This window comes from Pyrus communis, chromosome 15, assembly GCF_041283825.1.
Source record: "Pyrus communis isolate YQ-2024b chromosome 15, ASM4128382v1, whole genome shotgun sequence".
NCBI lineage: Eukaryota > Viridiplantae > Streptophyta > Magnoliopsida > Rosales > Rosaceae > Pyrus > Pyrus communis.
Genome location: NC_142579.1, coordinates 7372895 through 7516668, shown reverse-complemented (window position 1 = coordinate 7516668; position 143774 = coordinate 7372895). Strand labels below are relative to the sequence as shown.

Sequence of the window (143774 nt, the reverse complement as noted above, 5' to 3'; positions counted from 1 at the left end):
ATACATGAATGCTAAATGCAGACTCGAGATCCCCTGCCCAGATAGATTACAATGCCACTTTGCATTGTTAATTAAGTACTGCACTTTTGTTTTTCAAGATTTGGCATGTGAAGATGCACGCATAACCGCACATTTGGGGAGCAAATAATATAATCTAATTATCAAAGTACAGGTATGTATATTTGTATGTCGCACATTACAAGGAAAGAGAAAGAACCAATAAAAATATCTATGAAAGGCGTTTGCTATTATTCGATCCCAATAATTTTGTTCCCCGTTTGGCCAATTTGAGGGCCATTGACCGACCCTTTATAATAATTATTGTACTCTATCTTCCCTTAACATTGTAAATTTGTAATTAACATTGTTCAGTCGTTGTAGATCTTTTAACCTTGTTCAGTAATATTTTTCTATTTTCCGATTAACCTATGTATTTTTGTGCATTTCATATTGCTAGCAGTAAAATTTAGTACTTTATTCCCTTTCGTAGCTAGGGTTAGTACGTACGTACACAAACTATATGTCTACCCCTTTGAATTTTACCAATTGACTTATCCAAGGGAATCTATATATATATATATAATTTTTTTTTTCTTTAAACAAGGACTAGTTGTGGGATTTACTGCACATCATATTTCAACTATCTGAATTATTTAACTTTTTAATCTTCATTCATAGATTATTTTTGTGAAAAAATCAATTCAATTCGAGACCACTTACCCATTTAATTGTCATTTTAAACTTTCAATGTTTCTTAGAACATAGTGTTCCTCAATTTTTTTAAACTCAATTAGATGCCTCAAATATCTTCAATTTCGCTAATATTTTGTAAGGATGATCTATAAAGTGCAACTTAAAAAAATAGATAAATCAAATAGTTAGTTCAATGTGAAGTGAACTCCACAACTAATTTTTTTTCTTTTTCATTTAAAAAAAAAATGTAGATCCTTTTTTTGGTTAAAGGGCCTGAAATTGTATAATAGTGGAAACAAAATTAATAAAGCTAGTCTAGCCAATGTTCTAAAAGACATCAGAACTAGTTGGGCGGCGGACTGAGATCTAACGTCTAAGCAGCTAGGCTTATTTAAGTAAATGTATATATTGTATAAATAAGTGTTTATTTATACTTAAAAAAGCATATAATTGTATTGGGATACATAAGTTGCAAAATAAAATGACATATAGATCATCAAGTATTAGAACATATTAAAAACATGGGGAACAACACATATAGTGAGTGTTCATCTAAGTATTCAACATGTCTCTTACATTTTATTGACAAAATAAAATGCAAAATGAAAGTTATTGATTTTCAGTTTAAGTGAGAGTCGCAATCTAGATGGGTGCCTAAGTGGATTTAGTGGGTTAGGTGGGTGCTTAGGTGGTTTAGGCGGAAACATAAAGCGGGTTTTGGCATACTTTCTTATATTTCAAATGCCTAGAGAATAAGTGGGTTATGACCAACCGCCTAGCGCCTAAGCGGGATTTTTATAACAGTGGGTCTAGCGCTTGTCCTTAATATTTTTGGTACGCTTTGTTTGGTTGACCAATTTGTCAGGAAGTGATTATATGCAAGTGTGAAGAATGTAGGAACTAGGAACAATTACAAATGTTTCCTTAAAATTGATAAATATCCCTTTGTAGGATAAATTTAGGGCTTCTATTATTTATCTATTTTTTTTAGAGATTGAGCACGTATCAAGATATAATTTGTTAATGTAAAAATGAGGAACGAGCTCATCTCCTCAGGGGAACACAAGTATTATTCATAATTTAAATAAATCATGCTCCACAACACATGAGGAACGAGCCCATCATGCTCTCTATTTTTAAGTCAAATTTAAGTTACATAATGGCTAGAAAGTTCTTATAGGAGCTCTCTATAAAATTTCAATTCCAATCATACTCTCTATTTTAGGGAGTCATAATGTTAACCAACTGAAGCCAACGTATATTGTGTGGCCTTCAATCATACATTTGCATAATCTTTTAAGATCAATACACCTTTGTATTTTGGCTAACTAGCTACATAGACACCCTAAATTTAAAGATTGCATCTGTGTTTGGATTTTTTTCCCCTCTTTTTGTTCGACTTTGTAAGTGCTGTAAAGTACCGCCATGATTCATATCCTAAGCAATTGCAAACTTGTATGTTTTCTTGCTTGGAACTGAGGTAAGCCATACATCCACATTATATATGTATACATATATATGCTTAGATATGAAGGATTAATTAAGTCCACAAAGCATTTTAATATATATAGGATCAAGGGACAAAGATTTTGACAAATATTTTTACACTCCTTTACAACCTTTAGATCTTGTAACATTCAACGGTTTTGATTAAGAGTTATGTAGAGGATTTTAAACATTAAATGAGGTATCAATTTATAATTAAGAAATTAATAAAAGTTAAAACTAAGAAAAGAATAAAAACTGAGGGAATAATCCTGCAGACATAAGGAAGAAGCGAAAATGGCCATCTTGGATGAAAATGCAGAAGCACTACCATCCGAATTGCTTCGTTCAACCCCAACACCTTGAATTCCTTTCACTCACGCTGTCAAACTTAGTATCATTCCTTCAATTGATCGATACAAAATTCCGATATAAAAGCAGATCAAGTATCAATCTGCTTCAAGTATTCATTCCTTGCTTTTCATTAAATTGACAAAACTAAACCCTAAATCAACAACTCTCACTATCTCCCTCAATTTTATTTTTATTTTTATACAATTAAATCTGAGTGTGCATTTGAAATAGAACCAAAGAGGTTTTTGGGGTTTTTACCGAAAGATGAGAAAAGACTTGAAGGTATCTTGCACAAATCAATAGAGGCCCTTGTGCGCAAGGTTTTCTTCCTCTTTTCAAATTTTAATTATTTTTCTAGTTTTTATTCTCTATCAGTTTTTTTTTTTCTAGTTTTTATTCCTTATCAATGTTAATTATAATCCACGTAAACATCCAAGTCATTGAATGATTCATTGAAGAACCTTAAATGTTATGTAATCTAACGGCTTAAAAGGAATGTAAAAATGTTTGTCAAAATCTTTGTCCATTGATCCTGGGTGTGTGTGTGTGTGTGCGTGCGCGCGTGTGTGTATATATATATATATCCCTGAATATAGGTTCCAATTTTCAACAGAAATAAAAAAAAGTAAGCTAGTTATAGATCGTTTTGCAAATGGGGGTTTGAGCTTGGCTTCACTTTGGAATATACCAGGCGCATTTGCAAATGGGGGTTTGAGCTTGGCTTCACTTTTGAATATACCAGGCTCATTTGTATCAAATATGTTTTCATTTAATTACTAATATAGATATGTTTGAAACTTTGAATACATGTTTTCTTTCGAGAAGTAGTTTGTGAATCTGCTGACATTTTGAGCTCCAGAGCTCAAGTTTAATTATAGTTTGGAAAAACAATCATCTTAAGTTGTGGCAAAAGCACTGTGTGTGAGATGTCAATTTTACCTCTAATACCGTTTCCCACAGATATGTTTGAGGAATGCTTGGATATGCTTATTTGGGTATGGGACAGGTATGGGGGAACTGAAACTTTCCGAGCATTTATGGATACGATTATGAGAATAGGGGTACTGTATCTATGAATTCGGGCCGTCCTATACGTTTACTAACTGTATATGTATATATATAGAAATATTTTTAGTCCTTTTCCACACAAAAATAAAAAGAAGAAAAGTCATGTTTTTATCTAATGATAGCTAGTTTTTAATTTTGGATGTAAACTATGGTTAGATTCTTAGTTTGATAGTATTTTATTTCTAATCATAGTTTTTTTTATGTTGCTTGACATGATGTGATTAAAACGTTTCTTTATTAAATATGAAAAAATAAGTTATTTTATTGATGAAATGGATACCCATTAGCACAGGCGTTTTATCCGAAGGGAACCCCATTTTTGGGTGAAAATTAGGATTAGTTATAGGGTCCACTCCACGTCGAATTTCAACGATTTGAGCCGTGTATTTCGGTATTTTGTAAGTCTTGATTTATAGATCATCCTTGGAAAAAATCAATTTAATCCGAAATCATTTGCCTATTTAATTATCATGATGAAATTTCATTGTTTCTTATATAGAACAAAGTGTTCGTCAGCATCATTGATTAGTGCAATCTAAAAATTCAACTTTCATTCTCTTGCCAATATCATTGATGACACACATAGCCGAATGTGAGTTAGTGCATGTTTATTGGGAGAAGAACATGGTGGTAGATGAAATTGCCAATTGGAGCTATAATATGAATATTGGGTATCATTATTTTTTAGAATCCTTCTGATTTGATTGGATCTCAATTATTTGATAATATGATGGGAGTCGCTAGGACTCGAATTATCTGTAATAACTCTTTGAGCTAGTTTTTGGGGTGATCCACCCCCTTATTTTACCAAAAAAAAGTGTTCGTCTATTTCTTTGAACTCAATTAGATGTCTCAAATATTTTTGATTTGGCTAATGTTTAAGAATGATCTCTATAAGGTCCAACTTGAAAAATAAACAATTTAGATGATTGAAATTCGATGTGGGGTAGGGTGCACAACTAATGTCCATTTAAAAAAAAAGTGGGGATCCCTTCCCTTATTTAATACTCGTCGGATATGAATATGGATATGGGTATGCATTTGTCCCTGAACCAAACCATTGCCCTTTTACCATGGAAATTGTATGCTTCCATATAATGAGTTTAGAACTTGAGAGACAAGTTAATTGAGATATTCAAATTGTGTTATTTTCTTGTCGGAGGTGCTTAATTTATTTTTTAAAATTACTTTTCATTAGAACTTGACAAATGCCCTTACATAAGTTTACTTTTTCTTACAACAACATTAAACCCTAGTACCTGCCAACCGAGAGTTGCCCTCTTGTTGCAGCTGAAAATGCCAAAACTACTGATTTTCATATACTCCACCTTCCATTAGACAAAAAAAGAAGGGAGTTGGAGAACAAAAACAGCTGTGCATGGTCCCATGGAAAACATCATTGTAATTCCCCATTCATTTAATTCAAGAATAATATGTCTTTCCGACGTGCTATTAGTTTAAGATATTACGGTAATGACATTTTTTGGAGAACCACTGTAGGGTTTGGATCCCTCAGCTCACATGGGTGATGTTAGATCAGAAATCATGTGGAGCCGATAGTTAGGGCCCACGAGACAAAAGATGTGGGGACACCTGTATTTACGGGGTGGTCCCACCTTGGCTTGGGTCTCTCCTCGAGTTCAGGTCAAATCAGTGAGCAGAAGGCAGAAGGGGCACCTTCCAAAAGTCTCCAACTAATTTCGAAATGAATCTCTTTTTCGATTTGTTAATTCACTTGTAATGTGTGAAGTGGGACCATTCCATATGCAAAGCTGACTCGGAAACAGATTCCTCCCTTCATATATAAGCACTAATAATGGACTCTTATGTCATGCAAAAGAATCTTCTTAAATATCAATATTATGTTGATCATATCTTAAATATCAATATTATGTTGATCATATTTTACCCTAACTCCACCCAATTCTCTTTTCAAATAAATAAAAGATAAACTTGATATGATTTAATTTTGTAAAGTATTATTAAATTTAGTTTACTTTGTTAAGTTAAGTCCCACTCATTGATTATCTACATCAATTTATTTTTTGGTGAAAAAATAGGGCTATAAATAGGCCGTTTATTATAGTTATAAGGGCTGCTCGTTTTTATACAGCTTAACCTAGATATTGCTCTTTCATTTTTATTTATGTTTTATTAAATCGTGATCAATATTATCCCTTATTTAGATTATTTTCTTTTAATTGATTTTATAATTAAATATAAGAATTAAATATTATTTCTGTGACATCCCACATCGCCTAGGGGAGTGATCCTTAAATGTATATTCCCATCCCTACCTAGCACGAGGCCTTTTGGGAGCTCACTGGCTTCAGGTTCCATGGGAACTCAGAAGTTAAGCGAGTAGCGCGCGAGAGCACTCCCAGAATGGGTGACCCATCGGGAAGTTCTCGTGTGAGTTCCCAAAAACAAAACCGTGAGGGCGTGGTCGGGGCCCAAAGCGGACAATATCGTGCTACGGTGATGGAGCGGGCCCGGGAAGTGGTGCCACCCGGGCCGGGATGTGACAATTTCTCTTTCTTCGTGCTTCCAGTTTATATCTCAAAATTTTCTTATTCCTCCATTACAGATTAAGTATTGACCAATCTATTTTATAAGTAAATTATTTTATGGATGGTATATATATACTGGTATAGATTTATAAATGTATGAATATGAAATTTCTTTGAACCATTTTATGGATGATAGGTAGATTATTTTCGTATATTCTACCGTCAACATAGATTAAATGCATTTTATCAACCTATGGTGTCGATATCATATATGATGAGATACAAATTTTCTTTTAACGATTTTCTAGAAATGGTTATATATTTACATTTAAGCATTCAACCTATGGTGTAGATATCATTTTAGCAAGTGGCCCTTTACTATAGTGATGGAAAGATGTTGTGCCCTTGCATGACGGCGTGAGTTTGAACCCCATCGGTGGCTAATCTAACATTTAACTTACTAACGTTATCATTTCACTAAAAAAAAAAAAAAAAAAAAAAAAAAAAAGCATTCAAATAAAATTTTGAATAAAGATGTATAAGTCAAGAAATTTAATTAAGGTAGAAAAATATGAAACTGGAATAAATCTAATAACAACTCAAATTTTGGGACCTACATAAAAATACCCAAACTCAACCATAATATCATATATTACCCTACATCTATACGTTAGTGGTGAGAAAGTCATTTTTGCATGAAAATTCAAACCATTAATTGGATTATTGCTGTTAGTAAGATCATATACAGCAATTAACAGATTTGAACAATTCATATCCAACGATTCAACTGTGGATAATAGAACAGACGTCGTGATTTAGTTTAGTTAAGTTATACCATAGAACTGTGTATAATAGAACTCGTTGCATCTCTCTGTGAATTGCATTCTGTAGTGAAAGCCAGTGTATCCGTTGAAAATATTCCCCAAGGATAATTACGATAGCCATTTAGTCTGATTTTAGCATGTTAACGAATTCATAGAGAGATGCAAGAGCTCTGTTATACACCGCCTGCTAGAGCGGCGTGGCCGAGGAGGGCAATTTTAGAATTGAAGTTGGGGTTGCGGGCTGCTGTTGTTTAGGTGTTTCGGCGAGCAAGAAGAAATGGGTTCTGCAGTTAAGGTTAGGGTTTAGGAAATAGAAGGAAGAGAGGAGGAAATTGAAGGGGAAACTGCAGCGAGAAATGGTGAACCTTGCATTGTTGTTTGCAGAAACCCCAAGAACTCGGCGGCGAGGCGATTGGAGTGCTTGTGGGACGGCGAAGTTGGGTTTGTTCGAAGTCTGGTTGGCCATGGAGAGGAGCTTGGAGGCGGGAGATTGGGGCGATTTTGATGGAGTCGTCGTCCGAAGGAAGGCTAGAGCTTTGCGGAGTGGTTGTATATAAATTCTGATTTTATTTTATTCTTTGTCTTTTAAATTAAATGCAGAATGATTTTTTATCCTCCACATAGCATTATTTTGTCGGCTCTATGTTAATAGATTTGAACATAGGGACTAAATTGACATGTAGGTCAATTTTAGGAATAAAATTAATCGATTTTCAAATTGAGTAACTAAAATGACGAGTTAAGTTCATTTAAAGGATTATTTGTGATAAAAACTTTTTCTTTGTTTATTGAGCGAATTAATTGAAAATTTGAGGGAGCAGAACAATGTGCTTTATCCTCTTTATCTAAGTTTGAATTCTATTTCTTGTAGTTTAGTTAAATTTAATGTAATTATCACTCCTTTACAAATAAAAGTTAAAAAACTGAAAAAGAACTAGAAAAGCGAGGGGGTACTTAACAAAAGTAACAATATAAAGAGAATCTATTGGAATCCAATACCATTCTACTCGTGATCAAGAAAGAAAATTACCATCCAACTCAGCCTTCAACCGGCCCATATATGCATCGATTCTCTCACTAATTGGCTTTGGCACCACTCACATATATTCACATATAACATAATATATACGCTACGAAAGTGAAAACCCAGTAAATAAAAAAGGAGATATATAATATAAGGAAGATTAAATTAACCCTGTAAATTTTCAGTTTTCTTCCGGTACCACCTAAATGAAAACAAGAGGGAGCAAACCATGAAGATGAAGCACACACTTGAAGTTAATTTTCTTGAGTAATCCACATATATTAATCGACTCCAGAGCTTCAAAATCTTTCCCTATTTTTCATGCAACGTACCTAATCAAACCCAACCCCTCCCCATACTTATATATTCATATGAACAAATATTCATATGAGCAAAGCTCGCAAAGATGGTTCTGTGTTCGAGTCGACAACCCTACAAGGCAGACACGGTTTCACCTTTGGCGGAGACTTGGTGTCCGGCGGTGGAAGAACACTTGTCTTTCCTCTCATCAAGGTTTATCTGTTGCTGCCGGCACTCTAGACTGCAGAAAGCTGTGTCACCTCTGGAAAATCAAATTATAGGCAAAAAGAATTAGTGAATTAATTGAAAATAGATTCGTGTCATGCATAAAAAAATATATGTATATAGTGACATATAATTAATAGGGTTTCCTAATTTTGGCATATTTACTGCATATCCCGGAAAATCAAGAAAAATAAACAGTCTGGGAAGTATTAGTACTAAAAATGGTAATAAAAAAAAATAAAAAAAATAGAAGTAAGAAATGTTCATGAAAAATAATTAATTTGACAGAAAAGTGAAAACAAATTCATGTCAACCATGCACGAACCTTGTCTGGCATACAGTTGACATAACCCTAAATTTGTCCAAAAAAATATTTTAGAGGATTTTCATAATTAATTAAAGCATTATCTAAAATATTTTCTTTCTAAGAGCAAAGAGGAAAAACTGTTAGGTACAAAAAAAGTTTCTCATAAAACCAGTCACATGACTATCATGCTAGAAATTGAACAAGAAATATTACTAGACCAATCACGGTAAATTTAAAGAAATAATACCGCAAACAAAATATGTAGAAATATCAGTTGAACAATAATTAGTAAAATTCTATTGAAGAAGAAGAATACCTGTACATGTAAATATCGCGGCCGGGAATAAGGCGGCGTTTGCAGAGACCACAAGCCTTCAAGAAGTGGGCAGTTTCTCCAAAATCAGCAGAATTTCTTTTCTGGTTTCTTGGCGATGCTGATGATGGTGAGGGCAACTTCATCATGAGCCGTTGATCCAACCCATCAAGCCCACCACCACGACCACCTCCACCACTACCACCACCGCCCCATAAGGCAAGAGGCTGATAAGGGTTGTTGGGATCGGACGGTTGAGAGTGAGGTGCCTCAGTACTGATGGTGTTCGGATCAAAGGTGATTTCTGACATGCTTGTGGTCCTCTTCATCGGAGGCCTTGGTCTCTTCCCCAACGACATTTTTCTCTTCTCTGCTGAGATTTCTAGCAACGCAAAAAGACTACAACTACAATTCTCTCTAAAATCTAGAGAGAGAGAGAGAGAGAGAAGCAAGACGGAGAGACAGAGAGGAGTCGGGGGAAGTGAAGGTGGGGAAGATAAAGAAGAGCCAGAAACTGAGGAGTGAATCTGGACCGTTGTTATTGCAATGCTTAAGAGAGATAGAGGGTTGTGGAGTCTAGTGACCTGTGGCCAGTGACTTGTGAGGGAGTTGTTGTTTGCATAAATGGAAAATCCACGCCAGCACTTTAATTATTTTATTTAGAAAATTAATGAAAATGGTTTAAAAATTTTGAGTTTTAATGATAAAGATAAAATAAAGGGTAAAATGAATAGTATCAGGATTGACTTTTTAGTGTAAAAATGTGATTTTTCGTTAAAGTGAACAATACCGTGACTTTTCATTAAAACTCTCTGTTTTATTTTATATTTTTTTGGTAAATTTGTATTTCATTTGTTTATTTTTAATGCAAATTGATCTTCGGAATTGCTTTTTTTTTTTTTTTTTTTTTTTTAATTTTTAGAACTTTTATTTTACCTTCTACTTGACGTCACTTACGAAGAGTTTTAGAGACTGTTTAAAATTGCAGCAATAGTACAATATATTTTGGCAATTTGGTGTTTGGATATTAACTAGTGCAACATATTTTGGCTAAAGAACTTTCTTTAACGAGAGATGCAAAATATCTTAGAATGTGTATTTTATTTTATTGTAAGCAGGCGGAAGTCCTTTAACTGAAAGTTAAGAGAAAGTAAGCCACTCACCTTGATCATAATATATAAATAAAAATATAAATGTAAGCTTCGCCCATTAAAAGTATTCACTTTTGAAAGGTAGGCTTCGCCTATTAAAAATAGAGAGAAATTTAATTACGTCTCTCTCGTTGTAGAACTCATTCTTACATCTCCCTACCTGAGATATAAATGATATGTCAATGTAATTTTCGATATTCTAATGTATTGGAGGATCATGATAATCTTCGAGAAGAATGGTAAATAGTAAAATAGATTGATGGTATATGCACATCATTAGGACTTGCATGTGTAACACACTATAGTATAATTTAGTTAAGATTTTTTCCTTCACAATTTAAATAATCATATACATGCTAAAATCAGTGTGTGACTTGACCTATTGATCGGGCCTTGCAGATATATGCATTTATCTATCTGTCGATGAGGGATTTTCTACCTAATTTAAAATTTTATAATTAAAGAGTCACTTAGTACTACGGTCTAGTGGTATTATTCTTCACTTGTAAGTGAGAGATCTTAAGTTCGATTCTCGCCAAAAGAAGATTCATAGCAAATTATTATGGCTAGCCCATCGTCAAGCTTATCTATTCCCCCATCCCTTAGTGTAGATAATGTCTTAGGTATTCAAAAAACTTATAATTAAAGAAAGCAAAAATTATGAAGTCATATTTAACATCAAGTTTAGTGTAAGGTTAATTATATTCAATGAATACAAAGACATATATGACTTTTAAATTTTAACTCATGCTGAGAGATCAAGAATCATATTTATTCCCGAATTCCAATTCACAACTAAGGTTTGAAAAGTAGGGGAGAAAATAAGAGACAGAATTTGGGGAGGGTGGGGTGGATGGAAGATATAGAAGATATTGGAGGGAGATGAAAGAGTAAGAAAGGGGTGAGGGATGAAGAGAGAAAATGGGGACGTTGTTTTGCATCTTCATTCGTTTTTCATTTTAAGTTTTTTAATTTTTTTTCCTTTTTTTAATTACAAAAAATATATAAGAGGATTAATTTTTAATAGGATTCTTAAAGTCTTTTAGCGTAAGGTTAAATTTAGTATTAAAATTTTCATTAAAATTGGGTGGAGAAATAAAATTACAAGATGGGCATATATTAGCACTCAATGAGAAAGGAAAATAAGGATGAAACCTAATTTATCCTTTTTATAACTTGATGATCTGTTGATTTTGCTCCAAGTGCAAACACATACAGTATACCTCTATTACAAAAATATAAAAAGTAAAAACTTACCACATCACCTCTATTATGATGTCATTTTCCGAGCTTGCACGCTCAGTTAAACTATTTACGCGGGTTGAGGGCGGTGGTGGCTGGCTTTGCTCCTGGCCTGCCGACTTGCTCTGTAAAAACAATATAAATATTCAAGTAGCTCCATATAAAATACAGTTAATGCTTCCCTTCTTTTAATACAGGTGCCTGCTCATATCGTGGTATTCAAGTAAATACACGCACCACTCTTGAAGGAGGCTCCAATAAAATGCAACTCTGGTTAAATTTAAGGAAATTTGGGGTAAGAAAAGCCAAAGTTGTGCCGATTCTTAACTAGAGATGGGTTAAAATGCATGGTCCCGATCACCACTTTGATTTCAACGAAGGGCGGAAGGCTGTTTAGATGATCAACTTCTTTATTTTCACCATCAACGTATATTTACGTATAGTACTACTGTACTGATTTATATGTTAACACCTTATTTTTATTCTTTAATAGAAGAAATTATCTTTGAAAGTGCCCAGAGTAGGTTGTCGTTCCAAACAATATGTTTTCTTCCTAAGAAATTATATTTGCACCATAGCATGTGATTCTCTTCTTTCTTTCTGTTCCGAAATTTTTCTTAACATATTTGATGTTTATCTGATCAATGGATAACTAACACAAAATAACATGTAATAAGTTATATTTGATGTTTATATGTGCAAATTAAGCAGCTAGTTGGAAATTATACCACTCTAGCTGTTGAATCGTTCGCGGTAAAGGAAGGATTACCGTTTGAGTATTAGGATACGGTGTTTCATAATATTTCATTGTTGAAACGTATCTCACATTGGACACCTCATCGAATAATATATATTCTCATGTATTGAATAGTTTTACTATCAATTGTATTGTTGTATTTTGTATAAAACCCCACACCTATTGAATTGTATAAGTGATTAAGTTGGGGAGAATACTGATGTTAACCACTAGAAAATCTACGAAGATTGATATGGTGTCAAAATGAACCGATCTCTAGTCCCGATTGAACCTGAATTGGAACAACGAATTGAAAACCACAAAATCCTATAAGTTGGCACACCCGAAACCTAAATAAAAAACTGGTAACCAATGTTGACTACACATGTGGCCCATTAAAGAGTGGTCCCATTTGAGGTAGCATGTTGAAGCATGTCCCACATCAAAAACTCATGATATTAAGTCCACCTTTATATTAAATGGTTCAACTCTGCTTACCACAAAAATATGTTTCACTCTCAATTGCAATCAATGTCTTGTATAAAATCTCACCTATTGGATTGTACAAGTGGTTATATTGGGGAATCAATGTAGATTAATAGAGATAACTGGACTATCTTTGGAACTATGATAATATTGTCCTTTTGACAAATGCACAAGTGACGGCGAACTATATTACTTCATGTGGGAAATTTTCTAATACAACAGATTATATTTAGAGCAGTTCCGATGGAAATTAAAAATTTGATACGTAAAAACTACATTTATATTCCATTTATATTTCTTGGAGATGTAAATATGGTTTTCCCTCCAATGAAGCAGATGCAAATTTAAATATGTAAACATGGATGTAAGTTTACATACATATATATATTTACATCTTCTCGTCAAGATTGTATTGTACATTCCTTCAAATTTGATTAAAGACAAGATGACGTTTTACTGCAGTGATGGAAAGTAATCATACTTACGCATCCTGGTGTGGGTTCGATCTCCACAAAGTCCCTTTTTCCCCCTAACAACTGACTATCTAACATACTAGCACTATCGCTCTACTAAAGAAAATCTCATTGAAGAACTTTCCGACCAACAAGAGATGCATACATGTTGCACATCCTCCATAAAGGACATAATGGAGCTGTCCAGGCTATTCTCAAGCTTCTTATGTGAATGGCGGCAATCCTAGTAGCTCATGAACTTGCATATTTCACTATCAAGGACAACAATTTTAATGCTTAGGTCGAGGATGAACCTCCTTGGCTAACTCCATTCTTAGTACCAGAATTAGAGGAGGGAAAATTTCTTTTGTTTGTGATTGTAATACAGTGAGTGTGGATGCTCCCTTTCCTTGCCGAATTATGCCGGGTCATCTTTTTTTTCAGAGGCCTTTTGTGGCAAAATTTTAGTGCGGCGGTTGTCACTCCACCCTTGTAACCATCCTCGAATGGTTGAATGAAATCCAAACTTATGATTAAAAAAAACATCGTGTATACGTCTTCACAAAGGGTTGCATTTTCTTTTCTTGAGGGCACGAATCATTGTATCATATCGATGCTGCATCTTTGAGATTTAGGACCAAAAGAGTGTACAATTTTGTATATGGTCTAGGATTAGGACCCAACTTGTTTGTTTAGCTAGTTGCTTCAACCCCTATGCGCATGTGACTATGCATGAACTATACATGATACAAAATGACACAAAATACCTCTTACGTACGTATTATTTTCGTCAGGCACTTGTCATAGTTAAGTCACTCGACAAAAAATCAAAGTTAACTTTGCATTCCTTTTGGGACTTATGATGATTTCTGCCAGTACTTGATTACAATTAATTAGAAGAGTAAAGATATCGAACGTATATAACATTGCATCTTTATATGGGAATTGATCAATATATTCTTTTGATGTGGAGAATATGTTGTTGACACAATATTATATATGCATTTGGTTCTGTTTGTTATTTGTTATAGATCAAGATCATCCTCAGAGCTAATTGTTCTGAGGTAGGAATAAATTATTAAGAGGAACATATGCGAAATTAAAAGATTTTATATGGTCACTTTTTATGGAATTACAATCTTTATGATTACTTTTTAATTAGATATTGTTCCATTCTAGCTCCGTCTATATTAATGTCCAAGGTTTTGCTTAACCTAGCCATATGCTCACTTCAAATTTTGACCCCAATACCCACTTCAATTTTAACCTTGTTCTTTGAAAGATTTATCTTGTGCTTGGTATTACATGGTTTCACTCAGCATGAACTCCGAATCATTCTCTTGAAACCCATCCTTTTCATCATAAACGATCCCCTTGCCCCTAAATGACCTGACCAAATAGGGAAAGCCCAATTCATTGGGCCTTGCGATACAATTAAATGGAAAGCCCCAAGGACGACATATTCTAGGAGTCTAAACTATGTGATTGGACAAATCCTCTTCTATTTGTTTCGGGTCGAGGACTCATTCCCCTTCTTCAAACTTCGATTCATATTGTTTATGGAGAAATCTCTAATCAACAATAGAACAAGATCTATTTTGTATCATATCTAAGGGATTCCTTGGTTTGGGCCGAAGAAGCAATGTCACTTGACCATTATCCAACTGATTGCAATCTTTTTCTGTCCATGAGGATCACACCTGAGCGCATTCTGCTTCTAATAAGCCATGAACTAGATCATAATCATTCTTAACAAGTCCATAAGAAGTGATCCCATTTTTTTCATCGAGTTGGGGTAGAAACCAAAGGTCTTGAGCGACCGATCTGGTAGAACAACTCAAAAGATAAAGAAGTATCGTTAATTTCTTCATGCTCATTCCAAGTTCGAAGTACCATTTGTACAAATAAGAATCCCATTCGTTACATGATTTCTTCTTCATATAGATAGATATAGTATCTATGGAGCAATTACTTAAAAGTACATTTTGTGCAAAAACCCTTCCTATCTGATAGAAAGGATCCCGTGATTATGAACTGATCTTACTTGGGAAAATCCCAAGTTTGTCTATGAAGATCAGATCTAATTATATTAGAGTCTATAATTGATTTCTTTTGTTTAATACTAATCGACAGGGTCTCATTGGTAAGTGCTACAAGATCTCGTACATTGGAACCTATGGTTATGGACCCGAATCCATTAGTATGAAACATTTTATTTTCCAAGTGAAATCCCCTAATATATGAAAGAGTGAAAAAGTGTTTTTATTGTTATGGAATAAGAAGCCTTCGTATCTTAATGCATGTATTTAATTTATTCGGAACTATTGGAGCGGGATCCATTCTTTGGGGAATATAAGTCAAAGCAATAACAAGAATATTTCTAGTGGAACATCTTTTACAATCCCTGGAGAGATAGTTCACTAATAGACTGAGGGATAAGTAATTTGACTCATTCACATCCGGATCATGAATGTTTGGAATCAATATTATGCAAGGAGACATTTCTTTTGCTAATTCGAAATGAAGGGTGATATAAAATTAGTCTATTTCCGACATCATATCAATAGTTAGTGCATTCATCATAGTTAGAAGTGCTAACTCTGTATCAAAGTCACGGTCGTCACTATCATCAATAAGCGCTAACTCTGTACCAAAGTTACGATCGTCACTATCATCAATATCGTCATTATCATCAACAAGAAAACTCTTAGGCTTGTTAGCCAAGAACTTGTTCAGAAATACTGTAATGAAAGGAACATAGGAGTTTCTCACTAGGTATTTAACCAAATAGGATCATCCAGTTCTTATAGAACCTATGACTAAAATACCCCTAGAAAGGGCTAAGCGAAGCGAATAAGGTTTTCCATGAAATGAGAAATGAAAATTATTAGCCCAACAGGAGGTTTGTGAATAAGTAATTGTCTGATAATGAGCAAGGATTATCCGTCTTTCTGCTAAACAGGATGTACTGAACTCATAATTCATTAGATACTTTTTATGAATGTCAACTAAGTATCGTAAGTAAATTACTCCTGATTGTTTAATCATTTGATAACTAGAATCATTCTTTGATAAATGATCATTACGAGTCAGACTTAATAGAATTTGATCAAGCTTTTTTTCTTCCGTTAAGGTGGAGAACTAAATCAAGAATTCTCTTTCTTTATCATTAATCAAATCACTGTTGGAGACCCAAGATTCTATTTTATCATCAATCCAATCACCGCTCACATTTTTTCTTTTTCCTATCAATTAATGGATCTTTTTACTTGTATGACCTAAATGTCTCGTATTTCTTGAAAAAACGATTCAATTAATGGGATTTGTTGTGATACTTATGAAATCGATGATATCGAAGAGATTGATATTCAAATATTTCTTCTTAGAACGTATTGATTTGACCTTATAAGTGGGACCACCACCCCATAGTATGTTGCCGCCAGAAGCCCGTATTTCTTCTAAAGAATCTCCTAATTGTTCCTGAGCAACTAGAAAGAGATTCTTTAACTAGAAAGAATTCAGTTCAGAAATAGGATACCTATCTAGAAGTTTTCGCAACTCAATCATGTATGATGGAATCATCAAAGATTTGACCCTTTCGAACTCTGTCTGTAACTCACTATAGGCTCGAGAAACAAAGAGAATATGTGTACAAACGGGATATCCAACAACAACAAGAAGGAAAATGATTGAATAGAGGAATGCCCGAACAATTGGTGATCTTAAATGTGTCAATATTAATGGTGACTCATTATTTCGATGAATCATTTCTTTGGATAGAAGAAGATTATGTGAACACTTTACTCGAAATATCATTTATCAAATTCCATTGTGGAAGACACAAGTTTTTCTGAAGAATTCGTCATGATATATCTAATCCATGCATAATATCATGAAAAATGGATACAAATATTTTGCTGCTAGTTAATATCGGCAATAGGTTTGATAAAGCATAGAAAAATATCAAATTTAGATATTTGTATCATGTCGAAGTAAGGAACAATGGCATATATGTTTAGAATATATTCCATTTTGAGAGAGTTGAAAAAGCACTATCTCTTTGAAAGGTTCTATACATCCGCCCCTTGTCAAGGCATTTCTTTAGACAAAGACGCCGCTTTTTTTTTCGGATGATAAATATTTCTCACTCAGTTAGAAGTGTTCCAAACATGTCTACGATCGAGTAAATAGCTCTATAAACAAATGGATCGGATCAAATTAGAAAATGTAAAGGTTTGTACAAGTTATCCCCTTCGTCACCATTTTGTGGAAAATCGTTAGATATGAATATGTTAGACACTGTAACTCAATTGGTGAAATAGTATTTTTCACCAAAAAAAACTTTTTTTTTTCCGCCGCACAAAGAAAATATTTTGTTGCAAATGAACAAGATATTGAGGAATTATCCATATGTAAAATCATAATTATTGATACGGGCATTTGCCACATAAAAAGGGAATCCTTTGTTATAATAGAAGCATAAATGATGTGGATTATTCAAGAATCGAAGTCGATTTGCTTTACAAAAAGAAGATATCAATGAACTTCTATGAAATGGTTTCACGGGAATCAACCAATTGTCTTGATCGTGGGATATCATTGAGAAATAGGAATCCATGTTATCAAAAGATTTCTTGGGATTACTTCTAGTATGGAATGAGTCAATCATCCACTTTCATATCTTATTGAACAAATATGGTTATATTGTTCCTCCATTGATCAAGAATATTAATTTTTGGGAAGCATCATGATCATCCAATAAGAAGGGTTTTAATTTTTTCAAATGAACGATTTGAAGACCTATTGATTCTAACAATTGATTGTAGAGTTGACCATTCAGACCTTTCAATTCATAGATGTGGATCTTGGACCTATGAATGGGGATATTCCCAAAACTCACAAAGAAAAAAGGAAGTGAGATAGACAAAAAGAGGAGAAACTTGGACAAAAAAAGAAGTAACTTGGACAAAAAGAAAGGAAGTGACTCAGACAAATCTTTTTTGTCGATAACCTCAGACCAATCAAAATTAATATCAATCGAATATTGATTAATATGTAATCGATCGAACACTACTTGAAAATGAAAACGGCTCTTCTGCTCAGAAATGAAATGTTCCAAATGTTCCTGTAAATTCTTGCTCTTATTGGACCATTTGTATGTATATGCTTTAGGATCCTGATTCATGGATCTCTCGGTTTGAGAAATAAAAATAAGAGGATCGAACTATTTCTTCTGACTCTTTTTCAAATTTGATAAATGTTGGTTAATCGTATATTTCATTTTAGTTCTATAATTCAGAGTATCATTTCCTATTTGATCCTTTTGAATTCCATATTCGAAGTTGCGATCGGATTTATTCATTAAAAAGAATCAATTCAATACATTTCTTATGTACCCATAGGTGCTATATTGGATTTAAATCAGATTTTGGATCAATCTATATTGATTGACTACCTCCATTATGTTGTTGGTAGCAAATACCACTATTTTTTATTTTGGATCTTCCAAATCATTCCTGCTGGAGGTCCAGACACATTTTTATTTTATTTTATCATTTGATAAAAAGATTCATTCTCTTCATAAAAAATAGGAGGTAGAACCAATAAAGATTTCTTTTTTGATTCATCCTTGGAGTTGAATACCTCACTCAAGAATTGTTTTTTTATCTGATCCAATAGAAAAGACAAATCCTTTATGATACACCAGATCCGGCTCGGTTATTAATTGAGTGAATAAATCTGTTATTTCTTGAAATCTCACTTCTGATTCAAAATCATGGTGTAACGTGTATCCCCCATGTTTCGGTCATGGAATTGATGAAATAAATCAAAAAATGGATTTTTGTTCAAAAGTGAAATCTTATTGGAATTTTCCATATCCAGGCGATGATTAGTTCGACTTATATGAGGGTTACATTCTCATAATTTACACGAAACTGTTGTAGGCATAATTTACTGAACAATTATGGAGGCCAGAAAGAAAGAGAGGGTGCAATATAAAGAGAGAATGAGAGAGATGTGTAAGTGTGGGTGTGTTATTCCACCCCATTATGCCTTTATTTATAGTAGTAGGGAAGGTTAATTCCTTACCCTTTAGGATTACAACATTTAATAGGTAATCCACTCCTAATAGGAATATAAGAGATATTCCAAGATATACTAGGATTTACACAATCACATTCGTAATCTAATAGGACTGCAACACTCCCCATTGAGTGTGTAAATACTCAAGTAAATGGTGCATTGGGTCTTTAGCGATGAACTAAGTAAAGTTGATGAAGTTGTCAGCACAATGAGCGAATGCAAGTCTCAGATCAACGGAAGAATGCATAAAAATGTAAAACTCACAAAACCTTTGCTATGGTAAAACCCAAGGTGGGAGAAAAACCCATAGACTAAGGAGAAAAGTGAGAAGTTGCATTAAGTCAAAACTACATGTCTTTTGGATGCAAGTAGAAGAGCTATCAAGGGTATGATCAGCCCAGGATAGGTGCCTCGTTAAAACCTAGTTAGGTAGCAAAAACCCAGTGGGAAAAATGCTCCTAATCGTAGGGAAAAAAGTACATTAAGATCAAGTGAGTATACTTCTGGATACTTTCCCTGAGTTTGACATAACTTCCAAATGAGAATTACAAGCATTGCATATGATAGTTAGGCATACCAATTCCTTGGACAAGCTTCTGGAACGTTGACTTCGGCAGTGACGTCGTGTAGAGGTCGACAAGGTTGTCTGGGATTGACTTGCATGACTTCAATCTCCTGATTCTTTGCTGATGTAGATGTAGATGCAATATGTCTTGGTGGTGACTTCGTTGATGTATCATGGCTTGGTCGGGTTGATACATGCGGCATAGTCTTCATGGATCGTCGTTGGGACTTAACGATGGATGAAAATAGCAAGTATTTTGAATATGTGCAACAAGAACTCCTAACCATGTCTCACTTGTGGCATAGTGAAGTGAGGTGAGTCTTGGAACAATTCGAAGATTTCGCAACTAAGGTCATATCGTGGACCTCCAAGGTATTACGATATCCCTAAGTAAAGACATAACCATTCAGGGATTTTGCCTTATGCGAGTTTGGTAAGTAACCTGCGTCAGCATAACAAACAAGGCAAACATCATTTCGAGGAACCGGGAGGGGGGGGGTTGGATCTGCTCAAGATGCATTAGGATTTTCCCACGTAGTACCTTTAGGGTATGTCTTTCATAGCAATTCAATGGTTGTGTGTAGGCACGGTGCTGCATCTTTACCAAGATTAACAGCGAAGGAGATGTCCTATCTAAATACAATAAGCTAAGTACAACGAAGCGCAAAGTTGAACTTAGATATGAAATTTTAGATTTCATAACCTTTTCAAGGGTCTCATTTTCATATAACATATGGACGATCAAAGGTATACTCAAAAGTGACACATTTAGGGTGTAGTTTGACTGGTAAGCCAAAATACCGTCAGAACAATGCTTCAACTTCAGTTCAAGGCATAAACAAGTTTTCCTAAGATCATTCATCTCAAATTCCATCTTCAGGTGCGAGGTAGTTTTCCTAAGCTTTTCCGGAGTCTTAGTGAGATTCGTGTCAACGACATAAGTTGTAACTCTAGCAATTTGGAATAAGACTTCATAGTTTAACACACAAGGGCATAATTCATATGCCTAACTGATCAAATAATCACTTAGACGGGTATACCATATCCGTCGGATTGTAAGTGAACGCCTCAAACAAGTTAAGAGGGTGTTCCGTGGTTTTGGAACTATTTGAACTAGTCTATGTAATTCTTCGGGAACTTACATGTAAATCTCCGTATCTATATCCCCATGGAGAAAACACTAACCACATTTCATAATGCTGCTGTTAATCACAGGACGTTTGAGAGAAACCTTGCGCCGTAAAGAGTGTATCATATCGCGCTTATTTCATTTATCTCATAACGCTTCCTTTTCCACTTGTAACATAATAGGGTTACCTTGGGCATTGTAGGAACGACAGGTCCAAACATACTTTGGTAAGGAATTTAATCTGGATTGTTATTTTTGGTTGTCCAATCAGTTCTACGTTGTCACTTAATCAACGACACACGGTTCGATATCGTCGCTTTTCATTTATGTTGGTAGATACCATATAAGTGAAAACATCATCGATGATAATCTCATTTAAATTCCATTCAGCTCATCCAAACTAGTATACTGGACTAAGAACTTTAAGTCTCGGGAGAAATCCGAATTAATCTTATGAGATGGAAATGATTTGAGACAACGATCGAGTTTAGATTCATTGTTGTGCCGTGTCTTCCTCTTCCAGGGAAGTGAATCTTACGAACTAAGTGATCTATCATGCTCCAGGCCAAGACAAATTGATTGGTTATCCGCGAGTGTACCGAACCGTCCAACATGGGTGTCCAAACCGTCCAATAGGGGCGGCACACCCGTCAGGGATGTTGACTCGACGTCCATTAAGTATGTCTATCCTTGGAAGCATGTTTACAGCTGGTATATGATCTTGTCACTTTAGCTAGATCAGAGGAATGCGTCTAGAGCAACATTCTGAAAGCTAGAATTAATCACACTTACTTATCATACATGTGCGGTTACGGGGATCGAGATGAGACATAGTGGGCAAATTCCACATAAATTCGCGCCGTTCTCCATGAATGTTGACATTCCTATCTCCTCCTAACGGCAGGAAGACTATCTCATTAACATGACAACCCACAAATGAGCAGTAAAGAGATCGCGTGCAAGGGCTCTAAGAGAGCTAGTGTGAAGGAAAATCATGATCGACAAAAGATAAACATCCTTCCTTGAGGACCCATGGTGGTACGTTGCGGCGGTGCAACTTAGCACATGGAATGCACACCTAAATGCGTAAATACGAAAATTGTCAGGTTTGTACCCAGTAACCAACTGTAATGTCATATAGCTTGGGTGGAAATGGGCCTCAAAGCGGACCAACATAACTGCGTACAAGGATTGCATAGCTCTAACCAGAAACCAAAAACCAAAAACTTGGTACGTTTACCAAAATTTAGGCAATCATTTAAATTGCGCTTTATGATCACTAGGTGAGGCTATTTGGGGTGAATCATGGGAATTCGATGTTCAATTATAAACCCAAAGCGACATGCAATACTTTATCAAAAACCGTCGATATAAACTCTCCGGCATTATCCAGTCTTCAGGACTTTATGGGATAAGCAGGGTGGTGAACCCTGAATCGGCCAAGAGGTTTAGCAGTAATGTGTGTGGACAAACATGTGACCAGTTTGTCGATTCATCAACCAAAACCATAAGAATTTATATGGTCTGCATTTTGGTTGGATTAATCCACATATATTCCCTTGAATCCACTGTGAAAAGAGAATCGTGCAGTATCTTTGCGAGGAATGATATAGAAAATCAATTTCCCTAATAAGCATGCTTGGCAAAGTGTGCTTGTAGGCACAATATCCTTACTTCAGATAAGGAGATGCATTGTAGCATTATTGTTCGACCTAAGTGTCCTCAAAGGTCGTGCCAAAGTAGGTAAACTGCTCAATCACCAGGCTTCAAGCCGGCCACATGTGGTGTATTCCCAATTGGGAGACAACGCATTGGCCCCAAATCAAATCTTCAGGCTCATTTTTGGAGGTGGTGCAAAGATATTTCACTTTATTTTCTTCAGTGGTTTCATTTATGATCATTGTCTTCTCGAATATCCTTAAAAACTCAACGTCAAGGAAAATTTAAGGTCCCTTAAATGGTGATTCAATACCATTCATACAACGAGGAGCGTGTCACTGCTCTTAATCAAGTTGGATAGACCTGAAGTCGTTGTTAGAGATGTGATTTAGGTGTAAAGTTAGTGTGTGTAGTGCGCATTCATCCAGACAACTAACTTCCCCACATTCCTACCTAATCACGTGTTTAATTGAATTGGGTCACATGTATTAAGAAACATGATTCAATTAACTCATATTCGAGGACAATATCAATAAGGTTATCCATAAGTAAATCATACACCAAACTTGAATCCAAGAACATAGAAAAATATTCACAAAGTAAATGGTTTACTAAAGGGATTCGGCCAACAAGGCCATCCATGTCAAAATTCTGCTTTTCCAACGATGTTTGGTGAAGCAAAATTAGTCTCACATATTGACTACGAGAATGGTATTCCTCAACAACATTGGTAGGGGCACGAACATGTGCATAACCAATGATCTATTCCACTTAGACGAAAATAGATTCTTCAGGGTTTAGGTTTAGGAATATTATCCCTTATTCTTGAAGTTTTAGGTCTTAGGTACCAAGGATCATGCTTTGGGCATGATGACATACCTTGGCAGACCTTGATTCTACCCTTTGTTGTAAAAACAAACTCGAAATTGGATCGTGAGAGAGACAGACCCAAACTTCGGTTCGGTAGGCTCCAGCCGAAGCTAGATTTATACCTTTCTCTCACGTTTGTGGTAGTGATCAGATTCGAGAATTTGGTAAACTTCTGCTTTCTACACTGCTGCTTCAGGGGCGAATTAGAAACATAGAAGGACAAGAAAAGTATTCTCCAGTCAAAATTCGATCGGATTTATAAACTTCAGAATTGTACTCATTCATGGACGTAATCATGGTGTGCTTCAGGCAATGTCTTTCATGATTAGATAGTCTGTAGGAGTGAGCCAAATACAAATGGAATCCTCGATCAGGAGGTATTTCCATTTGTAATGCTTTGAGCATAAGTCTTCGAATGAAGATCATGGCGAAGGCTTATTCAGCTCTTCCAGCCATTGTTAGCTTCAATGGTGTCTCAGCTACTTTAATAGTCAAGTGGAGATTCATGTCTTGTACCCCACATAAAGTGGTTTCTATTAGAAACATCCAAATAAGGGAAATCAAACTTATGACGGTTCGACAATCCACTAAATTTGGAGGGAACAAGATTGTGATTCATGCTATGGGAAGAAATCATCCATAAGCATCAAAGTTAAAACATTGGAGTTCTAAGACATGGTTTTCATGAAAAACATCGGGTTTTCATGGGTGTATTGTTTTATGAAATCTTCGTGTTTCAAAGGCAGTAAATTTGAAACTACATGTTCAATTTAGTTTATGAAAGTTTAGTTCACAAAGGAGAGGTTCTTGTAAGAACACAGAATGCAATATACAACTAAGTGTAGTGGATTTGAGTTTCTTCAGGAACTAAAGTGTGAGCGCTTCAGGACTACGAAAGTATGTCAACGGTTCAAAGTATAAAAATAAATTATTGAATCGTTAATGTCCAAAAGTGATCTTCAGGTCAATAATTTTGGATTCATTATCAGATTAATGGATTGTATGTCACTTTTAATTAATTCAATAGATCGGACCCTACAAGGTCGATTGTAAAAGCAAGAATAATTATAATATTCGTGTTAAAATTATTTAAAATGCCAAAAATTAGCATTAGATTCCAAAAGCCATAACCCAATAACATTGGGCTTGGGTGCCGTGAATAGGGCACCAAAAATATAAGCTGAAAAGAAGAAAAAAAACAAGCCAAAAATTGGCTTTGGGCCAAGAAAATGAGGCAGCCCAGCATTGGATTACTGGCTGTTGCTTTAGGTAAGCTCGTGTAGCCTCAAGCTGTGGGCTGGGCTCAGGCAGGTTGCAAAAGCAGCCCAATTGGGCATGCAAGCTACAGGCTTGCAACAAAGATGGGCCGGGATGTAGGACAAGGTCCAGCAGCCTATTGCTGCTGGCAGATTTGGGCCGAGAGCATGGGATAGGTCCAAAAGGGAAATGCTGCACGTTTCCTTTATGGAGTTGGACCCTAGTCAAACCAACCAGGCCGAAGGCCTAGTGTGTCCATATGCTCCGCAGCAAAGCCCAGATGACTGTTGCCAAGGTCCATATGTCAAAGTGACGTCATTTTGAGAAGTGTCTCCACACGGTTGGGCTTCGGGCCAGCATAGTGGTCCTCACGGCCATGGTGCCGCATGATGTCCAATTTCCCTTCTTTTTTTGTTCTTTTCGAAATTTCTAGGGTTTTAGAAACCCTAATATACTTCTAATTTATTAATATACTTTGACTCACAAATTCCACATAGCGATTTAATTGAGTAATGCATGAACCAAATATATATATTGACAAATATATGAACATATACAATATATATATATATATATATATATATATATATATATATATTGGAAGGAAAATATAAACATAGGGGGGGGTTTATGCATCATGGGAAATGTTTTCATGCTTCAAGGTCGTTTCAAATATCTTACTTTATTTTAAGTGTACCTAATAGGCTGAAAACAATAAAAGCCTTTGAATTTGTAGAAGATCCTCCTTGAAAAGCCAGAATTGCATCTCCAATGCGTTGTATCGCGTTCAACACATAAACATTAAATTGAATCAATAGCATGTCGATCAATTCAAAATAATAAATTAATCATAAAAAGAATAATTAAAACGTAATACTCTATTGATTGAAGATCAAACTCTCTTTAGCGTAGCGTCAAAAGCGTGCTGATAACGTGTTGTAGGCATAATTTACTGAACAATTATGGAGGCCAGAAAGAGAGAGAGGGTGTGGCATAGAGAGAGAAGGAGAGAGATGTGTGAATGTGGGTGTGTTATTCCACCCCATTGTGCCTTTATTTATAGTAATAGGGAATGTTAATTCCTTACCCTTTAGGATTACAACATTTAATAGGTAATCTACTCCTAATAGGAATATAAGAGATATTCCAAGATATACTAGGATTTACACAATCACATTCCTAATCTAATAGGACTGCAACAGAAACAAGTTTAGTATTTGTTCTAGTTTATGATATGATATTACGTGCAAGTTTCTCTATCTCATAACATTAGATTATTGAATTGAAATACCACGTTACGATTATTTGTCCGTTGCTACTGCTAGACCTCTTCTATAAAATTGCAAGTATTTGTGTGGGTTGAATGCATATTCTCAAATATTATGGCTTTACTATTTTTACCAAGTACATAGTACTCACATGTTTGGCTTGATGAACCCGATGTAGAATTGGTTTCACGTGTAAGGAGGCATGCTGACAATATTACACATCGAAACTTGAGAATATAAAGCAGAATATATAGTCAATAGTTCTACTACTAATTAATTTCATCAAGTCCCCAACATCATCAGCGTTGTTAGACCACTTTTATTATGAAATTTTGACAATTTACCGGCAAAGAATTCACCTAATTTTGAGTAAACTTGTTATATTTCTGTGAAAATACTTCTTGGGATTATAGACAACCAGAAAAATGGAAAAGTGTTAGATCCTTTATCTCTTAAAAGTTTGAAAACCAACTTGTGAAAAATAGCTTATAGATTACCAAATCCTTGTGAAGGTTGGCTATATGAGGGAAATTGAAAGGCAGTGCAGCCAAAAGAGGTAACTATCACTTCATGGTGGGTGAAAGTTATCGAGCTCTCTCCGTCTAGATTTTCAATGGCTGTTAATATCAGAGCGCCGGATGCGTCCCAATTTGACCAATATTGATAATCATTGCTAGATATAGCTATCACTATGAACCTATATATACATGTAGGCCTCCTGAATGGGACCGATTATACCAGTGGTCCTTCCAAGACTTTGGAGCCTAGGCATGTGAACAGCTCACATAAAGTTGAGACGTCCATATGCTATTAGTTTTCTTCTCCATAATTGACCTAAAAACTTGATTAAGCAAAGAGATTTCTTAGCACCTACGTACAAATATCTTCAAGTGGACATTTACAATTTGTTTCTGTTACAATATCTTGTAAATAAGAGTAGAGCTCCCACCATCACAACCAAAATATCCTCCCTAAGATAACAATAGTAGGGGACCGACATCTCCAAAACTGTATCTCTATTATTCAAGTACTTACGCACAGATAACTATCGGTCGTACATATATGGAATGATCGCCAACATTCAAAGGAAAGATGACGGAGTATGAGTTTTCATTCTTACCTAAAGTTTATTTGTTCAGATTAATAAACTTTGAAACAGGATTAAATTCAAAGTTTATTTGTTCAGATTAACAAAAGATGTCATTCAATCCCACCAACATATTGGGCATGAGACTTTTTGATTGCTTGTTACTGTCACTTGCTAGGGCAATGCGTATACCACTTGAGTTTGTTGCTTAAATCCCATTAGTGGGGTTAAAGTTTTGTTCCAAACAACGTACACATCATTGGAAGCACTTAAAAGTACTTCATCATGCGTCATCTGTGATTATCAGCAGTGCTGCCTCTTATTTTTAACTTAGAGACCATTTACGATGCACCAGCACCTACTTACTTTCTCAGGTAAGATTTCATTCATTAATTTTAATTCTTTTATTAATTTGCACTCATGGATTATCGGTAAAAGTCAATGTACACTCATTTTTTTATTACTTTGAATCCAAGAAAATAAGAGAACTTAATGTGGTTAAATTTGGTAAATGCTCACTTGATCTATCCAAACCAACTCCAACTTGGATAGATTTTTGTGTAGCCGATCCATTAGGGTCGGCCCTGAGGGCAGCCGGGTAAGGCGATTACCTAGGGTCCCCGATTTTTTGAGATCCTAAAGTTTTTTATTATATATATTTGTCTTATAAATACTATGAAAGTAAGATAGATGGTATGGAAAGCATGACGTTGTAATGGTAAAGGCGTAGTGATTGTTCATTGTCCCTACTATGGCCCAGAAGACTCCCAACAAAGATATTCAAATGCAATTAGGAAACCAAATCTAATAAGAGTTTTATATTTTTATTTTTGGCCTTTCAAATGTAATATTCAAATAATGTTTGTTTATTTTCTTTTTAAACTAATTTTTATTGTTATTTGATGTAGAAATATATTTTTTCATGTATTTAGCAAATTTTTTTTCTACATATTAATGTATAAATTGTTAGGGGTCAGTGCACTCTAAGACCCTAATTAGAAGGCTCACCTAGAGCCACCAAATTTTCAGGGCCTGCCATGCGAACCATTACCATTTTCCTACAAAAATTATGCAGTAACCATTACATGTACAAACTGGATTCTACATGTGTCTGTAAGTGTTTAACATAATGTGTACTCATACAGTACTCTTACAAAAGAAGAACGTACTATGTTGTATTGTTAATTACATAGAATATTTGTTGTGGGTACTTTCTTTCTCCATGACTTTGGCTTGTACGGTTATAGGGCTAGCCCTGAAGGGTGCAAGGTGTGCGATCACATAGGACCCCAATTTTATAGGGTCCTGGAATGTTAATAAGCTTTGTAATGTACTACACATAAAAAATAAAAAATAAATAAAAAATATAAAAAAAAAGTAAAAAAAAAAAAAGAAAAAAAGAAGGCATCTGTAATTCACAAGAAGCCTTGTTAACTTTGATTTTATGGGGTCCTGGATGATTCTCCCATTTGATTATGCACGGGTTTGACTCCCTATGTCCTCATATTTATTAATTTTGATTTTTGTTTTTTTTTTTTTTTTTTTTCCTGCTATGCTAGGTTTCTTTCATATTGGGCATATGCGAGGTAATCATTTTGGGCCTTTTTGAGCTATACTATTGTTTTCTTCTTTTTAAATATTTGTAGTTTAATTTCTTTATAATAAATTAGAGATATCATGATAAATTAAGGATGATGCTATTCGGACATTTTTTTTTTTTTTTTTTTAACTTTTCACACACCCTTTGTTAATTTTTATCATTTGATCATCTTCAATTCATCAATCCAAAGACCTAAAATTACGAGAGTGTGTTGAAGGTGAAAAACAGTATGTGAAGAGCAGCACCCTAAATTAAAATTATTTTGGTCACCATTTAAAGGTCATTTAATTTTCTTTCTATTTTGAGACCATTTTGTCATCCATATATCAACAGAAATTATAGTGCAATTTGCTCATGCCCCTAAAGTAGGGGTGAGCAGGCCCCCCCCCCACCCAAAAAAAGATTACGTTAGATTAATTTGATTTAAGAGACGAATCTCGAAATTGTAATTAATCTAACAGTTCATCATAAGGATGCTACTATTATCATAACCAGTGATTTGTTTGATAGATAAATTTTTCTTGAGATATGTAGACATTGAAATTTCGGTGAAATAAATGTTCACCAACAACATTAAATTTCAACATGTTAGAGCTTACGTGTCATGCACCATGTGTCTCATAAATCGTACACAGGGCATGTGACTTAGAAAAATCAAACGAGTCATCAAGAGTAGCACTTGTCAACATTTGACAGAAAAGAATTATTGTAGACATGAAAATTTCATTGCATGCAAATAATGCATCACAAAGCTCCACGTGGCATATGACTCATCACAAATGGACAAGTCATCAATGACATGTGGCACAAATCAAGCGAAGGAAACTCAAAAGCATTCCTAAAATGCGACAAAGGGGAAGAAATCTCCTTAAAATCGGCAAGGGGCCCAAATTGCTCCCAAAACCAAAAAGAAAGCTAAAGCATCGTCACAAAACAAGCAAGAATTGAAGATTGCTCACAAAATAGGCAAGAAAGCCCTATAATTCGACCAAGCAAGGGAAAGTGACTGAAATTAAGACACAAAATATGCCTAAATTCTCCCATAGATGAATCAAGACACAAATCAAAGCCAAATTCATCCAAAGGCATAGCTTTGGAAGTCTATAAAGACAAGGTCCCCAGACACAAATAGGGGTTGACAATTTCTACGTTGAAGAGCCGAAATTCTCATAAAAGGAGAACCTCTACCAAATCTTTGAAGACTAATACGCTGCCAAAGCTCTCTTCAAAGAACGTACAACCAAAGCCAAAGCTTTCTTTCGACCAAAGCTGAAGCATTCCCTTGAAGAATCAACAAGCACTTGTGCCGATTCCTTCATGACTTTGTTAGAAGCTTAAAACTTGTAACGACATTCGATTCAAGATCAAGTCCCTAAGACCCTTGAATCAACAAAATCCCACATCAACATCACCTTTGCCACAGGTCATACACAAACCTAGAGGTGAAGACTATCCACACATTGTTTCAAGCTCAAAACTTGAAGCAATCATTCAACCATTCATCTGAGATCAAGTCATCGTGACCCTTAGATCAACAACCTACACATCTACATCAAATTTGAAGACTGAATCAGAGGAAAATTGTAAACAGAGATTGTAACCCTGCAAATTCATCAATACAAATCTACTTTGTACACATGTTCTCATTTAATTCGTTACAGAATTTTCGTGTTTACAAATTTGGCATGCCCAGTAGGACCTTTTTGTTTCTCATATTTGTCTTCAAATCCATAAGAAACACACATAGTATCAAGAAAGAATCAAGCTGTTCCCGCAACCAACTTGAAGAACAAGAACATCCTTGCCGAAAGTGGTGGCACTTTGGGCATCACCACCCGAAGCAAGGCAATAGCTCTCTCTACCATGCCTTCGACCCCTACATCAACTCTGCCGAAAGAGCAAGAGCATCCAAGGCACGAGCCCACGATCATCCTGGCCTCGTTAAGGGCACCAAGGGAAGAAAGTCTGAAAAGGTACTATGAGTCGTTGACTTCCAACACCGACTCAAGCAGCAGCTCATATCCCGTAACCATGCAAGTCATGACTACTGGTGCAACTTCAATCGAAGAGCAACTGGCACAAATAAGCGAAGCAATCTCAAGGCTAACAAGGACCGTGGAGGAAAAAAACTTGCAAATTGCTACACTCATTAACCGTCTGGAGGCGTAGCACAACGAGAAAGCTAACTCGAAGGTAGATCCATCAAAGGATGAAACTGACAAAAAAAATAAAAAACAAAAGCCTCTAATAAATAAAGCTGAGGAAAAGCTAGAGGTGGACCGAGCTACGACGCTCATGGAATCTTGCTCTATCCAACAGCTACAAGAGATGATCACGAGCATAATCAAGGCGCAGTACAAAGGGAGCTCACATAACTTCGTGCTGTACTTAAAGCCATACTCTAAGAAAATTGACGCCTTAAGGATGCCAAGGGGTTATCAACCGCCAAAGTTCATGCAGTTTGATGGAAAGAGCAATCCCAAACAACATATTGCCCATTTCATCGAAACTTGCAACAACGCTAGGACGGATGGAGATTACCTTGTCAAATAGTTCGTATGCTCACTAAAAGGTAACATCTTCGACTGGTATACCGACCTCGAGCCCGAGTCCATTAACAGCTGGGATCAGCTTGAAAGGAAATTCCTCAACCGCTTTTACAACACCCGCTGCACCGTAAACATGCTAAAGCTGACAAGTACGAAGCAATGGAAAGAAAAACCTATCATGGACTACATCAATAAATGGCATTCATTAAGTCTGGATTGCAAAGATCGACTTTTTGAAACCTCCGCCATTGAGATATGTGTTCAAGGCATGTATTGGGGGTTACATTACATCCAAGGCATAAAGCCGAGAACATTTGAAGAATTGGCAACTCGATCCCATGACATAGAGTTGAGTATTGCCAATCACGGGAAGAAAAAGTCGATCACCGACTTCAAAATGGATAAGGTAGAACAAAAAGAAGGAAATAAATAGAGGTGAGCCTTCTCGCACCCAAGATAGGTACAAAAACACCTTGAGGGAACTAGAGCTAAAGACGTACCCTTTTCCGGACTCTAACGTGGTTGCAATGCTAGATGACTTGCTGGAAAAGAAGATGATCGAGCAACCTAAATGTAAGCGCCCTGAAGAGATGAATCGCGTTAATGATCCTAGGTACTGTAAATACCATCATATCATAAGCCATCTCATCAGTAAGTGCTTCATCCTTAAGGAACTCATCATGAAGCTAGCATAACAAAGGTAAATCGAGCTTGACCTTAAAGACATGGCCACAACACATACTACTACGATTGTGTTTGGATCATTCGATCTCGTGCATCTCCAAGTAACGCCTAACCACTCTCGTCCATGCTTAAGCTACATGACACATTCCATACAACCATCACTAGGGGCAAGCGACCAAAATGCGCCTACCGATGGTGAAGAAGGATGGACATTGGTGACCTACCAAAGGACAACGAAGCCAAGACTACAAGCCACAAAGCCAAAAGTAGATCAAGGGAGAAAGCACTGTTGCTGCAATAATAGGAAGCCCAAAATAAGCGTAAGAGCTACTAAGCCAATGTATGATGGGGAACCTATGGAGCAAGAGCCACGCATTCTCATCTCCTTGCAAGAGTACTTCCCGAAAGATTTCTTCCAATAGTGCACTACCGTTGCTTGTCACATGGTTGAAATAGAGATGGAAGAGCCCTTAAAAGGCAAAGTTATCGTTGTCAAGGAAGAGAAGACCCTCACTCCCAAAGAAGGCCTGCCAACATACTTTAGCATCAAGGAAGCACTACGATTGCCCAAGGAGATGCGAAAAGCACTAGTAGCGGTCTTGGCGAGTCCCGATAACCATGAAGTGCAAGAAAGCAATGATGAAGACTTGAAGCTTCGACCACAAGAATATGTCGCATGATGTGCCACCCATGACGCAATCAACTTCACTGACGAAGACTTGATGCTGGGATCAAAGCCTCACAACCGTTCTCTCTACATCTCTAGGTACATAAAAGAGAACAAAATCAACCGCATGCTTATGGATGGTGGATTGGCCATAAACATCTTGCCAAAGTCAACAATGACCACAATCGGCATCAAGGTGGAAGAGTTATCCCGAAGCCGCCTCCTAATCCAAGGTTTTAACTAATGAAGACAAGGAACGATAGGCATGATCCGAGTAGAGATGATCATTGGTGAACTCAAATCAAGCATACTATTCCACATGATTGATATAAGAACTTTCTACAGCTTGCTCTTAGGAAGGCCTTAAATCCACGAGAATGGAGTAGTGTCGTCCACCCTTCATCAATGCTTAAAGTTCTATCGAGAATGAGTAAAGGTGATCCAAGGCGAAACCAAGCCATTCACTGAAGCCGAATCACAGTTCATGGATGCCAAGTTCTACAGGGATGAAGACATTGTAAACACAAAAATTCTGTAACAAATGAAACGAGAACATGTGTACAAAGTAGATTTATATTGATGAATTTGCAAGGTTACAATCTCGGTTTATAATTTTTCTCTGATTCAGTCTTCAAATTTGATGTAAGTGCGTAGGTTGTTGATCCAAGGGTCGCGATGACTTGATCTCGGACGAACAATTAAACAATTGTTTCAAGTGTTGAGCTTGAAACGATGCTTAGATGGTTTTCACCTCAAAGATGAGGCAAAGGTAGAGTTGATGTAAGATTTTGTTGATTCAAAGGTCTTGACGACTTGATCTTGAATCGAACGTCGTTACAAGTTTTGAGCTTGCAACAAAGTCTAGAAGGAATCGGCATAAGTGCTTGTTGATTCTTCAAGGGAATGCTTCGTCTTTGGTCAAAAGAAAGCTTCAACTTTGGTTGTACATTCTTTGAAGAGAGCTTTGGCAACGTATTAATCTTCAAAGATTTGGCAGAGGTTCTCCTTTTGTGAAAATTTCGGCCCTTCAATGTAGAAATTGTCGACCTTTTTGTGTGTCTGAGGACCTTGTAATTATAGACTTCTCAAATCTTTCCTTTGGGTGGATTTGGCTTTGATTTGTGTCTTGATTCATCCATGGGAGAATTTAGGCATGTTTTGTGTCTTGTTTTCAACCACTTTCCCTTGCTTGGCCGAATTATAGGGCTTTCTTGCCTATTTTGTGAGCAATCTTCAATTCTTGCTTGATTTGTGAAGATGCTTTAGCTTCCTTTCCAGTTTTGGGAGCAATTTAGACCCTTTGCTATTTTTAAGGAAGCTTCCCTCCTATTTGCCGAATTTTAGGAATGCTTTTGAGTTTCCTTTGCTTGATTTGTGCCACATGTCATTGATGGCTTGTCCATTTGGGATGGGTCATATGCCACGTGGAGCTTTATGATGCATCATTTGTATGCAATGAAATTTACATGTCCACAAATGCCCCCACTTCAAGGCACGTTGTAGGCATGTGCTTGTCACATGTAGAAGACGTGTTTTGAAGTCTTGCAATGTGAATGTTCTAACTCAAGGGTTGTCGAAATTTTATCTTGAACTTGTTTGCTTCTTCAAGGGCCATTGAGGCGTATTTCTTGAATGAAATGAGGAATTTCGTCAAGAGCCGTTGAGGCGTATTTCTTGAACGAAACATTTCTTCAAGAGCCGTAGAGGCTTGATCTTGAATGAAATGAAAATTTTCTTCGAGGGCCATACAGGCTTGATCTTGAAAGAAATGAATTTTTTTTTTCAAAGGTCGTAGAGGCTTGATCTTGAAAGAAATTTTGGAAATGGATAAATTGGCACATACTTATTGTGCGTATTGATTTTCCATAATTTTAACAAAATACATTTGGTGTAATTGTTTGAATTTTTTCCTTGTGGTTGTAGGAAAAAAAAATGTTTTTCCTTACATAGGAATCTCCTTCAATTTTGGTAATAAGGGTGGTTTCCTTCAAAGTTTTGGAAAAATTTAATGCTTGTCCTTGGGTAAGTATGATGTACATTTCTTTTTTTCCATGGCCAGGATGGTGTTTTTTTTCTTTCCCCTTTTGTTTTCCACAGCAAGGAGGGACTCTTTCCTTTCCCCTTTTGTTTACCATGGCAAGGAGGGCTTCTTTCCTTTGTTGTTTTGGAAATTTTGAAGACCTTTCCCTTTTTTTTTTTTTTTTGTTGCAGGAAAAACAGCATGTTTCCTTGGTTTGGGAAACACGTCATTTGACTTTCATGCCAATTTTGAGGTCGATTTATCTTCTGAAAAATTCTGTAAAAATATGGGAAACGTAGCTTTATCTCTTATCTTTTCAGTATATATCGCACACTACTAGGAAAAATCGGGAAAGCCTTCAACTTGTCATTTTCCCACAGTTGTGCAGTTCTGACGGGAAAACAACTTCTGCGAGATTAACTTTGAAAATTGGAACGTTTGGTTTTAGGGAAAATTATGAAATTCGGACACAATGATCATCAGCCTCTTAGCTTCCTTCTCCAATTGGCCTTGTATCAAAACTCGTATGGAAAGTTGAATTATCACCAAAAATGTCATGCTTGCGCAGATTGGCTTAAACTTGCCATTTTTTGCTTGGAATTTGCTTCCTTCTTTTGGTTAGAATGTACTTCCTTCTTTTGTTTTTCCTTTTGATATTTGGTATGTACTCTCCCTTATAGCATTAGGAAGCAATTGACCCCTATTTATAGGATAATTGGGTGTGTTTTTTTTTCACAATTCACATCCTTGTTGTGTGCTTGCTGCTGTGCTTGCTGTGGGTTTTGCTGCTTGGAGCTTATTGCAGTGCATCACTTTTTACCATGTGGTGTTGTTTAAAAGACTGCAATGGTGTTATGCTATGTAGTGCCTTTTGGTCACAGTTTTTCCTCGGTGGTGACGTTGTCGAGCAGTGCAAGAAACTGCTTGCGTAATTGCTGAGGGTTGTGTAGTGCGATTGCGTAGCATTTTGGTTTTCTTTGCTATTGTAGTGTTCTTTGAAGGACCGTCTTGTAGCTACCATCTTTGCCGTGCTTGCCCAAGCTTTGTGGCTGATTTCTTCTCATTGTTATGACTTTTCCATTGTCATTCTTCAACGCTCACAAGGTTTTTCTCACATGTCTTTTGCTTTAGTGAAGCAAATAAAAAAATTTCTTGCCACCCCAACGTTGAAGCTTTGTGTGCCATTGACTAGCCCTAAGGCACTTGTTCTTCATGCAAAAGACAACTCGATGCATATCAAGTCGTGGTCTTCTAAAGTGTCTTGGGAGGTGACAGATTTTGGTCTACCAACTATGAAGAAGAAGGCGTGTATGTCGAGGATTCTTATCTTGAATCCTTCGCACCATGTTCATGACAATTCACCGACTTCGTTTGAGCTTCTTGGTGATCGCATTCGTAGCGGAGTTATGACTTGGAATAACATCTTGTTAATTACTGGAGAAGCTGTCTTTGCTGAGTTTTACTGGAAGTGACGTGAAGATGTCTTGAGCCAATCCAAAGATGTACTTACCAATGTGGGCCCTTATCATGTTGTGCATGCATCTTTGTTCCGTTATGATCACTATCCTTCCATCCTTCGTGCATTCTTTGAGCATTGGTGTTCAGCAACCAATACACTTCACACGTCACAAGGGGAGATGTCAATTTCACTTTGGGATCTCTACAAGATTGGAGGCTTGCCGATCCAGGGTAAGTTTTATGACGAGGTTGTTCCTAGCGTGGAGGAATTTTCTCATCGCAATAGCCAAGGATTGCCTGCGAGTTGCCGTTGTTTGTTTTGGGCATATCACAAGCTTTCCTAGGAGGCTCAGGGTAAGTCAGGCGTGAAGATTTCTTTATGGATCCGATTTTGTTATTAGGATGCCATGAAGTATAAGAAGCCTTTGAAGAAAAGTGGCCGCAATAAGACTACTAAGCCAAAGGGAGACTCAGACCCCTCAGGTGTCATTGGTTCAGCTAGGCGTCGTTCCCCTGCCAAATTGAAAGTGTTTGAGGATCTTGGCGTAACGTCAGAGCACGTGGATTACCTAGCCGATTTCTTAGCTTGTTGGCTTTGTAAGTTTGTTTTCCCTAAACACGACATCAACATTATCCGTCCCGGAGTCTTCAAAGTGGCTACCAAGATGGCTGCAGGTGAATCTTTCAACCTTGTTATTCCAGTTTTAGCCAATATTTACACTGGCTTGAGTATTGATTCAAACTCAGCGAGCACTGAAGATCTTGCTACGGTACTTCCCTACCATTATGTGTACGGTTGGTTGGGTGAGTACTTTGGCACTCATTTTTCTTCGTCAACTTCAGACAAGTCGGAGCCTTCTTCCTCAACTTCGTCCAAGCTGGGGCCTTTTATGACAAAGTACTCTGGCGTGCTTATCGCAAAGAGCTTTGATGATTTGCAGGCTCAGGCATTGTTTAGAAGTTATGAAGGTTTGAGAATGGATCACCTGGGTTGGCTCGATACGGCGAAGCCTCGTAGACAATTTACACCTTCGTTTCTCAGACTTGTCTTATATTACAAGTATGCGCTTGGGGTATGTTTCTTTGCAGCAATGAGACTGATGTATTGTTCAGCCATACAACCCTCATCATTTCATCAGGCAATTTGGTTTTGTCCAACATGTGCCAGGCAAGCTGCAGGAAAACACATAATCGGAATCCTTGCAAGCCGTGTATATGTATTGGGAGTCTTGTACCAGTTCATGCACAAATGTTTTTATCACCCTGCTGACCAAGAATGAGTTTACGAGTAATCCAGTGACCCGTGCTTATGTAGATTGGTGGTCAAAGGTACATCGTGAAGACTTGGGGCCGACAAGTGACACTAATTCTTCTCATTCACGCAATAATGTGCCGAGAAAGGGTTATTTTGCGGTTCTTACGCAGCTGGCACCTTTTGATTGATGAACTTGCAGCTGTAGGTCCTCAACACCCGTGCTTGTCTTCTCAACATTTGGATGCTTCTAAAGGGACATGTGACGAAGTTGATTCGCACAGAGATTACCTTGTTTTGCGGCTTCGTCAACAGTTTTGAACAAGTAACCGCATGAAGGTGCTCTAGATGACAGTGATGTTAATTTCCGTCATAAGAAGAAAAAAGTGTTTAGGCATCCTCAGTTTGATGGTCGTGTGTCACTTGAGAAAGATGAATGTATTTCCTTTTTTTTTTTTTTGTGATTTCTTCTGCTTTCATTGTTTTAGCTTATGTTTTTAACACTTTTTTTTCTCTTTTTTGGGCTACGCCTTCTTATTCCATTGATTTGGCGAACATCGACGTTCATTCCTTTACAGAGATGCTATTTGAAGGCAATCTACCTACAGACGAGGAGATTGGGGATCCATCTGATGCAGAGCTTGTTCCAAATCCGCTAAGTTGCCCAAGTTTGTCTTGTGTAGGTGAAGGTATGCAAGAGCCCATCATCCGTCCAACACCTTTACCAACTAGCTCTGAGATTTCTTTGAGATGACTGAACCTTAGTGGCACTGAGCAATTTATCCATCGCATCAACCTTCGCACGGCCATGGATATCAAGAGCCATATTGAGAAGAGGATTTCAAAATGCCCATTAGAGGACCTTGCGTTGCTCAATGAGGACTTGTCGAAGCTTGTTTCTACAATTGACAACCTTAACGTTGGTTCCTTACTCGTGAGAGTCAAGATTGTCGAGCTTATGGCTACCTCGACTGAGTATTCTTTTTTGCATGTTGTTTCCTTGAAAAAGTTGAATCCAGAGGTTAGAGTTCAGCAACTTGTGGCAATAAACTTATCAATTGGCCAAGTTCAGTCTTCGCAGCAAGCCTCTTCTGAAGGTTATCAAACCAGATGGGCTTCTTTGGCTTCCGTCCAAGCACGTCTAGAAACATTGGCGCATGAGCGAGAATAGTTGGAAACTGAAGCGTCACGACTTCAAGGTGTACTCTTGAAGCAGGAAGCTACAGTTTCTCAGTATTAAGATGAGGTTTCCCACCTAGAGTAAGAGAAAAGCGAGGCCATGGAAATGCCCACCTTGTCTCCCACCGATGTAGAGACTTTGAAGACTTTGGATGACTTGCTTGAAAATCATCGCTATAGTTTTAGGGACATAACTCTTCAGTAGTGTCTTCCATTTTTGTGCTTGAAGTCTTCCTTTTATTTTTTTGCTTATTTTGTAATAAGGCTTTGTAGCCAAATTCTTCCTTTAAAGAAATAAAGTATTCACATTCTTGAATTTGCTCTTTATTCTTCAAAGTGTTTGTGTTTTTGTTGATGGTGTAACTGTACTTGAAGTTTTAAAGCTTCAAGTTATCTATGTACCCTCGATTAAGGAGGAATCAAGTCATGACGTAGTTTAAAGGAATGATGGATTGCTTTTGATGGTTTTGACGGTTTTGATGGTGATTTTACCGTACACAGTTTATGCTCTTGCGGGCCAAAAGCGTTGAGTGTCACCTTTTAAGTTTGTGCGAACAAAGAGCATTGTTGCCGTGTGCAGTTTAGGCTCGTGCAGGCAATGAGCCTTGTGCTGTTTGCAGTTTAGGCTTATGTAGGCGAGGAGCATTGGGTGTCGCCTTTTAGGCTCGTATGAACAAAGAGCATTGTGCCGTGTGCAGTTTAGGCTCATGCAGGCGATGAGCTTTGTGTCGTGTGCAATTTAGGCTCGTGCAAGTGAGGAACATTGTCTCGCTTGCAGTTTAGGCTCATGCAGGCGAGGAACATTATGCCGTATGCAATTTAGGCTCATGCAGGCAAAGAGCATTGTTGTCGTGTGTAGTTTAGGCTCATGCAGGCGAAAAGCTTTATACCGTGTGTAGTTTAGGCTCATGCAGACAATGAGCTTTGTTTGTTTGGTTTAGGGGTAGTAGCGCTTCAAGAATCTGCCATTGATGGGGCCGATCTTTAAGCCGTTTTCTGCCATGATTAAGTAAGCGCTGGTGGTGTAGACCTCTTATATTACGTAAGGTACATCCCACTTTGATGTGAACTTACTTTTTGTTTTGTGAGTTGTGATGATGGGCCTTCATAAAGCTAAGGTAAGATCTCCAGTTTGGAAAGACCTTGGGCAGACTTTCTTGTTTAATGCCTTGGATAACTATGCTTGGTAACATTCCAAGTATTGTTGAACTTCGAGCATTCTTTCGTCGAGTGCTTCCAACTCTTGAAGTCGTAGCTTTGCATTTTCCTCTTTAGTCCAGCCTTCTTGTATAGCTATCCTTAATGAGGGGATCTGACTTTTGAGCTATAAAACAGCTTCTACACCATATACAAGAGCATAAGTCGTAGCTTGGGTAAGAGTCCTAGGTGTCGTCCTATAGGCCCAAAGTGTTTCGCTTGTTCTTTCGTGCCAGTCTCTCTTTGTTTGACCGATTCTCTTTTTCAGGAAGTTGCACAACATTTTGTTGAATGCTTCCGCGAGACCGTTGGCTAGAACATGATACATAGAAGACTTGTGCTGCTTGAACTTGTATTTCTCGTAGAGCTCGTCCATGAATGATAGTGCCTTGTGACCAGTGGTTATGCCCACCATGATTTCGATGATTAGCAAAGAAAAGTCATCCTTCTGGCAAGCATCGTTGAGGTCGTGAAAATCTACGCAAACACGTATTTGTCCAAATTTCTTAAGGACAATGACAATGTTGGAGATCCATTTAGGGTATTGCACCTCTCAAATTAAGCTTGCTTCGATTAGCATGTTAATCTCAGCCTCAATTTATGAGATGATCTCGGATCGATAATGTCTTTAAGTTTGCTTTATCGGTCGCATTCTAGGCTTGATTGCAAAACGATGCACAACGATGGTAGGGTCAAGGCCAGGCATTTCTTTGTAAGTCCAAGCAAAGACATCTTTATACTCCATTAGCAATTGGTAGTACTCCTCGATCTCGTCTGCACTTAGTAGTGCACTTATGAAGTTAGGCTTCAGTTCCTTGTTTGTGCCTAAGTTGAGCTCCTTGAGATCATCAATTGTGGCTTGCCCCCCCATCCTCAAGCTATAGTGGCGCGAAGTGACGTCCTCCTCAGGGATTTCGTCTTCTTTGTCTTCTGGGATCGTGATGTGGAAGACGTCTTGGACCTCCTCTTTAATGCCGTCCTCTGGGGCTTGTTGGCATGAAGATAGGCCAATGTGGATGATGGTACGCCTCCTTACCTTCAATGGTCCTTTTGTGTTAACCTTCAAGGTTGCTTGGCGTTTCATCCTTAAGGGAATCGAGCTTCGAACGTCATCATGTTTTTCTTCCTATGGCGTTGTCTTCCTCTTTCTAAAAGGCTGCTTGGTTTCTTCAAGTCTTTCCAAGGCTGACCATCGTGCAGGAGGGCTAGTCGTGTTGCTTTGTTTCTTAGGTTTTGACAACCTTTCGAAAACAGTGCTTTGGGGTGTTGGCGTGTCAAGCCACTTGACAACCCATCAAAGATTTACGTTCGAGGGGCGGGTTTAAACTTCTCTTAATTTTGTTCAATGCTCATGCTGATGTGTTGAGCGCTAACGTTTTTCGCTTTGCTTGAAATCTTCACGGGTATATTTGGTGTGAAGCCAAGTTCAGCTTTGTTGTTGTCAACTCTATAACCAAGCTCCTTCAACTTCTTTTGAGTCTCGGTGAGGTTACATTCTTTGTAGTTGACGGTGTTTGCATTCTTGTTCCCAAGATTTAAAGAGGAGGCAAAATCATACCCAGCATTTGACATAATTTTGTAAGCGTTTGGATCGAAACCTTCTTCGGTCCTCTTGGTTGGAAGAGAGCTTGGTTCTGCCCCCTTTGGCAAGGGTTTTACGAAACCTTGTGGTGGTTTTGAAGCTTTAGTGTTGCCTAACTGTGTTAGAAGTAAAACTGCATTTGTCTTCAGCAACTTTACATCGTCCTTGTGCAGCTGTGTGTCGGCTTTGCTTGTTGTAGTTTAGAATAGGGATTGCCCATTCTTTCTTCTCGGCATTGGGATGTATCAGAAGACGGGTGTGTTTGGTCCTTTTGAGGGCGTCACACTCCCTTTGGTTGTAGCATATTAACACTAAGATTTGTCAATTGTAGCATATGAAAATAAAGGTCTTTTTCGTAGAAGATTGTTTTATCTAACTACTTAAAATGTCACAAAAACTGGGTTGTTGTCCCTACTAACCAGCCACCGAAATATAATTATTAGACTGACTTACATTTATCTAAACTCGACGAAATTTTATATGCAAACACTAGACACACAGAGCTACACTCACACAAATTTATGGGATTTTTGGAGTTGATTTTCTATTTAAATTAAATCAAACAAGAACAGGACAGAAACAGATTTTAAGTAGTTCACTAATTAAGAAAAACGAGTTAGGGGAATTGTTATCCACCACCAAATAATCATGCAAACATGTTATGTTTCATTCAAATTCCTTTTATTTCCGGATGAAGATGCTCAAGTTGGCTCAATGCTAGAACTCAACCTATTACTCTTTCTTATGTAGTATGTTAAGAGAATGACGTTTTCAACTTAACTTAGTCCCTAACATGCAATCTAGAATGGCGTGTTCATAGATTTAACAAGTAGAAATCATTAAGAACAAAAAGAGTTTGAGTCATCACAAGGCATCGTAAGTACTAGCTTTGTATTACTTATCCTAGAAATTGGTTCACATGTTAATTGCAATTAACAAGTAAGGGTGGGTTCAAAAAACCGCAATTAACAAGTAAGGGTGGGTTCAAAAAACCGAAAACCGAAAACCAGACCGAACCAAAGCTGAAAAAAACCGAATGATAGGATTAAAAGCACACCACAACGTAGCACACAAATGTCCTATTAATTTTCCTTATTAACAATAATAATTGTCAATTGTAGCATATGAAAATAAGGGTCTTTCCCGCAGAAGATTGTTTTATCTAACTACTTAAAATGTCACAAAAACTGGGCTGCTGTCCCTACTGACCAGCCATCAAAAAATAATTATTAGACCGACTTACACTTATCTAAAGTCTACAAAATTTTATATGCAGAAACTAGACAAACAGAGCTACACTCACACAAAATTTTGGGATTTTTGGAGTTGATTTGCTATTTAAATTAAATCGAACAGAAACAGAACATAAATAGATTTTTAAGTAGTTCACAAATTAAGAAAAACGAGTTAGGGAATTGTTATCCACCACCAAATAATCATGCAAACATGTTATGTTTCATTCAAATTCCTTTCATTTTCGGATGAAGATGCTCAAGTTGGCTTAATGTTAGAACTCAACCTATTACTCTTTCTTATGTAGTATGTTAAGAGAATGGCGTTTTCAACTTAACTTAGTCCCTAACATGCAATCTAGAATGGTGTGTTCATAGATTTAACAAATAGAAATCATTAAGAACGAAAAGAGTTTGAGTCATCACAAGGCATCGTAAGTACTAGCGGTGTCTTACTTATCCTAGAAATTGATTCACATGTTAATCGCAATTAACAAATACTACTCTATAACATATGTAGGTCCTCATTTGACAAGGGCAGGCACACACATATTCATAGCATTAGAATCCTAGATATGCTTACAAAATATGCATCCATAGAAAACACATAAAGAATTCATCAATGAGACAAGTAGTGAACCAATTTTCATCCATTCATAAAAGTAATTCAAACAAAATGTCATAACAAAATTGCAATCATATTTGGGGCTTCAAAACAGCCCCTAACTACTAAAAATTAGTTACACATAATTCTCAAATTAAACCAAAAGAAAGACATGAGTTTGAGAAGATAAAACCGAAAGAAGAGAATGCCAAGATTTCCTCCTTTCTTTTCTTCCTTCCCCAACGCAGCAGCCTTGCCTTTTTTCCTTGCTTTCCTTCCTTTTTTTCTATCTTTTTTTCCACCTTTTTTCCCCCTCTTTCCCGCTGCAACCTGCAGCGCTTTTCTTCTTTTCTGCTGCCACAGTTTTTTCTCTATAACTCACCCCACTAACAGCCATTTAGTGATGACAATAAATGAGAGGAAATGCTAAAACAATTGTAACCCTTTGGGCAGCCTTTATGCCCATTACTCTCACTTAATTTTCCATTTCCTCTGATATTTGAATAGGTGTTAGCTGGCTTATTCTTGGCTGCATCAGTTTTGGCTGTTAGTTTTATTGGATTTATTGCTTTCAATGCTTTCTTTTAAGTTACAAACTTCTCAGCCTCTTGGGAACCTTTCAGTGTTAAAACGGCCATAAATTCTTCTAGAAAAATGATATTAACAATCCGCGAAATGCTCCAGAAAATAGATATCCGTAACTTTCCAAGTATATAAGGCTCATTCTCTAATTCATTCTGAGCTGTCTGCAACTTGCTTCCAAAGTCTGTTGACCTGCACAGGCAGTTTTGACGAATTTGTTACTTAAAATTTCACTTGTGCTATTTTTCTTTTCTTTGCTTGACAAACCCTACAAAACACAAAAACAAAGTAAATAGCTCAAAAATATAAGGAACTAACTAAGAAAAGACAAGTGAATTTGATGTAAAATTTATATAAATATGAGCTTATCAAATACCCTCACACTTAGCTTTTGCTAGTCCTCGAGGAAAACAAAGAAAACATGAAAAAGTAGCAACATGAAAAACATTAGTTCCCCACCATGTGACCCTCATAGAATTTCATTCAAGAAAACAAATCATCAAGAACCTTAGCTAGCATCAAACAAGCTAATCCAAGCTCATCTTCCTTATTCAAATGTTAACAACTACCTTTTAATCATCCTTGAAGTGTACTGTGTGTAATAGCCATGCTAATGCAATTTCAAGTTGTGTTTTAAAACACCACATGCAAACTAGTGACCTTCTCACAGGACATACACTCAATCACACAAATGTTTAGTTTAACATGTTTCGCTCAAAGAATCAAATGTGAAAGATATACCATAAGCTTGCATAAAGATCTCATCTCCACAATCATAATTGCAAAACTAAAATCAAGAAGAATTTTATTGGATATAATGAGGCTTAGGGAGAGGGTTATAGAAATGAAAGGATAGGTAAACACAAGTTCCAAGCTACATTGCAAGCAATTCTCTTGTTGAGATTTATAAGAACTCAAGCTCTCCAGCCACTCTACTAATACCTCCAACCACACCCCTAAACTAAAACTTAAAAAACTATTTATTTGCTTTGTATACAATTTTTTCTTTTTTTCTTCTTTATTTTTTTTATTTTTTATTTTTTGAACCAATTTTCACACATAACTAAATACAAACATGAAATACCCCCACACTTATTCTTTTGCCAAACTCCTTCAAAGTACTTCACAAACATTTCTCATAAGACAATCTCACATTGCTCACTAGCTAGCTTGGAAAGGGTAAGGAAAAATGTTTAAGGTATAAGGGTAGACATATCTGGTGATAAGAAATAAAATGCTCAACATATACGGCTTAGATTGGCAATCTAATGATATCATTTTTCTTTAGGAAACATGCTTATTTTTGCCATGGTGATAAACCTAATGCCTCTATCCTTTTCAAGTTCATACAATCAATGACAAACATTTCGAAAGATCGTTACGCAAGTTATAGAGATGTAAGTCACATAAGTTCATCACACATGAAAGAATAGGAGTGTATGAAAAATGCACACACTTTCAATAGGCTCAAAAACTTGCATAGGTTGTATATGATCACTATGTTCACATACAAAGCTTTAAATCATGCTTGAGTTTCACATCAACAAGGCTATGTGCTTTTGGTTTTTCAAAGATGATTAAACATGTACAAAACTAACAAGAGAATAAGGAATTTCACACAATACATGCTTACTAAGTTCTTGATCACCGTGGTTCAAATTCAATCCAATTATATCATTGGGTCGGGAAACTAACAAAAATCTAATTCAAAACAATAAAGAAAATAAGACAATTTTTGGATTTTTCCATTTTCAGAATTTTCTTTCTTTTTTTGGGTTTTTTTTTTAGAGTTAACAAAACTAATTAAGAAAACAAAAAGCAACAAGGAAACAAATCAAACCAGTTCAAATTTTCAATTTTTTTTTAATCCTTACCCCCAAACTTAAACTGGACATTGCCCCCAATGTCAGAAAACACAATAATGCATAAAATAAAAAAATAAAATAAAATAGTAAGAAACAAAATAAAGCATTTGGACTGAAAACTTCCCCAATTTGCAGTAAAATCAAATGATGACCCCCAAACTTCAATTCTGCAGTAAACTCCAAGGGTGGACATAACCAAATATTCCTACAAAGAAAAGAAATAATTCAGTTTAGCACGCAAGAAAACTCAGAAAAAACAAACGAAAATTTGAAAATGACATAAAAAGACAATGAATAGAAATATTGGGTTGCCTCCCAATAAGCGCTTGCTTTTACGTCCACAGTCGGACGGTACCAAGAGTAATCAGTCAAGGGAAGCTGGTTCTTGGAGGGGTACAACCTCCACATCATGCTCCGCAAAAGACTCGTAATATGGTTTGAGTCTATGTCCATTCACTTTGAACACGTTTCTGGTCTTTGCACTTTGGATTTCCACTGCACCATGAGGAAAAATATTAGTTATAACAAACGGACCAACCCATCGAGAACGAAGCTTACCTGGAAATAATCGAAGGCGAGAATTAAATAGAAGAACTTTTTGTCCAATGGCAAAGCTCTTCCTTGATATCATCTTGTCATGAAATGCCTTTGATTTCTCCTTGTATATTCGACTAGACTCGTATGCATCATTCCGGATTTCATCTAACTCATTCAATTGAAGCTTCCTCTGCTATCCGGCAACACTCATGTCCATGTTGTAGGCTTTGATCGCCTAATAAGCTTTGTGTTCTAATTCTATTGGAAGACAACATGGTTTCCCATAAACTAATCGAAATGGGGACATTCCAATAGGAGTCTTATAAGCAGTCCTATAAGCCCACAATGCATCGTTCAAGCGCATGCTCCAATCCTTCCTACTAGGACTCACAGTTTTCTCCAAAATTTGCTTCACCTCACAGTTTGATACTTCTGCTTGACCACTAGTTTGCGGATGATAAGGTGTAGACACCTTATGTGTGACATTGTACTTCCTAAGCAACGCTTCAAATGTTCTATTGCAAAAGTGACTCCCTCTATCGCTAATGATTGCTCTAGGTGTCCCAAATCTTGCAAAGATGTTAGTCTTAATAAAATCTGAAACAACTTTTGAATCATTAGTTTTGGTGGCTTTCGCTTCCACCCATTTAGAAACATAATCCACAGCCAATAAAATGTAAAGAAAACCATTTAAAGATGGAAAAGGTCCCATGAAATCAATGCCCCACACATCAAAGATCTCAACAATCAAAATAGGGGTTTGTGGCATTTGATTTCTTGGCCCCAAGTTACCTGTTCTTTGACAACGATCACATGTTGCACAAAACTCGTACGCATCCTTAAACAAACTAGGCCAATAAAAACCACTCTCTAACACCTTAATGGTTGTCCTCTTTGCTCCAAAATGGCCGCCACATGCATAAGAATGACAAAAAGTTAGAATAGATTTAAACTCAGATTCGGGGACACACCTTCTAATCAATTGTTCAGGGCAATATTTCCACAAATAAGGATCATCCCACTAGTAGTATTTGGCAGTTTTGACAAGCTTATCTTTCTGAGCACGTGTAAAATCATTTGGAATCTTTTTGGTGACCTTCTAATTGATAATATCTACATACCAAGGGTCAGTAACCTTTAATGAAAACAATTGCTCATCCGGAAAATTCTCACGTAAAGGGATGAGATCTTTCTCTGTGTTTGAGTGCACAAGTATGCTAAGATGATCTGCTACAACATTCTCACTCCCTTTCTTATCCTTGATCTCCAAGTCAAACTCTTAAAGCAGAAGTATCCATCGAATGAGTCGCGGTTTTGCATCTTTTTTTGTGAGTAAATACTTCAAAGCTGTATGGTCAGAAAACATAATAACTTTAGTTCCAATCAGATAAGATCTAAATTTTTCTAAATCAAAAACAACAGTTAAAACCTCCTTCTCTGTTGTTGAATAATTCAACTGTGCATCATTGAGTGTTTGTGATGCATAATAGATGACATGTGGCACTTTGTTGACACGCTGTCCTAGAACTGCACCGACAGCATAGTCTAAAGCATCACACATTAACTCAAAAGGTAAACTCCAATCTGGTGGCATGATCACATGAGCCGTGGATAACAACTCCTTATGTTTGTTGAATGCTACCACACACTCTTCATTCATATCAAATGTTAAATCCTTTTGAAGCAAACGGCACAAGGGTCTAGAAATCATTGAGAAGTCCTTCATAAACCTACGATAAAAACCTGCATGTCCAAGAAAAGAATGAACCTCCCTGACAGTAGTAGGGAGAGGTAAAGAACTAACAAGTTCTACTTTAAATTTATCAACTTCAATTCTATTTTCAGATATGATATGCCCTAGAACTAATCCATGCGAAACCATGAAATGACATTTTTCCCAATTTAAGACCAGATTAATTTCTTGACAACGTTTTAAAACTAGGGACAGATTATGTAGACATGTATCAAAAGAATCACCATAAATTGAAAAATCATCCATGAACACTTCAATTATTTTCTCAATCATATCAGAAAAGATACTTACCATACACCTTTGAAATGTGGCGGGGGCGTTGCAAAGTCCAAACGGCATCCTCCGGTATGCAAATGTGTCAAATGGACATGTGAAAGTCATCTTTTCTTGATCCTCCGAAGCAACTGCAATTTGATTATATCCAGAATATCCATCAAGAAAGCAATAATGAGAATGACCAGCTAACCTTTCTAACATTTGATGAATGAATGGAACTGGAAAGTGATCCTTGCGTGTGGTGCTGTTTATCTTTCGATAGTCTGTACAAACTCTCCAACTATTTTGCACATGTGTAGGCACTAGCTCACTAGCTTCATTCTTAACAATTGTGACTTCGGATCGCTTCGGAACTACTTGAACAGAGCTCACCCACTTGCTACCCGAGATAGGATATATGATGCCAACATCAAGAAGCTTGATAACCTCTTTCTTGACGACCTCCATCATGAGTGGGTTCAAACGGCGTTGAGCTTCCCTTGTAGGTTTTGCACCTTCCTCTAGCAGAATCCTATGCATACATGTAGCTGGATTTATACCTTTGATATCTGCAATGCTCTAAGCTATGGCAGTTTTGTGATCCTTCAGTACCCGGATCAGTTTCTCCCCCTCTTCTGCTGTGAGTTGTGATGATATGATGACCGGTAATGTTTCATCCTCTCCCAAAAATGCATACTTCAAATGTTCAGGAATCGGTTTAAGCTCCAATTTGGGTGCCTGAATCACAGAAGGAAGAATTTTTTCATTAGAAGTAAGAAGAGAAATAAAATAGGAAGAAGACTTACCACAAATTGGTGAAAGAGACTCAAGGGCTGCCACTGTCTGGATTAATTCTTCTTCAATGTGCTCAGAATAATTAAATTTTCCATGTGTAATGTTATGCACTAACGCCTTCTCTAAATTGTCTTGTCCCACATCTTCATTAAAACAATCCTGCACAAAATAGTCAAACGCATCAATAGACAAACAAGATTCAAAATCACTAGGGTACCTCATAGCATCGTAAACATCAATCTTTGTACGCGCCGTTCTAAAGAATGGTCTTCCCAATATAAGAGGAAGTTCAGTAGGCATAGGGTCATGTTCCATCTCAAGAACAAAAAAGTCAGCGGGAAAAATAAGCCCATTCACTTGCACAAGTACATTCTCCAATAAGCCTTTGGGATATATATTTGAACGATCTGCCAACTGGATTACTACCTTTGTTTCCTTTAAGTCTCCAAGGTTTAGTGATTCATACACTGAAAATGGCATTAGATTGATGGATGCCCCCAAATCACACAATGCTCTCCCAAACTCTTTCCCTCCAATTACACATGGAATGGTAAAGCTACCGGCATCCTTCAACTTCGGTGGTAGCTTTCTCTGCAAAATAGCTGATACTTCCTCGCTTAATGCCACAGTTCCTTGATCATTGAATCTCCTCTTGTTCGTACAATGCTCTTTAAGGAACTTTGCATACTTGGGCACTTGTTTTATGGCATCTAAAAGAGGTAAGTTCACTTGGACTTTTCGGAAAGTATCTAAGATTTCCTTATCAGTTTGCTCTTTCTTAGACTTCATAAACCTACGAGGAAAATGAATAGGGACACATGAGTTAAATGAATTTTGAACTTCTTTACTTACCTTATCAGAATCTTTTTTGTTCAATTCTGTATCTTTAGAAGACTTTTCAGTTTCTGTTGAAGCCTCATCTAGCTCAAGATTTTTGGTTTGTTGCTCCCCTTGCTCATTTGTATCTTGTCTAGTCCTCTTTTGCATCCTTGGCTGCTCAAAAACTTCTTTTCCACTCCTTAAAGTCACAACATTCATCTGCTCTGCATTTGGATTCACCACGGTTTGGCTAGGCAACCTTCCTGGTTGATGTTGTTGCCCCATCAAACTTGCTAACTGACTCATTTGGCGCTCAAGGTTTTTAATTGTTTTGTCTGTTTTCTGTTGATGAGATTGAGTAGAGTTAGCTAAAGAAGCAATTAAATCCTCAAGAGACTTACTTGGAGCTTGTTGTTGTTGAGGCTGAAATGGTGTCTGCGGTCTTGCTTGAAAAAAGCCAAGTGGACGGTTATAGTTGTTGGGAACAGATTGTTGTCCATTGTCTTGATTGTTCCACTTTAAGTGTGGATGATCGCGCCACCCCGCGTTATAGTTGTTGGAGTATGGATCATACTTTTGTCTTTATTGCCCCTGAAACCCTCCTAACGCATTAGCTTGCTCAAGACCAACTTGATCCATCAACGAATGGCATATGTCCGTGGCATGTCCCATCATTGAACATACACCGCACAATTGTTTTGGAGCCACCATAACTTGTTGCACAAGATTAGTCAAGTTAGCTAATTGTAATTCAATACAAGAGTTAGCACTTACCTCGTTAACTTTCTTAAAAGGTAGCTCATCTCTCCCTCCAAATTGTCGTGCGTTGCCAGCAATGTTCTTTAATAATGCCTTAGCATTTGTTGGTGTCTTGTCCATGAATGCTCCTCCACTTGCTGCATCAAGCATTACACGATCAGTACCACACAATCCTTCATAAAAATATTGTATTAAAAGATGCTCTGAAATTTGATGATTAGGACAAGATGCAACCAAATATGTGAATCGCTCATAGTAATCTCCAAAGGGCTCTCCATGTTGTTGTCGGATTGCAAATATGTCTTTCCTTATGCTTGCAACTTTTGTCGCCGGAAAATATTGCTCCAAGAATGCTTGCTTCACCTGGTTCCATGTGTTTATTGATCCTGGAGGTAAATTGTAAAGCCACTCCTTTGCCTTAGCTTCTAATGTAAATGGAATGCCCTCAACTTGACTTGCTCCTCATCCATATTGGCTGGTCTCATTCCCGAGCATACCACATGAAACTCCATGAGATGCTTGTTGGCATCCTCTGTTGAAAAGCCATGGAACTTAGGCAAGTAGTGAATCATGCCGGACTTAAGCTCAAATCCTCCTTCTACATTTGGATATGTGATGTACAATGGTTGTTGATCTGTATTTGGCATTGCCAACTCCCTCAAAGTACGGTTATCAGCCATGCCTTCTTGTGGTTCTTCCTCTTCTTCTGAACTCAAATGTGGTAGAGAAGATGGTGGTAAAGACACCGATGCACGCTTATGCTTGATTGTTCCTCGAAGCTTTCGAAGTGTTCGTTCAACCTCAGGATCGTAGGAAGCTAGATCAATGCTCTTGGACCTTCGAGTATGCATATACTACGAATAGTACCTGAAATAAAAACACTAATTAGACAAGAAAAGAAAACAATAGAAATATAAGTAATTAGAAATAACAATCCCCGGCGACATGGCACCAAAAATTTGATAGGATTAAAAGCACACCACAAAGTAGCACACAAATGTCCTATTAATTTTCCTTATTAACAATAATATTTGTCAATTGTAGCATATGAAAATAAGGGTCATTCCCGCAGAAGATTGTTTTATCTAACCACTTAAAATGTCACAAAAACTGGGCTGCTGTCCCTACTAACCAGCCACCGAAAAATAATTATTAGACCGACTTACACTTATCTAAGGTCTACAAAATTTTATATGCAGATACTAGACACACAGGCTACACTCACACAAATTTTTGGGATTTTTGGAGTTCATTTGCTATTTAAATTAAATCGAACAAAAACATAACAGAAACAGATTTTTAAGTAGTTCACAAATTAAGAAAAACGAGTTAGGGGAATTGCTATCCACCACCAAATAATCATGCAAACATGTTATGTTTCATTCAAATTCCTTTCATTTTCGGATGAAGATGCTCAAGTTGGCTCAATGTTAGAACTCAACCTATTACTCTTTCTTATGTAGTATGTTAAAATAATGGCGTTTTCAACTTTACTTAGTCCCTAACATGCAATCTAGAATGGTGTGTTCATAGATTTAACAAGTAGAAATCATTAAGAACGAAAAGAGTTTGAGTCATCACAAGGCATCGTAAGTACTAGCGTTCTCTTACTTATCCTAGAAATTGATTCACATGTTAATCGCAATTAACAAGTACTACTCTAGAACATATGTAGGTCCTTATTTGACAAGAGTAGGCACACACATATTCATAGCATTAGAATCCTAGATATGCTTACTAAGTATGCATCCATAGAAAACATATAAAGAATTCATCAATGAGACAAGTAGTGAACCAATTTTCATCCATTCATAAAAGTAATTCAAACAAAATGTCATAACAAAATTGCAATCATATTTGGGGCTTCAAAACAGCCCCTAACTACTAAAAATTAGTTACACATAATTCTCAAATTAAACCAAAAGAAAGACATGAGTTTGAGAAGATAAAACCGAAAGAAGAGAATGCCAAGATTTCCTCCTTCCTTTTCTTCCTTCCCTAACGCAGCAGCCTTGCCTTTTTTCCTTGCTTTCCTTCCTTTTTTTCTATCTTTTTTTCCACCTTTTTCCCCCTCTTTCCTGCTGCAACCTGCAGCCCTTTTCTTCTTTTCTGCTGCCACAGTTTTTTCTCCATAACTCACCCCACTAACAGCCATTTAGTGATGACAATAAATGAGAGGAAATGCTAAAACAATTGTAACTCTTTGGGCAGCCTTTATGCCCATTACTCTCACTTAATTTTCCATTTCCTCTGATATTTGAATAGGTGTTAACTGGCTTGTTCTTGGCTGCATCAGTTTTGGCTGTTAGTTTTATTGGATTTATTGCTTTCAATGCTTTCTTGTCAGTTACAAACTTCTCAGCCTCTTGGGAATCTTTCAGTGTTAAAATGGCCATAACTTCTTCTAGAAAAATAATATTAACAATCCGCGAATGCTCCAGAAAATAGACATCCGTAGCTTTCCAAGCATATAAGGCTCATTCTCTAATTCATTCTGAGCTTTCCGTAACTTGCTTCCAAAGTCAACTGACCTGCACAGGCAGTTTTGACGAATTTGTTACTTAAAATTTCACTTGTGCTGTTTTTCTTTTTTTTGCTTGACAAATCCTACAAAACACAAAAACAAAGTAAATAGCTCAAAAATATAAGGAACTAACAAAGAAAAGACAAGTGAATTTGATATAAAATTTATATAAATATGAGCTTATCACCAAACCAAAAAAAAATTGAACCGAACCGAATTTGGCCAGTTCGGTTTCAATTTTTGAGGTCCAAAAACTGAACCGAAAAAAAAAATCATATATAAATACTCAAAAACATGTTGCAGTCAGGGTTTGAACCCCTGACCTAGAGGGAAAGAATAGTTGCTTCAAGCCAACTTGACTGTAGGCTTTGTTGCTATAATTGTACCAGTAATTCATTTATAGGTATTCTAATCTTTAATGTTTTATAAAATTTCTAAAGTTAACAAACCCTAGCCATCATTCCCATTTCAGTTTTCACTTTCTCAAATACTCTCTCTCTCCCCTCCGCTGCTTTCTTCCTCTATACTTCCTCAGTCTCTCTCTCTCTCTCTCTCTTTCCTTCAAGTTTTACCATTAGAGGGTAAGAAGATTCATGAAAGTACTTCTTGGTTGCTTCAGATATATCCACCTGTTTCCAAAACAGTTTTCCTGGAAAAGACCCGACGAAAAGAGGAATTGTAAGAGCTTGTGACGATCACGGCGATATCGCTACAGCAAAGGTTGTGGGTTTTATTTATTTTTCAGTTTATGAGTTTTTAATTTTATGGTTGCCCATTTGAAATTTATGTAATTTAAGGTGGAAAAGTTTGTATTTTTCTTTGAATATGTTTTGTAATTTTCTAGATCTATTGTGGACTTGACTTTGAATTTGAATGTGGGCACTAGGCATGCAATATTGGAGTCCGATTATGGCATTTAGACGAAACCATTTGCTTTGTTTGTGTTTCGATCTGCATCGATCAGTTAATTTGTTGAATTATTTCATGATTATGCAAATTTTAAAGTTTTAGAATTTTGAATCCTAGCGATGTACATTTCCTTGAAGAATATATGTTTCTGTAATTGCTTAAGTTTTGAAAATTTGAATTTGATATGCTTGATCATAAGTAGTTGAATTACTTGAATATATTCAGGATTTTGAGGCTCTCAATTCTTTGATATATGAGAACTGGGAGGTTGATAGGTAGGTTCCTTCCATTTACATCATTTTTTGGGGAAAAAAAAAAAAACCCCAAAAAAACTGAAATCGAAAAAAAAATGAACCGAATGGAAATTTCGGTTCGATTTTGGTTTTGGTAAAAAATCAAACCGTTTTGAACCAAATCCAGCCCTATTAACAAGTACTACTCTAGAACATATGTAGGTCCTCATTCGACAAGGGCAAGCACACACATATTCATAGCATTAGAATCCTAGATATGCTTAATAAGTATGCATCCGTAGAAAATACATAAAGAATTCATCACTGACATAAGTAATGAACCAATTTTCATCCATTCATAAAAGTAATTCAACGAAATGTTGTAACAAACTTGTAATCATATTCGGGGCTTCAAAACAGCCCCTAAGTACTAAAAATTTAGTTACACATAAGTCTCAGATTAAACCAAAAAAAAAAAAGACATGAGTTTGAGAAGATAGAACCGAAAGAAGAGAATGCCAAGATTTCCTCCTTCCTTTATTGCTTCCCTCTTCCTCGTCCAACTTCTTACTGCCTAGCTTTCTTCCCTCCCATTTTCGTTAGCTGCACTTTTCCATTTTTTTTTTCTCCCCTTTGCCACTGCAACCTGCAACCTTTTTGTTCTTACTTGCTGCCCCAGTTTCTTCTCCGTAACTCACCCCACTAACAGCCATTTAGTGATGACAATATGTGAGAGGAAATGTTAAACAATTGTAACTCTTTGGATAACCTTTATGCCAATTACTCCCACTTAATCCTCATCTTTAATTCCATTTCCTCTGATATTTGAATAAGTGTCAGCTGGCTTGTTCTTGGCTGCATCAATTTTGGCTGCTAGATTTATTGGGTTTATTGCTTTCATTGCAGTTACAAACTGCTAAGTCTCTTGTGAACCTTTTAGTGTTAAAATGGCCATAACTTCTTCTAAAAAAACGACATTAGCAATTCGTGAAATGTTCCAGAAAATAGACATCTGTAGCTTTCCAAGCATATAAGGCTCATTCTCTAATTCATTCTGAGCTGTTCGCAACTTGCTTCCAAAGTCAGCTGATCTACACAGGCAGTTTTGGCGAATTTGTTACTTAAAATCTCACTTGTGCTATTTTTCTTTTCTTTGCTTGACAGATCCTACAAAACACAAAAACAAAGTAAATAGCTCAAAAATATAAGGAACTAACTAAGAAAAGACAAGTGAATTTGATGTAAAATATATATAAATATGAGCTTATCAAAGGTACTATACTATTATAAGCATACTATTAAAATGCTAAACTTAGCTCTAATGCCAAATTCAAAGCAGATCGTTTAAATAGCCAAATGACCATTCTAACAATTAGACAAGAAACCTTGCACATGAAACTAGACATGTTTCAGGATGATGGTCACTCACAATGCAAGTAAAAAACCATAAAGGCTGAACTCAGAGGTACCCTGGTTAATGTCCAGTTATTTGTATAGCAAGCATTCAACTATAACAGAGTGCTCGAACAAAGTATGATCATTAGTTTAGCAAGTTAATAATATAACAATAATAGTGTTTCTTTGTTTTGGACATGAAGTCTAATCAAACTAACACACTAAAGAAAGAATGAAAACTTACTCTCTTTTATTGATATATAAAGGATGAAATACAAGTTTACAAAGGATGTTTGCACGAAGGGTAGAAAGCTGGAGGTTGCTCTGTATGCTTGTGTTTGTCTGTGGAGATTGAGGTGTTTTGTATGTTTGGAGGAAAGCCTCCATTTGCACACAAATGGCTTTGATAGTTTACAAAATACCCTCACAGAAAGTCTACAACATCTTACAAAACTTGTTTACAAAAAGCTGCAATTATTGTAGTGGTTGTGCAAGTGGGTGACACTTGACTTTTTTTCCTTCACATGGTGCTACATTTCTTGCTTTGTTATGGACCGTATGGATCATCAAGTATAGTATTAATGAAAAAATTACTACAAATATGGAGGATATAAATTGTAGTCAACCCAAATAATAATAAAATACACCACAGAGTACAGCCGGAACGGCGTAGGTTTACGTCGTCGCCACCACTTTATTTTTGTTTTTGGTCAAATCGCCAGCACTTGATTCAGTTGATTGCTTTCACAAGTTTCCCGTAGCTGTAGAGCTCCCATGTGAGCACCGGCATCGCCAGCTGCACTCAATCGCAAGCGCCCCCTCCAACGTTCTTTCCTGTGCACCCGTTCCCACAATATCCCCTTGCACCCTCCCACAAATCCCCCAACCTTACCCAACCGCAATGACCGAAAACCCACACCTCACCACGTGGCATCCATTAATTCGCTTACATAACGGTGCACCGCCCTAAGCGGGTAGGCGAAAGCCGCGTTTACGCGGTTTGGGCAATCAATTTTTCCGCTTATTACTCAAACTTTTTCCCCACCGGCATCATCACTCTCTCTCTCTCTCTCTCTCTTCTTATATCTCGCTCCTCTGCATTTCGTTTCTTCAATCTTCTTCTCTCTCAAATTTCTCTGCTAGAACGAAGTGAAAAGACTGAAAAGGGCTTCAATGGCGAAATTGGTTCTGCTAATTGCTCTGTGCGTGCTGCCGGCTCTGGCCGCCGCTACCCGTCCCATGAAGACCCCGTTCACGGTGGAGGGAAAGGTCTACTGCGACACTTGCCGCGCTGGGTACGAGACCAAAGCCATCACCTACATTGCCGGTAACAATTTTGATCTCCGATTTTGTTTTTAGCTCTAGTTTTGCTTTTAGAAATTTGGGTTTTTGGAATTTGGATCTCATTTGATAGATCTGGAAATGTTGTGTCTTTTGTTTGTAAATTTAGTTGCAAGATTTGGTTTTTTAAATCTCAGATCTGACTGGGTTTGAAGTTTGAATTAGGTGGACTGTATGGTCAAATGATGATGCTTTTGGGGTTTGTTGTGTTTATTATTTTCTTATCTGTGTGTGCTAGTGCATGCCAAAGAATATTTGACGTTAGATTGATAGATGGTGACATTGACTTTATATAATAATATACGATCAATGCACAAATAAAGAACCCATCTTGGATCTTTGATTGAAAATTAAGGACATCTTATCTGCAGGGTTTTATTTTGTTCACATCTAGGTCAACTTTGAATGGATGCATTCTAACATACGGTTTATGTCATTCGTTCGTGACATCGTTTTCGGAATAAATAGTTAGGAAGAGTTTTGTTTGCTCAATGGTTGTTGATTCTAGTTTATGATCATGTTTTGACAAGATTTCGGTGTGGGGATTTTGTTTCAAGAATTAGAATTGTTGTAGGTCTAGACATTTGGGGAGTAGAGTATCGTACGATTTGAGAAAGCTAAACATTGTCTGTAATGATTCGTTGATCATATGTACATCAACTCTTTGCTGCATTGATTTCTAAAACTAATGTCGCTCGTGACATCGGTTTGTTAGGAAAACTTTGGTGATTTGATAGTTATTGAATCGTATGTTCATGTTTGGCGTAGGTTTTGACGATTTGCCAACCGTTTTGGTTTACTAGTTCAGGGTTTGGTTGTGTTTATCCTGTTGATTCTTTAAACTGACAATTTGGAAGGAAATATTAGAAACTATATCGAACTTTCGATTGGATTGGAGATTTCCTCTTAACAAGTTTTATTTGGTGATGTTAATTATAGGTGCCAAGGTTAGACTGGAATGCAGAGACAAAAGCAGCATGGCACTCGTGTACACCAAAGAAGGGACAACCGACTCAGCAGGTTGCTATAAGATCCCGGTCGCAGAGGACCATTTGGACCAGTTCTGTGATGCAGTCCTTGTTAGCAGCCCTCAGAAGGACTGTGCAACAGTTTCCCCTGGGCGTGAGCGTGCACGGGTTATCCTCACCGGCTACAATGGCATTGCTTCATACACCCGTTTTGCCAATGCAATGGGGTTCATGAGGACCGAGGCCTTGTCTGGTTGCACCCAGATTTTGAAGGAACTGCAGGAGCTCGACGTGTAGGTGTCGGTTTGTGTTCCTAGTTTGTGTCTACTTTGCAAACCTTGCTTGGTTCACGCTGCTAATGTTTGCTGTTGTTTGACGCCTTGTTATCTCGACACCTAGTGATTTCTTGATTTATTTGCTGTACTCCTTAAATTATATTTCATGGTCTCTTCTGGACTGGATAATATGGATTCTGTTATATATATTAATAATTGATTAAATTGATTTTCTCAATGTAATTCAATGTCGTTTTAATACACATCGCATCGCATAGAAAATTTCTTGGAAAAATTAGAGGTTATACAAATTTATCATCGTGTGGCGTCTTGCACCATACGCATGGAACAATGAGCCAATCGAAATAATATCGCGTTTAAAAATAAGAAAAGATGAATTAATCTTATAAGCTAGGTAAAATCATGAAGCAAATCTTCGGACTACAAATTTCTGGTAAAGGAGAGTACAATTTGAAGCTCCCTGATGTCTCATATCAACTTATCAGCATCAAGGACCAACTTCGGATGCAGGCATTGATCCGAAATCTTCTCGATTGTGTACAGCGGTCGTATGAACAAGTGCTTGATCGTCTAACCAAGTTGTGCGAGCAAATGCGTGCTCAGGCATGAGGTCTGAGCGGTTCATCATTCAGAAGATGATCTATTAGTGGTTCGTCGAGGTTAAGGTTGACGTCGATGAGCGGTTCATCGTCCAGAAGATAATGTGTGAGCGACTTGGTATGCTGCATCTGTGATTGACTCAAAAAGCTTTCATGTGTGTGTCGACTGTCGAGTGAGAAGTGAAGGGCTCAAGGAGATATTAAGCAAGAGAGATGTGAATTTGAAGTTACATTTTGCACCCTTGTGATTTAGGGCATGTAAACGTTTGGTCCCTACCCTTTCTAAGCTAACACTTTATTCCATCAAGTTAACCACTATTATGTTAAACGGCACTCGATGACCATATGTTACGAACATCATATTGATGTCATGTAGGCCATTAATTATCATTATCTACGGATTTAGACTAGAGGTGTGTTTCAAAAGGATCAGAAACGATGTTTCCAATTTTCGTACCAAAATTTCAAAATCGGACGGATTGAATCAAAATTTTCAAATTCGAAATTTTTGTCATATTTAGAAATTTTGGAATCTAAGTAATCTCGGAAATTTCGGAACATAAATCGGAAATTCATATAATATTTAAGTTTTTGATTTTTTTTTATTTTTAACTTTTTCGTACATGCAATTTATTATTCATTCTTAATATTTGATATATGGTTATGTATCAATTCAATTAATTTTGTGGTATACTAGTATGCTCATCCTTTTTAATATATAAATGTATGTTTAATATAAATACAATGAACAAAATGTAACCAAATTTTTTTTTTTAAGGAAATACGATATTTTATTGGAAACACCCTCAATGGGCTAAATCATGGTTGAGTATAGCCCTAAGGAAATCTGGGGGTTCTTCGAACCATACTTTTGAGTCCGCACTAATTAAACTGGACTTAGCTAAACAATGAGATACTCCATTACAACTACGAGGAATATACGAAACCCTACACTCCTGAAACTGAGACATCAACTCTTGGATATCCATGGCTATAAAACCAAGGCTGGAAAGATCTCCCCCGCTCGCCTTGCAACATGCCATCGCTTCCATGGAGTTAGATTCCCACTACAACATGCATGACGCCAAGGAATTTCGTCAACTGTAACCCAACCAAAACAGCAAGGAGCTTCACCTATTTGACCGAAGCAGTCTAAAAATGCCTCACCACCGCGACCCTAAACAAACCACCCACCCCTCGAACCACCCATCATGCTCCCACTATTCTTTCCTATACCTTCACTGCTTCATCCACATTCAATTTAAACCAGTCCATCACTTGGCGCTGCCTAACGCAATGGCACGGATTCTCTCACTTAACTGGGTGAATGGTTAGCCTTCCGGAACTCATTGAGCCAGCTAGTCGTGCGTTAAACCACCTCCAACAGATCAGACTGTCGTCATTCCACATCATTCCGACCCTTCCATAAAGCTCAAATCACCATTAGAACCACATAAAACTCCACCTTCTTAGCCTCCCAAGTTTGGAACATCCACTCTTTCAATGTAACATCCAAGGTCCCTATCCCTCCTAACCCCAATAGTGCAGCAAAACAGACTGCACGAGCAAAATGACAATCCTAAAGTACATGTTGTGCTTACTCGGGGACTGCATTGCACCGTGGGCAAGATACATCGAGCCTAACACCTTTGGTTGACAAATACCTCCTTGTGGAGAGGATATCATTACACAAATTTTTGGCATCCACAGCTTCCAAATGGCCTGCCAAAGACCACGATAGGCGCCACCATTATCAGAGGATGAAGAAGCAACAGTATGTGAATGAGCAATCATCTGTCTTGCAACTTGATATATGCTCTTAACCGAGAAAACGCCCTTCTTACCATAATGTCACATTAACATGTCCGGCGGCCTTCGAAAGCTAAGTGGAATTGAATAAATGAAGCTCACCTCGTCCTCCAAAAATAATTGTTACAGCAGCGCCACATCCCAGCGCATCCCATCAGCTAAAATTAGGTCCTTCACTTGTAAGTCCAAGAGCATCAGTGGCGTCGAAGTATAGATTTTGAAAGTAGACGGTCTAGGAATCAATTTATCCTTCCAAACATGAACAGTTTCTCCATTACCAATATCCCACCGCGACCCGAGCTCCAATACTCTACATGATTACACAATGCTCTTCCAAGCATAAGACATCGTAGGAAGAGCAACATTACTCCAAAAGTTTCCATCATGAAAGTACTTTGCCCTTAACACCTTACTCACCAGAGACTCCGAATTACTGACAAGCCATCATCCTTTTTGCAAGAAAAGACAGATTAAAAGCATAAAGGTCTTGAAAGCCTATACCTCACTCACTCTTTGGACGACACATTTTCTCCCATGACATCCAATGAATTTTTCGAGTTTTAATATCACTACTCCACCAAAACTTTGCCATTGGTTGTTAGAGCTCTTCACAAAATGTTTTAGGCAATAAGAAACTTTGCATGGCATATACTGGCAAAGCCTGAGTTACCACTTTGATAAGTAACTCCTTACCCGCACTACTCAACAATTTGCCTTTCCACCCTTTGAGTTGCCGATTCACTCGTTCTTTAATGAACAAAAATGTTTGTTTCTTATTTTTTTCAATGAACGTTGGCAGCCCCAAGTATATATCATGTCACTCCACCTTTTGTACTCCTAAGAAAGATGCTAGTTGAACTTGTAAAGTCTCTGGAACATTTGACTTGACTACTCCTATGGAAACTTTTAGCTTGCTTAAATGCTTGAGAGTACACATCCAACACCTTCTGCACGACTCCACAATCCTCCAACATAGCCCAAGCGAAGAAGAAGCTATCATTTGCAAATAACAAGTGATGTAGCCTCGGAGCCGACTCCGCCATTTGCACCTCATGAAAATCCCTTCGCACTCTTTCTATGAGATAAGGGTAGATAATCCCTCCACACACAATAGAAAGAGATGAGGTGATAATGGATCCCTCCACACACAATAGCCATCATGTCCATTCTGCTTATTATGAAGGAAATGACCTACCTCCGCCACCAACAAAGAGTTGTCTAATATCAAACGTCTTGGAACAAAAGCACTTTGGAATGGAGAAATCAAAGTAGTTAAAATAAGCTTCAAACGGTTCGTCAACACCTTAGTACAAATCTTGTAAAGAACATTACATAGACTGATCAAACATAAATAAGACATATCTTGGGGCTCTTTCACTTCCATAATCAATACCACGTGTGTAAAGCACACTTCCTGCAATCGACACCATGACTCAAAGAAAGAACGCACAACATCCACCACATCACTACCAACAACATGCCAATATTTTGATAGAACAAATGGGACATCCCATCAGGATCTAGCAATTTGGATAGGTGCATTTGAAACAAAGCACCCTTCACTTCCTCATCCCTAATAGGACTTTACAAAGTGTCGTTCATCTTATTAGTAACCCTCAGGGCAACATTCCCAGTAACCTCCCCCAGTGCATTTGGAAGCACCCTTTAGGAAGTGAAAATATGGCAAAAATACTGAAGTATTGTCCTCTCAATGCCCTGCGCCGACTCCTGCCACACTCATGCATCATCTCGCAGACCCTTTATAGCATTTTTTTCGGCTTCTATCTGAAGCCTTACAATGAAACCACTTCTAATTCCTATCTTTTTCCCTCAACCACATCACCCGTGACTATTTTCGCCAATATGTTTCCTTTTGAGAAAGCAAACCCTCCAAACTTTCCATCAAATTCTTCCTTTGTGCAATGGTCACCCCCGTATAAAGTTGCGTGAACAGCACCCCTAATTTATCCCTCATCTTGCCAATTTCCTTCTTTATATTCTCAAATGTACACCAATCCTAATCCATAAGTGCCACCCTAGTAGCCTTAATCTTGGAACATAATTGGAATAATTTAACCCCTTGAAACTCACTGTTCCAACCCTCATCGACCACATGTTCACATCCCTCCTTGTGCAACCACATTTCCTCAAAGCAAAAATTTTAGGTTCCCTCGGTGCAACCAGGTTGGAGACACGAACCTCCACGAGAACCAGTAGATGGTCTGATTTAGATTCAAGTGAACCCCCCCCCAAGAGTAGGGGTAAATATCATGCCATTCCTGCGTGGCGAAACCACGATCCAAGCGGCATTTCACATTGTTTTCACTGTTCTGTCCCCAAGTATATTCCTCCCCAACAAATCCAAGATCAAATAACTGAACTGAGTTCGCTGCATCTCTAAAAATAGCCATCTGTCTTTTCCCTTCGCAGGTTACCCCCAAACCATTCTTCCTATCGTAGAACCTCATTGAAATCCCCAACACAAAGCCAGGTTACAACTACCACGCAAACTTTCCAACAAAGCACAAGACATGTACTGCTTTGATGTTACCGGACAACCGTAAAATCCTGTAAATCGCCATACAACGTGATCATGGAAGGAAACTTGGGCATCAATTTGAGAAAGGAAATAGGAAAAAACCATGACCTCCACCTCCCTTCAAAACAAACACAAGCTCAATGACCGCCCATAAGTCGCCACACTAAACGCAAACTCAAAACCAATATTACGCTTCACACATTCCATCTTTCTTTTATCACTTTTCGTTTCACACAAAAAACACCACTTGAGGACGTTGCCGTTGGATAATATCCAATAGTGTTTGAACTGCAGTTTGCAGAGGACTTCCCTAATCCCCTACAATTCTAACTTAAAATATTCATTGCTTCCGGCAACTCCATAGCAACACCCACTGATAGACTAGAGCAAACCTTTTTCAAGGAAGATAAGTCATCCTCTCTAGCTAGGCTGTCAACTTCTCTCCCTCTATTCCCACCGGTTTTCATCAGGTACTCCACCTGCTCACCCCTTAGAGCCAAACCAGGAATGGCAGTAGCACGCATAACTAATAATTGTTTCTTCCTTGGGCCCTTTATCAACTTATAAGCCTCTCGCATGTTGCGTCCCTTAACCTCATCACGCCTAACAATGAAAGGCCAAAGCCCAAAAAGATCAGACCCAATTGGAGATGAAGGCCCAATAGAAGGGAAGCACAAATACTCGGGTCCAATAGAAAGACAACCCCTCCCCCCCCCCCCAAAAAAAAAAAGATTATAGGCCCCCGACTCAAAACACCCAACTTTGAACTCCCAATTTTCGACGCATCCACCTTTAAATTAGTTTCCATCTCAATCTCCTGAATCACCACGATAGTAGACATCAAGGGATTAGCCAAATCCTAGGATGGTAATTCCCTTGAAATCTATTGCAATCAATCTTCCCCACACCCCCCTCCCCCGCGCGTAACACCGCCCCCATAATTTTCCTCATCCAAATTGAGTGAACCGAGACCTCTACCTCCAGCACCCCCACCACTGTCCTCCCCGATATCCATACCATTGGTCGTAACCACCCTCAAGTTCTCATTTACTTCCAACTTCGGGGCTTACATACTCCATTGTTCCTTAACGGGAACCTTCACCACCTTATTTCCACCACCACACCCCAGCAAAGGCTTCCCAGCTTGCAACCAGACATCATACGGTGATGATACTTCATGAGTCTTCTCCCCCTTATAACACCCGCACTCCGCCCCACAATGATCTAGCAGCCCACACAGATAACAATACATAGGTAATCGCTCATATTGTACAAGAACATCAACTAAATCCCCTCATAGTGGACATCAAGGGATTAACCAAATCCTAGGATGGTAATTTCCTTGAAATCTATCGCAATCAATCTTCCCCACACCCCCCTCCCCCGCGCGTAACACCGCCCCCATAATTCTCCTCATCCAAATTGAGTGAACCGAGACCTCCGCCTCCAGTACCCCCACCACTGTCCTCCCTGATATCTATACCATTGGTCGCAACCACCCTCAAGTTCTCATCTACTTCCAACTCCGGGGCTTACATACTCTATTGTTCCTTAGCGGGATCCTTCACCGCCTTTTTTCCACCACCACATCCCAGCAAAGGCTTCCCAGCTTGCAACCAGACGTCATACGGTGATGATACTTCATGAATCTTCTCCCCCTTATAACACCCGCACTCCGCCCCACAATGATCTAGCAGCCCACACAAATAACAATACATAGGTAATCGCTCATATTGTACAAGAACATCAACTAAATCCCCTCATTCCTACGGAATCAGGTGGAACAGCAAGCCCATGTGTAGAAGCTTCGTCACATCCTGGCCCCGGCCTCTACCACATCCCGGGCTCGACTCCACCGTAGCACAATATTGTCCATTTTAAGCCCCAACCACGCCCTCAGGGTTTTGTTTCTGGGAACTCACACGAGAACTTCCCAGTGGGTCACCCATCATGGGATTGCTCTCGCGCGCTACTCGCTTAACTTCAGAGTTCCAATGGAACCCAAAGCCAGTAAGTTTCCAAAATGCCTCGTGCTAGGTAGGTGAGAATATACATATAAGGTTTACAGGATCCATTCCCCTGGGTAATGCGGGATATTACAATCCACCCCCTTAGGGGCCCGACGTCCTCGTCGGCACACACGTGGCCAGGGTTAAGCTCTGATACCAAATTGTCACATCCCGGCCCGAGCCTCCACCACATCCCAGGCTCAACTCAACCATAGCACAATATTGTCCGTTTTGGGCTACTCGCTTAACTTCCCAGTAAGTCACCAATCATGGGATTGCTCTCGCGTGCTACTCGCTTAACTTTGGAGTTCTAATGGAACCCGAAGCTAGTGAGTTCCCAAAAGGCCTCGTGCTAGGCAGGGATGAGAATATACATATAAGGCTTACAGGATCCACTCTCCTGGGCGATGTGGGATACCAAATTGTCACATCCTGGCCCGGGCCCCTACCACATCCCGGGCTCAACTCCACCATAGCACGATATTGTTCGCTTTGGGCCCCGACCACGCCCTCATGGTTTTGTTTCTGGGAACTCACGAGCAACTTCCTAGAGGGTCACCCATCCTGGAATTACTCTAGCCTAAACTCGTTTAACTTTGGAGTTCCTACAGAACCCAAAGCCAATGAGCTCTCAAAATGCCTCGTACTAGGTAGGGATGGGAAGGCTTACAGGATCCACTTCCATGGGCGATGTGGGATATTACACACACCTACTCAAATACACATAAATTCCCCTAAACACAACCTATCTCGACTCTCCACCACTACAAGCTGCTCCAAAACCTTACCAATCTCCTTCCACATAGCCCTAGTCATCGAAGATAAGGGTCGGTCATGAACACGAATCCAAAACTCTTGCTTACACAATGGGACATTTACTGGAATTGCATTTTTATGAACTTCAGCGAAAACCACAAGAGCCTATCTGAAGTACCATGGACTCCCCCGTAACACACAATGAAAGGCTTCCTCCATATCAAAAACACACAAAAACCTCTCCGTCTAGCGCTAGGCGGTTAGCCACCGGCCTGATTAGTCCCTAGGCATTTGAAAATTAAGAAAGTGCGCCTAGATCTGCTTAAGCGTCTGCCTAACCTGCCTAGGCACACGCCTAGGTCTCGACTCTCACTTAAATAGATACATCCTTGCATTCTAAACCAACTCGAGTTGAAGCTTATCAATCAATAACTTTCATTTTGCATTTTAATTTTTCAATAAGATGTAAGAAACTTGCATACTTGGATGAACACTCATTATATGCTTTATAATATTATAATTTATGTCATTTTATTTTACAATTTAGGTATCCCAATATAATTATGTGTGTTTTAAGTATAAATAGGCACTTATTTATACAATATGTAATAAATTTACTTAAATCTGCGTAATCCGCCTAGTCCGCATGGGCCCCTACCTAGCCGCCTAGGCGCTAAGCCCCAGCTTGCCATTCGACTAGCACTTAGCATCTTTTATAACCTTGGTTTCAAGAAAAAAAATGCTAAGGGTTCAAGAAATAAAACTGCTAAAGGGAATTTCGCAAAATGAGACTCTCCATAAACTCTTTGCCACCTCAAAATATTAGCACATGAATTGACGTTAAACTGTGAGGTGATAAAGTGTCCATGGGGATCCCACTTTCCAAGAGTCCACTTAGCATTCCTCTTCAAGAAATTGAGGGAAATTTAATTTATGGGCTAGGTTTAACAAAAAGAAGGGTAAAGATAGAATTATTGAGGGAAATTTAATTGTGAGGTGTATTCAATAAATTACAGGGTGTTAATAAAATAACTCTTAATTTTATCTAAGATAATTGGACTACATGTTGAAAAATATTAGCATTTAGGTTTATTTTAATGTTTCATTTTTTGGGTCAAGCCTGTTAGTATTAGGGTTTTGTTTCCTTGCCTATTCGTGTTAGGTTACTTTTCTCTATATATGGTAATTTATAACTCTATTAAATAACAAGTTGCAGTCTTTCCTAGTTATATAGCCGCCTCGTCGATCTGTAGTGTTCTCTTGGTTCCAATTCATGAAGTTTTATATTCCGTTTGTTCATTGTGCACTTTAATTTTCAACTTTGTATTAGAGCATGTTTGATCCTTTGAGATTTAATCAGCTCTTGTCCCGTATCAGTTTGTTGTCGTCTTCTGCTGTTTGATTGTTCCAGTTTAGATTCATCGTGAAAATTGTCGTTGTTCATTGTAGTCCAAAAAAGAAAGTTGTCATTGTTCGTTATTCATTGTTCTTCGTTCTTGTCCCGTACTCTAGAGTTTGATCTGCATCCCTAGCAATCTCACGGGTTCTGCATGCAATTGTTAGAGCTAAAAAAAAGAGAGAGAGAAATGACAAAGAAAGAAGAGAGCGAGAGAAAAAATGAAAAAAAAAAGGAAGGAAAAGTAAAAAGAAAGAAATATTGGTTGATTTGGTTGTTTTTAAGGTCCATATGGGTGACTTTGACTTGAGAAGGTTTTTGTTTGGCATGTATTGGAAAGCATGTCGTTGCCCACTGCAATGGTCATTCAAGTGCTAGTACTAGTGACCACTTGAGTGACGTTGCATATGTAGTGAATTGCATTTTTCTATTGTTCGGAAGCTCGCAATTGGTATTGGGGAAGTTCACACTAGCATTGACATTGGAATCTTGCATTGGTGCTGTCATCGGAATTTTGCATTGGTACTGGTATTCGAATCTTGCACTGGTGCTGTCATTGGAATCTTGCACTGGTGCTGTCATCGGAATTTTGCATTGGTATTGATATTCGAATCTTGCCCTGGTGCTGTCATTGGAATCTTGCAATTTTGCATTGGTATTGATATTCGAATCTTGCCCTGGTGTTGTCATTGGAATCTTGCACTGGTGCTATCATTGGAATTTTGCACTGGTACTGGCATTCGAATCTTTCATTGGTACTAGCATTGGGATCTTGCATTGGTATTGGCATTGGGATCTTGCATTTGCATTACTCACAATGTAGTGTATTCGAGTTATGTAGTCGTCTCAGCAATTGTTATCTTGGTTTCAATTTAATGGAGTTTTATATTCTGTTTGTTCGTTGCATACTTTGATTTTCAACTCCATAGTTATATACCCTTACATTAAATATTAGATATTGATGCAAAAGACAATAATAACTACATGATACGGATACACCATCACGTGGTGTTTCGTGTCATGTAAGGCAATTTGGTTTTCATTCTAAAATGTATAACCATTTGACGCCTAAATCAATTGGGCAGTAAACAAGAAGGTCAAAAAGGGAAGACAAGAACACTACATGAAATTATCCAATTCTTATTCTTGATTACTCTTAGCATGAAAATACTTATCTAGATAGCACTATTGCTAATAATTGTAAGTACTTTTATTAGAATAAGTGTGTCATAATTTTATTAAAAATTTACGTGCTTTCTTCCCGTAGCACCTGCATTTCTCTTAATTTGGAGGAGATTAGAGGTTTTTTTATAGGAAAAAAAAAAGAAAGTTACAAAAAAAGCCCTTAGAGACAAACGATATTATTTGGAGGAGATTATAGTTTATTTATTGTAAGAATTCGATTTTTTTTTTTTAACAAACCATATTATCTCTACTAATTAATAAAACACTCATTGTCAACCAAAATCTTATTACCAGTTTAACCCTATAATTAAAACAGAACATGAATAAGAAATATAGGGCATAAAGGTAATTTCACACAACCAAATTTTGCTATTTTTTTTTTTCAAAGTCTTATCAACATGTAATCCTAATATATCTCTAATTATAAAAAAGTTAAAAATAATAAAATAATAAAAACTTCTCACTCCCACATTCTCTATCACTCCCTTCCTCTCTCCTTCTATTTCAAAAACAAAAAAAAAAAAAAATTTCTCACACACTTTGTGTGTATATGCTAGTTTATACTAAGGAAGAGAGAGTGGACTTAGCCTCACAATGAGCAAGCAATAATATTGTTTAAATTCGTTTTTGACGAAAATCGAACTTAAAATCTCTCACTTACAAGTGGAGAAAAATATCACTACATTGTAGTATTAAATAACAGAAGAATTCAACTTTAGATGAAAAAAAAAGTGTTATAATGCAAAAGGCAACTAAGCCTAACACAAGTGCATAATTTGAAGTCAAAGTCACCTAAATCAGGGACAAGGATTGTCTACCCTCCCACTTCCAATACATTTTCGTGTCCTTCTGTTTGTGTGGTCACGGTTAAGCCATGTCAACATTTTATATTACTATTCATTTTTATCTTATTATCTTTATAAAAAAAATATAAAATATTGATGTGATTTAACCATAACCATACAAAATAGAAAAGTACGAAAGGGCACCGAGGTGGGAGGGACAGACAATCCTCGCGTTGAGGACCACATCACATTCACAAGCTCGAAGCTTTATTCGGGACCGTCCAATAAATTATAACCTTTCGTAAACCAACACGTTGCAGAGACGCATATTCCATTATCATCAGAGACTTACATGCCAGAATATTCTTATCGCACACCATCCCTTTCCTTTATCGTTGATTCTCCACGTGGCAAAATCTGAAAACGATGAATATTAAAATATGTGAAATGTGAATGCACAGGGAGGAGTTAGGTGTCACATGGTTGCATGTATTTGGTACGCATCAATGCCTAAGCTGTGCACGAACAGCACAAGCACGTGTTCTGTCAAAAAGCCACCAAAATGGAAGGTGGCGTGTGTGGGGTTGGTAGTATTAGTATTGGAGGTAGGTTGTATAACTTTGGTGACTTTTTTTAATTTTATTTTTATTTAACAAACGATATTATCTACATTAAAAGACATGAAGTGAGATAAAACTCACAATGAACTAGTAATAATATAGTTCAAATTCGTCTTTAGTGAAAATTGAACTTAAGACATTTTATTTACAAGTAAAGAAAAATATCACTAAACCGTAATACTAAGTGGCTTAAAAGTTTTCTTTGTTTGGTGTAATTTTAGCAAAATACTTAATTAGGGGGCTATATTATTGCCCCTTCGAAGGTCCTTCTTGTCTTATAAATGAATAAAACAGACTTAGCTCATTTACAATCTGGCCCTTTTAAGTATGCCCACATGAAAATTAAACCCTCTAGTGGGTGATGAGGCCAACCCAAATTGGTCGTTCTACAAAGAACGTGTTGTCAAGTACAACAATCTACCAGTCTTTTATTTTATATATAGTCAATTTAGTATGTCGTTTATAATATTTGATCTCTTAACTCAGTTAGAATCTACATTGCAAAGGTATTTAGGATCATTAAACTAAACGATAATCAAAAACCCACATAGGTTTGTTAATGTTGAAATAATACGCCAATGTATCTACAAAATCTAGCTATAAACTTGTTAGTTAACTTGTAAAATCCATTGATCCTTACCTCCTCCAACTAACTCTTTACCCAAATTATTATCTAAACCTTCTTATCCAAGTCAAAAATAAAGGAACAAACACACATACATTAGCATATGGATTTAGCAGTTACCCATTACTTATCCTCTCATTAACCACGTAATCAACTTTTATCATCCATTGACCAAAAAAAAAACTTTTATCATCCAAATAAAATGAATAAAATAAACTTGTCCTAATATTAGAGTAAAAGAGTTGAAGTCAAACCTACCGAACATAGTCAGAGGCAGAAACGCCCACCAGACTGCTGCCAACTTTGGCAAACCCGTTGTCAATACACTGTTGCTTTACAACGCTTTTAATGACGAAGACAAACTGCGACGATTTCTTCTATAAATATAAATATTGATTATATGTTATTATATATAATAATTATATACATCTCTATATATATAAATATTTGATGAAACATTCATACTATTAAAATAAAATTTGGATATAAGTTAAACTTTTTGCCAATATTAAGAATAAATCATTTTTATTAAAATAAGTCCGATTTCTTGAACTTAAAATTATTTTATTATCAAAATTATCTATTTAATGATAAATTTACTATAGAAATTAGATCTCTTCCTAATTATCTCTTTACTTATTTCTTCTTATTTTATTTTCTTTTTGTTATTTCTTCTTCTCCTTCATACTCTAAACCTCATTCATAGATTTTAATTTTAGTTTTTATACTCAATCTATATCACAGATTAATTGTCTTTATCTACCTACATGACAGATTATTTTTATTATCAACTTGTATCAGAGATTAATGTGTAATGCTTATGGTTATTGGTATATTATATTTTTGTACCTTACAATCAACATATATTACAGGTTATTGCATTTATCTACTTATACGATATATTCTTTTTTATAATCAACCTGTATCAAAAATTAATGTATCTTGCTTGTAGGTATATTATGGACTTAACCTAATAGCTATGTTATTTTTTGGAACAAGATCTAAGTGCCCCTAAGTGCCTCTCTCTTTTACAACTTTTAAAATGAACAATTCTATCAAATAAAGAAAAATTATTAAAAGAATCAAAAGAAAACAATCCCATATGGAAGAGTGACTAGCCACTTTTTTTTTTATTTTTTTAGAATTATAAACTACTGTAAATTAAGTTAGTTTTTCATATAAATTAAAATATCCAGAAAATAATAATAATTAAATTAAAAGAGAGTAAAATAAATTGACACATGCGTTAGATGCTAGCGTAAATAAAAACCAGTTTTCTTTCTTTTCCTCTCCTCCTGAAACTTGTTGGGAGGTCAATGTTATGAGAGATGGACAGACATTGATATCATGTTGTAGCCATTAGCTTTCTCTTTCAGCAAACAACTCATCAGCCATCTTCTTCTCCGTCAACCTCTCTCGTAATAAACTCTGTCGCCCCGTTTGCCTCGGTTTCGTCGCCTTTTCATATTTATAAAACCAGCTAATTTTCAAAGGGCACCCACCACACTTTCTGTGTTTTCAAATTTGATTGCTTCTGCATTTCCATCTGCGGATTTTGGCTTCTTGGTTTTTCTCTTATACTCGTAGTCTCTGCAAAGGTCTGTCCTTTTTTTTTTTTTTACTTTTTAGATTTGGTTTGAATGTGCTTGAATATTTGAGAAAATATGGGAAAACCAATTTTTTCTGGGTTTTTTTGTTCTAATTTTCATTGGGAATTAGTTGTTTTAGCATGAGCATTGGATTTGCATCTGTTTCTGGTAATTTGAAATTATTGTTATATAATCAGTGCTAATTGTTTTCTGTTAATTAATTTTCCATGTGTCGGTCAAATGGGCTTGATTATGATGGGATAAACATATTTTTCTGAGCTCTATAACTTTATAACGATTCATTTATGATCTGATATTGGTGTACAAAATGGTTTTTGCCATTGTTTATAAAGCATGACAAGTTACAATAGTTCAACTACGTTTTCGTTGCAAGGGGCTTGTAGCTCAGTGAGTTAAAAGCTCTTACTCTGCATCCGAGGTCCGAGTTCAAATCCCCATTCCCTGATATAGATTGCATCATTTGTTTACAATGTTTTCATTCACTTTGCATCCCTTTTTTTGAGCATATAAAGACTACAAAGTGTTCTTTTGTCCTAAATTTTTTTATAATTTGTTTGTACTTTAAGATTTTGTATAATCTGTGTACTGATCTCATCACCTGGGATGTTATGAATTTTCAGAATGGCTGCTGCTGCTGCATTTCACCAAAGCATTGGGACTCTTCACTCTGTTGGGCATGTTAATAATTCCGGACTGCATCAAGAGCTTGCGAAAAGCTCAGTGAGATTCGTTTCAAAGGGTTTTGAGATTGATATTGGACTGTCAAAAAGAGGATGCTACAGCTCTTCCCAGAGAAACCTTAGTGTAATTCGAGCCTCGGCTTCCCAGGCTTCAGTGATTGATATAGTCTCATCCCCATCACATACCAAATCCAATGATTCTCGGAAAAAATCTAGTACGCGTTTTTAACCGTTCTATTTTGATTGATTGAATGGTGAATAGTAAAGAACCCATGTTAATTCTTTGTCGTTGATTGTTTAATAACACGGTCATATAATTCAATTTCCTAGAAGAAAAAAAAAAAAGGGTTGTCGAATTTTATTTTTTATACAATTGATATGCTGTATCCTTATGAGTTTGAAGTTTAAATTTCTGTTTGTAAAATTTTCCAACTGTTGTTTCCACCTGCATTTCAGATGAAGCAGCTTTGATTTTGATTAGGCATGGCGAGTCTTTGTGGAACGAAAAGAACTTGTTCACAGGCTGTGTTGATGTCCCTCTGAGCAAGAAGGGTGTAGAAGAGGCAATTGAAGCTGGCAAGAGAATCAGCAACATACCTGTCGACATGATCTATACATCTGCACTGATTCGTGCCCAGATGACTGCCATGCTTGCCATGACACAGCACCGTCGTAAGAAGGTAATTTGGAGCAAAACATCTTGTTGAGTGTCAGTAGGAACCAATTGAATGGCTATTTGGAGGCTTTATGGCAGTGGCACTGGAAAGTGGGAAATGATGTCCATAGATGATTGAAATGGTTTTATACCATTCGTGATATTTAAGCAGGAGTACGCAGACAAAACATCCGTCTGTACCCTAAAAAGAAAAAGAAATATTACGCTATTAATTTGAGCTGCATTTTCAAATTTGATTTAACTGCTTTTATTTTCCAGGTTTTACTCTTTTGGCCTAAATATGTTCCACTGCGTGACACAGATAATTTCTGGTTTTATATCCATTTGGCAGCCTTTTTATATCAGTTTTCCTGCAGGTCCCAGTTATAATGCATAATGAGAGTGAACGGGCTAGGGCATGGAGTCAGATTTTCAGTGAAGACACAATAAAGCAAACCATTCCTGTCGTAGCAGATTGGCGATTGAATGAAAGAATGTAACATTCCATCACTGCATTTTTGAATTATTATTCTTATCTGCTATTTTTCCCTGTACTTGCATGACATGGATCTCGTTTGTAGGTATGGGGAATTACAGGGTCTTAATAAGCAGGAAACAGCAGACAGATATGGGAAGGAACAAGTTCACGAGTGGCGTCGGAGTTATGACATTCCCCCTCCCAATGGCGAGAGTTTGGAAATGTGTGCTCAAAGAGCTGTTGCTTATTTCAAAGATCAAGTAAGAATGACCGTGCGCTTACTTGTACCTCTTTGTCCTCTTAACTGTTTGTATTGCATCCAATTTGCGATAAGGATTTTGTATCATTTTTGAAGTCTCAACTCAAGTGACAATATGCCGTTCTATATATCTGATTCCGTAAATATTACGCTGCAGATTGAACCCCAACTGTTGGCTGGGAAGAATGTTATGATTGCTGCGCACGGGAATTCGCTGAGATCCATAATCATGTATCTTGACAAACTGACTTCTCAAGAGGTGATACATCATTTTGGTCGAGCTATGCACCGGTTTTTGGGACTAATCATTTTATAGAACTAGAAAAGAAAGACTGATGTTGTCTTATTATTTTTTGCAGGTTATTAGTCTGGAACTATCAACTGGAATTCCTATGCTTTACATTTCCAAAGAGGGAAAATTCATCCGGAGGGGAAGTCCCGCGGGACCTGCTGAGGCTGGGGTTTATGCCTACACTAAGGTAAGCAACCTCTCGTATTAGTTGCAACCTTTCTGCAGTTCAATTTTATAGCATAGGCATAAAAGCCAGTTATGATGGTGCAATTTGAAAAAATTCTTAGTACTTCGGCTGAGAAAAACAATGTGCCTGCTCTTCCCTTTGCTTCCCTTTGTGAGGAAAGAAAGGGAGCTTCCAAGTCATAGAAACTGGATTCTGCTCTTCCCTTTAAAGATTCAACTTCTTCCCGTCAAGGAAGGCTGTAACATACATATACGCAGCTTTGATTAGACCTTAATCATCTCAAATTGGCATTGATTTATAGTTCTCAGTATATATATGAGCAAAGACACCGATTATTGAATAATCAGTGTCAACGTCATTTCTCTTTATTTCCAGTTTATACAATTATTAATCCAAAAAGGAACGAAGTAACGCTTTAGCTGTTTGAATTTTGTTGCAGAATTTGGCTCTTTACAGGCAGAAGTTAGATGAGATGGTTCATTAGTGTGCTACTTCCTAGCATAGGTAACCCCATAAATATGTTCTCAAGTAGGGAACCTACATTATGGGTTTTCTTATGCTTCCGAGATCTCAAGTATGCTTCTGCACATTCATTTGCTTTCCTCTGGGGGGCTTATCTTTCGTCACTCTTGTACCTGTCGCGTTAGCTCAAGGTTTTACGTGTATATGAAATAGGTTGCTACGGGTCTCAAGCTCGCGGACCTGGCTACTTGTTTCTGTTTACTTTGTGTATGTGTAGCAAGCAAATTCAGTTGAAGTTAATGTCTTAGATGAGAGTGTAAGTTGTGTATGTTATTGTCTTCCCAGTTTGTAATCGTCTTCCCTGGATCCATTTTATTTGTTGGATTAATTCTTTATTTTCAGTTTTTTTTTTTTTAATAAAAATATTTTAAATAGAGGGACATCCCTTTGTGTAAAAGAATCAAGGGGCTACGTTTCAAATTACCTAAGCTTCTTATGGATGGCTTCTTTGGAAAGCACTTTCACTCAAAAGATTTTCTTGTAGAAATGCTTTTATTGTAGACGCGTTGAAATTTTTGTTAAAAATTCAAGTGCAAGCACCTCTGAGTTAGGAAGCACTTGTAAATTTTTATGTCGAATGCATTCAAAGAGTTTCTGGTTGTCAGACCTCCAAATGGCCCCTCTTTTTCGATGTGAGAGATCTTAAATGTCATGATGCGCAAAGTGAGCTTATCTGTCGAACATGAGGAGCACTTTGGAGGAGATTAATTCGACTCTATAACCATCTGATTACGATGCGCGCAGGTCGGGTTAGAGTCGAACTCGAAGGGCATTTTGGAGGAAACGAGTTCAACTCGAAAACCGACCTGCACCGGTTTAAGTTCAAATTCAATCATTGCTCTTAAAACTTTTTTCACATGTTCTGCAGAAAATGCTTGGGAAGAAGAATGAACCACAACAAAGAACGAAGGCTTAAATGTTTAAATGGTGTCTGTGTTATAGCCATATGGCCAATGACTAAAATAGAGGGGCTATTTTAACATTTAAGCCACCAAAGAATATATACGTGCAAAAATCTCTTATTTGAATTGTGAAGGAGTTACCGCTAACTTCAAATGGCGAATTCATTCGTTGAGTCTCCAAAATTTCTCAAAATAAATTGACGATTAGAGTTGACAGGAACCATATATTTTTAGTACCTAACCAGACAGCCAAAAGGGTCAGCGAGATGCATCAGTTAAGTCACCATCATCCACCTTGAGCCATTCTTAATGTACACCTTGGGTAGCATTTCCAGTACTAGCAGCCACCGGCTCATCGTGGTCTGAGGCAACTTCTGGTTCTATCCCCTGGGATGAAGAGCCGTCTGTTTTCTCATTATCAGAAGCATCGGAATCTGGTTCTAACTTGAGAGAATCCAATGAAAGAGCAGCACCGGTAACGGCAGGTTCGGAAGCAGCCAAAGAAGGGTTTCCTCTCGTCCACATTGTGGGCATCTTCTTGTCATCCTCTTTCATCCTTTCGGCGTATTTATTTATATCAAAACCACAAGTATCGTTTCCCCCGAATGCAGCCTCCAGTTTATTCATGTCAAACAGATCCTCCATTATCTTCTTGGTGTTAACATCATCCGAGTAAACAAACCTGACTTTGTTGTAAGTCTTTGGCTCTAGAAAAGGCTTTACCATCTGTAACAAAGAAAGACAGTATCCGCATCGTAAGAACCTAGCTGATACATTTTGGCTCTAGATTTCACCTAAATTAATGGAAATCTACAAGCACCAAGTGACTAGGATACTCTCTATTTGGAACATTTCTATACCGGGAAAAGGGAACGGCAAGCTCCCTGGAAATTGGAATGGCACAAGATAAAAAGAAACTGGTTATTATTATTAATTTATCAGGCTAAAACTTTGGCACTCTTCCGGCTCCCAAAGTTAGGTGGTTATTGTACTTCATATTCCCAAAACAAGACATCATCTATGACAAGGACCAAAGCTGTATAACGGCACACCAATACTGTTACAGCTTCATATGATGATCCTCTAGGAGTATAGATGTAGCGAAAAAGTTAAAACAAGAGGAATAAAAAGCATCAAAAGGACTTACCGAAAAGAATGGTTCAAAAAACTTGGGTGGATTGTACAGTATTGCAAGACCTAGGCGTTCTGGATAACGGTTTTGTAAAACATGTGCAGTTTCCCGTGTCAACTTCACTGAAATATGTGACATATTGAAACCTTCAAAGTCTATCATCCAAACCATTTGTTCCTGACCTGGCGGAAGATTTAAAACAGCATTCTCCATGCAATATACCAAATATTTAATCTGTCCTTTCGTTGACTTTGAGTTCTGCAATAAAAATACAAAAAGTTAACAAGGAAAATTGGTTTTCTTCTGAAACTTGGATCTCTAGAGCATTAAATGTGCCTACAAAACAGCAGATCCCATAAACAGGATTTCAGCAAGATGAATATAGGCAATGATTTTGGCAATAATGATGCAGTCAAAATGCTTATTAATGGAACATCAAACTAGTTCTTTTTGCAAAAGGTTTTACAGCAGGATAAGATTCCAGATGTAGCTTCTGCGAGACCAGCAACATATTCTAAACTAAAATTGTAGCATAACTTCTAAAATACACAATATTCATGGAGGTATCAGAAGAGTTTCAAAGATAAAACCTGACAACGTGGTCTCATAACGAGAACTGGTCTCCCTTGCTTGTCAAAATAATTCGATCTGTAAATCTTCCCTGTTTCTGCTTCACGAGCTACCTCTTTCTATATTAAAAATGAAACGATGAATTCGTAAGAACATCCTCTTCAGTGTAACCATATACTGCAAGAATTTGAACTGGTCTACAACCTCAACCACAAGAACTATACTTGACTATTGTAGGACCTGGCTTTGAAGTAGTTTATAGCAATGCTGGAGTCTAATAATTGGTCTATTAATTCTTTCCAGTTACATGATACGTGGGGTTGGATTCAGAAAGGACTGCTGATGAGCCTAGGATGAACTATTACAAAATACAGAGATGTCAACTGGCCCTCGTTGCATGCATTGAACGAGAACCAAATAAGCCAGATCAGGATGCATTGCAGAACAAAGATAAAAACCTTATGTTTGCATGAGGGACTGTCAAAGTGCCAAGGAAATTTAGACTCAATTGTTAAAAACACACTACATGGACACCTCCCTTGAACTACTCGAGCACTACAAACTACTAATAAAACCCTATAAATGCACTCCAAAGACAATAAACAAGGGACTTTCAAAATAACAACCGGAAAGGTGTCATCTGAAATTTCTCTCAAACGTATTGCATCTAGTCAATTTCAAGTTCCTCTATCTAATTTTTGTAGTGCATTCCTAATAGATTTAGCCTGAATTTCATGGAACTTTAAATTCCCACGTCCAAACATAGGGTCTAGGAACAACCTGCAGAATATTATCAGGCTTCATTTGACAACTAATCAGAGCTGCTAATATTAAGGGGTGATAGATCCTGTTCTAAGAATAATGAAAAGGTACAATCTGGATGAATTATGACTATAAGGCTATGAACGAAGCGTACCCAAGGAATCTCTTCTGGTTTGTATTCTGACCTCCACTTTAAAGTATCTTTTAACATTTTAGTTGTCTTCTTGACATTCCAATTTCTCGCCCTTAGATACCTTGAGATGGAGGCATCAGAACAATAGATGGACAACTTATCAGGCAATGTTCCTATCAGCTTTTTTACTTCGTTAATCTGCAAACATGAAGAGTGTTGTAGGGTATGTAAATTTTCTCCCCACAATAATGGTAGAAGCATCATGCCCTGACTTACAGGACTCACACAAATTAAAGAAAGCACGTATAGAATGCTATAAGGAGAACTTTTACCGGAGATACCTTTGCCTGCTGCTCTTCACATGATAATATCTTCTCAGAGCCATTTGAAGGGGATTTCTTTATTCCCGCACTCATTGTTTTCGGAGAAGACTTGCAAAATCAACAATAAAGACTCTGTAAGTACTAGTGTTATGTACCTATTTCAGTCTCCCCTCCCCAATTCTTTAACTTATAAATAAACGTGCAAGATCTGTAAAAAAAAGCTTGTTCTCTATCCTATAAATAGCAAAACGAAGGATGCGTAGAATAAATTTATTCTTAGTTGATCACTATGGAAACTAGCATATGGCATTCATGATTTAGATAAAACCTTTTTATACTGTTGTTCAAAAATGTCAACTCAATTAATGGGCTTAATTCTTTTTTGTTAAGCTACAAAATACTTGATTAAGCAATCATGCTTAGAGAACGAGCTATCAAAACAATTAAACAGATACTTCAGAAAACAAAACAAAAGGCATGCTTCAAGAATGACTAGCACATCTCACGTGTATCTATTCCAACAGAAATTCGCCATGTACGAGTTCTAACTTATTTATATTACATTTTAGTTGTCAGAAGGTATATACATTTTTACAAGCTAGTTACATCAATCCCTCAATCATTTTTAGAGGGGTGAAATTACTGATCCAAGTGCTCCATAAAGTTTTAATTTTGTCAGGAGGTATTACATCCTACAAGTACTATATAAATGTTTCCGTTTTGTCAGGAGCTCTGTTATATCTGTCATGTTTTTCAATTCGTTTCCTTGTATAGGGAAATTTTATTTCCAAGTACCTATTTATAAAATCTTAATAGAGTCAAGGACTGCATTAGGCTCTCCAGTTATCAGATTTACAAATCACTCCGAACCTTCCTGAGAGTTCCTTTCTAATTCTTTAAAAACAAAACTTATGGTAGATTGCAACAAGATTACATCACTTCACTTATCATGGACCTTTTATTGGCTGAAAAAGCAACAAAATTCCTTGGATTTGTTCTCCCGAGATTATCCTCTATTTCCCACCTTTGCATAAACACATGGGATCGTAAGACCAAATTCCTATAGAATGCCTTAACTTCGTCTCCTTTTTGGAACAAACGTTTTATTGTCTGCAAAACTAAAGGAACCGCGATTCAACCAATAATGGTAGTCCCTAATTCAATACTATAACCTTTCCCTTGAAAGGAATACACTTGACATATTATTATTGAGGGAGAAATTCCCCAAGAAATGCATGCAATCACTACTAACAAGATAATTACGCTGACTTTCCTATACAAACCAGTAACAACATATGCAAACCCTCATTATTACCAGGGGATCCCGAAGGCCCCTAACAACAGTTTGCCTGACCGTTCCCCGAAATCTTACTCAAAACCTCCTCTCTAAATCAAAACTCTCGTGTAAAAATCGATGTGTCCACAAAATCAAACTTGAAATGCAATTGTTCGCAACTATCCATCCGTTCAAACTGTATCGGTCTCATCCAAATTACTACTCTATCTACTCAACCAATCAACTTAATAAACCTTTCCGTTAATTTACAAGACAACATTGGAATCACCACTCTCCTCACTGTAGCATCCAAAAACCTAACCAGAATATTTCGATCGACATTCAACCAACACCCAAACAAATGGGAAATCTGCTGACACAAAATACCGTGTGGGTTTTCGTGCTGTGTTCTTGTCAATTATTTCAGTAAATTACAAAAAAAATAAATTCATAAAACAATAAAAAATCAATCATGGGTTATCTCCATATACAACTAAATATTACAAAACCGCATTCTAATATTTAATTAACACAAGCATGCAACCCAACACACCAAATCACAAACATCATGGGTAAAGAAAAACAACCTGTACAGGTACTAGGAATGCAAATCGAAACCGACCCACAAAAATTAGGGGCATAAATCTAGGAAACAAAAGACAAGATCTCACCTTGACCAAAGAGATTGAGGAATTTTAGGGGAGCTTCTCAGGAAGCGGTGAGATAAACTAGTATTCCGGAGCTCCTCAGCTGTCCCAAACCATAGAAATGGTCAACTGTGAAAAACAAGAAAGAATTATTGTGTAAAAAACAGAGAGAGAAAGAGGGAGAGAGAAGGCGGAGATGCGGTCGGTTTGGATTATATTTGAAGAATATTATTTGGATCGAATCAGGGGTGACGCTGGAATCTGGTTGAACGTCCGAAAGCACGTGCTTTTTTAAACAGTAAGATTAATGTTGTGGCTTGGGTTTTAAGGACACAGCTGGTCTGCTCTGGATCGCATCAGACTATTTATTGCTTAAAAGTCGGATTGCCCAGATTCATTCAATTTGAAGCACTACATATTGGTGGGTGTGACATTTACTCAAAGGCTGATGCTAGGGAAATCACATTTTTGTACCGAAAAATATTTGTTTGGTTATTTTGTAGTAAGGTGCTGCAAAATGTTATTTATCTTATTTAGGGAGATCAAATTATTGTACTGAAAATATTTGCATTATCTCTCTAATATGCGAGATCTGCTTCTATTGATTAGGTATGTAACTCTATTAAAGAGGTTGCATAATATAGCCTCCCTATCATTGTGTACCACTAGCTACTTAGTACAATAGTATAATAGTATTTCTCTTCACTTGTAACTGAGATGTCTTAGATTGATTCTCGCCAACAGCAAATTTGAACCACATTATTGTTAACCCATTATAAGGCTAAGGCTAAGTCTACCCCCTTAACGTAGATAATATTTTTTGCTCAAACAAAACAGAAAAAAAAAATTAAAAAAAAACATTGTGTACTGCCTACTACTTAGTACAATAGTCTATTAATAATATTCTTCTTCACTTGTAAGTGAGGTTTTACGTTGATTCTAGACAAAGGCAAATTTGAATCACATTATCGTTAACCCATTGTAAGGCCTAACCGACTTCCTACCCTCTTAATGTCGATAATGTTGTTTGTTAAAACATAAATAAATAAATAAAAAACATTGTGTGCCCCTCTATAGAAGAGGAAGCGTCTACCAATACTATTGGAGACATTTATAATATTGTACAAATAAATATGATCTTTCTGATAGAGTAATGTTAAAAAGACCGCATCATTTTTCAATTAAAGTCGAGAAACAAAGAAAACAACTAATTCGCTATTAGTCTGTAGTACTGCTTTCCTAATGTTAAAATACGTCCCAAGTTCAAATCCCCTTCTCCATGTCGATTCCGAAAATGAGAAATGGAACCAAAATTCAAATGAGTGCTTCATCATTGCCAAGGTGGTCTTTGGACAGAAATGCAAAGGAAACTGCAAGGTAAAAGCATAAAGCATAATTTATATTTGATTCCACAGCTGAAAGATGTTATGTACATGTTAGTTGACACTACAAATTGATTGTTTCTCTTCCTAATACAATTTCTGTACTTCCACCATTTCTATACAGAAGATTGTAGTAAATGCCACCTTTTGGAATGTATGTATGTCACTAACCTTCAAACTACAGGAGGACAAAGCAACATATTCTTCCCTAACCAGACCACAACCTTACATTCGCCTTTCATCTACTATTTGGTCACCGTGCATTTTGCGCGTCCTAAAATGTACACAGCTTCATTTAACTCTTGTCACGGTGTCAAAGAAGGAGGAGTCGTTGAGTCATCCGGAAGCTTTCCTCTTTATATCTCTGCAACTGAAGTCATCAACTCAATCAAAACACGAGCGATTTGATTCCTGAGTTATTTGATATTCAATACAAAATATGAAAAGGAAAACTACAGAGCTATACAGCATTACTCAAATTACAAATCCATGTTTCAGGCTTTCAGCACATCAAATGATTTTTCTCATCTTACCTCTGAAGACTGTAAGGTGGTGGATCGTCTGCAAAAGCAACTTTATGCACAGGCCGACAGCCCCTGCCAAGCCCCCCTTACTGCCAAACTCCTCAGGTAACTGAAAGCATATGCGACACAAAGTTCGGCCTTTCAGATTTATGGCATCCATTTCAGAGATCAGCACAGGAAGCTAGTGCTCCAGGAGCCTTCTGGCAGACAAAAGAGCAAGAATTGCACTATTGGAAAAATAAAGAATGCCAAAAAGCTCCAATGACGCAAACATAGGATTCAGAACAAACAATCGATAGCTAGATGTCTCTCCTTCCAATAACCCCAGCAGGACCATGCTTCTTCTGTATGCCATATTGCCAGGCATCTCTAGATTTATCACCTGATTGATCAAAGTCGTCCAAGGAACTCTCAAATGGAGGTTTCATAGGCCGGTAACTTCCGTTCCTAGAAAGTACTGATGGACCCAACTTCTCATCATCTTCTGCTGGTGTTCCTGACCTGGATTCCATGTGCATGTCCATTGATCTATGCCTTGGTCCAGCAGACCTGAAACCCCTCATATTAGAAGGCTTTCCTGGTAATTGAGCGTAAGAAGGTACCCTTGGTACCCGAAATTCTTTGGGAAGAGTCTCTATGTCCATAAAACAGTTCCTGGCTTTGGCATCAGTAATCAATGCAGCCCAGTCGTCACACTGCATTAAGGCACTTGCATTCCCCATGACCTGTTAAAAGATTCATACTGAAATTAGAAATGCAAACTATGTGCAGGTAGATGGTGCAAACTTGTGTGTAATTACTATAAAAAAATGATAAAATAGTAGAAATCCATACCCAAAGAGCCCTTCTTGCACGAGTAAGAGCTACATTCATACGGCGGATGTCTGCAACAAAACCAACACCATGAGTTGAAGCACGCACACAGGACATGATAATCACATCACGCTCTTGGCCTTGGAAAGCATCTACGGTGTTAATATATATATCCTTCCCTTCTTCTGAATTTAAAATATCCTCAAACTCACGTTGGAGGCATTTGAGTTGCAGTTTATATGGTGTGATTATGCCAACAGAAACTTTCCCCAACCCCAACGCTTTCAAGGACTTCTGAAGATGCTCATACAAACGAACACAAAACTGAGCTTCGTGTATGTTCTGATAAGAGACAGATCCCCCTCTGTGGGATTCCCGCCCATGGGAAATGTCAAAAAATACGTAAGGTCTAAGTAAAGGGTCCTTGTGGTAGGTTTCATCGGGTAAATTAGCAACACTTTCACTGTCAGTAAGGCGTCCTTGGTAGAAGTACTTTGAAGGAAAATCACGTATTTGAGGGTGCATCCTATACTGCACAGACAACAACATTGTTGGACATTTTGCTTGTTGGAATCTTTCGAACAGACTTCTACTGTATAACAAGGTTCCAGCAGCCTTGCTAATAACTGTGGCAGGAAGCTGCTGAGGATCCCCAACAAGAACACATCGTGCAGCACCAAGAGAAAGGGGCGGAAGAACTCCCACTTCACTGGCTTGGGCTGCCTCATCAATCACAACCATATCAAACCCATGAGAAAGACGCGAAAACAGCTTGCGACCACTGCTTGAGACAGTAGTGAAAACAATCTCAGCCTCATTGGCAAAACTAGCCTCAAGATTAGCTCGAGCTTCTTCCAAGTTGAAATTGCCACCAGCACGAAACTTGCTATCTAAAATAAACAGGCGAGACAGCTCGACTAGAGTTTTATCCCTGCTTTCAACCACAGCAGCAAGATTCTGCAGCAATTCATCTCGATTCTGGTCCCGAGCCACCAAAACATCAGGATCAACACCAACCGATCCTTGTGAACGGACAGCAGCAGCTGCAACAGTGAGTTCTCTTTGAAGATGCGATATCTGCACAGACAATTGCGCTTCACGAAGTCTCAACTGATGCATCCACCCTAAAACTTCCTCACGATTCTTGACCAGAAGCTGTTCAGTTCTCCGCTCAACAGATACTGCCTGGGCAGCACGTGTCTGTGAGTCAACACCTACTCGGGCTACATCAGGCCGATAAACTTTCATCTCACCATCAATGAATCCCCGGTCAAGAACACGGGCAAGAAGCTCATCAGTTGCAGCATTAGAAGGGGCGCAAACTAACATTCTAGGCTTTGGACAGAGCTTGGGTAGTGTTCTAAGGAGATTCTGGTCCATGTTCTGAAGAACCTCATCTATTGATCCCATAGCAACATTATCAACATTGCTCTCACTATTTTGCTTATAGCTTTCAGGTGCTAGTTTCTTAAGCAAAGAAGTGTAGTACTGCTGATACTGAACCAGATGGATGACGTTTAGCATTCCCCAGACTGTGTGTGTCTTACCAGTTCCAGGAGGTCCTTGAACAAGTGTAAAAGGCCATGGATCTTGCCTCTTTCCACCACTTGTACCAGCAGCTGTGTGCATTGCAGCCCATTGGATTGCTGATAGCTGGGGTCCATTAAAGGTCCTATGCAAATGATCAACGAAATTCGGTGTGAAGCATTCCGGCATAGCAGGGGACTGCTGCTCGTATTTTGGAAAGTGTTCAGGACTGGGCCGAAGAATTGCTGCTTGCATCTGTTAAATTGTTCACTCAAATTATTATTTGCACAAAAAACCAGAATATATAGTCATTGCTGATGCAAAAATTTGTCACCTGCATATTTAGACGACGAAATGCATGCAGTGCAACATACTCTCGCTGGGTGGTTGCTAGAGAACCAAGAACAGTTAAATACCAAATTCCTTTAGGCTGTAGCTTTCTTAGAACATGATCATCATCAACCAAGCTGGAAAAGTAATATCAAAAGGAGGGAGAGAAAGGAAAAAAATGTAAGCATATTTGCTACAAAAATACAAAAGGAAATCAAACTAATAATCCAAAATCATAGAAAAACAAATAGACTACCTATTAGAATCATCCCCAACATAAAAATGAAGGATCGCTCCTGGGGGATCACGAGTATCGATGGGCACATGTCGCCGGACAGTACCAGCCACACGCCCAGTGATTTCAGGCTCCTCGTCACCCTCAGCTGAAGAATTGTTCCTTTTGGATCTGACTGCTTGACATAAAAAGAGTAGATGTAAGTAACATATCAAAAGAACTAACATCGAATGCAATAATTTGACAGAAATGTATTCACATATCAGACCTGATCCAGGCCGGGGAGTTGAAAGAATTGCAACATCACCCTCCTTAAATGTCCACTTGCATTCACTTACTGGAAGGACTACTACATCATACCACCCTATGCCACAAAAAGTTACACCTCAGTCGGTTGACAGAACCACGAAAAAACACAGGTACTAGAAGCTATACTGGCCAAAACCCTAAACACATGGTTAGACTGTTTTATTTTCATTTTTTTTCTTCTACAATTTGTACCCAGTTGTATCACGAAAGTAGGTGGAAGCAAACTGAACAATGTACCTCTTTCTCTCCTTTCAATGCTTCTTACACGAACAGTTATATGAGCATCTCTAGAAACACCCTCAGTTAATTCCTCCCAGGTGCTGTAAAGCTGTGCCCGGCATTCCTCAAACAGAAGTGGTTCAAATACTCTAACATACTCCTCAACAGATTCAAACTTTTCAGTAACGCATTGGAGGTCAGCCTCCCCTGGTGCACAAAAAATATAAATTCAGTGGAAAGAAAAATGATTTTGAGGGGGGAGACAAAAGTTAAACGAAAAGGGATAAAAGACCAATATATATTTTCCAGGCTATGAGAACACATCACATAAAAAACAAATGACAGTATAAGAACCATTAACATGTACCCTAGTTGCAGCCTACCAACCAAAGAGAACTTCCACGTAAACTGGAAGTTGTACAAGCTTTCGGCAAATGTAAGCTTTAGAAAATAAATAAACAAATAATCGCTGAAGTATTACCAAAAAAAAAAAAAAATTACAGATTACAGTTGAAACTTCACATACTTAAACCTACAATAACCGGGTAAAATTGCATTGGAAAAGTAAACTTGAAGTTGTTCTTTGTATAGCAGTTGATTTAAATACTGTATCTTGGCTGAATAACAATGAATTTAGTATGAAGAATATTCTCGCAATATGCCCTCCTGATAATTGCACACCCACCACATGAAGCTATAGAGATCCTCTCCACTGTTTATGGGCCTGAGCAATACAATATCAACTTTTACTACTTAAAAGCTATAGGGAATCACAGTTTACCAAATTCCATGTTTAATAGAAAATAAAAACCAAAATATTGCCTGCAGAAATATATCAAAGCATGTAAAACTTCAATTGAAGCATTTACCCCCTCCACCAAACAAAAGAGATAAAAAATAGAAGGAACATTACACTATGAGAGCATTTGCACACAAGAGATGGTGATAAGAATTACAAAGTGAAATTGAGAAAATCAATGAAATATGTTAACTTGGAATCTCGATTTCACGCTATAATTGTCATCACCTTCCAATCTTTTGTGTGCTATGAGTCTCATAATGTAACAATTGGGGGGCATGGATCACTGACATAAGAAAATCAGGAAAGCTGTCAACACACATGGCCTAAAGTTCCAAAGAAAAAAAATAGGATACATATTACAACTATTCAACAGTAATGAACATAAACAGAAAAACCCACATTACATTATACCTGGGTGATGCCAAATCTTCTCGTTAGTGACCTCCCGTATAAGACGCTCAACTGATGTGTCTTGGTATGTGTTACTGATTGTCGTTTGCTTCTTGGCGGGAAGAAGTTTCTTGTTTCCAGATTTGGAATCCATGGAGCTTTGAGTGATCAAAGCTGGCTTCCTATTAGCAACCTGTGAATTCTTCAGTTGCCTTGTATCCGTGGGCTGCTTCCATGAACTCTGTCTTGGAATTAGTGGTAAGACCTCCGCAGAAGGATCATTGTCACCATTTTGCCTTCTCGTCCTAGATAGGGATCCATAATTTACATCCCCATTAGATTCAAACTTAGAATCACTGGACTCTGCAGCAGTCCCTCCTTCATTACATAAAACATCAACTTGTTTCTGGTCCTTAATCATCAACTGTGACTGCTTTTCCCCATTGCGATCTGCAGGCGCAGTAATGGTACGAACCTCCTTCAAAGTGCGAGTTGTAACGGGTGTGGGAAAGTTCTGTCTTCTTGGTGTTGAACTTTTGACAGTGCCAGCTTGCTTAACATCATCCAAATTAAGGAACATTGTCTGTCTGTTTCGTTTCTTTCCCAGCTTTGCTTCATTCTGCTGGTTCATCTTCCTCTTCATTGGATTATTTGCACACTTGAGTGCATGGGTTGCTTCAATGCCTTTAGCCTTGTCTTGTTTCAAAACCAAGCCAGGCTCGTCCTGACAATCCATGGATGCCTGACCTTTAACATTGCCGTCTGAGTTGCGGCTACTGTTACTATTCTGATCATTATCTACTCCTAAAGATGTACGACTGCTATTCTCATCCTTGAGACCTTCTGAAGTTTTAATATCGCAAGAACTACTATCTGGAGCAACACCAGAAACACGTCCAACAATCCCTCCCGATTTTCCTTGTACTTGTAAAGTGGTACCCTGTTCATGCAAACTGCCACTTCCACCTGCTTCAGCAGATCCCTCAGCATCATCAGACCACTCTCCTTCTTCTCTTTCCACAGATGGAGCATTTGCGGAAGCAGAAGCTAAAGATGGTACAGGTTTCGTGTCCTCATCATTACTTGATTCAGATACTAATGTATTTCTGGGATTATTATCTCTTGACTTCTCATCAGCATCACCTTCAGAGCCGTGAGCGTATTTAGGCCGAACAAAAGGTTGAAAACCTGACACAGACGATGCATGTGAAAAAGCATGATTATTAACAATTCTTGGTGCAACGGCTGCTACTGCAAGCACTTCAGTAGTGTTGGGATTTGTAGAAGGAAGTGCCTTTTGCGGCTGGAAGCTGAGGGCACTATCACTCTCTTCATTATCCTGGGCAGGGGGTTCATTGAGATCAAATAACAACTTTCCTCGAGAACCCATCTCATATGTAAATACATACAAACTAAACCGTATTTCCAAGAAGGTTGTACTAGACAATTTTGCGATTCCCTTCTACGAAAAAAATTCAAACGAAATGCAATCAGTTAAGCAACACGAAAACACCACAGGATAAACACGTGCATTAAATGGAACCCAATAGTTATCAAAAGATTAATTAAACTGAGTTTTAAAAGTCAAGTGACTCATACAAGCCAAATTAAGGAAAGCAATCAATCAACAACGGTATAAGAAGCGACCCAGTAACAAAAAAAAAATAGTAACCAAACCACAAGACACACATACACACAACACACGCAGCATGCTCAAATTAACATTTATCCCAAACGATTACAAGAAAATGAAATAAAATCATATTAACACATAAATTGCACAAATTTATTTGTAATTCAAAATGCATAAATTGCTTTTCCAAACAGCCCTTATAGTCAAATAAGCATATATTACAGATTTACAACCTAGCAGAATAAGCATACACGAAACCCTAACAATAAGTAGAAAGAAAAAAACCCAAATCTAAAATCCCAGTTCTTGATCCAATTAAATTTAAAATTGCCTACTCAGATTGAAATCCCAATCCCAACCAGCAGACCTAGCATTTCGTTTCTAGGGTTTCATCATCAACAACCAAAGACTCCAAAATCCCAACACAAATCCCCAAATCCCCCTCCCACCCAAACAGATCCACAATTTGTTCACCAAAATGTTCTTGCATTCATCTAATTACTCCCACCTAAACATTCAGTCCTTAATCCAATCCCATTATTCATGCTACTGGTCTTCCGCATCAACCAAAATAAAATTCGAAAAAATTAAAATTTAAAATATATTGGGCAGAATTTTTACCTCTTTTTAGAGCTTTCGTGTCGTGTATTTATCAGATGGAAAAAAAATTATTTAATTTAACCAAATTTAAATAAATTTGGGAGACGGAGGAGGGCTCTCTGTAGTCTGTAAGGTAAGGGTTTGCGAGAGAGCTAGCTTAGCTAGAGAGAGAAAGACATCTCTTGGAAGAGGAGAGAGAGAGAGAGAGTGTGATATGTGAGAATACAAGGCGTGGGACGGGTTTATATAGGAAATATCAAAGCCTTCGCGGCCGGGCTTTTCTCCGGGTCACCGTTATTTTATTCCCGGCAAATTTTATTTTCCTACCCATTATTTTAGTTTATTATCGTTTCGTGAAATTCCCAAATCGCCCTTCCTTCTTTCTGCTAATTTGACCAGGATTGGCTTCCCAAACGAGGGTATATTTGGGATTTTGCTAGCGGTGGATTACGGTAGTCGAAGGGTATACTTGCGTGTAAATACTCACACCTTAGTATCTTACACTCAAAAGACATCTCTTGGATTCGGACCTTGGGCCCACTAATATGACACGTTGACGAAGGGGATTTCTGATCCATCAATTGGATCCTAATTTGGATTTTTGTGCAATTTTTTAAATTTTATTTTCAATACTCGCGGATGGAACGGGTGTAATATTTTCGAAATGGTGAGGGTAGGAAAGTCATTCGGACGATGGAGGGAGTACAATCTCACGTGCTTTTAAAGCAGAGTGAGGCATCAAGTGTGAAACACGCGTAACCAAGACGCGTGGGGATGCAGTCCCTAATTTTAGAAAAAGAAAAGCACCTCTCGTATTCCTCGCTTGTTGGTAAATTACTTAAAGTTGACTAGTGTACAATGCCGTGAATCAGGACAAGAGGCCAAAGCCAAAAAAATTTAATTATTTATTTTTTTGGGAGAAATTTTTTGAATTAATTATAGAAAATAAGAAATTGTGAGCAAAAAATCTAAATTTGGAGAAAAATTACTGAGTAAAAAGACTATTATAGCCTTACATTCCATGATGGCATTTGTTGAGGGTGGTTGGATATTCATCTATATTTGTAATGACCAAAACTTCTGTATATGTTCATTGAAATCTTAATGCAGGCTAGAACAAGTATTATCAAAGTTGTTGTTAGATGAGCCATGTAAATGCATGTTGACTTTCAACAGAAAAAAATTGGGTCGTTTACTTTTTAGGTTACAAAATTTTATTGATTTCAATTGAATTCAAAGTTGGTGGGTGATTTCTTTATTATTGATATATTGGTGTTAATGACATGTTAACATATACATATAATGAGAATTTAGAGAATATATTGAGGAGGTGGAGTGTCATGTTTTCTCTCTCTTTTGCGTTGACCTCCTATCATGATCCGAGAAGGAATTCCTATTTCAAGCTCTGTCATCCTAGTCGATAATAACATCGGCTATATCGAAGTATTTCACTAGGGAGGCACAGTCATACTTATATTATTCAGCTTCTATGAGAGAAGCAAGTGAATGTAGAGGCCTTGCTTCAAAGCCATTGTAGCAAGCTTGTCATCTAGTCTCTCACTTCAACTAGTTTCACACGAAAATGATGTAGGTAATTTTTGAGACTTTCACTCTTTGATTGAGACTCCATGTTAAATATGGCCTCGTGCCGCTTGTGACATCGCGATAAATGGAGAATGTATTTGCAATGATGCCAGTAATTTCGAAGTTGTCGATTAAGCGGGTTGGCAACTCCGAGAATCACCTCATAGCATGTCCTTCTAGAGTGGATAGGAACATCTTGCACATCCAAGTGTTGTTGTTGCTATACAAGGTTTTAATGTTTTGATAGAGCATGATGTGATAATCTAGATTGGAGTCCCCAAGGAAGTAGTTAAACCTAGGTTGAGTGAACTTCTCAAGAGGAAGCACAAGTTTGATGGTTAAAGAAAGAAGGCCTTTGACCTTGGTGACAACCTCACTAGAGAGGAAATTTTGAGCGTCTCTCAGAGCATCCCTAAGTTTACGGTAATTCAAGGCTCTTCAGATGACTTTGGATCGTCAAAGTAAAGATGCCTTGGCTCCATACGGAAGGCTTTTGCAGTGTCCAAGGAATTGCAGTTGTGCTAAACTTGGATTCCGCCTGTAGTGGTGTGACTGATAGTCCGACCATCATGTTCTTCCAAGAGTTTGGGTCAACAATGTTCGCTAGGGACAAAACCAGGCATTGTCACAATCGGATGTCTTTCCATAGTGATGGGATTCAGATTTCCAAATCCTAAGATTTGGACTTGGGTTTGCATAGTAGTTCTGGGAGCATTCTTTAGCGCTTTCATATGCCTTCCAAAGTTGATGAAGCTCATAAGGTTCTTGTTTGAGAAGCCTTCGAAATTTTCTAGAGATCGTTGACAAAAGCACTGATCTTCAACAGGGTTTCCTATATCTGGTCGATGGTGAGGGGAGCTTTGCCAACATGAGCACCATTGTTTCTCAAAACGACAAAGGTGTCTGGGAGTTGATTGCTTCCACCTTGAGTGTTGGTGTCAGGATTCATAAAGCTATCATCTGCAGACATAGTGTGATAGAGTGACTTGGTTGTTAAAATATAAGTTCACTTTCAATTAAAACACCAATTGTTGAAACCAAAATCACGCATCGTTGTGGATGGGCCACTTGTAAAAAAGAAAACAATCGTGCTTAACCTTGAGTATTGGCTAAAAGCTCTCTGACGATCAAGTTTGTAAGCAATATTAAGATTCAAGCAATGGACAAGAGAATAAGCAAAGTATGCACTATGTGAGAATTGTGTTACCAGATATTTGCCCTAGATGAAGGTATTTATAATAGTCGAGAGAGAGTTTTTTTAGGATAATGAATATGTATTTTAACAAACGATATTATCTACACTAAAGGGAAGGGGTTGGACTTAGCATCACAGTGGGTTAGCAATAATGTGGTTCAAATTCGGCTTTGGCGAGAATCAAACCTAAGATCTCTCACTTACAAGTGAAGATGAATACCACTAAACCATATTATTAAGTGGCAACAAATCCGTATTAAACATAGAGAATCTAAGAGGATATATAGAGATAGATATTGTTTTCTCTTAGAAATGTGATTATTTGCGACACATGTCAATCCCTAGATTGTAGAAATTTTCAAGGATATAAGAAACTCGTCTGATCCCCAATCAAATCAAGTTTTCATGTCTTGCGAAAACAAGAATGCTAAATCTCAGCGCAATTAGCAAACTTCACCTACCTTTACGGAGTACAACAAGATGTGTTGGCATGGCTGGTCCGTTTAAGCAGTTCAATCAGATTGGAGTTGTTGAGTCCATGATCGGACTTGTAAGGTATACGTGTTCCGATTCACCTTATTCCGACCCTAGAATATGATTCAACAACTGCCTTTACTCTGCCACCGTCGTTGTTGCAACCACCCTACTATATCTATTTTTGTCATTATATACAATTAGAACACTTTTACATCATAATTTACTTAACGCTTCTACACTACCTTTCATAATCACAATATTTAAAAAAAATAGTTTACCAAATACTCAATTATTTTATTTTAATAGCTCATTACCCCCTTCGTCTTGCATCAGAAATAAGAAGTTTACCTCCCAGCGTCTCTCTCCCATGATATATGTGTAGAGATTACTTGAACGCTCCTTACTTTGGAGTGCTTGTATTTTGTCTGAAATCTTTGTACTTGGTACCTGTTTATCAGTGGAATCTTTAATTGGCTTGTTAAAAAAGGGAAATGGTCCAAATCCAATGCTGAGGCGTTTCTTTATTGACAAATTTATGCTTGCTGTCAAAGGCCCAAACCCCCCAACCTCCAAACTCCCAAAAGCCCTCAACTTGGAGCAACAATGGTGGTTTCGTGGAAGCCGTTGTTGCCGCTAATCGCAGTCTCAGCTCTGCTCGTCTACGAAGAGTGGGTCTCAACCCCCTCCTGCAATACGACACTCACCCCTAATCTTCCCGAACCCATCCCGGAACACCACCACCCCGACGACCTCAAGGTCATGCTCGTCGCCGACCTCCTCCTCCTCGGCTCCGACTCCGGCTACTTCAACCTCCTCTTTCGAGACTACTACCTCTCCAAGTTCTTCACGGTAATTCCAACAAACCCAATTCCCGATTTTTCCCCAACCCACCTCCTTTTTTACATCTGAATCCAATCAATTTGTATCCAAGCAGAAATCTTTCCACACTCTGAAGCCCGATATGCTGCTGGTTTTGGGCGATATCTCGGCGCGGGGTCACAATTTGCCGAAAACCAAGTACGTTTCGGTGATCCACCAGTTTCACCGGGTACTGGGTCCGTTTCTGGGGCTGCCGCTCCACGTTGTGCTTGGAGACCGGGATATCGGAGAATGCGATGAGCTGAGTGCGGAGTCGGTGAGTTGGGTTTCGAGGAGGTTGCCGGGTCTGGACTCCGCCGGCTGCGGAGCTTTCGAAATCGGAAATGTGAGCTTTGTGTCGCTTAGTGCGGTGGCGTTGCTTTGTGGGAACAATGAGCTGAGGTTCAGTGTGGAGAAGGTGGTGGAGAGAGAAAGTATGGATTTTCAGATGGAGAGGGAGAGAGTGAATGAGGGAGGGGATGAAAACGACCGATTAGGAAAGAGGGTTTATCAGTTTGGGTGGAGAGAGAATGCTATGTTATCTGGGTCCGGTCCTGTGCTCTTGCTTCACTTCCCATTAAACCGGAATGTGAATGCCGCTAACAATGGTGGGAGTTCAAGCATATTGGATGGCAGGTGGGTGCAATCCATTTGTTTTTGTTTCGGTTTCGGTTTATGAGAGTTTGATAGGAATTAGTCGAACTTGGGTATACGTTTGATCTCATAGAAGTAGTAGTCGAATCTGTAGCTATCGGTTTCTTGTTAAGCAATAGTCATTTTCGGTTTGAACACCTACGTGTATAAGCTATCGTCATTTTAATCCCCATTTCTGTGTGATGATAGTGATCGCCTTCGAATGAGCAATCTTGTTTTATTAACGATAGTTGATGCAAGCACACCTAGTTCAGCTGTGTTTTTTCCATTCCATCTCATAGAAATTTTTAAAAGTTCGTTGTTATACAAGCAGTCTAGTGTAGTAGCCATGGTATTTAATTTTAAACTCATTTCTGTACTATCTTATTGAGCATGATCACCTTGGGATAAGAAAATGTTGTTTAACTAGAGATAGTGAATACAATTAGACTTTGATTGAATGGATTCAATTGATGTTATATACAGAAAAAGGACTATTCATTGCCATGCTTGTGTCGTTTATTTTGTTTTGTTCTAGTTTTTAAAATGGATAGCAGTTTTACATAGTGCGTAATGTTTATTCTTTTTACTCCAGGGGGCCTGTTGGTACAGGGCCATACAAGTTGTCGCACAAGCTACCGCTAAATGCTACTGAGTATATCTTTCAAGCTCTCAAACCAAGGTGAGTTCATGTTCTTCCTTTGCTTTTTAATAATGCTGCCATGGCCTTCGTCTCACCCATTTATGTATATGTGTTTCATAAGTAAAACAGAAGAGTGATACTTTCATCGGAAGAATTCATGTGATATTGCGATTCTTGATTATTAGAACCATGACTTTCCATTTACCACAATCTGATATACTGACAACATGTGTGTTCTTGACTCCTCTGAATGCCATAATTTATATGCGTATGGTTGTATGTGTGTTTTCTGGGTATTCTAATATCTCATATATCTTGGTTCAATATTATTAAGAATAACTCTTTTCTCTGGTTGATATAAGATTTTTTATTTTTTACTTGTGATGAAGAAACAGTTATATTAAACAAGAAAGAACCAGAAACAAAACAGAAAAGGAAGCAACACCAAAACACTAAAAAACTACTAACGAACTAGGAGATAGCAGCTTTCGAATCTAGCCATGTTAAGGAAAAAGAGATTCCTTTGAACTCTGGGGAAACAGAAACCCAAATGGCTGATGAAAAACGGAGGCCATCTCAAAGCTCCACTAAACCAGTCCTCACGAAGAGAGTGACAGTCCCTAGGAATTACCCAGCTTATGCCCATCTCCCTAACCAACTTCAGCCATGAACCCAAAGCTACCGGGCAATGAAGAAATATTTGATCAGCAGATTTTGTATCTGGTTGCTAAAATGCTGCGTGCCTAGAGTTGTTTGGTATCCCATTTTTCCTCCTCAAGAGCCCACCATTCCCTGTCCACACCAATATTTACCTCTCTCTCTATAGCTAATGAACTAAATGGTCTGTCTATTTTTGTGGCTTTGGAGAATATGGCAATTAGGTAGTGATTTCATTTTCTTAAAACTTTATACTGACCAAAAGCTTTCAAGATCTGTAGTTGCTTTTTTGTCGTTCCATTCATCGACCATGGGTCCATTCACATACCAGAATTGGAAAACAAGGAAAGAATTTTATCGTCTTTTTTTAGTGAAGAAATATGGGGTTTTATTGTTAAAAGAGAAATTTCCGTGCTGCTTCCTTGTTGGAACCTTTTATGATTTTCCATTGCTACAGTGGTGGGGTATGGTACAATATTTTTGCTTTGATGTTAAGGGGATAAGTTCTCCAAACCTCAGGAGTCACCTTTTTATACTTTGTTTCTGACGTTTGTTTCCTTCTTTCCCTAAAATATTCCTGGCGATGTGTCAATCAGAAGTTTCTTCACGATCCATTTGCATTTGAAATTACGGATTTAATATTTGCCTAATATTCCTCAACTTGACGCTTATTCCTTTCCCTTCTAGATGTCTGCATATGTCAGACTTGTGAGTCGCCCAAGTATGTTGGTGTAGTATCAATCCTACCGTAGACGTGTATGCCTAAAGTGTAAAAGTCAGCTGTAAGCTAATCATCTTTAATTCCTTGTTTGCAGGATTGTCTTCAGCGCTCACACCCAAGAATTCTATGATCACTTCCATCCAGATGGAACGCGCGAGGTGACTGTTCCGGCCATGACGTGGAATGCAAGGGACGATCCTGGATTTGTTGTTGCCATTTTCCGGGGGAACAAAGGAGCAGTAAGCGTCAGCTATTGCTCACTTGCGAGGGAATCTCACGTTCTTATTGCCTATGTATCTCTTCTGATTCTTTTGTTATCAACGATAATTTTCTCAACACCTACTCCGAGATGTTTAAGACAAAGATGACCCGATGCGTGTACTAAAATATGTGTTGTGCATTAGTTGTCGTAAAATTTTGTGTGTACAATGCTGTATCGGTAAAGTCTATTGACCATATATTGCCTTTTTTTTGGTACCCTTGGCTCTCACCATCCTTTACTTGTTTGCTCTTGTAATCGAGACAGCGAAGCTGTTAATTGCTGCTACATTCTATCTGCTGGACCAAAGGATAAACGCTCCGCGGGCTATCGGCTCTAAAACACGGGGTCGGAAATTAGGGCTTTTTTGTTTTGCAGGTGTCGTATGGCCCCCGATCCTCGAAAAAGTGTATTAGCAGAGTTTCCGCCACTCTCCAGCTTAGCCGAAAACATCGGTGGTATTACTACTACTGTTGTTATTATTAAAACCGTACGTATTACTATTACTATTTATTTAAACTATATTTTATAACTATATAACGTGATTGTTGATCATTCATGTATTACCATTAATGCTGGACTAGGCGATTTAGCGAAGCCTGGGGTAGCCTTTAACTAAGCCTATAAAAGTGACAGAGTTCATAAGTCAGGCATTCAGCCCAATTCTATAGGGCCAATAAAAATAAGCAAAACCAAGGTTCCTTTTTCAAACACAATGATAAACCATCCCCAAACTCATCATTATCTTCATCCGGCCCTCTTAGAGGTCCTCTTAGAGTGATTAATTATCAAGATGTCAAGATAACTTCGACAAAATCTTGGAGATAACTACCGAGGCTATAAATATCGCAATAATATACACGAAAATTATCTTAAAAATTATTCAATCCAACGGCCTAGAACACATGAGTTGATGGTGGAAAAATGGGTCCGAGCACATAGGTGTGAATCTTGGTCTGGGACAAAGTTGTTGACATGTTAGTGAAAGATTGGAGTAGTGCCAACTGCCAAGTCAGCTTAAGTTGATAGAAAAAGTGCCAAGTCAGCTTAAGTATTGTATGCTGCTATTTCTCTTTACTTCATCTCTCTCTCTCTCTCTGCTTCTTTCTTCATTTTCTTCTGCAATCTTTCTGCAGTTTTCTTAATATGGTATATTGTGATGCTTCCTACTTGCTTTTTTTTTCTATGATATGTTCGTTGAAGTGCTGTTTCTCCGTCTTGTGGGATCTTCAATCAGAATTTTAGGTTTTGTCTTCAAGACGTTTCATTTGATGAATAAACTTAAACGAATCCATCACAAAAATTATAGCCAAAATTATAAATATCGATTTTGATCGTTGCAATTTAGGAACACATGACAACCGGAAAGAGCTCAAAGTCGGCTCTTCCGTATTTTAAGATTTGCATTCATAAATTCCTAGTGAATGAATACGGCACTGAAAATCAACCTAAATGTATCACACTACGATGTCAAGAGGGTGTTTTGCATCTCCTACGCCCAAGAAATAAGAACCTTCTTCAACCGCCATCAAACCTTCCTCATTTGCATGGCTCAAGTGCTCACAAGGGTTCAAATCAAATTCAATTTCAGCTCTTTCCCCAGCACTCAGTATCACACTTTTGAATCCAACCAACCGCTTCATTGGCCTTCCATTTTTGGGCTTTTTCTCACCCACAAAAAGCAGCACCGGATGCTTGCCTGCCATCTCCCCATGATTGTGAACCCTCACTCTGACCGATAACTTCTTTTTCTCGCAGAATTCTCCACCTAGGTCTTGGACTAACTGATACCGCCCAGAGTCCGATGACTTGGCCGTGGGACTAATTGATGATTCATTTAAGTAGAGCTTGTTTTGGGATGCTGCAGAGGAAAACTTATAAACATAGTTTGAGTAGCTGAGGCCATAACCAAAGTCAAAAACTTTTTTGCCTGTGTAGAATCTGTAAGTTCGACCAGGATAGCCTGTTTTCGGTTCACACCTCATTCTCATGTCTGTCATTGGCATTTTGACATAATCTTGTGTGTACCAAGCCATTGGCAATCTTCCACCTGCATAGCACGCATCAAACACGTCAAACATTTTATCGGTAAAATCATCTCTACCTAACATGTTATGTTATCCGACTGTTAATCAAAGATTTGAATTGTCAATCAAACCAACTTTTACCTGGGTTGTGTTCACCAAAGATGATTTCAGCAAGGGCAATTCCACCAGCTTCACCTGGATATCCAGCCCACAAGATGCTTCCAATATTTTTGTTATGTTTAGCAAAAGAAATGTCAACTGGACCCCCACTAAGAATCACGAGAATAACAGGTTTCTTGGCAACTTTAGCCACACTCCTAATTAGCTCCTGCTGCTTCCCAGGCAATCCCAATTGCAATCTATCAAGTTCCTCTCTCTCTTGACTTTGGTCCAATCCCACAATCAAAACCACATAATCTGCTTCTTTTGCTGTTCCAGCAGCTTCATCAAAAGCAGCTTGGGGACACCCAACTGAATCACAACCCAGGTGATAATTTATGTTCTTAGCGTAGCCTTGAAGTGCTTCTAATGGGGTGATGGATTTGCATGGAGGACCATGGTAGTTTCCCAGAAGTGCTTCTAAAGCATTGGCATGGGGACCAATGACAGCAAGTGAAATGGCTTTTGCTTTTGGGAGTGGGAGAAGCCTGCCAGAGTTTTTCAAAAGCACTATTCCATCTTGAGCAGCTTCTAGGGCTAGAGCCTGGTGCAGTTGGGAGCACACTTGGTCTGGACCAATGCTGCCATAGGGTTGGTTGAGTGGACTGCCATCAAACAGGCCTAGCCTCATCCTCACTGAGAAGAGGTTGTGGAGTGCTCTGTCTATTTTTGACACTTCAAGCTTTTTCTGCTCCACTGCTGATTTTGTGTGATCCTTCAAGTAGGATCCACAGTTCACATCCATGCCTGCAACGTTTGTATATAGTATATAATATATAATCATGTTAGAGCTAGCTTTTTTATGTTTCTTAGTTAAACTTGGACTAATCAGAAGCCAATTCTTTCAAATCTTTTTAAATCTTTTTTTTTTTTTTTTGATCTTTACCCAATTTTATGTTCACTTCTTTCTATCAAAAGGGAAATGATACTAGAAATATCTCAAAATAGAACCTGTTTTCAACTGGTTCTATCTATACATATTTCTTTTTTGGTTGAAAAACGGGGCTAAAAGCAAGAGTCCAAACAAACTCACTCAATAATAAATCTAGATCGGCATAGCCCAAGTCAATCCTCATAAATAAAACTGACCAAACAAAGAGTATCAAAATAAAAATTACCTAAATCTAAATCAAGACTATAGGTCGCTAAACTATTAACCACAAAATTCTTTTCTATATAGACATGCCGAAGTTTGCATTGCCAAAATCTTGAAAGTAAATCTTGGTAGGCCAAAATAAGGGACCTAAAGGATGATTATCTATCTGTACATATTTCACATGCTATTAGAGGCTGTGTACCCAAAAAAGAATAAGTTCATTTTTGCAACACTAATCAAAGTAGAGAAGCATGCTACAGGCTAGAGCTATATAGCTTTTTGAAATATCTCAATCAAATTTGGACTAATTAGACTCCATAATTCAAGATTCCTTTCTTTTTCTGTTTAGTCCTTGTCTCTATACAATATACATTATATACCAAATCTAAATACCTATTAATAAAATTATCTTCGTCAATTAAAAGAGGACAAAAAAAATAATTTAATCTTCTATTATAAAATAAAATTATAAGTAGTAATGTAATTCTCCTTTCTTTCACACGTCCCCCAAACCTTTCTCTTTTACATATATATATATATAATAAATTTTAAAATTTTTATATTTACACACACACAGTTTTTGGGCTTCATATAAGAAAGTGGCCACTCTAAGTTGATAATGGATTGGAGGGACAGTTTCATTTTTGTTTTGACTTTTAGTAAAAAGAAAATTGAAAATCCCAAAAGGTCGATTTAAAGTGATTGGGGCCCATATGAGTGCATAAATGGGCCTTGACAACTAGGAGTGGATGTTTTTATTTTATTTTATTCGAATAATAGTGTTAGTAAGTTAAATGTTAGATTAGTTATCGACGGAGTTTAAACTCACACTGACATGCAAAGGTATAACATATTTTCATCAATGTGGTAAAGAACCACTAGTTAAATATTAGATTAGTCATTGACGGAGTTTGAACTCACACCATCATACAAAGATATAATACATTTTCATCAATATGGTAAAATGTCACTTGCAAACAGGAGGGGATTTTACAATTACCCAACAAAAAGCCAAAAAACAAAAGTGAGAAACATAGACACATGTCGTGTTACCCTAAACAAGATGCAAGAAAAAAGAGGAAAAAAACAAAAAATGGATAATAAGATAGGAGATTGGTGCTATGGTGGTCCATACCTGCTTTGAGCACATCAACGACTGCATCCTCAGGCTTTTTAGCGTATCCTTGTACATCGTAGATGATGGAGACAGCATCGCAGTCCGACGTGATGTACCTGATCACTTCCCAGTTTAGCTCAATAAATCCTGATTTTTCTTTAATTAGCATTTCCTCAGTTCATTTATTAAATTAAGAACTCGAATCTTTGTAAATTTGGCAAAAACAACAGTACATTTTGTACCAAATTTCTGACCTGGTAATATTATGGGTGGTGCAATTTTAGCTACTAGTCAACTCCAACCTTAATGACTAGCACATAATTTGATACGTCGACAACCATAAACAACTGACTAAATCATACATGTCGACAACTATCTATGATTGGCTAATATATTAGCATATATTTCCTGACGATATTTGACGAAAAAAGTAAAACAAAAAAAGACAAAAAGATTAAAGTTAAAGGAAAAGGGTGAAGAAAAATGGAGTTTAGTGATAGTGAAGTACCCATGAAAGTCCCATTGTCCTCTTGCAACCTTGGTTAGGAGATTGTGATCTGCACAGCTTGGAACCCCATTGATGCGGTTATAGGCACACATTAAGCCACTTGCTTGGCCTTCCTGCACGCATTTTTGGAACGGAGGCTGGTATGTGTCTGCTAGGTCTTGCTGTGTCACCTGCACAACACATGCAACAAATACATAAAGTTATACTAGTGTTAAAATCTAATAAAAGTACAATAAAAAATACACATTTACAAGTTAATTAGATATAATTTCATTAATTTTTATTATATTTTTCGATTTAAATCAAGGTCCTAAAAAATACTAGACGCTAGTCGGACGGGGAGGTGGAGCCTAGTGCCTAGGCAGCTAAACGGATTTAAGTAAATTTATCATATATTGTATAAATAAGTGTTTATTTATACTTTAAAAAACACATAATTATATTGGTTATACATAAATTACAAAAATAAAAAGAGATATATATTATAATGTGTTTTTTTAGTACATCGATATTTTTACACTAAAGAGAGAGGGAGTTCAGCTCAGCCGTATAATAGGAAGAGAAGAGAATGCATGAAGAAAAGATAAGTGGAAATTATTATTATTATTATTTTTGGTTATTATTTTATCCAAGAAGAGGAGAATACCAAGATGTGGAAAATTCAGGCCGACCACTCACGGCACGGGAACATGAGGAAAATTCATTGAAACGAATTATTTACCGACAAATTCAAAATTTTTAATTTTTTTTATATTATCAGAACAAATATATAGATCTATGGCACACCAATCAAGCAGAGGAATCTTGAATAAAGTCACAGAGGGACTGAAAACCTAAAAGAACACAAAAGAAAAAATAAAAAACGTTCCAAATACTTTTAGATAAAAAGAGAATAAATATTTTCGATAATTAATTGACCAATAGATGAAAAAATAAATAAAGAGAAGAACTCACACGAGCGTCGAAGCCAAATCGAGTGATATTGTTCCAATTGTCCAAATCGTAAGCTGTGAAATGCTTGCAGCAAGCTGAAGCTTGAAGACGTCCACCGGCACCAAGCTTATGCTTCCCGCCATAGAAGGAATCACCTTGAACCCCTCTCACATACGATACGGCGTATCTCCCCGTGACCGTTGGATCTTCGCCAGGGGTCTCTTGCCCTCTCCCCCATCTCGGGTCCCTGAAGATGTTGATATTAGGTGCCCAAAATGTCATCCCTGTTGCTTGTCCGGCATTGTACACTGCTCGAGCTTCAGTCCCAATCGCCTGAAAATGAAGGGGAAAGAAGCGCATTCTATTTATTTTCAATGTTTTTGAACAAGAGCACAAAAATTAGGACTTGGGTTTGATCTGCATTAAAAAAAAAACGCATTGGGTTGTAATTATTTCGGCCAAAAAAAAGTAACTGATCGAAGCCGAGTTGGGTTTTTTGACTCGGTGAATCGGACTCACCTGGCCAATGCGGTACCAGAGATGGTCGTTGAAAGAAGCGGCGGTGAGGATGACTTGAGGGAAGCTCGTGGCGTTGTGAATGGTGGGGTAAAGTTTAATGCCTTTGCCGACGTCGGCGACGCCGTGTAAAGCCTCGGACCACCACTCGTAACTCGGGATACCGAGTCGGGGAATCGGAGGGGCCGAGTTAACGAGTTGGGAGATTTTCTCGTCCAATGTGAGGCGGGAGATGAGGTCCTGGACTCGTTGGTTGATGGGGAGAGTGGTTTTGCAAAAAGGGTAGGAGCTGGTGGAGGGTTGGGACGAGTCACAGGAATATGGAGGCTGAGTTGACTCGGTAGGGTGGAGGAGGAGGAGGGCGGTGGTGAAGAAGAAGATAAGGGCTGAGGGAGGAGGAGCGTGTGAATGGAGTTTCATTGTGAGTGGTTTGGTTAGATGCAGAAATGAACGCAGAAGGAATGAAAGAGAGGGAGAGTTTATAAGGGCAGCCGCTGGGCATGGACAAAAGGTCTCTTTCACTCATGACTGAACCGACTTTTTTGGTTGAAAATACAGTGTTAATTTGAGATCAACCTCTAATCCAAAGTTTAATTCATTGCTTAAAATGTTCGTTTTTGAGTAAGTTTTCATTTAACAAAATATCCATTACGAATTTATTTTCTGGAAAATCATCTTTGTTTTGTGGTTTAAACTAAATTAATTTTTTTTTTAAAGTAACGAAAGATTATGTGAGATTAATTTTTCGTCAATAGTAGTTGTGTGTGAGACATCTATTCTTTGTCAAAGGAAAAATGACCATTGCATCCAAAAATCCCCTCCCTATCAAATTTTATTAATAAAAATAAAAATAAAAACGTACAAGCAGGGGAACTAAGCTAAAACCCACAAGCAAATAGTCAACGCAAATAGTAAGAAAATAAGACAAATCACATATTTGAGGAGAGACTGCAAATTGAGGGATAATAGACCACCAACGATAAACGTAAGTTGCAACACCATAAAAGGCTAGCAAGTCGGCGACCTGGTTGCCTTCCTGATAGATATGTGTATGAACAAAATTCATCTGACGAAGACACCATAAACAATTATTTCAATATATCAGTAAAACCATGAAACTATAGACATAGCCTTATATAAGTAATGCAGAACCAAAGTGGAATTAGTTTCAATATAAGGTGTTTCCAATCACAAACCCAGTGACATGAACTGTCTCAATAAAAGCTAAAATTTTCGCTGCCACCTAACTCACAATTCTATACAAGAAAAAAAAACATCAAGGACTTAGGCCTCACTGGTGCGAAAAATCCCTCCAAAACTCGCATAGAACAGGAGCTATCTATATTCACCTTAATCCACCCTAATTATGCCAGTGAACAGGAATAAAAGAAGGGACCGAAGCCAAAATCGGCAAAATACCTAGCAGCAAAAAAAGGGCAAAGAAGAAAAAGAAGGGTGCGAGCAGAAAACATATTGAAGATGATTCCCAAAAACAATCCATAAACAATTTGTAAATCGCTTGTGTATTAATTTTAGAATTTTTCTTTCTTTCTTTTGTATGTAGTTTTTGTTTGCATTTAAATGAACAATATTTCGAGGGAAAAAAAAAATTAGGAGTTCATACACTTGTGCGACAGTCGTGCAAAATCATTGCCCAAAAATCCTCAGGCAAAGGTCGAGAAGCAAATGTTTGCACAACCAAGATTGAAAAAGTGAAATTCCTCGTCTGATTTACGACTCATTCTCTCTCAAGTGTTCATAAGACCACGTACTATCTAGAAGGATGAAAAAAGAGACAAAGACTGAAAAAGACTCAGATATTCACTTGGGATTTTCTTGTAGGATTTCACTTAGCCCGTCAAGGGCATTTTTGTAATTTCTCACTATCAGGGAACAAAATACAATTAATTTTGGGACAGTATGTGACACTTAGACAAGATTTTTCTGTAAAAGTCATCTTTTTTTCTAGGATTTGAATGAAGTTTTCTATAATTAAAAAAAAAAAAAAAAAAAAAAAAAAGAGATTAGCTTGGCATTCTTACAATGTCCAAAACGAATATTAATACCATTTTTCAAACAAATCGTAGTATTTTCTCAAAATACCATATTAAGGAGGACCTCATACTCATTATTCAAGTGGCCCAAGGCTCTTGCCAGATCCTTTAGAACCTCATTTCTATAGTTGAAGACATCAGATGGTTAGCTTTGAACCTTACCGATATCCGGTGGACGCATATTTTCATAGAGGTAAACTTTGTGGTAGATGCATTTGCTCATCAGACATTCACGTCCAAACTAACTATTTTTGGGAGTTTTGTACCCTTTATTTGCTAGGGTAGCCTTTGATTTGGACGATATAGGAATTGTTATACCTGTGGTTTCTCTCTTTAATGAAGTTTTCTTTCTATTTAAAAAAAAAAATAATAATTTTCGTACAGAGCCCTCAAATTCTTAGAGACAACCTTAACTAAAGCTTGAATGTTTATTGCATACCTTTGATTTTGCATGAAGATAATCCTTCATTGTTGACCTGTTAAACAAATTATGAGCTACTTTTAAACACATTGGATTTAAAAGGCTCGGCCGATGTAAGATAGACCAGCCCAATTCCTCAAGTAAAGATATTTTGTATTTAAACATGTCGATAAAGGACATGATTTATTAATTTCTCTATCATTATTTTGTAGCATCAACATGTGCAAAAAATAAGACTTAGTGGAATAAGGTTTTGTTGCTATTGTCGTTGTACCTATATGTGCATTATCTGAGTGAAATATCGAGATACTGTGTAACATCCCACATCGACCAACGGAGAGGGGGTGAGGTGCCTTATATGTACATGCCCACCTCCATATAGCACAAGGCCTTTTGGGAGCTCACTGGCTTTGGGTTCCATCGGAACTCCGAAGTTAAGCAAGTTGGGGGCGAGAGCTTTACTAGGATGGATGACCTACTGGGAAGTTCTTGTGTGAGTTCCCACAAACAAGACTGTGAAGGTGTGGTCAGGGCCCACAGTGGACAATATTGTGCTACAATGGAGTCGAGCTCGGGCTGGGATGTGACATACTGTTTCCCTCTGTCGTCTTTGTCTCTTGGCATTCAAATTCAATATTCGTTAAAACCCTCTCGATCTTAGCTTTTCATTTCCCTCACTCGTCACCTCACGCATTAATTTCGAAAGAAATCTTCTTTTTCTCTCTCATCAACTCTTTATGTTTCCTTTCCATCACTTCTTATCAATTTGAATTTTAAATCCCCAAAATAACTAATTCTCTACCTTGTCGCTTTGTATAAAATCCATATACTTCTCACTATAGTAAAATGTTGTTCGTGTTAATGCTCATCCTTTTCATGTCGCCTTCACCGCCTAAGCTCTCCCCCCCCCCCCCCCAACACACACACACATTCGAATTTGATCTTCCCCTCGAAAGAGACTCCCTATCTAGCAACAATTTCCCAATGGCTCTGCCTTTATTGAAGAACAAAGTTATGTTCCCGGTGAATTTTCCAATAATTTTTCTAATATTTTGCAAAAAATCGAACATTGCCCAAATTTCCATCAAGATTCCACTCAAAGGAACAATATTTAAAATAAGAATTCTCAATTGAGGAACACAGTTTTGGTCCTAAAGAAACCCCATGAATTCATAGATTTTGCAAAACCTCAGATTTCCATTAAAGATTTCACATAGAAAAAACAATAATTCGAACTTGAATTTCTCAATTAAAGAACAAAACTTTGTTTCCGATGAAGCTCCAAGAATTCTTCCAAGATTTTGCAGAAACTCCAATTTCGCCAAATTTCCAGTCAAGATTCCACTTAGAAGAACAATAGCAGAAAAATTTATCAATTGAAGGACAAATCTTTGTTTCCGATGAAACCCCAAAAATTATTTGAAGATTAAAAACCCCATAATCCCCAAATTTTTAGTAAAGATTCCACTTAGAAGAACAATAATTCAAAAAATAATTTTTCTTGAAGAACAAAGCTTTGTTTCCTATGAAATCTAAAAACAAAAAAAAAAAAAAATTCCAAGATTTCACAAAAACCACAAATTTTCGGTTAAAGTTCCACCGGAAGAATAATGTTTCAGAGAAGAATTGAAGAACAAAGTTTTGTTTTTGATGAACCCTCAAGAATTCTTCCAAATTCAGCAAAAATCTAAAATTTCACAAATTTTCTGTACAGATTTCACTCAGAATAACAATAATTCGAAGAATTCCTCAATTAAAGAACACAACTTTGTTTTAGATGAAACCTTTAAGAATTCGAAAAGCCCCAATATCCCCAAATTTCCAATCAAGATTCCACTCACAAGAACAATATGTCGAAGAAGAATTCCTCAATTATAGAACAAAGTTTTATTTTCGATGAAACTACTAAAAAAATTTCTATGATTTTGTAAATTCCCCAAATTTCTAGTAAAGATTATACTCTCAATAACAATATTTCAAGAAGAATTTCTCAATTTAAGAACAAAGCTTCGTTTCCGATGAATCCTTAAGAATTCCTTCAAGATTTCGCCCCCAAATTCCCTAAATTTCAAGTAAAAATTTCCCCTTATAGTAACAATGATTTGAAGAAAAATTTCTCAATTGATAAACAAAATTTTGTTTCTGATGAAATTCCCAAGAATTTGGAGACCCAAATTTCTAGTAAAGATTCCACTCAGAAGAACAAAAATTTGAAGAAGAATTCCACGAATGAAGAACAAAGATTTGCTTCTGACAAAACCTGTAAAAATGCTTATAAAATCTTGCCAAAACCCTAAATTCCCGAACAATATTTTGAAGATGAATTCCTGAATTAAAAATCAAAGCTTTGTTTTCGATGAAACCTTAAGAATTCTTCCAAGATTTTGCAAAAACCCTAAATTTCGACTAAGATGAACAATAATTCATAGAAGAATTTTTGGGATTGAATTTTCAGGTGTGTTTGCAACCAAACTCAAAGAAGTGGTGAAGAAAATTTGAAGAAAAATTAAGGTAAAGGCGACGAAGATTCCAAGAAAATTGAGGGATTCCAACAATGAAAATGATTCTATTATGTTGGAAATCGAGAATGTCAACAGTGAAGATGGTTCTCGTCTTTAGAGCCTCATATAACTTCTCATCGCTGCTTCTACCATTCTTAGGATATTCGCCAACTTGTTGACAAGCACAGAGAAACTTACGATCATTGCTAAAAGTTGACAAAACACGCAGTTATAACACCATGACTACTGGCATAACCACCATCAACGACACATATACCATGGTCTTTTTTTATGTAACGATGCCACTAGAGGTGCATCTTGAAGTTTGCCACCTCTACCTCCTTGTGGCTCTCTACTTTTGCTGAGGACTAACTGGTGTTGAGAGGTGGTTCTATGGATTATGCTGTTCCTGTTTTAATGAGTGGGTTGTGCTGGATTCGATTGTGAATATTGATTAAAGAGATTACATATCACAAATTAATTCATTAAGAGTAAATGTAAGATGCATGAATGGTATTATTTTTCCTAATATTGAAAGTCAAAATTATGTTAACTTTCAAATCAATATGCGGAATTTGTAGTCAAGATTCCACTTAGAAGAACACTAACAGAAGAATTCATCAATTGAAGAACAATTCTTTGTTTCCGATGAAACGCTATAAAATTCTTCGAAGATCCAAAAGCCACAAATTTCCCAAATTTTTAGTAAATATTCAACTTAGAAGAATAATATATCAAAGAAGAATTTCCCAATTGAAGAACAAAGCTTTGTTTCCGATGAAACGTAAAAAAATTGTTTCAAGATTTCGCAAAAACCACAAATTTTATGTTAAGGTTCCACCCAGAAGAATAATATTTTGAAGATAAATTTGTCAACTTAAGAACAAGGTTTGGTTTTCGATGAATCCTCAAGAATTCATCCAAATTCCTCAAAAATCCAAAATTTCACAAATTTCCAGTAAAGATTCACTCAAAAGAACATTAATTTGAGGAAGAATTCCTTAATTAAAGAACACAGCTCTGTTTCTGATGAAACCTTCAAGATTTCTTCTAAGATTTCGGAAAACCACAATATCCGCAAATTTTCAATCAAGATTCCGCTCACAAGAACAATATGTCGAAGACGAATTCATCAATTGAAGAACAAAGTTTGATTTTCAATGAAACTACTAAAAATTCTTCTATAATTTCACAAAAACCCCAAATTTTCAAATTTCTTGTAAAGATTTCACTCCGAGGGACAATATTTCAACAGTGAAAATGATTTTATCATGTTGGAAATTAAGGATTTCAACTGTGAAGATGGTTTTCGTATTCAGAGCCTCGTATAACTTCTAATCCCTACTTATGCCTTTCATGAAATAATATTCGTCAACTTGTTGACATATATTGAGAAATTTACGACCATTGCTAAAAATCGACACAACACACCAGTTACCCCACCACCACCACCACCATCAGTGCCACACCTACAACAACCTTTTTCTACGTAACGAGGCTATTGGACATGCATCCTAAGGCTTGCTGCCTCTACCTCCTTGTGATCCTCTACTTTTGCCGAAGGTTCAATAGTGGTAAAGGGTGGTTATATGAATTATGTTTTTCCTGTTTCGATGAGTGAGTTGTTCTGAATTCGAATGTGAATATTGATTAAAGAGGTTAGATATCACATAGGAAGTCTTCCAAGAATTCTCAGAACCCCAAATCTCTATTCAAAAGAATTCCAAAATTGAAGCTACCACAAAAAATTGCTCTAACACTTTCCTAGAAAAACCCCAAATTTCCTCTTAGAAGAATTCCCAGAAACCCCAAATTTCCTCTCGGAAGAATTTTGGGATCGAATACTTGAAGAAAAATCAGAGCTGAAGTGATCAAGATTCTGAGGATTCCAACAATTTTAACTAGTGAAGATGGTTCTCGTCTTTAGAGCCTCATGCGATTTCTCATCACTGCTTCTGCCATTCTTGGATTAATACTCGTCAGCTGGTTGTTTCAGAGACCTACAGGGAGAAATGTGACAACCACAGCTGAAAGTCGAATTGGCACGCCTAGGACCATCGCCCCCCACCACTATCAACGGCTCACCTACCATTGCGTTTTCCTACTTAATGCAGCTACTGAATGCCCATCTCAAGGTTTGCCGCCTTTGCCCTCTTGTGGCCCCCTTGTGGCCCTCTACTTTTGGCCAAGGACTCACTGGGTGGTAGGGTTCATTGTATGGATTATGTTGTTCCAATTTTGGTGAATGGGTGGTTCTTGATTCTAATAGTGAAGAATAGTGATTAAAGAAGTTACATAGAGGCATAAAAGTTATTAGAAATGTGTCAACTTTCAGATCAGTATATGGAATTTGCTTGTATTAGGTCTGATATGCTATATTTATTTGGGTTTCTTGGTTAGTGAACAGAAATACATGTGTTTACTAGTGCTAAATTTCTACAGACTAAAGAAATGTATATTTGAATTGAGATATAATAATAATTCAGTGCAAATTCGGTTTATATTTGAACGGAGAAACTTACGATCATTGTTGAAAGTCGACACAACACGCCAGTTACACCACCATGACCATTGGCACAACCACCATCAACGACACACCTACCACGGTCTTTTTCTATATAACAAGGCCACTAGAGGTGCTTCCTGAGGTTTGCCACCTTTACCTCTTTGTGGTACTCTACTTTTGCCGATGACTCACTGGTGGTGAAGGGTGGTTTTATAAATTATGCTCTTCATGTTTCAATGAGTGGGCTGTGCTGGATTCGATTGTGAATATTGATTAAAGATGTTACATATCACAAATTAATTGATTGAGAGTAAATGTAAGGTGCATGAACGTATTATTTTTCCTAATATTGAAAGTCAAAATTATGTTACCTTTCAAATTAATATACGGAATTTGCAGTCAAGATTCCACTTAGAAGAACAATAATAGAAGAATTCATCAATTGAAGAACAATTCTTTTTTCCGATGAAACCCTAAAAAATTCTTCGAAGATTCAAAAGCCATAAATTTCCCAAATTTTTAGTAAAGATTCCACTTAAAAGAATAATATTTCGAAGAAGAATTTCTCAATTGAAGAACAAAGCTTTGTTTCTGATGAAACGTCAAATACTTGTTTCAAGATTTCACAAAAACCCCAAATTTTAGGTTAAGGTTCCACCCAAAAGAATAATATTTTGAAGAAGAAATCCTCAACTGAAGAACAAGGTTTGGTTTTCGATGAATCCTCAAGAATTCTTCCAAATTCCTCAAAATTTCACAAATTTCCAGTAAAGATTCACTTAAAAGAACATTAATTTGAGGAAGAATTCCTTAATTAAAGAACACAGCTCTATTTCTGATGAAACCTTCAAGATTTCTTCTAAGATTTCGGAAAACCCCAATATCCGCAAATTTTCAATCAAGATTTCACTCACAAGAACAATATGTGAAAGAAGAATTCATCAATTGAAGAACAAAGTTTCATTTTCGATGAAACTACCAAAAATTCTTCTATGATTTCACAAAAACCCTAATTTTCCAAATTTCTGGTAAAGATTTTAATTAGAGTGACAATATTTCAACAGTGAAAATGATTCTATCATGTTGGAAATTGAGGATTTCAACTGTGAAGATGGTTTTCGACTTCAGAGCCTCTATAAATTCTCATCGCTACTTCTACCATTCGCGAAATAATATTCGTCAATTTGTTGACATGTATTGAGAAACTTATGACCATTGCTAAAAATCGACACAACACACCAGTTACACCACCATGACCATCACCACCACCACCACCACCATCAATGTCACACCTACCACGACCTTTTTCTACATAACAAGGTTATTGGACATCCATCCTAAGGCTTGTTGCCTCTACCTCCTTGTGATCCTCTACTTTTGCCGAAGGTTCATTGGTGGTAAGGGGTGGTTATATAAATTATGTTCTTCCTGTTTCAATGAGTGAGTTGTTCTGAATTCAATTGTTAATATTGATTAAAGAGGTTAGATATCACATAGGAAGTCTTCCAAGAATTCTCAGAATCCCAAATCTCTATTCAAAAGAATTCTAAAATTGAAGCTACCACCAAGAATTGCTTCAACACTTTCCTAGAAAAACCCCAAATTTCCTCTTAGAAGAATTCCCAGAAACCCCAAATTTCCTCTCGGAAGAATTTTGGGATCGAATACTTGAAGAAAAATCAAAGCCGAAATGATCAAGATTCTGAGGATTCCAACAATTTTGACTAGTGAAGATGATTCTCGTCTTTAGAGTCTCATGCGATTTCTCATCACTGCTTCTGCTGTTCTTGGATTAATACTCGTAAGCTGTTTGTTTCAGAGACCTACATGGAGAAATGCAATGACCATAGCTGAAAGTTGAACTGGCACGCCTAGGACCATCGTCCCCCACCACCACTAACGGCTCACCTGCCACTGCATTTTCCTACTTAATTTAATTACTGAATGGCCATCTCAAGGTTTGCCACCTTTGCTCCGCCCTCTACTTTTGGCCAAAGACTCACTGGGTGGTAAGGTTCATTGTATGGATTATGATGTTCCAATTTTGATGAATGGGTGGTTCTTAATTCTAATAGTGAAGAATAGTGGTTAAAGAAGTTACATAGAGGCATGAAAGTTATTAGAAATATGTCAACTTTCAGATCAGTATATGGAATTTGCTTGTATCAAGTCTAATATACTATATCTATTTGGGTTTCTTAGGTAGTGAACAGAAATACATGTGTTTACTAATGCTAAACTTCTACAGACTAAAGAAATGTATATTTGAATTGAGATATAATAATAATTCAGTGCAAATTCGGTTTATATTTGAAGAGAGAAACTTACGATCATTGTTGAAAGTCTACACAACACGCCAATTACACCACCATGACCATTGGCACAACCACCATCAACGACACACCTACCACGTTCTTTTTCTACGTAACAAGACCACTAGAGGTGCATCCTGAGGTTTGTTGCCTTTACCTCTTTATGGTACTCTACTTTTGCCGATGACTCACTGGTGGTGAGGGGTGGTTTTATAAATTATGCTCTTCCTGTTTCAATGAGTGGTTGTGCTGGATTCGATTGTGAATATTGATTAAAGATGTTACATATCACAAATTAATTGATTGAGAGTAAATGTAAGATGCATGAATGATATTATTTTTCCTAATATTGAAAGTCAAAATTATGTTACCTTTCAAATCAATATACGGAATTTGTAGTCAAGATTCCACTTAGAATAACAATAATGGAAGAATTCATCAATTGAAGAACAATTCTTTTTTCCGATGAAACCCTAAAAAAATTTTCGAAGATTCAAAAGTCACAAATTTCCCAAAGTTTTAGTAAAGATTCCACTTAGAAGAAGAATATTTCGAAGAAGAATTTCTCAATTGAAGAACAAAGCTTTGTTTCCGATGAAATGTCAAAAAATTGTTTCAAGATTTCACAAAAAACCACAAATTTTAGGTTAAGGTTCCACCCAAAAGAATAATATTTTGAAGAAGAATTCCCCAACTGAAGAATAAGGTTTGGTTTTCGATAAATCCTCAAGAATTCTTTCAAATTCCTCAAAAATCCAAAATTTCACAAATTTCGAGTAAAGATTCACTCAGAAAAATATTAATTCGAAGAAGAATTCCTTAATTAAATAACACAACCTTGTTTCCGATGAAACCTTCAAGGATTCTTCTAAGATTTCAGAAAACCCCAATATCTGCAAATTTTCAGTCAAGATTCCACTCACAAGAACAATATGTGAAAGAAGAATTCATCAATTAAAGAACGAAGTTTATTTTCGATGAAACTATTAAAAATTCTTCTATGCTTTCACAAAAACCCCAAATTTTCAAATTTCTAGTAAAGATTTCATTCTGAGGAACAATATTTCAATAGTGAAATTGATTCTATCCTATTAGAAATTGAGGATTTCAACAGTGAAGTAGGTTCTCGTATTCAAAGTCTTGTTATACTTCTCATCGTTGCTTCTACCATTCGGGGAATAATATTCGTCAACTTGTTGACATGTATTGAGAAACTTATGACCATTGTTGAAAGTCGACACGACACGCTACTTACCCCACCATGACCACCACCACCACCACCATCAGCGCCACACTTACCACGACCTTTTTCTACGTAACAAGGTCGTTGGACATGTATCCTAAGGCTTATTGCCTCTACCTACTTGTGATCCTTTATTTTTGCCGAATGTTCATTGGTGGTAAATGGTGGTTATATGAATTATGTTCTTCCCATTTTGATGAGTGAGTTGTTCTGAATTCGATTGTGAATATTGATTAAAGAGGTTAGATATCACATAGGAAATCTTCCAAGAATTCTCAGAACCCCAAATTTCTCCAACACTTTCCTAGAAAAACCCTAAATTGAAGCTACCACCAAGAATTGCTCCAACACTTTCCTAGAAAAACCCCAAATTTCCTTTTAGAAGAATTCCCAGAAACAACAAATTTCCTCTGGGAAGAATTTTGGGATCAAATACTTGAATAAAAATCAGAGCTGAAGTGATCAAGATTCTGAGGATTTCAACAATTTTGACTAGTGAAGATGGTTCTCGTCTTTTGAGTCTCATGCGATTTCTCATCACTGCTTCTGCTGTTCTTGGATTAATACTTGTTAGCTAGTTGTTTCAGAAACCTACAGGGAGAAATACGACGATCACAGCTGAAAGTCAAACCGGCACGCCTAGGATCATCGCCCCTCACCACTATCAACGGCTCACATACCACTACGTTTTCCTACTTAATGCAGCTACTGAATGCCTATCTCAAGGTTTGCTACCTCTACCCCCTTGTGGCCTGTTACTTTTGGCCAAGGACTCACTAGGTGGTAGGGTTCATTGTATGGATTATGTTGTTCCAATTTTGGTGAGTGCATGGTTCTTGATTCTAATAGTGAAGAATAGAGATTAAAAATGTTACATAGAGGCATTAAAAGTTATTAGAAATGTGTTAACTTTTAGATCAGTGTATGGAATTTGCTTGTATCAGGTCTGATATGCTATATTTATTTAGGTTTCTTAGGTAGTGAATAGAAATACATGTGTTTACTAGTGCTAAACTTCTACAGACTAAAGAAATGTATATTTGAATTGAGATATAATAATAATTGAATGCAAATTTGGTTTATATTTGAACGGAGAAACTTACTATCATTGTTGAAAGTTGACACAACACGCCAGTTACACCACCATGACCACTGGCACAACCACCATCAACGACACACCTACCACGGTCTTTTTCTACGTAACAAGGCCACTAGAGGTGCATCCTGAGGTTGCCGCCTTTACCTCTTTGTCGTTCTCTACTTTTGCTGATAATTTACTGGTGGTGAAGGGTGGTTTTATAAATTATGCTCTTCCTGTTTCAATGAGTGGGCTGTGCTCGATTCGATTGTGAATATTGATTAAAGATATTACATATCACAAATTAATTGATCGAGAGTAAATGTAAGATGCATGAATGATATTATTTTTCCTAATATTGAAAGTCAAAATTATGTTACCTTTCAAATCAATATACGAAATTTGCAGTCAAGATTCCACTTAGAAGAACAATAATGGAAGAATTCAATTGAAGAATAATTCTTTTTCTGATGAAACCCTAAAAAATTCTTCGAAGATTCAAAAGCCACAAATTTCCCAAATTTTTAGTAAGGATTCCACTTAGAAGAAGAATATTTCGAAGAAGAATTTCTCAATTGAAGAACAAAGCTTTGTTTCCGATGAAACGTCAAAAAATTGTTTCAAGATTTCACAAAAACCACAAATTTTAGGTTAAGGTTCCACCCAAAAGAATAATATTTTGAAGAAGAATTCCTCAACTGAAGAACAAGGTTTGGTTTTCGATGAATCCTCAAGAATTCTTCCAAATTCCTCAAAAATCCAAAATTTCACAAATTTCTAGTAAAGATTCACTCAGAAGAATATTAATTTGAAGAAGAATTCCTTAATTAAATAACACAGCTTTGTTTCCGATGAAACCTTCAAGGATTCTTCTAAGATTTCAGAAAACCCCAATATCTGCAAATTTTCAGTCAAGATTCCACTCACAAAAACAATATGTGAAAGAAGAATTCATCAATTGAAGAACAAAGTTTATTTTCGATTAAACTATTAAAAATTCTTCTATGATTTCACAAAAACCCCAATTTTCCAAATTTCTAGTAAAGATTTCACTCTGAGGAACAATATTTCAACAGTGAAATTGATTCTATCCTGTTGGAAATTGAGGATTTCAACAGTGAAGTAGGTTCTCGTATTCAAAGTCTTATTATACTTATCATTGCTACTTCTACCATTAGGGGAATAATATTCGTCAACTTGTTGACATGCATTGAGAAACTTATGACCATTGCTGAAAGTCGACACGACACGCCAGTTACCCCACCATGACCACCACTACCACTACCTCCATCGGCGTTACACCTACCACAACCTTTTTCTACGTAATGAGGTCGTTGTACATGGATCCTGAGGCTTGTTGCCTCAACCTCTTTGTGGCCCTCTACTTTTGCCAAAGGTTCACTGGTGGTGAGGGGTGATTATATGAATTATGTTCTTCTTGTTTTGATGAGTGGGTTGTGCTGGATTCGATTGTGAATATTGATTAAAGTGGTTATATATCACATAGGAAGTCTTTCAAGAATTTTCAAAACCCCAAATCTCTATTAAAAAGAATTCCTAAATTGAAGCTACCACCAAGAATTGCTCCAACACTTGACATATATTTAAACTAACCTAAATAATAGATTAATTTAAACCAAATTAAACTCGCAAGCGCACGAATCAATTGTAGTAATATATGCAAATATGAGGTTGATCCCACAAGGATTGCTTTAACACCAATCTAACCAATTAATCAAGCTATATTTAATTAAACAAACAATGGATAGATTGAATTGAATAATTGAGTAATTGATTAAGACTAAAATTAACAAGAAAAATAAAAGATAATTAATTAAAACAAAAACATGACACAAGAAGAAATTGAGAACAATGGAAATCTAAGGTTATGAATCCACCAACAATTAAGTGTAGAAAAATCAGGTCAACCAAGTAGGACTAGCTTGATATTGGTCATCCTCACAAGTTTGTCTACTCTCCTTAATCTTAGTTCCAATAAACCTAATTGATTGGTCATCCTCATAGATTTATCTAACTATCTAGATGAAAAATTCCTAAAGATGATCAGTTATTAGAAATCCGAATCTAGAATAAAATACCCACAAAGATTAAGAATATAACATGGCATATAATCAGATAATAATTAACAAAGTACTTCGCAAATATTCATGTCATGGCTTCATCATAAACCTTAGAAAATAACTTAGTTACACATAGAAATAACAATAAAAGAAAGATAGAACCTGGAGTCCATGGCAAAGCACGTCCCTAAGCTCTTCTTCACAAATTGCGGAGATGGTGAATGGTAGTATGGTGTGGTGGTATCGGGGATGCGGGGGGTTTGTAGAGAGAGCTTAGGACACCGTATTCATACTAAAAAAAACCCTTAAAGGTCTAGGAGAAACTCTCCTAAATAAAACAAACTCCTAAATAATTAATGACACAAACTAGGAAAAAAATCCTTCTTGACTTGGAAAACACGTCATTTGTCTTACACGTTAGTTTTGGGCTCGATTTATCTTCTGGAAAATTCTGTAAAAATATGGGAAACGAGAAAAGTCGGGAAAGCCTTCAAATCTTCATTCTCCCACAGCTGCGTAGTTCTAACGGGAAAACAATTTCTGCGGGATTGATTTGTAAAACTGGAATGAATGGCTCCATGGAAAATTATGAAATTCGGACACAATGATCTTCAGCCTCTTAGCTTCCTTCTCCAATTGGGCTTGCATCAAAACTCCTCCAAAAAGTCAAATTATCACCAAAAACGTTCTAAAGTGCACAGATTGGCTGAAACCAAGAAAATGAAAGTAATAAGGCTCTTTTATAATCAACTCCTTAACAAAACTTAGGGATAATTAATATGAAAATATGATAAATAATGCACCTATCAACACTTTCCCAGAAAAAACCCAAATTTCCTCTTAGAAGAATTCCCAGAAACCCCAAATTTCCTTTCGGAATAATTTTGGGATTGAATACTTGAAGAAAAATCAAAGTGAAGGCGATCATGATTCTGTGGATTTTAACAGTTTTGACTAATGAAGATGGTTCTCGTCTTTAGAGCCTCATACGATTTCTCATCGTTGCTTCTGCCATTCTTGGATTAATACTCATCAACTGGTTGTTTCAGAAACCTATAGGGAGAAATGCAATGACCATAACTGAAAGTCAAATTGGCATGCCTAGGACCATCACTGCCACCATAACCAACAATCCACATGCCACTGTGTTTTCCTACTTAATGCAGCTATTGAATGCCCATCTCGAGGTTTGCCACCTCTACCTCCTTGTGGCCCTTTACTTTTGGCCGATGACTCACTGGGTGGTAGGGATCATTGTATGGATTATGTTGTTACAATTTTGGTGAGTGGGCGATTCTTGATTCTAATAGTGAAGAATAGTGATTAAAGAGGTTACATAGAGGCATGAAAGTTAGAAATGTGTCAACTTTCAAATAAGTATATGGAATTTGCTTGTATTAGGTCTGTTATGCTATATCTATTTGGGTTTCTTAGGTAGTGAACAGAAATGCATGTGTTTACTAGTGCTAAACTTCTACAGACTAAAGAAATGTGTATTTGAGTTGAGATATAATAATAATTTAGTGCAAATTCAGTTTATATTTATGTCCAAGTATGTTTCAGTGCAAGATACAAATATGTTTCTGTTTATGTTTATGTGGAATTTCGAGAATTTTTTTAATTTTTTTATGTTTTTGTTAAATCTGCAAATGAGAGTAACCAATATCATCCAAGGACATTTGCCCGATTTATTGTTCGAAAACAGATTGCAAGCTAGAAAGAATTCACATTTCTAGCTCAATTTCTTCCTAATATTGACAACTACTGTACCCTGTGTAGTAATAGTGAAGAAAGAATTCAATATCTTTTTGTTGTTAACAATTCTGCTAGAAATGTTTGGAATCATGTGTTTCCGGATGCAAATTTTGATCATATTTCTTATGTTTCGATTGGATGTTATGTTGATTGGTCAAAATAACTTTCTTATTTCATGATTGATTTAGATATGTTTTTTTATTAAGGTTTTTATCACAAATGGATCCTGAAATTGACCATCACCATCAATATGGTCCCTGAAATTGAAAATTGATCAATATAGTGCCTGAAAATAGGTGTCGCAAATTAATGTGGTCCTTCTGTCATAGTTCTGTTAAAAATTATGTGAAGTACTGATGTCGCTAATCAATACAGTCATTCCGTCACAATTCTATAATTTTTTTTTATTATGTGCTGATGTGGATTTAATAATTTAATAATTAATTCAAAAAGTTGTCTAAATACTTTTTTGCACAATAGATTTTTTTTCTTCTTATAACAGGGCCTACTCCAAAGAGAGATCCCTTCCATAACTTCTCAAAGGCACAATGCTTAACCAAGGCCTAAGAGAGGGTTTGGAAATATTTTTCAACCAACAATAGACCCGCCTCAGTTAGAGCCTTATTATCTCAAGGCAGACCTCACCGTTCTTTGAATTACCAGACCACCAGGGGAACACCCAACAAGCTCTCCAAGATTAAGGTTATGAGTATGTTGATTGCCTAAATGTTAACAGTGATGTCACAGAAGTCGTCACCAATCCAAGTCGTCACCAAAGGTGATCTCGATCCAGGTCCAATTCAGTGAAATGTGTTAAAGTGTGTAAAGATGGGTGTATTAAGAATTTTTTTTCTCTAGAGAATAGACAGCGAAGGCTACCATAGATGGAGATAGATGAATATGGACTAGGATCGAAAATGATTGCGGGACTAGGTTTTTGGGTTGACAACCTTTTTATTAATTATTAAATTATTAAGCCTATTTGTAATTTTTTTTGAAATTTAATTAGACTTGTGTGACCTACTTATGTGTCATATTAGTACATAACAATTTTTTTGACAAATTTATAAAAGAATGACTACATTGATTTGAAACACTTACTTGCGGGACTACATTGGTTGATTTTTAATTTCAAGGGCTATTTTGATGTCTCGGGTCAATTTCAGGATCATTTTGATGTCGCGGGTCAATTTCAATGACCATTTGTGATATTAAAAATAAAATAATAAATAAAAAAAAAAAAGACTTATGAAGCCCATTTATGTGTCACATCAATACTTAACAGAATTTTTAACATAACTATGATGGAAGTACCACATTGATTTGTGGCACCTATTTTCAGGGACTACATTGATTGATTTTCAATTTTAGGGACCATCTTAATGGTGAGTTAATTTCAGGGACCATTTGTGATAAAAACCCCATTTTCTATGATCCAAAGCAAATTTTCTATAGCTTTGGTTGTGGTGTACCCATAACTATGATTATAAAACCTTTGTATAATTATTTTCTGGTTTGTCCCCCATGTTAATTGTCTTTTGTTATATGTATGTGCTTGGTGATTAGCTACCATCTTGCTTTTAATCGAGTTTATCTGATGCAATTATAGTAGATGCCATGTGATAGGTGCATTATTTCTCATATTTTCATGTTAATTATCCCTAACTTTTGTTAAGGAATTGATTATAAAAGAGTCTTATTACTTTCATTTCCTTAATTTCAATCAATCTGCGCACTTAGAACTTTTTTGGTGATAAATTGACTTTCCGGAGGAGTTTTGATGCAAAACCAATTGGAGAGGAAAGATAAGAGGTTGAAGATCATTGTGTCCGAATTTCATAATTTTCCATGAAGCCAAACATTCTAGTTTTGCAAGTTAATTCCGCAGAAGTTGCTTTCATGTTAGAATTGCGCATTTGTGGGAGAATGAAGATTTGGGGCCTTTCCTGGTTTTTCTTAGTGGCATGCAATATATGCTTGGAAGGATAAGACATAAAGCTATGTTTCTCATGTTTTTTACAGAATTTTTCAATAGGTAAATTTACCCCAAAACTGACGTCCAATACAGATGACGTGTTTCCCAAGCCAAGAAGAATTTTTTCCTAGTGTATGTCATTAATTGTTTAGTAGTTTGTTTTGTTTTAGGAGAGTTTCTCTCAGACCTTTTAGGATTTTTCTAGTATAAATAAGGTGTCCCAAGCTCCCCCCCACATCACCCCCACACCATACTACCATTCACCACTTACACAATTCATGAAGAAGAGGATGTGCTTTGTCATGGACTTCGGGTTCTTTGTTTTATTTATATTTATATGTGTAACTAAGTTATTATCTAAGGTTTATGATGAAGCCTTGACATGAATATTTATGAAGTACTTGTTAATTATTATCCGATTATATGCCATGTTATATTCTTAATTATTGTGTGTATTTTTCTAGGTTCGAGTTTCTAATGACTGATCACCTTTAGGAATTTTGCTTCTAGATATTTAATGGGTTTTTATGGGTCTAATTATATGCCTAATCAATAGGATAATAATTATCATGTAGAGATACAAGAGTTGATGTCTAACCACGGATTAATTCATACCTTAGAAAGAACAACCTTTAATATTGGCATGGTAATTGGATAGTAGTTTGCTTTAGGAAAAGTAAATAGAATTGTTATTGGTGAATTCATAACCTCAGGTTTTATTGTGTCGTGTGTTTTTTTTAATCAATTGTGTTTTCTTTTTCTTGTTAATTTTAGTTTTAATCAATTACTCAATTCTACAATTCAATTTATCCTTTGTTTGGTTAATAAAGTATAGCGTGATTAATCGGATAGATGGTGTTAAAGCAATCCCTGTGATATCGACCTCGTATTTGCATATCTTACTACAATTGATTTGTGCACTTGCGAGTTTAATTTGGTTTAAATTACTCTATTGTTTAGGTTAGTTTAAATACACATCACCATGCTCAACTTGAATATAAGCTTCTTGCAGTTGATGCCATGAATTTCTTGATGTAGATGTCATGCACTAGGGTTCATGTGGTCGCTGATTTATTTTTCGATGTTCTTAATGAATTAGTATCTGTTTTAGCTAATCCAGATGCCATGGATGGCTAGCATGTTAGAATATGTGTAGCAATCTTAGATGTTATGGATACCATGTGAATTAGGGGAACTTGACTATTAATTAGGAGGAATGATTGTTAATAATTAGCTACAGGAATTAAGTTGGATTGGTTATGGTGAATTTGATACTCTAGTATTTCGCTCAATTGGTTTATATACTTCTCACTTTGCTGCCATTTGCCCGTCAATATGCCATTTGGAAGTTCAACTCCCAAAATCATTCTTAATCAATCTCAGCAAGCTATAGATGTTGTTGAGCCACCACCATTCAAGTTAATTGGAAAACTTTAGCTTTTGTTTTGTTTTGATATAATCTTCCAATATTTTCTTTTGCAATTTTGATTTCTTGGGTGTTGATTTGGAGTTTAATTTTCTCGATTTTAAGAGTTGATTTTTGGTCTTAACATATTGTGTTGATAGGTTTTGAGTGTTGATTTTTGGTCTCAATTCATGGTCTTGGTTTTGGGATGTTCACTGTACCAACTCTTTCATCTCCAATACAGCAAAAACTCACCCCCACCCTCCATAACCTCGGTTTTGGTTTTAAAAAATGTTTATAGTGATATTCTAGGATCCAGGTGCTTTAGTTACTAAATTACCAAAAAGTAAGTTAGGTTTCCAATTTATAATATATAATGCAGGGCGTTGCTGCTTTGACCTTTGGTTATTTAGATTAGGTAATAAACTTTTAAATGGCTAGTAATTTCTATTTGGGTTTGTTGATAACTTTAACATAGTCTGTTATTTCGTTGTTCGTGCGAGTTAGATTCATTTTCTCTATTTTTCTGGATGTTTTATCTTGGGTTCGTATGAGCTTGATTCATTTTCCATGCTTTCTCTTTGTAATATTTGATTTTTTTTTATTCATTTATGATTTTGTCCTTGTTTTGCGGGTTATGATTTTTCCTTGTTAATGACTCATTGCAAAGAAACCTGGAAATACTCAGTCTTTCGTCTGCCTGCAATTACTAGGTATGATCTCACTTCCTCTGGTATATTTTGTTACTCTAGCTAGCTGTTTACCTTCTTGGTGTGATTGCTTGGCCCATTCTTTTCTAGGGATTGTGATATATTTCAAAAGTTGTTAACTTCCCTAGTTCGAAATATGAGTCAAGTATTGAATGTGAAAATCTTGTTTGGCTTTTTAGCCTTTATAAACATTCTGAAGATGTATTTTTTAAGTTTTTGACCAGTATAGCAATGCTGCTATTTGTTGAGCTTTCTGCCATTCTAAGTACATGAAACATATCTGAATTTTTCAACATGGTTTTGGATAGGCATATGTCATTCAGCTGAAAAGTAGTCAACGCAGCCTTTCAGAAATAAACCAAGAGTTTCAGCGAGCATGTCGCGAGGTGACGAACTATTTTAGTTATAGGTTTGGTTTTGGTATATTCAAGTTATACTTATTAGGAATGGACTTTTTCAGGGAATCATGGTCATCTAATGGCAGTAAATAGTAAGATGTTTTACGTACATGATTAATTGATGATATACGCAGTAAGTAAAACCTGGTTTGGTACTGAGGTGATTCTGAAAAAAGCTGCTATAAAAAAAAGCTGGGAGCTGTTTTTGTGTTTGGTAAACACTCAGCTTTAGCTTTTTTTCACAGTTTTGGGTGAAAAAAAGCCAAAAACAAGAAGCTGCAAAACCCAGCTTTGAAAAACCGGTTTTTTTTCACATATGTTTTACATAAAAGTTTACCAAACACTCTAATACTGTTTTTTTTTTTCAAAAGCACTTTTACAAAAAAGTTTACCAAACACTCTGTTGCTTTATTTCACAGCTGCTTATTCTCACAGCACAGCAGAAGCAGCTTTTTTTCAAAGCACAGCAATACCAAACCAGCCCTAAATCTACCCTTCTTTTCTGTTTATTTCAAACCTTGTTTGCTGTATGGATAATTAGCAATGGCATAAATTCTCTATTGAAGACGTTAATGAAGGAAGTTATAAACCTGTAACCATTGCGTGCAATATTTTTATTGATTTGTGGAGTCCCCTTGCCAAGTTTTTATGGGATTTAAGTGTTGGAGTGCTTGTGAGTGATGGAAACTTGCCATCGTTGATTGTTATTTTGAACTGAAGCTAAAGGAGGTGATGTTTCCAGTTGCTTGATTGCTTTCTTTTTGCTTCATCTCCACCATCTCCCCCCATATGCATGTTGCCTTGAATGTTGTTAGTGCCTAAACTTAATTGATTGTCTCATTACTTCATTGATGCAAAGCAACCTGTTCTGGACACATGAAAGCCTATGGCGACGTAAAGGATCTCTGATATCTACAGCTCGTGTTCTAAAATACTTGTCCAAATTACAGTTCAATCGGATTTAATTTTGGTATAAACATTGTTTGTATACAAAATACTTGATTTAATATTACATTTCTTAATATTATTGTATATTTCATATACTGTTTTAATTTCATTTTGATGCATTGTAAGTTAACTAGAAAAAAAGTTTATTCTATATTTAAAAACATATATGAATATAATTATGTTAGGTAGTCTTTTTAATAGAAAAATAATAATTAGAGAGAGATGCAAGAATTCTGAAAATTGATATTTGTTCATCTTAAAATGAATTACAGAGGAGATTTATACTAAGCTCCAAGTAACAAAGATTAACACCAATAGCTAATCAGAAATAACAAAATTACCAAAGATTTGGTGGAAATTGAATAGTTTGAGTATGCAATCCGGCGCGAGAATGATCTTCAGGAAGAACAAAACGTGTGATGCTCTTGTTTCCCAAGAAAAAGGTCCCAAAATCGCGCGCCAACGAAGGTGTTCTTAAACAAAGATAATCAAAGGAAAAATATATGCAGTTTCTTGCAACGTTATTGTAACGAGCAGAATTATGACTCCCAACAAAGATGAGTTTGTTGCTTACCTTGGTCAAAAACAGTATCTTATCAACCAGGTCGGATACCTCTAACCAACCAGCACCTTCAACACACAAGTCCAGCTTGAACACTCGAAATCCTTCGACGAGAGGTGGGATAACAAAACTTTCGTCGCTGATGGAATAAGGAATTATTGGATCCTCCTCTTTAGAAAAACTATTAAACTTGCAATAATAATCACAAGCAACTCATTTGATGTGGGATCATTTGATAGGTAAGTTAACTTCGCATTATATATGCACATGAATCCATCTCTTGTATCATGTTGATGCATTGCACGAACTGGTCTGGGGTGAAGCATAACCAAGTGTTCAACCTTGTAACTCGGAGAGTCATGAATGTCAAATACCATTAAAAACTCGAATGCTCGACAAGTTGCATCATATAATTTTCCATCGATTATTTCTATATCGAGAAAGGTACGCCCTCTAGCCTCTTTGCCGTTAATGAGAGTCCATGTTTTGTCAGTGGGTCTACAGAAAGCCAACTTACCACCCCAACAAAGGCTAGCCACAATACATGGTGATGAGGAGGAGTTGGTGTTTGTTGGTACTGAAGAGGCTACAACTTTTCTTAAGAGTTGAGGTAAAATGCTATACTGGCATAGAATTGTGGATTGTGATGGGAGCATCACTCGGGCTCGGGCACCTGAGATTGGATTCACGAAGAAGTTGATAGTAGTGTAAGTCTTCATATCATGATAGTAGAAGTTCGACCAAAGATCCACAAAACCCTCAGGACACAAAACGTAACTATCAACCATGATCAACCAGCCCTCGATGGACCGAACGCATTCATGCCTATCTATATAATTAGCCTTAACGTCGGGATTAATATTTGTTGATGTGTAAACTTGGTGTTCTTCATCAGTTAATCTTAAAAAGCAATGATCTTTGAGGGAGTACCCATGATAACAAAGCATGAGCCAAGGGAGTTCGGGAACAGGACAACAACACTCTAGATTGCCCTATCAACAGCGACTCTCTATGATCAGCACACAACACCACATCATGGATAATCCAACACGCCAAGCCGTTGTAGAATCGACTGCATGATCTCTTCCGAGAGTTGGTTGGACCACCTGTTATCTTCGTCGTTGAAGTAATAATAAAGTTCTTGAACGTTATGTCGAATTATAATTTTGATGAGCTAGACATGACCTATAATATGTCGAGTGAAGAGCATTATGACAAACGTTCTTCAGAAGCGATTGTATGTGAATATAATCAGAAAAGCTTTCGAGAAAACTAGACCCAATTTCTTCCTTGTCTCCAACGAAAGCCTTGGAAAGGGCAACCTCGTCTCCATTGGAACCCTTCTAAAGGACATAGTGAACTCACGGCTAATAAAATCTAGAGCTAACCACAACAACAGTAGTGTTGACAGTCGGTAAACTGCAAGTATAACGAGAAAACTTCTAATTTTCAAGGCAACTACTCCAGCCAAATGCTTCCCTGTCTTCATACAAATCTTCATTGATCACTACCTCCTCCTATAACAATTAACCAGCTCTGTGATATTCTATATTCTATATTCTATATATACTAAATCTCAGCGGATTGACACTGTTCATTAACAGTGCCGTTCTGGTTTCGTCCCTCATTTTCTTCATGGTTCTTCGGTTTTGGTGGGATTGTGCAGTAAATTGTCCATTTTGCCCTTCATGATACGTGCTGCGCGTGCGTGGATATCGGCTTATCTAGGGAAGATGCTGGAAGCATCTTTCATTTCTCTCTTTCCTCTTCTTTTCTTCTCTCAGCTTTTCCGTCTCTCTTTGTGTTTGTCTGTGTTTCTGTGTGTGTCTCGCTGTTTTCATCGCGATCCGATCGTTTAGAAGGGTGGTTGGACTGTTTTTTTTCCGCTATTTTCCGCGGAGGAATCGCAACGGTTTGGCTGCTTTGGTCGGTAAGAAAAATTTTCAATTGGTTGTTGTAAAATTCGATTCTTGCTAAGTGTTCTCTTTATTTTTTTTGCTGATTTGCATATGGATCTTTTGTCTGATTTCGTTTTTGGCTGCCGCAAACCTATATCTTCCAATTTTAGGGTTTTGTTGTGGGAGTTTGCAAACGCTTTCTGGAGAATATAACTTATCTTTAAGCGTTTTTTTTTTTAATACTTTTTGCGTTTTAACTAAAATTGAAAGATTGTCGACGAATGGATATGGCTACGGTTATATTATTTATCTTTAACCTTTTTATAATATTTTTTGTGTTTTAATTAAAATTTAAAAATTGTTGAGGAAGGGATATGGCTGCTGTTTAAGGTTTAGACTAATTAATTTTATTGTTGTTCAGGTTATTTTTTTGGCAAATTTTTGGGTTTGGTTGTTCTGATTATCTGTGGTTTGATTTTTGTCCGGAATTTAAAAGAAAAATGGCCATGATTAACTTTGGGTTTTCTTTGTCTGTTCTGCATTTTAAAGTTTGAATTATGGATTTTTTTTGTATGTCAATCCTTAAATGATCACTGTATGGATTTTTTTGGTGTTTCGGCATATGCCCTTATTGGAATTTTGTGATTTGAGAATTGTAGAAGTTAGTAGCAATTCAAAACCCGTTAAATGGGATGAGAATTAGAGTGATTTGAAATCGGCGAGCAAGGAATTGCAGGTGGTAGTGATACTGATAATGGTGAGGATAGTATGATGATAACACAAATTCGCTATTTTGCACATAGTTGTGAAGATTGCTGTTTTTTTTTGTTCTGCATTTTGATTTTTCATTTTTGTATTTTTGAACAGGTGGTGTTTTGGTTCTTCATTCCTTCTCATCACTTCTACAAGAGGTTAGTTTTCTTTTCTTCATTTAAAGAGTGTTTAAAGAAAAGTTGTATGTAATTGATTTTCAGCTATAATATTTTAAAATTCCTTATTTATATATATAACATGGATTGCTCAGGTTAGGTAGCAGAGGATGGAGGTGAGGAATCCAATTTGGAAAGATGTGCTGAGAGGTTTACAAAACACCTTTGAAGCTGTTGGTGAGGATTGTTCTGTTTAAAAGTAGGAATTTTTTAATTTTTCGTGGAATCGATGTTTTGTTATGACAATTTATAATGGATTGCTTGGACAAGTACAGGGTGTTTGGGATTGAAAAGTTGGGAGAGGCCACAGATGGGTTCAGAGAGAGTAGCTTGATTAAAGGGTCTGTGTATAAAGGTTTCATTAATGGAGATTTCTATGCCATCAAGAAGATGAAGTGGAACGCGTGTGAGGAGCTCAAGATCTTATAAAGGGTATTTTCACCTTCTTCTTCTCTTTTTTTTCCCTGTGTGTTTGTTTTTTAACTTTTGGGTATTTGGTAAAGCTTTCATCTTTTGCGTAGTACACCATTTGTGGACTTAATTTTGGCTGTTTGATAATTTCCTTTCCAAAATTCTGATTATGTTTATAGTTCTGTCAGTCATTACATTCTTTATAAGTACACCGAATTCACATTGTATTTCAATAAATTTTAAACGCTTTGTCTACACTCTTAAAAGTTTTTACTTACAAATGTGTTGATATTTGTAATTACTGAATCAAATGATCACCATTCCATTTAGCAGAAAAAAAAAGTCCAACATTAATTATTCTTATCATTCACAGATGTGTGTTTCTCAAGCTTTGTTCTATGCAAATTTAAATGTACTTGACACTCACTTCAGGATCATTGGCATTGATCAAATAAGGTGACCAAATTCTTATTATTGGTCATTCAATACCTTTTCTCTTTGCTAAGTTTTTTTTCACCCCTCTTAGAACTTATTAACTTTGATATGCTTCAAATTATTCCTTGCTATAGAACCCACCTCAACTGCTTTCAAAATAATCAGATGCTCTTTTACATAATTATTGAATTTTCACAAGAAATTGATTTATTTATTTTTATATTTAGGCAGGCAAGAGAAAAGGGATTGACAAAGCAGAATGTTTTAGAGAAAGTTAGAAAGTGTCAGGTAATAATCGTGAATGTATTTTGGATTATTCTTCTTTTCATAGGCTCAAAATGCAGTGCTTATTTTGTGGTTGATAATTTTTCTGAAAGGTATTAAGATAGCTTCTTTTGTCAAATTTTCCTTCCTTTTTGGTTAATGGTGGGAATAATACAGGTAAAAAAAAAATTGCATGTTTCAAAGGAAAAAATACACTAGCGCACACTTGGAAATATCTGGAGGTATTGGCAAATCTCACTTTGTATATAAATGCTTCACAACTCATGGAAAACCACATGACTCCTGAAAATGATAGTAGCAAATATGATGTATTGAGACTAATATGTTAATAACATGTTTCTTAGGGTGTAAGAGTTATGCCAGTATGTGTAGTTTACCTTGGGTGTGGGTTGATGGTTGTACACATGTTACATTTGTGTTACAATACTTAAAAATAACACCTTATTTTGTGGATGAATTTATTTCTACTCTTCATTTAGGCATTGAACCTGATACAATCTTAACATATTGATAGACTAGAAGTAGATATCTGTTTTGTATTCTCCACACTTCTGTCTAACTTCTTCTTGAGTGATAGTGTAGTTAATTTCTTATTACTTTCTTGAAAAAAATTAAATTATCAGATGATGTCTCATGATACCAACTCCCCTTACTAGGGCATTATGAATCCAGTCGAATGTAACCTTCTCATTCCCTTTTCCCAACATTTAGAATAATTTTTTTTATCATGCATATTACCGTTCTTCATTCTAGATTTGATTCGTTTAGTATTAAAGCTGATGCAAGGATTAATATCTCATTGTACCACTGCAGCTATTACCACAGTTGTCACAATTGCAGAGATTCTCAAAAACAATAGATTTGCTGTTGAGAAAAGTAAGACATCTACTTTTATTTTCCTCCTTTCAAAATGAAACAATCAAATTAATAAGTGTGGAATATCATGTTTATAACATCTTACTTATTAAGAAAAAACTTTACATGTGCAATTATTAAAAAATATCTAATTGCGTAACAATTAGTTTTTTGGGCTAGGGTTTTCGAGTTATTTCACGATTCTCTCTCTCCTCTTTATTTTTTTTTAATTACATGTAATAGTTTATGGTCAATGTGATTCCGTATCTATTTGATTAATTATATTCTTAGATTATGTAGGAAGAGTAGCAAGTAGCAATGATGATGCTTTTTAAGTCAGTTACTCTTCTTATTACAAACAAAGTCATTCTGATAATAGCCTTGCATATAACATCCTTTCAGAAGCAATCCATATGTCCATATTGGTAAGCATCGTTTTCCTATTTTTCTTTTATTATATATTTTCAAAGTGTAGTATTTTGACCAATAATTTGTTATTACAAGGGAATTAGATTTTTTATACGTAAACAATTTTTTTGAAGTGTTAATTAAAATGGTTAATTGATGGGTATTACTTACCTATGCATATTCTTGCTTAGTATTTACTATGCACATGCATATTCATGTTATACTAAGTATAATGTTCACTGTCATTCACTTAATCACTGGATATTTAAAAATATTTTTTTCTTTCCATTTTTTCTTGCTGAAGTGTTAAGCAATATAAACTAATACAAATTTGGTTTTTTCATCGTTAACCTACTCATGCTAGGGATAATTTGAGCTTTTACATTCTTTTGAACATTTTTCATATTTAACTTGCAGGATCAATATCACTATACACTTTTCTGCAACTGTTTGTTCTGTCTTTCTCCCTTCCTTTGTGTAATTTTAGACAATTGAACTACTCTTTTTAACTTAAGATTGAACTGAAGTGCTAAGAACTTAGTTAAATAAAAGTTTACATTGGTTTGATGACATTTAGGTGTTCAGTGTTAAGTGCATGATTATTAGCTCCACGACCATTAGATACATGATCTTTCATATGTTTTTACTATAACATATCATAATCCCGCAGCATCGCGCGGGTAGCACTTTCTAGTATATACTAAAGCTCAGCAGATGGACACTGTTCATTAACAGTGTCCATCCGGTTTTACCCCTCATTTTATTCATGGTTTTTGGGCTTCGGTGGGATTGGGCAGTAAATTGTCTATTTTGCCCCTCTTTCATTTTTGTTTGCAGTTGTTGCTCCCATTTGAAAGGTGTTTTTTGGTGTTTTTGGTTGAGCTTTGGCCACGTTGCGTTTTGTAGGAAAGATACTTCCAGCATCTTCCACTTTTTCTTCTCCTCTTCTTTTCTCCTCTCTGTTTTTCCATCTCTCTTTTGCGTTTCTCTGTGTGTGTCTCGCTGTTTTCATCGCGATTCAATCGTTTAGAAGGGTGGTTGGCCTGTTTTTTCCCGCTGATTTCCGCGGAGGAATCGCAACGGTTTGGGTGCGTTAGTTGCTGTATGCCGTTATTTTGTGCTTGGTTGGTAAGAAAAATTTTTAATTGATTGTTGTAAAATTCAATTTGGGACACCACCGACCAGGATAGGTTCAGATCCACATTCTCTATTTATATATATATATATAAATCTTGAGCTTTTTTATTAGATCTTGGAATTCACATTTTCGTTTTTTTTTTCTTGGGTTTTCTTGGTTTCCTGAGAAAATTGGGGTTGTTTGGCTTATATTATATTGCACAAATTTGAGCTGAGTTTTACTGGGTTTGTATTTGTTTTTGGAATCGATCTCCAACAATCTTTGTGATCTTCACGTTTTTTCTTTTTGAAGTAATTTTTCCACCCCTTAAGAATGTAAAATTTTATTTTCTTCTTTTCTTGATGGATATACTTTTGTTTATACGTTGATCATGTTGTTTCATTTTGTGAAACAGTGTAGCCTTTGTCAATCAAATGCTTTGCTAAAACATCCAATAAGAAGAATAAAATAACTATGGTAAGAAGCAACCTAATTCAGAAATTTTTTGTGATTCAATTTTTAAATTATAATCTTCTAAAAACCTTTTGTAGATTGCAGAGCCATTGGATAATGTCTTTTCTGTAAGTTACATAAACTTAGACAGTTTTGTAAAAATATTTGCTCCATTTTCTACTTAATGTTTATCTTAGTCTTTGGTTATTTATATGTTAAAAATATAGTCTATAGTTATATTTTTGCTCAACAACGTGCAGGTAAAATTTACTAGTATTATCTGAAACTTCAAACGAAAAAAAATATATATATATTTATATATATGAGGGACATAAATATTCAGTGATGAACTACGATACTTGTCCGATACTCGTTGGATACATATCATGGTCCACAGATACAACTTTGACTTGATGGATGCACAAATTCCATGCATTATAATTTTAGGATACTTTTACACTTTCAGGTAAGAAATTAAAAGGAAAAAATTATTAAGAAACGGAGCTTCATTTGAAATCTGATGAATATAAAGAGCTAACCTCTAATTGAAACTATGGAATTACATTTCCAACTTTTTTTTTTCCTACAAATCAAATGAACTTGAATTTGAATGATGAAATCTAATTCTTGCATTATCAAAATAAGTTCAAAATTATATATTTTTATTTTTGTATATTACTATATAATTTTGATTACCGTATCTGCACTTCATAGGTGATGAAGAACCCACGATCTAATAATTCATTTAAGTACAGTTTCGAGAAAGGAACAACCTACGTGTATATATATATATATATATATATAAACAATTTGGTATTACAACAATCCATAAAGTAAAAAGTTATGCATTGTAAACAAAAACAAAAGTTAAAAAAAAAAAAAAAAAGTAAAATATTCACCTTTCGCTTGGGTGAGTCCTTTTTTAAGTTACGGTGCTGCAATACTGAAGGTTTATCTTTGGCCTGGGCACGTACGACGGATTACACGGATCGGTTCCAACTCCAAGTAGAGATAATAGAGATCCAAGGAACTAGAAAGACAGCAATGCCCGACTCATTAGACAGCAAAACCCTTTGAGACAGACAGACAGTTTTAATTTAGGGTTTTCTGATAGACCTAACTGGACAAGGAAACTTGAATCATAGTCCCAATAGGATTTTCTCTATAACTTTTTAATTGTATGAAAAAGACTATAGAGGACGTATTGAACCACCACAAACCCTAACGAACATAATTAAGTTTGATTGGGAGCAACATGACACGCCCCGACCCCGATATTCCCCGAATACGAGGATAAGCACGTGCTAGCCGATACCCAAGGGTGACGAAAGTCATTTATTGAGTGTAAAAACTGAAAACAAAGGATAAATAAGGCTTATAAATATAAAAGAATAATTAATATACAAATAAGGACTGTGTTCAGAGCACACCTCTAATCTAGAACACTAAAAGAAAATAATATAAAATTGAATGAAACAAAGGAGTGGGTCCTACACCAAGAGGACTCGAAGATGCCGATGCAGAAGTGCCTGGACGTCAGGATTGTATGCCTCGATTCTAAGTCCTGAAAGGGGGCGCAAAACAAACATGATCGGACCAAGTTGATATATATATATATATATATATATATATAATAAAACAGTTATCAACATACTAACCCCCAGGTTTAATGAAAACACATATATAATGATAAACATAGGTTTTCCGAAACCTAGCATGTCGTGCAATATCTCAAATCATAATTCGCATAAATAATAAACACTAGTGAATGTTCGATATAACTCTTCAGGCCCTATGCCGGCTCCCCGTCTCTGAGCAGACCGTCAGAGAAAAATACACTTCAGGCCCCATGCCGGCTCCCCGTCTCTGAGCAGACAGTCAGAGGAAAACACACTCCAGGCCCTATGCCAACACCAAACCGTCGCCCAGGACGGACCGGATCTATCCCTACATCCCACAGCGGAAATGACCACTAGGTAAGTACAAAACCAGTGAACATACATATACTGAAAATCAACTTCATAGTATAAAGTCATGCATCATCTATACTATAAAGAGGTGTTCTAAACATATTCTAAATATCATATCGTCATCCATCAGATATTCTATAAGAACATGGGTTATAGGAAAAATAGTAATAATTCAAACTAGCCTCAGTAAGCATGTTATCTCGTAAAACGTTTCATAAAACATAATCATCAAATCATGTTTTTCATGTATGCATTTATACTATCAAAACATGCATTTTTAGAAGGGGTCCACTCACAGTACTTTGCCGTCGAAAGGCCACGCCACTAGCAAAGACGGAAACGCCACAGATAAACGCCCTAAGCACATAAAGGGTACATTTAGTCAAACTCTACTCAAACGACTGAATTTGGGAAAATGAACATCGGAAACGGGTTCAGGACGTCGAAATTAGCCTAGGAGGGGTCCCGCACGAAAACCCAAAAAGTCAACGGTCAAAGTCAAAGTCAACTCTAACAGTTGACCGGGTCAACGGTCAGACCGGGTCCGGGTCAACAGGTCAAACGGGTCTGGGCTTGGATCCGGATTGGGTTAAAGGGTTTGGACTTGGGTTGGATCCAGGTTTGGGCCTAAGGGTTTGGTCTAATGGGTTTAGGGTTAACGGGCCGAAGGCCCTAAAGGAAACGGCCCAAAGGCCATTAAATTAACAAAACAAAAATAAAATAAATAAAAAGGTTGGGTTGGGCTACCCAGGGTTTTGGGCTTGGCAGGAAAGGCCCAAAGGCCTTGGGTTTGGTGGTTCGCCAGATTCCAAGGAAGGAGAAGGTCGGTTTTCGGTCGGAGAATTCCCAAGCTCCGATGGAGCTCAAAACTCAACCAAAACATGTCATTCAATATACCAAATTGAAGCCCCGAAGGTAAGGAATCGAAATATACCCTTGGTTACCATCATCGTGGCCGGAGTTAGCCGGAAAACATCCTGGAAGCCACAGGTGTCCGCCAGAAACTGGGTAAGATTCAAATGAGCATAACTTCTTCAATACTCAATGAAATTGGGTGAAACAAAAAGGAAAGTTGTAGTACTCAGCGAGATGAAGAGATTGATACCTTGCACGCCGGCTAACTCGCCGTGGTTTGGCCGGAAATTTCCTCGAAAGGGGCGGTGCTCGCGCGGAAAACTGGGGAAATGTCTCCGAGGTGGTTTCTTCATGGTTTGACGTCCAAAACACAACCACGGGGTTAGAAAAGAATTATAGGTGTGGGCATGGGTGTGTGTGTGTGTGTGTGTTTGTTCTTGTCGGAGAAAAGAGCACCGAGAGGGGGGAAAGGAGAGAGCACAGTAGAGAAGAGAGAGTGAGGGAGAAGAGAGAGACTTTTCAGAAAAAAATAAAAGAAAAGGGAAAGGGAAAGGAACCGGGAAACAAAACAGGGGGTGGCCCCTTGGGCTCACCAATTAAGACTCAAAAATAATTTTAAAAAGGAAAGTATCCCCAAACTTAGTGAAAATACAAAAATACCTATTTTCTTCCGTAAATTCCGGGACGGGTTGTTACACAATACCTCGTTTTCTCTTCTTTTCGAACCACTTTGTTTTGTGATAAGATCGAAGAAACAGTACGACTTTCACCTGCAGAGAAATACAGTTACGACCATCCTTTCAATAGAGAAATTACGGACCGAGTAATTAATTTTCAGGATAATCACTTAAATCAATATACTCAATAATATAAAAAGCTAGCTGCTATAGCTCTTTACTCGTAGATGACGTTTAGCGGAAAGCAATGATACCTATGCATTCTTATACGCATTCAATCCCCACTCATCTTCCTCCTTAACAACTAACAATTTATCCATCTAATGCTATCGATTGTCTAAAGAAAAAAATTTAGTTTACTTTTTTCATGGGATAATGCCACACGCTGGCCTTTCATTGGCTGGGTGGCTAAAGTTTGACATTGAAGCCTTTCATGACTGTGACGACCACAGCTTATCTGGTTATCAAGTCATCGTCCTATTGGTAATAAGTTTTCAATTAAATAACTAATCATCGTAATTAGGTCGGTTGGAATGATAAGCTACTCACCCCCAATGGTTTGGGTGTCCTACTGATGTAAACGTTCACTAAGCGAAGGTGCTCTAATGAACCTAATAATTTTGTAACCATATATGTTAAAATATATATATATATATATATATATATATATATATATATATTAGACCTTATCAATTAAATCCCAATTGATATTTTCCTTTCTTGAAGCTCATTTAAAAAAAAAAAATCACTCAAATCATAAATCATACTAGGAGAGAGCACACTTTGTACGTGTGTGTGAACAATTTCTCTTAATAAGTGCATATTTTTTTAATATTACATAATTACTGTTTTATCCTCCTTATGTAAATATTGTGTATCAAAAGTAAGGGTAAAATTGGAAAAATATGATTGTCATTATCTAAAAAAAAAGAGGGTAAAATAGGAAAAATAGGGATATGATTGTCATTTTGTCAAAAGGTACAAAATAACTATTTTGCCCTTTTTTGTCAATAGTGTGTATCAAAAGTGAGGGCAAAATAGGAAAAAAGTTGACAATGAGGGTTTTCTTAATAATAGTATAGATGAGTGTTAGATTAAATGATGGTCATTTTAGTATTTTTTTCTTTTTTTTTAGACACCTTATTCGCTTATTTTGTTCACTACAATTGTAATGTTTTAATAAATTTTTTTTTCTTTTGAACAAATGTTTTAATAATTTTAGATGGCCTAATTTTTTTTGTAAAGATATATATATATATATATATATATATATATATATAAAGTTAAAATATAGACCATTTGGATCATTAAAAAATATTACGATATAAAAAAAGTATATAATCTGTTTGGATTATTGGATAATGTTACAAAATGAACTCCACAAAGATGTCTCTAATATTTTTCTGAATAGAAGGGGACTGATCTTAACTACGTCATGGTCTTTGTTTCCATTTCATGATAAATGGTTGTTTATTTAAGATAAACTTACCAAAGAAAACAACACAATCCAATTTCTTACCTATCCTTTGTAAAGGAAGGTCATGAAACCGGAGTAAGATTCTCTTTTTTTTTTAATCTTTTTTTCCTTCCCTCTCTTCTAATATAAATTGTTACAATTAAATCACGTCAGTATCTTGTTCTGAATATATTAAAAAAAAAAGTAATGTTACATTTATCATCTATTTATATTATTATTTGTCACATCTTTCTAATAGAAGTAGGATTTACTAAAACATGTAGATTCCGTCTCTATTAGACAAATACTACAAATAATGTTACAAATAAATGTAAAAATAACATTTTCGTAAAAAAAGACAAAAATATAGTGCAGGGAGAGGGAGAGAAATGGACAGTAATAAGAGGGATTCGAGTGAGAGACTCCCATGAAAACACTACAAAATTTATCCAACGGACAGGGCACTTTTGAGCCTTTGAATCTAGCGCTTGTTCACCTTACCGACCTTGGAAAGGTCCCATGGTGGGCCCATTTGAATCGAGTTGCAGCGGGACCCATCGCCCCCCGACCTTCGAAACAAAAGCAAGCGGTGTACGCTAACCAACTAAAACAAAAATTCCAAACCTATCAACTAACCATGATGAACAATACAACACCATTATGGCAACGGCGTTAGAGGACCTTATCGTATAAGTCGCGGAATCCAAAGTAAGGGGGACCCGCCAGATCGCGGAAGCCACATGTTGGGACCAGCGTTTGCCAAGTGTGTCAAGCTCGCACTAGGAGCTCACCACGTCGACTCTCCATATATTACCTGGTGGAGCGCACCTCATTTTGTTTGCATTGGTGTCGGGACCCACATGAATTTTTTTAATACCGTGGGGTCCATGGAAATTAACTGACAGCTGTCAGGCCTTTGTGAGTCTCGGACAAGCGGTTAGTGAAAATTCTGTTATGTCGTTTTGGTTTTTGTTGCTTTGTTACCGCAGGTCTTGGTTTTTACTGCTAAACAAGTAATTCAATTTCTCCGACTCAGTTTTTTCATTTTCTTTCATCTTTTAAAATTTGATTTTTTAACCTTTAGATTTAAAAAACTAAAAGAAACTGAGGACAATAATTGAGAAAGATTAACAGTAATCCCTTAGTACTATGGCATTGATATTTTCTTCACTTGTGAAAATAAATTTATGTTTGAACATCTTAAATGAAGAAGTACGTTGTAGCAATTGTCCTTCAACTTTAATCAAATTAGAGCAATGGTACATCAACTAAAAATCTATTACTATTGGTCCCTCAAATCATCAAAATGTGTAGTTATGGTCATTTTCGTAAATCTTGTTAGAATTTTGTCAAAATAAGTTATGATTGAATGACCATTGCTACAATTGGAGTCCCTCAACTCATCAAAACGTGTAGTTATGATCATTTTTATCAACTTTGTTAGAATTTTGTCAAAATGAGTTATGTTGGAAGAACCATTGCTACAATTTGGTTGAAGTTTGGGGGACCATTGCTCTAATTGGGTTAAAGTTAAGGAATCATTTATTCAGTTGGAATAAAGTTGAGGAACCAATGGTAATGAATTTTTAATTGAAGGACCATACTTGCATATTTTTATGAGTTGATGGATCAATGGTAATGAATTTTTAGTTGAATGACCTTTACTCCAATTAACTTAAAGTTAAGAGATCGTTGCTATAATTTACTCTAAATAAAGAGTTCACAATTAATTTATTTTTCATCCTTAATGTAGTCATATCGTTATTAAAAGAATTTATAAAAGATGAATGTCTTGAATTGCTGATAATAAATAAGTTTTCCATTCATTCCATATTTAAATTTTAATAAAAGATGTTATTTTCGCTTTAAAAAGGAAATTTTATGAGAAAATCTTCGTTTTAAATCAAATCAATGATCGTTCGCATTCATATTTCATAATAACATATGCAATAATAATTACCAAAAAAAAAAAAAAATCAAATATAATTAAAATGGGAAAAGATCCTCCATTAATGTCGGTAATTAATCCACCGGTTGTCACTTTCCAGTAATCTCTCTCTCTCTCTAGCCAAAGTCTATAAGTAGAGCACCGTAGGTGAGCGTTTTCTTTCACCCACCCTAATATAGACGCTCACTGTTTCTGTTTGTTTCTTGGGAAAATTCTACACACTGTTTTTCTCAACCCGCCAGCTGAATTCCCGCCCCCGGAAGATAATTCCAGGTGAAAATTCCTTCGCCACTTCTCCCACTTTCGGTTTCGATTCAATGGCCAATGTGAATTTCAGTTAATCCCTTAGTTTTTCCGCAGTCGAAAATGGCGCAGTTTCAGAACGACGAGCTGGAGTACGTCGTCGACGACTACTTCGACATCGCCGACTTCGAAGACACCGACGCTTTTGCCGGTTACCAGCTAAGGGGAAGCCACGGCGCCGACTCGGACTTTGACGACGACGACTTCGCTGAGGTCGCTGCACTGTTACTTTCGTGTGTCGAATTTTGGATTTTTGTTTTTTTTTAGAAGAATTTTTTAATAATTGGGGTTTTTTTGCAGAGCAAGGTGAAGACTGATACTTCGGCAATGGAAGCTCGAAATGGGAAGGACATACAGGGGATTCCGTGGGAGAGGCTTAACTTCACCAGAGATAGGTACCGTGAAACCCGATTGAAGCAGTACAAGAACTACGAAAGCCTCTCTCTGCCTCGCCAGGACCTCGAAAAGGTGTCCATTTTATACCCTTCTTCACTTTGTTTTTGTGGAGTCTGCATATGTGCACTGTTTTAATACGATTTAGAAATGGTTGACTGGCCTTAGGATTTCATTGCCGGTCTGCACCGGGCGTAACCAAGTTGGCTAAAGCCTTGTTGGTCTTAAAGGCTACATCTTTATGTTTTTGCCATACGTTCTGATTAATGGGCTTTAGAATTGCATTGCTGGTGCAGATCGGCGGTACCAAGTTGGCTAGATTAGCGTGCTTCTTGTATTAGATTAATATCGCTCAGATATATATCGAAAAGTGCCTTGTTGGTCTTAAAGAATTCATCTTTACTTATGTTTTAATGCTTCCCTTCATGTTTGTTATGTAATTCTTAAGAGGGGTGATTTTAGGGCTGCCCCAGATTCGTTTTCTTTGTTTTGTAACTTGTTTGTAAATCTTCTGCCTTGACAGGAGTGCTTGCCAGTAGAGATGGGGAAGACCTTCTATGACTTTCACTACAATACAAGGATTGTCAAGTCCACAATTGTGCATTTCCAGGTAGAGATTTTGTTCTTGCTTCTCTAAATTATTTGGAAAATGTTTTACAAGAAATTTGTTTGTGAGTTTATTGGATGCCAGAAACATAAGAGTCTGTTGTTGTTGAGTTTGTTTAATTTGTCAATCCCCTTGTTTTTCTTTTTTCAAAACTTCATCCACTTGTACTGTTGTAACATTTGCATAACTTTCACCTTCGTACTCAGTTCGCAATCATATGCATATAAATATTCATCCTTTCATGTAGTTCATTCGTTTTTCTTAGGGTATTGTTCATCAAGATAATTTACCCATTTTTTCACTGATCATAGATGGCGTGTCATGTTCATAAAGCTTATGTTACGTTTGAACTTTGTGCCTTGCTGCTAGATATAAGCTTCTGTTGGTAGTTTTGCAGGTCTTATAAAAGTATGTTTTATGCTTTATGAAGGGTGTGTTATTTTATGATTGTGGTTATGTCCCTCAACCATTCACAGGAAGGTATGGAGTTCATAATGGTTCTCTCTTTGTTGGCCTGTATTGTAGTTCGTGTGTATTATTGAGAAGTAAATTGTAATAATGAACTTATTTTATTTGCCTAACCTATAGTTAATTAAGGTTCCCAATTAGACTGTAGACAATAGGCGGCTGTCTTGTCACAAATTTGCTGCATTTTTGCCATAGATTTTCTCATTAGACAGCCACTAGAATTGAAATTAAGTTGTATTTTACCGGTTTTAACTTTTGGTAGTAAAGGAGTTAGAATAATAGTAAATCAATAACTAAACCTTAACAAAGTGTGCATTTGTGTAAGATTAAGAGTAGTTTTGAACACCTGAACTTATAAGTCACATACATCTCGGGGCTTGTGTTTGAGCTTTAGATAAACTAGACCTCTTACATTGTTGGATCTTACCATAGTTAACCCTGGGTTACACATAATATTCAAATATTTTTTAATCAGTTCACTTTTGTACCTTCTGAATTTTTCAGCATGCCATTTCTTTTGCATATCTCAGTCATTATTACTTTTGAATGTTGTCACTGGTCCTTGCATTTTGATTTGTGGTTTGTGGTGGTAAACATATTGCTTCTGTTGACTGTTGACTATAATATGTAACTTTAACCCATCTGTTGCATTTAGGATTGCTATTCTCTCTTTATTTCAGCTTTTACAGCAGGGTGGAAGTTAGAGCTGCTGGCGCGACATTGTTAATATGGTATGGTAGGAAAATATTTGAGCACTAAGAGGCCTCTTAATAAGTCAATGTGTTCTGTTCATGAGGGGCCCGACTAACACAGTTCTTGCTTTCTTAGACTTCAAATTTTCCCTAGAATTTTGTAGGCATCCGGGGACTTCAAATTTGCACATCTTTTATATAGTTCTTTAACTCTCATCCGAAGTATATGTTGTGGTTACATACTATCTGCTCATACTCCTCTAGATATTTGTTCATGATAATTTGGATTGGTACTTTTCAAGCAAAGAGACTTTGCGTCTTTTTGTGACCTTGAAATGTCATTGGATTGGTCATGATCATTTTGTTGTTCAGCCCTATTTTGTGCACATGTCTTTGCTTTGAACATCGAACAGCGGTCATTTTGTTCCATTTACATGTGCTTTATTCCTGGTTGGATGCATTTGTCTTGTATTGATGCATTATCATTTCAATCTCCATATTTATGTGCCTAATGATGTGGATAGATGTAGTCTTACTCTTAGCTAAGTGGAATACTGAACAAATTCCTTTGTCACATGTCTAAAGAAAATGCATAACATAAATATCTCCTCGTCACTTCAGGGCACTATAGTCAGCTTTTTCATTCCTTGTGCATCCAATTTTTCATAAAATCCTCTTGTAACGGTCTGCAACGAAACATTATTCATTTTGGATTTCTTGGTTGGTGGTTTTTCGGGTCCATGAAAAGTAACAACTGCATTGCATGGTTTTTATATACTGGTCACTGTCCTTAATGATTTTGGTTTTATACTTCTCTATTGTCTTATGGCTGGTTAAAACTTTTGCATATCTGTCGTAGTGTTTTAACTGTTAGTTCACATCTGGCATAAACAGACATAATTGTTGTGATGATCATATCTGGTTTTTTTGAATTGTTGAATGTTGTTACTAAGGTGCCCGTCAACTTGGTTTGCTTCTCCCTGTGCAGCTGAGGAATCTGTTATGGGCCACATCAAAGCACGATGTATACCTTATGCAGAACTTTTCAGTAATGCATTGGTCTTCCCTACTCAGGAGAGGCAAAGAAGTATTGAACGTATCAAAACCTGTTGTCCCTACTGAGGTATGTAAAGATTTGATTGATGAAATCAGGTTTGTTGAAATCCTGGCTAAAAGACCAGTCTGATTTTGAGTTGGTACATTCTTTCAGAAACGACCTGGGTTGTTGGTTCGTCCACTCTCTAGAGTGCAAATAAGCACTATGGCTGTGAAGGAAAATTTATTGGTTGCTGGGGGATTCCAAGGTGAACTAATCTGCAAGGTATTGCTCAAATACATGTTCCTTTGTGACTACTGAATCCATCATAGCCATTGTCTCTCTATTCTAATGTCTTTTCGTCTATGTGCCCAGCACATTAATCAACCTGGAGTTGCTTTCTGCTCAAAATTAACGACAGATGACAATGCCATCACAAATGCAGTGGACATTTTCCAAAACCCTTCGTAAGTCATCTGCCTTTAACTGAAGTAGGTTGCTTCACTTGAAGACCTTTTACTGAACTTTCTTTCTGCAGTGGCTCAATGAGGGTAATGACTGCAAACAATGATGCTCAAGTTAGAGTTTTTGATGTCCAAAATTTCACTTGCCTCACTCGCTTCTCGTTTGATTGGTCCGTGAATGTGAGTACCCTCTACTGAAACCGTTACGAGTGATTTGCCACTTATAGTCTCGTCTTAGATTTTCCTGTTTATGGTTCTTGGCAGAACACCTCTGTCAGTCCAGATGGTAGGCTGGTTGCAATACTCGGAGATAGTGCGGACTGCTTGATTGCTGATGCTCAGTCTGGAAAAGTAAGTAGCATTATTGTGGTGCAGCGTGTTCATTTCGTTTATGCAAATCCTATGCAAAGATCTGATGATTTACCTACCTACTTGGCATAACTTGGCATAGGCTGTCGGAAGCCTCAAAGGTCATTTGGATTATTGCTTTTCCTCAGCATGGCATCCGAACGGACAAGTTTTGGCTACCGGGAATCAAGACACCACTTGCAGGTTATGGGACATAAGGAACCTCTCAGAGTCCCTAGCCGTGTTGAAGGGAAGAATGGGAGCAATACGGGCCATAAAGTTCACTTCGGATGGTCGGTTTATGGCCATGGCTGAGCCGGCAGACTTTGTTCACATCCTTGACACTCAGTCTGGGTATATGAAGGAACAAGAGATTGACCTGTTTGGTGAAATCGCCGGAATATCGTTTAGCCCCGACACAGAAGCTCTGTTTGTTGGGGTCGCTGATCGGACGTATGGTAGCGTGTTAGAGTTCAACAAGAGGCATCATAACCGATATCTCGAAGCAGTCTTCTAGTACAGTGCCTCCATGTTCATACTCTCATGTCTCTACTGCAAATACTCTACACACACACACACACATATATATATATAGGTTATGGCGTTTTGGGTGGTTTTTTCTGTGAAGGTGTTCTTTGAGCAAGCAGAAAGGGAAGAAAATTTTAACTTTTTGGTTTTGTAAAGCACATTTCAGTCTCCAGTGTGTATATTTATAAACAGCTCTAGTTTGTTCAATCTTTCGTTCTTATAAATTCTTGGGCGACTGATCTCAAGT

The 143774-nt window shown here is 36.9% G+C and overlaps 8 protein-coding genes, 2 long non-coding RNA genes and 1 pseudogene across 25 annotated transcripts; 5 read left to right on the top strand and 6 right to left on the bottom strand.

The window, feature by feature from the left end:
• Positions 1 to 8084: 8084 nt before the first annotated feature.
• On the bottom strand, positions 8085 to 9641 carry LOC137708847 (FCS-Like Zinc finger 6-like). The gene is made up of 2 exons (XM_068448006.2): positions 9107 to 9641; positions 8085 to 8520 (listed from the first exon to the last, which is right to left on the bottom strand). Exons 1-2 carry the CDS (start codon positions 9460 to 9462, stop codon positions 8391 to 8393), a joined length of 486 nt encoding a protein of 161 aa, XP_068304107.2. The 5' UTR covers positions 9463 to 9641; the 3' UTR covers positions 8085 to 8390.
• A 37977-nt stretch (positions 9642 to 47618) lies between these two features.
• Positions 47619 to 50142, bottom strand: LOC148690471 (uncharacterized; annotated as a pseudogene).
• Positions 50143 to 56183: 6041 nt separating this feature from the next.
• Positions 56184 to 58352, top strand: LOC137747471 (pollen-specific protein C13). The gene is made up of 2 exons (XM_068487588.2): positions 56184 to 56866; positions 57820 to 58352. Exons 1-2 carry the CDS (start codon positions 56713 to 56715, stop codon positions 58143 to 58145), a joined length of 480 nt encoding a protein of 159 aa, XP_068343689.2. The 5' UTR covers positions 56184 to 56712; the 3' UTR covers positions 58146 to 58352.
• Positions 58353 to 71643: 13291 nt separating this feature from the next.
• LOC137713566 (2,3-bisphosphoglycerate-dependent phosphoglycerate mutase 1-like) lies at positions 71644 to 75547 on the top strand. 3 transcript variants are annotated; one of them, XM_068452881.2, is made up of 8 exons: positions 71644 to 72065; positions 72698 to 72972; positions 73214 to 73437; positions 73790 to 73908; positions 73994 to 74150; positions 74307 to 74408; positions 74509 to 74628; positions 75068 to 75547. In XM_068452881.2, the coding sequence occupies exons 2-8, from the start codon at positions 72699 to 72701 to the stop codon at positions 75110 to 75112; spliced, it is 1041 nt and encodes a 346-aa protein (XP_068308982.2). In that variant the 5' UTR covers positions 71644 to 72065; position 72698; the 3' UTR covers positions 75113 to 75547. The 3 variants fall into 3 exon arrangements, with proteins under 3 accessions (XP_068308982.2, XP_068308989.2, XP_088542860.1); XM_068452888.2 differs by having other exon boundaries at positions 71709 to 71885; XM_088686734.1 differs by lacking the exon at positions 71644 to 72065 and adding an exon at positions 72375 to 72495.
• Positions 75548 to 76153: 606 nt separating this feature from the next.
• LOC137708581 (uncharacterized) lies at positions 76154 to 81299 on the bottom strand. 2 transcript variants are annotated; one of them, XM_068447705.2, is made up of 6 exons: positions 80920 to 81299; positions 78991 to 79080; positions 78671 to 78847; positions 77775 to 77873; positions 77200 to 77442; positions 76154 to 76778 (listed from the first exon to the last, which is right to left on the bottom strand). In XM_068447705.2, exons 2-6 carry the CDS (start codon positions 79063 to 79065, stop codon positions 76359 to 76361), a joined length of 1014 nt encoding a protein of 337 aa, XP_068303806.2. In that variant the 5' UTR covers positions 79066 to 79080; positions 80920 to 81299; the 3' UTR covers positions 76154 to 76358. The 2 variants fall into 2 exon arrangements, with proteins under 2 accessions (XP_068303806.2, XP_068303798.2); XM_068447697.2 differs by having other exon boundaries at positions 78982 to 79080; positions 80920 to 81061.
• Positions 81300 to 81954: 655 nt separating this feature from the next.
• LOC137747495 (putative helicase MAGATAMA 3) lies at positions 81955 to 89877 on the bottom strand. Of its 4 annotated transcripts, XM_068487627.2 has the most exons (10): positions 89681 to 89877; positions 87448 to 88888; positions 86253 to 86441; positions 85975 to 86070; positions 85728 to 85881; positions 85476 to 85608; positions 83636 to 85396; positions 82811 to 83526; positions 82449 to 82647; positions 81955 to 82265 (listed from the first exon to the last, which is right to left on the bottom strand). In XM_068487627.2, exons 2-8 carry the CDS (start codon positions 88814 to 88816, stop codon positions 83101 to 83103), a joined length of 4128 nt encoding a protein of 1375 aa, XP_068343728.2. In that variant the 5' UTR covers positions 88817 to 88888; positions 89681 to 89877; the 3' UTR covers positions 81955 to 82265; positions 82449 to 82647; positions 82811 to 83100. The 4 variants fall into 4 exon arrangements, with proteins under 4 accessions (XP_068343728.2, XP_068343722.2, XP_088541952.1 ...); XM_068487621.2 differs by lacking the exon at positions 81955 to 82265 and having other exon boundaries at positions 82267 to 82647; XM_088685826.1 differs by lacking the exon at positions 81955 to 82265 and having other exon boundaries at positions 82267 to 82641.
• A 3369-nt stretch (positions 89878 to 93246) lies between these two features.
• LOC137713934 (uncharacterized) lies at positions 93247 to 96904 on the top strand. The gene is made up of 4 exons (XM_068453298.2): positions 93247 to 93764; positions 93850 to 94409; positions 95002 to 95088; positions 96522 to 96904. Exons 1-4 carry the CDS (start codon positions 93519 to 93521, stop codon positions 96793 to 96795), a joined length of 1167 nt encoding a protein of 388 aa, XP_068309399.2. The 5' UTR covers positions 93247 to 93518; the 3' UTR covers positions 96796 to 96904.
• A 1085-nt stretch (positions 96905 to 97989) lies between these two features.
• On the bottom strand, positions 97990 to 103508 carry LOC137747525 (putative beta-D-xylosidase 7). The gene is made up of 6 exons (XM_068487658.2): positions 103046 to 103508; positions 102548 to 102859; positions 101594 to 101763; positions 101104 to 101201; positions 98855 to 99619; positions 97990 to 98736 (listed from the first exon to the last, which is right to left on the bottom strand). The coding sequence occupies exons 1-6, from the start codon at positions 103460 to 103462 to the stop codon at positions 98144 to 98146; spliced, it is 2355 nt and encodes a 784-aa protein (XP_068343759.2). The 5' UTR covers positions 103463 to 103508; the 3' UTR covers positions 97990 to 98143.
• Positions 103509 to 126700: 23192 nt separating this feature from the next.
• LOC148690470 (uncharacterized) lies at positions 126701 to 130784 on the top strand. 8 transcript variants are annotated; one of them, XR_015956091.1, is made up of 11 exons: positions 126706 to 126921; positions 127549 to 127646; positions 127757 to 127800; positions 127914 to 127995; positions 128094 to 128250; positions 128603 to 128685; positions 128892 to 128952; positions 129106 to 129170; positions 129763 to 129825; positions 130096 to 130229; positions 130630 to 130784. It is a non-coding gene; the product is annotated as an uncharacterized LOC148690470 (long non-coding RNA). The 8 variants fall into 8 exon arrangements; XR_015956089.1 differs by having other exon boundaries at positions 126701 to 126921; positions 128892 to 129170; XR_015956094.1 differs by lacking the exon at positions 128603 to 128685.
• A 1760-nt stretch (positions 130785 to 132544) lies between these two features.
• LOC148690469 (uncharacterized) lies at positions 132545 to 135565 on the bottom strand. The gene is made up of 3 exons (XR_015956491.1): positions 134049 to 135565; positions 133277 to 133346; positions 132545 to 132853 (listed from the first exon to the last, which is right to left on the bottom strand). It is a non-coding gene; the product is annotated as an uncharacterized LOC148690469 (long non-coding RNA).
• Positions 135566 to 138821: 3256 nt separating this feature from the next.
• LOC137749573 (putative WD repeat-containing protein C2A9.03) lies at positions 138822 to 143751 on the top strand. 3 transcript variants are annotated; one of them, XM_068489694.2, is made up of 10 exons: positions 138822 to 138961; positions 139049 to 139204; positions 139292 to 139459; positions 139908 to 139994; positions 142140 to 142274; positions 142362 to 142472; positions 142563 to 142654; positions 142726 to 142831; positions 142916 to 143002; positions 143103 to 143751. In XM_068489694.2, exons 2-10 carry the CDS (start codon positions 139055 to 139057, stop codon positions 143514 to 143516), a joined length of 1350 nt encoding a protein of 449 aa, XP_068345795.2. In that variant the 5' UTR covers positions 138822 to 138961; positions 139049 to 139054; the 3' UTR covers positions 143517 to 143751. The 3 variants fall into 3 exon arrangements, with proteins under 3 accessions (XP_068345795.2, XP_068345812.2, XP_068345803.2); XM_068489711.2 differs by lacking the exons at positions 138822 to 138961; positions 139049 to 139204; positions 139292 to 139459 and adding an exon at positions 141140 to 141190 and having other exon boundaries at positions 139906 to 139994; XM_068489702.2 differs by lacking the exons at positions 138822 to 138961; positions 139049 to 139204; positions 139292 to 139459; positions 139908 to 139994 and adding an exon at positions 140246 to 141190.
• Positions 143752 to 143774: the final 23 nt, after the last annotated feature.

Bases quoted from the DNA above. Each gene is read 5' to 3' on its own strand.
- LOC137747471 (XM_068487588.2), top strand. From the start codon at position 56,713: ATGGCGAAATTGGTTCTGCTAATTGCTCTGTGCGTGCTGCCGGCTCTG. The intron at 56,867-57,819 runs GTAACAATTTTG...TGTTAATTATAG, and splicing joins AGCCATCACCTACATTGCCG to GTGCCAAGGTTAGACTGGAA.
- LOC137708581 (XM_068447697.2), bottom strand. From the start codon at position 79,065: ATGAGTGCGGGAATAAAGAAATCCCCTTCAAATGGCTCTGAGAAGATA. The intron at 77,874-78,670 runs GTACGCTTCGTT...TTTTTAATATAG, and splicing joins AACCAGAAGAGATTCCTTGG to AAAGAGGTAGCTCGTGAAGC. The intron at 76,779-77,199 runs GTAAGTCCTTTT...TCTTTGTTACAG, and splicing joins TTTTTGAACCATTCTTTTCG to ATGGTAAAGCCTTTTCTAGA.
- LOC137713566 (XM_068452881.2), top strand. From the start codon at position 72,699: ATGGCTGCTGCTGCTGCATTTCACCAAAGCATTGGGACTCTTCACTCT. The intron at 72,973-73,213 runs GTACGCGTTTTT...CCTGCATTTCAG, and splicing joins TGATTCTCGGAAAAAATCTA to ATGAAGCAGCTTTGATTTTG. The intron at 74,409-74,508 runs GTGATACATCAT...TATTTTTTGCAG, and splicing joins ACAAACTGACTTCTCAAGAG to GTTATTAGTCTGGAACTATC.
- LOC137713934 (XM_068453298.2), top strand. From the start codon at position 93,519: ATGGTGGTTTCGTGGAAGCCGTTGTTGCCGCTAATCGCAGTCTCAGCT. The intron at 94,410-95,001 runs GTGGGTGCAATC...TTTTTACTCCAG, and splicing joins TCAAGCATATTGGATGGCAG to GGGGCCTGTTGGTACAGGGC. The intron at 95,089-96,521 runs GTGAGTTCATGT...CCTTGTTTGCAG, and splicing joins TTTCAAGCTCTCAAACCAAG to GATTGTCTTCAGCGCTCACA.
- LOC137749573 (XM_068489694.2), top strand. From the start codon at position 139,055: ATGGCGCAGTTTCAGAACGACGAGCTGGAGTACGTCGTCGACGACTAC. The intron at 139,460-139,907 runs GTGTCCATTTTA...CTGCCTTGACAG, and splicing joins CTCGCCAGGACCTCGAAAAG to GAGTGCTTGCCAGTAGAGAT. The intron at 142,473-142,562 runs GTATTGCTCAAA...CTATGTGCCCAG, and splicing joins AAGGTGAACTAATCTGCAAG to CACATTAATCAACCTGGAGT.
- LOC137747495 (XM_068487627.2), bottom strand. From the start codon at position 88,816: ATGGGTTCTCGAGGAAAGTTGTTATTTGATCTCAATGAACCCCCTGCC. The intron at 86,071-86,252 runs GTACATTGTTCA...TTTGTGGCATAG, and splicing joins CATTGAAAGGAGAGAAAGAG to GGTGGTATGATGTAGTAGTC. The intron at 85,397-85,475 runs GTGACAAATTTT...ACAATTTAACAG, and splicing joins TTCGTCGTCTAAATATGCAG to ATGCAAGCAGCAATTCTTCG.
- LOC137708847 (XM_068448006.2), bottom strand. From the start codon at position 9,462: ATGTCGTTGGGGAAGAGACCAAGGCCTCCGATGAAGAGGACCACAAGC. The intron at 8,521-9,106 runs GTATTCTTCTTC...TTGATTTTCCAG, and splicing joins CGCGATATTTACATGTACAG to AGGTGACACAGCTTTCTGCA.
- LOC137747525 (XM_068487658.2), bottom strand. From the start codon at position 103,462: ATGAAACTCCATTCACACGCTCCTCCTCCCTCAGCCCTTATCTTCTTC. The intron at 102,860-103,045 runs GTGAGTCCGATT...CTTCATTTTCAG, and splicing joins TCTGGTACCGCATTGGCCAG to GCGATTGGGACTGAAGCTCG. The intron at 101,764-102,547 runs GTGAGTTCTTCT...TGTGTTGTGCAG, and splicing joins GATTTGGCTTCGACGCTCGT to GTGACACAGCAAGACCTAGC.